We start from the raw sequence: 121,896 nt of genomic DNA, 5'->3' as shown, positions 1-121,896 counted from the left end.
TTCCGAATACTTGGATGCCCAGATTAACCCCAGGGTGGTCTCCTCAAGTCATTTTGGACTTGTATGGGCACTGGCCATTCATTGATGTGCAACCAGCAATTATCACAAACTTGAACAGAAACTTACTGCTTCGAGCAATGGCCACTGTTTGTAGAGCTCAGCGTTGTTTGTGACTCTGCCAATCATATTTAGAGTTGCCCCGAAACCTTTGCTCTGAAGTCGGCCCCACCCCACTGCCGATCACCACTCTGCCACCTGATCCGTTGGACGGCATTACTTCCTGCTCCAGCCACAGTGAGCCTGCAGCCGAGTAGCGGTTGGAGAAAGGTAAGTGTGGATATTTATTTCCCAGGCATTTACCAAGGGAAATGAGTTTGCACGTGCCATTTACAAGCTACTTGCAAAACATGCAGTAAATTTAGTTGATTATTCCCAGAGTCTAAAACAGTGGTTTTCAATCTTGTCTTTTTCCTCCTTGAGCCCACTCTAAGCCGGGAAAGTAGTCCATAGCCAATCAATCTCTTCCTTTCCCATGTACTAATGGAAAAATAATTCAAGAATACTATTGAGGGGCCATTACAAAGTATGTTTTGGGAGGTTAAGTGTACACATGCTTTAGCAATTAGGGCATAAATGATTCATATTCAAACAGCAATGCATGATGGTCTTTGAGTCTAATTACTGGAAAATTAAAAGCCAAAAAATACAGTTGAAACAACTATGCAACGCTAGTCGCTTTAACCAAACACATCACAACTAACTTGATAATGATGAAGCAAAGTTAACAGTAATTATAATTAGAAGCAAGAATGGCAGCACTTGAAGACCTCAACTCACACAGGGCAGTATAGAGTAATGACAAAGCTCCATCCAGAGAAAGTGGGCAAGGGTCCACCAGAACTTTCTCTGAGAGCCAGACTTCTTGGTGGAATATTAAATTAGAATCCTCAATAGAATTTAGTAGCTCGTTGATTCTGGTTTATGAATTCCAAATTAGATTAACCTTTCATAATTCACTTTGCATGCTATTACTAAGTAGGTCTTAGATGTACATAAAAGCAATCATATGCATTTGTCAATAGTTTGTCCCAAAGGACTAACGAGAAGGTGAACTTTCTCAGGTCAGTTTGAGGTCCATCAGGTGTGCCTTGGGTTGCTTTTGAGAATCACTGGGAGGAAGGCTCTGCAGCACAGCTAATCGCTATTTGCAGGGGTCGTAGACAAGGCAGGAGTGAGATATGAGAGCCAGGGACATTAATTCCAACTCTCTTGACTTCTACAGTAAGAGTTAAGCCAGGACCTCAAGAGAAAGCAGAGTGTTCCAACCTGACACTCCCAGTTAAGTTAGCATGGAGGTCAGCGTGACTTGGAAATTTTCACACTTGTTAATTAAAAAGAGCAACCTCCTCAAAGCAATGACGATGGATGCTGGCAACTCCCAGATTTATGATATTCTATTTGTGATGACGAAATTAAATGAAGGCAAGACTAGGAAGCAGTCTGCCAGAAAAATCTGGCTGTACCAGTCTCCAGAGGGGACAATGCCCTGTTTCTCTACCTCAGAAGAGAAGGCCTTACAATTGTAACACTTTCAACCTTTCAAAATACATTTGCATATGTTACTTAATCTCCAGCGAAGAGGTATAATTTCTGACATGACCAGAGGGTTTGCAGCTCCCTGCCCTCTTTACTTCCCCTTTGTTCAATATTCTCCTTCCTTCTTGGGTTTATATCCCTTTTAATCAGTCCTTTCTCTCTTGTTCTTTCTGCTGGCTTTCTTAGCTTTAGCAGCTCACTCAAGGCCCTGCTTAGTCTGGATTTTTCAGGGTTACTCAGAGTTAAAAGAGGTGGCTGATCCCGGAATCAAAATCTAAGTCAACCTAGATCTGTTGGGTCCTTTAAAAAAATTTTTTTTTGGCTTTCCAAATGAGTCAAGTAGAACCCTTCATGTAAAGTGACTTCACTCCTGGATAAATGGTCTTAGGTAAGTAGGCTTATGAATTGAGAGTGATCATGCATAGTGTAGGCTGTCTTGTACCTCTAGCCTCGAGCTAACCAGCTCGATAAGAGCTTCCATGTATCTTGTGAAATGCAAAGGTCAGTAATTTGAGGAGTGATATGGGTTGACCTGTGTCCCTCACCTCCTACCTCCATCACAATTCACGTGTTGGATCTTAACCCCACAGTACTTCAGAATGTAGCCTGATTTGGAGATAGGGCCTTTAAAGAGGTAATCAAGTCGAAATCAGGGCATTAGGGTGGGACCTGATCCTATAGGACTGGAGTCATCATAGCAACAAGAAATCTGGACACAGAGACACAAATAGAGGGACAACTAGGTTAAGAGATACAAGAGGAAGGCAGCCATGTACAAGCCAAAGGGAGAGGCCCAGAGCAGTGCTTCCCTCATAGCTCCCGGAAGGAGCCAACCCAGCCCACAGCGTGACCTCGGACTTCCAGCCTCCAAAGCTATAAGAAAGTACATTTCTATTGTTTAAGCCACGAAGTAGTGCTTTTTACAGCAGCCCTAGCAAACAAATACAGGGAGCAACAGCGACAAGGAGACCAATTTTTCCTACCCCTTTGTGGGATTATTTTCAGAACTGAATAAGCTAATAGATGTAAGAGCACTTTGCAAATAGTTTAAACCACCATGAAGACAAAAGGGATTGGTAAAAATAGAGTAGCATTCCCTAGCTACCATTTTAAACTACCATTTTGTTTGAAGTTTATTTATGTATTTTGGGGGAGGGGGAGAGAGAGGGAGAGAGACTCCCAAGCAGGCTCCACGCTGTCAGTGTGGGGCCCAATGCAGGGCTTAGACCTGCGAACTTCAAATCATGACCTGAGTCAAAATCAAGAGTTAGGATGCTTAACTAACTGAGCCACCCAAGTGCCCCAAAACTACCATTTTTAAGAGTCACCCCCTTACACACATGCATACTTAAATCCCCTTCCCTGATTTATTTTCCTCTCTATAACTCTTATCACCTTATGACATAGTATATATTTTACTTATTTATGTTGCTTATTGTCTGTTTCTTCCCAGGAGTGTGAACTTTCTATTTTGTTCATTGCTATCTCTCCAGCACCTAGAACTTTGTCTGGTATGTGGCAGGTCCCAAAACACACTTAGTGATCGAATCATAAATGGATATTCATATCTTCTCCTCTCCATGAGGCCATCACCTACTAATCTTTTATGACAAATGGGTATCTCCTCCCTTAGGAAACCTCCCAAGGTCACTATCCTCTTCCATCCTCTTAAATGGGTTGTTCCCTCATTGCCCTGACCACATCACCCTTCCATGCCTCCTTCACTGTGGGTTCTTGAAGGTAGGGTCCACCAAGACATATGTATCCTGTATCCCAAGCAGATGGCTCTGAACCTGAACCTTGCTGGGTGCTCCATACTTGATTATTGAATGAGCCAGTAACTGGGGAAAAAGGGAAGGGCAGAGAAGGATCAGAATTGGCTCACTAGGATAGCAAGTGCTGGTGAGGATCTGGAGGAAAGGGAGCACTGTTGGTGAGAATGTTACTTGGTGCCACCACTATGGAAAGCAATATGAAGCCTCCTCAAGAAATTGAAAATAGAAGTACCATATCACATTGTCCAGCCATCCTACTTCTGGGTATATATCCAAAGGAGATGAAATCGCTATGTTGAAGAGATATCTTCTCTCTCATGTTCATTGTAGCTTTATTTATAATAGCCAGGATATGAGGGGCACCTGAATGGCTCAGTTGGTAAAGTGTCCGGCTTTGGCTCAGGTGGTGATCTCTCGGTTTGTGAGTTCAAGCCCTGCGTTGGGCTCTGTGATGACAGCGTGGAGCCTGGAGCCTGCTCTCTGCCCCTCCCTTACTCATGCACACATGCATGCTCTCTCTCACTTTCAAAAATACATAAACAGAAAAAAATGTTTTAAAGAGCTTAAAAAAACAACAGCTAGGATATGAAAACAGCTTTAAGTGTCTATGGATGAATGGATAAATAAAATACTGTATACACACACACACACACACACACACACACTAAAATATCACTCAGTTATAAAAAAGAAGGAAATCTTGCCATTTATGACCCGGATGAACCTAGAGGGTGTTATGCTAAGTGCAATAATCTAGACAGAGAAAGACAAATACCGCATATTTTCATTTATATGTAGAATCTAAAAAAGCCAAACTCATGGAAACAGAGTACGATGGTGGGGGTGCTGGGGAATGGGGAAAATGTAGGTCAGGGCACAAACTTCTAGCCATGAGATGAAGAAGTTCTGGAAACCTACTGTATGGCATTGTGACTCTAGTTAACAAAACTGTATTCTATATTTGAAAGTTGCTAGGAGACCAAATCTTAAATGTTCTTACTACAAACATAACAACAAAATGACGATAGTGTCCGGTGATAGATGAGTTAACTAATCTCGTGGTAATCACGTCACAGTATTTACATGTATCAAATCATCTCACTGTGCACCCTAAACTTCCAATGTTATATTTCAACCATATCTCAATAAAGCTGAAACCAACAACAAAAAAAATAAGTGGCTCGCTAGCTACCTGGTAGGCTAGGCTGTGCCCCGTGAGCAGTCAACAGTACTGAGCATTTAAAAGGAAAGCCATCCTCACATACCGTTTTGGGGGCCCCAGAGGAAACGAGAAGTTAACAGTGAGATGAGCCATGAAGAGGGCATCATGGATCTGAAATAAAAGAAATGAAATTAAAATCAGTTAAGCAGAGAAGAGATAGGCAGTCACTTTAAATCAATCAAAAAAATGAATATCTCCTGGATTTACAGAAAAGGAGTCTCATCTGATGAGTAAAGGAACATAACTGAATACGGAATGAATTCCCCTGGGGCTGGGGTGGAGAGTGGGGGTTGTCACCCTAGACACTTTGGTTAGGAAAGGGAAAACTGAGGGGCCTTTGTCAGCCGAGCCTGGCTTAGAGAGTGCCCGTACTGGGGGTGAAGATGGGACTTTCCTGGGAGGTTTTGATGGGAACTAAACCCCAGGGGTGGGGGCAGGGCCCACCTGGGAGAATGGGAGAGCTCTGTGTGACCTGCTCCGTAGTGCCGATGTGGGGCTCAAACATAATAGAGTCATTCAGGGTAGGAATCCTCTGCTCCTGGAAGCATGGTGTTGGTGTTTGCATTTGAAAGGGAAAAAGTACAGAAGAGAAAAATCTGTAAAGGTCGCTGTGCTCTGGGTGAAGAATTTAGGATCTCAGGCTGATGCTTCTTGTCTGCAGAGAATGACCAAAGGCACCATGCTTGCCAGATTAACTTACCTGTGGGCTCTCACCATCCCAGGGAGTGAGAGTCATCATTTCGTCCGTTCATTCTTTCATGCAAACATTTTCGAGCCAGACTTGGTGTTAGATTCTGGGGATACAAAAATAAATGTTAACAAGGAGCCCAGCTAAGAACTTTGACCTCCTGGATTTGTGTAATCTAGAACCCAACGCCGCAGATGGCCTCTGGTATTCCCCAGGGGGTTAGGAAGGCGGCTATAACATGGCGGGGGGAGGGGAGGGGTGGCTACAAGGCTGATCAAGCAGAGCAGAAGGTTGTTGGAAGAGTAAAATGCCAACCCACTGGAGGACCTGCCTTACAACCTCTTGCTGGGAAAGTTGACTGGGACCCATTAGAGCAGAAATACAGCTCCAATAAGGCTATAGGCACTGCCACTAAAAATCACTTAGAAGAGGGAGCTGAAGTGGAATGTGATTCCATAGGAAGCTCTGAAGTGAGATGGCCCTTCAGAGAGGTCCAGAATTGAGGCGAGGGATATGTGCCTTTGTAGAATGTCATTGGGTGTGGGCCTCCCCCTCCTGGGAGGGAGAATACTTGGGCAAGACGGTTCCCTTCGGGGGAGGGAAATTCCTGGGGAGGGACTCAGCGATGAGCTTTCAGCAGGCGACCTCCCCAGAAGTTGGGGGGATTTGTTCCTCAGCCCCGGAGGTGGGGATCTGGCACACCACAGTATCCGCTATGAGGGAATATAACACAGTAACACAAAATACGATGGGCACCTGGCTGGCTCAGGTGGAGGAGCATGTGGCTCTTGACCTCAGGGTCATGAGTTGGAGCCCCACGTTGGGTGTAGAGATTATTTAAATAAATAAACGGACAACTTAAAAAAAATACAAAGTGTGATGTGACACCATGGTGCTGGAAGGCAGGTACAGGTGCAGCAGAGTGAGCTCTCAGAAGGTGGAGGGATCACATCTGAAACAGGGAAGAGGGAAAGCTGCCTGAGGAAGTTGAGGTCTCTGGGTCTGTGCCAGCCTCCTACCCTTGCCTTAGAAGAGCAGAGGTGATGGACTTGCATGCTCCCAGCTGCTGGGGAAGGAGAAGAGAGCAGGTGAGAGAAGAGATATCCACAATTGCCTCCTTCCCCAGCACTTTCGGAGCTGCTGTCCTAATTCTCAATCGCTTCTAGGTCCAACGTTCAACGGGCTCAGGTTAGGAAGCCGCTGACAGCACTGGTGAGGGCTGCCCTCAGGGACCTCTCAGATATGTCCACAGGCTGCCCTGATGGACTTGATTATCCTGCCCTAGCTATCCCTGTTTGGTCCAGGTCATCCGAGAATTCTGAGCTAGACGGCACTTGCCTCAGACTGTGCCTTCCATTTTCACTTGTTTTCATTCCTATCAAGCCAGATTGTTCTTCCCTTCTTCAGGCGGGGTGGGGGGTCAGGTCAGTGGACCTAGAGCCACCTTCCTGGGATCAGAATAGATGGAGAAAGGGTACACTGCTCCACCCTGGCGAGTCGGTGGGGATTGTTACCAGTTTTGAGATTTATCCTCTTGTTGAGACACCTCCAGGCTAACGGAAACAGCTTTTCCATGGATTTACTCCCCAGTCAGCATGTCTCATGGCACACTTTATAATTCTGGTGTTATGCCCCTTTAAATTCTCCATCATAGGCAAGCCCAAAAGCTGGTGTTTATAAGCCGAATAATGAATTCTGTCTCAGGGCTGTGCATAAATCTGTATACTCCAACATACAACTTTCCATGTCACAGTTCAAAAGTATTACTTCAAGTAGGCAAAATTAAACAAAGCGAAGCACTCTAGCCCCTATTCCAGATAGGGTCTCGTTTTCCTTAACTGTGTAAAATACAGAGATTGGTCTTACTCAATAATCTTTATTTGCTAGGCCTTTCCATGTTAAGGGCCACTGAATCATATTTGCTGAAGCAGCTGATTGAGGCTGTATACTGGGAGGTATAACAGTTATCTCTTGCTGAATAACAAGTTACTACAACATTTAGTGGCTTAAAACAACAAGTACATATTATCTCAGTTTCTTTAGGTCAGGAATTTGAGAGCAGCTTAGCAGGCGGGTTCTCCTCAGGGTTAGTCAGGTGTCAGCAGGGGCTGCAGTCATTTTAAGGCTTGCCTGGGGTTGGAGGATACACTCGTATGGTGGCTGAACTCACAGAGCTGTTGGCAGGAGGTCCCTGCTCCATGACATGTGGACCTCTCCTCTTGACATGGCAGCTGGCTTCCCCCAGAGCAACGGATTCAAGAGAGAGCAACCAAGAGGAAAGCCATATGACTTAGTCCTGGAAGTAACACAGTTATTTCTGCCATACTCTGTCCATTAGTAGTCACTAAGTTTGGCCCATAACCAAGGGGAAGAGAATCAAACTCCCTTCGCCGACTGAACGGTGGTTGATCAAAGAATTAGTGGACCTAATTCAAAGCCACCACAGAAGGGAACGTGGAGGAGAGTTGTACGAAGCTACAGGGTGAGGCTGGAGCGAAGCTGTGAACTGGGGGCTCCTTCTGTTGCCAATGCCACCCACCTCAGTGCTCTCACGACACCCAGCCTCACTTCCTCGGCCCAATGTCTCAGATGTAGTCTCTCCTCCCCTCATCAGTCCGTCCCATGCACTACGTTATCTCTTCCCAGACATATCTGTGCCCCTGTCAAGATGGTCAGGTACGCTGACATACTAATCCTCTCCCAGGGAATGCCAGCATCTCATTAGAGACACTTGCCTCTGCTGTGAAAGTAAAAGCTGTCATCTTGGAGGAAGAATGAATTTAGAGGGGCAACTCCCAGGAGGACATTGTGGGCGACTGCCCAGTGTACTCACGAATATAGGGCCTCTCACACACCTGGGGAGCCGGTGTGAGGCAAAGGACCAAGAATAAATGTCCAACATGCCATGTTTCCCCAAGCCTTCTCTGTTCCCTTCTAACCTCTGTGGTGGGATAAGCTCTGGTCCGGCAATGGCTCCTTCCAGGAAGGTCCTTCCTGTCAGCTTCTGCTTCTGATCCTGCATTGTGACCACAAACCCAAAAGAGATGCCTCAAGCCCCTACTGAGTGAGCACAGTTCTGCTCCCTGAACCCCCTTGGCCCTCTCCCATGTTTCCTCTGTTAAGCTGAACCACCTCCCATCCCAGAGTAGACATCAGACTCAAACCAGATGCTTCGAGTCCTTCTGGGTTGGGCCTCCTGTGCCCCGCTAATAGCTGTGTACTGTCTGGGGCCAACCAGCCAGGCCTGGATCCAGCGGGAACACAGGGAGCTGAACCTGCAGACGACCAGTAGTTTTCAGATTTGCCTTCAGCACTTGGTTCCAATCACCAGTTGATAGAATAAGTCCTGCTGGTGTTCTTCAGGTGTCCAAAGAGGAGGTGGAGATAATCTAACATCTGGGCTGGATCTCCTCCTCTGTCCCTTGCTTCCTCTCCTCCCCCTGACCACGTGCAGGCTTAGGCTCTAGTGACCTCTAACCAGACGATTGCAAGGGCCTCCCTACTGCTCTCTAGGTTCTGTTTGGTACACTTCAAATGACACACTGCTTCTGGCTCGCTCATCCCCTTATGTCCAACAATGACTTTCAGCGGCGTTTGACTTCATCTCCCAAATTAAGTGTGCATTCTCTTCCCTAGTTTACCAGCTGCATTCCCCATCACTTGATTTCCTGTATGTGGCTACCCAGCCAGATGAATTGCTGGATTGTTTTCAAAACCTATTCTGACATTTTCCCACCTCTGCTCATTGTTCTCCCATCTGTCATGTCTTCCTTTCTCAGCTTACTTCCATTTCTTCCTCTTTCAAATTTCTTCTCACTTTCACTTCAAGCCATGTCTCTCATAAACAGATATAAACAATTCTGACCAAAATTTTAGCAAATCAAATCTAACAGTATATAAAAGGACAACACATCATGACCAAATAGGGCTCATCCCAGGAATGTAAAGTTGGTTTGGCGTTGAAAAATCAACCATCATAATGCATTGTATTTGTTTCCTATTATTGTGTATAAAATTATCACAAACTTAGCAGTTCACAATGATGCAGATTTATTATCTCACAGTTTCTATAAATCACAAGTCCAAACATGGCACAATTAGATCCTCTGTTCAGGGTCTCACTGGGCTGAAATCAAGGAGTTGGCCATCGCTGTAGTTCCCATGTGGGGCTTTGGGTTCTCTTCCAAGCATGGGCTAGCCCTCTTTCCATAGCCCGTTTTATTTTAGAAATACTTGCATTTTTGCCTTATCCCCACCACAGCCCCTGCCCTGAAGGCAGCAGCTGTCTTCATCATCCTGGTGTTATGGAATTCAACAACAATGTCCAAGTGTGCTGGTACTTTCCTTTTCTGCTGGAGCATTTTGTAACAGTGAATAAAGAGAGAGTCATTTCACGTTATATATTTCTACCATTTTGCCACAGAACTTGTCTGCAGTCCTCTCATTTGGCAGCCCCTTTCCCAGTCTGGTAGCCAGCATTTCTGGTAGCTGCTGGGCACGGCTTTCAATTAAATATGGCCATCTGTGAAAGGTACACTGCCACACAGCTCATTACCGTACAAGAGATGGTGATGGGAGCAACAATTACTATTACTTATTTACCGTCTAATGGGCCAAGGCACCTTTTTTTTTCGTACCCGAGCAGGGGTCTACCATATCTAGATTAAACTTTCATTTTAAGAAATTTCATCAAATTGAACAAGGCACAGGCATATGTGAGAAACTGGAACAAATACCCATACCCCCAACTGCTCTCTGTTGACATAAACTTCAGAGTGGATCTAGACCGCCCCCACCCCCTGCCTCCTCAGCTGTATCTACTTTGAGACCTTTTCTCCTTTTCATTTCTGAGTGTTGGGGGTAGGCAGGATTATGGCTATGGGAGCCACCAGGCACTCTCCCTCCCTTTCCCCTAGAGATCTCTAGCTGGATGAAATAAGTCAGTCAAGGAGGCTCAGGTGTGCAATACTAGTCAACTGCTCAGACTTTGGAACCCAACTGTCTGGGATTGAATCTTAGGACGTGTTTTTAATATTTGTACCTCAGTTTCCACAGCTGTAAAATGGGAATAATAATAGTACTTATTTCATAGGCTTACTACAGAGACTAAATAAGTTAATTCATTTAGAACAGTGGCTGGCACACAGTACTCAGTAATAAAGGTTAGCTATTGTTATCTCTAGAACTGTTGTTCTCAACCCCATTTGCATATTCAAATTAATTGGGAAGATTTTGAAGAACGCTGATGCTCAGAGCAACACCATTGACATTTTTGGATCTTTAGCAGCATCTCTGGCATTTATCTGTTAATGCCAATAGCAAACCTCCCCCATTCTCAGTTGTGATAACCAAAAATGTCTCTAGACATTGCTAGATATCCACATGGCGGGATAATTTTACCTCAGCTGAGATCTACTGCCCCAGATCAATGAAATCACAGTCTCTGGAGATGAGCCTTGGGTATGAGTCTTCCCAAAGGCAGATCCAGGTTTTGTGGGCTTGAAGCTTATAAAATTTGGGGGCCCTTCTTTTAGAAAAATAATAAAAATTTAAAAATTAGATCTGGAAGTGAATATTCATTTAGAATGAGTAAATAATTTACAACAAAATACTTGTGTCTTGGAGATTCATATCCCTTTCTTTTTTTTTTTTTTATTTGAGTCTATTCATTTATTTATTTTGAGAGAGAAAGAGTACACGCACATGCGCGTGCACGAGCAGGGAAGGGGAAGAAAGAGAGGGAGAGAGAGAATCTCAAGAAGGCCCTGCACTTAGTTCAGGGCTCAAATCCACGAACCATGAGATCATGAGCCAAAATCAAGAGTTGGACGCTTAACCGACTGAGCCACCCAGCCCCCCGCCCCATACACCTTTCGTTTGACATCACAGTAGACAAGTTACCAGCAAAAAATTCTCTATGACAACCTGCTTTCTCTCCCCACCTAGAATACTCTACACCTCCCACTGCCAACAGACACCCTCAAGTTTAAGCATCTTGAGCAAGTGCTATGGAAAATCTGTCTCCAGGTCTTTCCTTGCTGCAGCATACTGCTTTGGATAGGGGCCCGGCTGGGCAGAGAAGGCACAAAGCCCATGAGGCCTAGTTACCTTAATCACAATTTCAGAAAACTTGGCACTGGAAGGTAGGTTGGAGGCGGGCAGGGAGTACAGCTAAATGAAATTGAGATTGCAGCAAAAAACTACTCAAAGTCTGGAGAACAGTGACCCTGGCCATGAAATGCATAGTTCCAACCCGCTGACCTTTGATTTGCAGCCTCAGCACCGAGGTCCTGGTCGGGATACGTGTCAAAATTCAGGACTAGGTGTGCTGAGGGCCAAGCAGTGAGACATGTGCCTCACAGATCAATACGATCACCCTCTGTGCATTCCTCAGGAACACTGAATCCCAGGTCTTCCCAGAAACTAAAGAAACAGGGCAATGGTTACCCAGCAGCCATAATTAGGGAGTCCGACTCCAGGTGTTACAGACTAGACTTACTTCTGAACTCCATGAGATGAGGTTATGGGGACAGGCTAGGCCTGTAAATACGGAAACCTGCCATATACTGAATGTTTGTGTCCTTCCCCACCCCCCACCCCTCAAATTCATGTTGAAATCCTAAATTCCTAATGTGATGGTATTAGGAGGTGGAACCTTTGGGAGGTTCTAGGCTCCACTCTCACAAATGGGATTAGTGCTCTTATAAAAGAGATCCCAGAGAGCAACCTTGCCCATCACTGTGAGGACACCGGGAAAAGACGGCTTTTCAATGAACCAGGAAGCAGGCTCTCACCAGACACTGCGTCTGCTGGCACCTTGATCTTGGACTTCCCAGCCTATAGAATTGTGAGAAATAAATTTCTGCTGTTTAGAAGCTGTCTCATTTATGGTACTCTGTTATAGCAGCTGGAATAAACTAAGACAGACTCCCGGCCTCAGTTAGGATGGGCTCCAGCCTGGGTGTGAGGAGCAGCAGCTAGAACTGGGTACCGGAGTAAGCTAAGATGTGCTAGGAACTGGGGAGGAAGAGGAGGAGGAGGAGGACACAGATGCTAAAGGTGGTTTGCTTTTGAGGGAATTCAATATCAGCTTTTCATACTTTTGAATGTAAATCTCCATCAAAATATTATTAATAATTGATAAGATAATATCCTATAAATATCTGTACAGTTACCTCACAGGACTGGTTTAAGGCTACTATTAACATTTAATAAGGCATGATACCTTATTAAAACTTCATGATTATTGAAATCTACTTCAGAGCTGAAGTGAGGAATAAAGATAAGTATATAATGTGCCTGACACATAAGTGATATTTATGAAATAGTAATTATTACTGATGCTATGAATTAGAAACACATGCTCCAACTTTGAGCCAGGCAGCCTTGAGTTCATGAGACCTTGCAAATATTTAAAGTTACAAAACCTCAGTTTCCTCATCTATCAATCAGGCAATAGTTCTTACTTCATAGTGCTGCTGTGAAGATTAAATGTGATAATGCTATGATATTTAGCATTGTGCTTCTTATGTAGTAAATGCTGAATATACGTTGGTTATTATATTAATGCTTTATGAGGCCCTCTTCACTATGTTTTTGTTTGGTTTGTCCCTGATGTCATCACATATACTATTTCCTTATTAATTAGGCCACATGTCTTCCCCTCTCCCCCTCTTTTGGAATATCAATATTTTTGACATTCTGAAATCGACCTGGAAAGATTCCTTCCTTCTGATCCTCACTGAGTCTTTTTCTTTACTTTTTTTCCCTTTAAATTCTCTAGGTCGCCTCTCTTGGCCATTATTGTGTTAATTTAGAACACTCTTGATACCCAACTCATTATTCAAAGCCAGTACATCTTATAACTTGGAAACTCTTGGTTTCATAACAGTCATGCCCTTGACACTAGGTTCATGTCTGCAGCAGTTGTTTGCTCCAACCTCCCACCTCCCTGCCCTTAATCTCTCCATTACCATCTCCATTACAATGAGTGAGAACTCAGCATTGTTTTTACATTATCTTAGTGGTAACTTTCCGCAGGTACTGGTACCCAGATGGCATTCTCTCACCTGTGGCTGTCATCCTACCTTGTTGTCCAATCCTTCTCAAAGCCTGTTTTCTCTCTGTGTGTCCTCTTCTTTACAGTTTCCACTTCTTTGTGAGTCTATAAGAATGTGATTTAAATGTTGGCGCCATTTACTAAACTCCAGCTTCCAAATTAAAGAATACGCTTAGTGACATGGCTAGCAGAAAGATAGAAGTACACTATATTATATATAATGATTATATTCTCATTAGCTATAAATTGAGATTTTGCACATAAAATTTTACTCTAGATATCCTAGGGGAGCTAACTATGTCCCATAGTAAATCCTTTTGCAAAGCACATAATCATCCACTAATTTGTGTTTGTACATAAAAATGTGAAAATGTGGATATTGTGTCAGACCTGTTATTCATTTGGGATTCTGTCTCTAGGAAGAGTTTATGAAGATTGTAGCTATCAGACCTACCTAAAAGTTGAAAGAAGCCCTACAGCTTGCAGCTTTTTTGGTCCCTTAGCCGTAATTTTTAAAGTGATGATATATGAAAAATAAATACACTTCTGGGTAACCTAATGAATTAATCATATTTATTTATTTCTGTTTCTTCTGAAATATCACTAAAATGTTAAGGGGGGGATTTTAAAAAGATACAAATCCACAAAGAAAAAGAAAAGAACGGGGACCACAGCAAATGAGGGATGTCAACAACATTTTATTGTTGATGGAAAGTGGATAGGTGATGATAAGTGGCTTAGTAGAGAGGAAGTCCTAGCCAAAGCAATTAGACAAGAAAAAAAATCCCAATCAAAATCTCAGCAAGTTATCTTATGAATATCAACAATCTGAATCTAAAGTTTATGTCGAGAGGCAAAAGACCCAGAATAATCAACCCAATATTGAAGGAGAAGAAGAAAGTCAGAAGACTGGCACTACTCAACTTCAAGGCTTGTGATAAAGCTATAGTAATCAAGACAATGTGGTATTGGTAAAAGAATAGATGAGATAGATCAATGAAGCAAAATAGACACCCTATACAAGTAGACATACATTGGTCTTTGACAAAGGAATAAAGACAATGCAATGGAACAAAGATAGTCTCTTCCATAAATGTGGAACAACGGAACATCTAGGTACAGAAAAGTGAATCTAGACACAGACCTTACACCCTTCACAAAAATTAATTCAAAATAGATCAAAGACCTATATGTATAACACAAAGTTATAAAATTTCTAGAAGATAACATAGGAAAAAAAATCCAGATGACCTTGGGTTTGGTGATGACTTTTTAGGTACAACACAAAGGCACCATCCCTGAAAAAATAATTGATAAGCTGGACCTCATTAAAACTAAAAACTCAGGGTGCCTGGGTGGCTCAGTCAGTTAAGCATCCACCTTCAGCTCAGGTCATGATCTCACAGTCTGTGAGTTAGAGCCCCACCTCAGGCTCTGTGCTGACAGCTCAGAGCCCGGAGCCTGCTTTGGATTCTGTGTCTCCCTCTCTCTCTGCCCCTCCCCTGCTCATGCTCTGTCTCTCTGTCTCAAAAATAAAAATAAAAACATTAAAAAAATTTTTTTAAATGTCTAAAACTAAAAACTCATGCTCTGTGAATGACAATGTAAAGAGAAAGAGAAGACAAGCCAGACTGGGAGAAAATATTTATAAACAACACATCTGATAAAAGGTTGCTATCCAAAATATACAAAGAACTTTAAAACTCAGCAAAAAGAAAACAAACAACCAAATTAAAAATTGGGCAAAAGACTTGAGCAGATATCTCACCAAAGTAGATATGCAGATGTTAGTAAGCATATGAAAATATACTAAATATCATGTGCATTATGGATTTGCAAACTAAAACAATGACAGCCACTAATACCTATCAGAGGTACCACAATCCAAAACACTGACAGCACCAAATGCTGGTGAGGATGGGGATAAACAGAAACTCTCATCCACTGATGGTAAGAATGTAAAATGGCACAGCCACTTTGGAAGACAGTTTGCCAGTTTCTTAAAACTAAATACATTCTCACCATACAATCCAGAGATCATGCTTCTTGGTATTTACTGAAAGGAGTTGCAAACGTATGTACACAGGAAACCCTACACACAGGTATTTATAGAGACTTTATTCATAATTGCCCTAACTTAGAAGACACACGATGTCCTTCAGTAGGTGAATCAATAAACTGTAGTACATCTAGGGGCGCCTGGGTGGCACGGTCGGTTAAGCGTCCAACTTCAGCCAGGTCACGATCTCGCGGTCTGGGAGTTCGAGCCCCGCGTCAGGCTCTGGGCTGATGGCTCAGAGCCTGGAGCCTGTTTCCGATTCTGTGTCTCCCTCTCTCTCTGCCCCTCCCCCGTTCATGCTCTGTCTCTCTCTGTCCCAAAAATAAATAAAAACGTCGAGAAAAAAAAATTTTTTTTAATAAACTGTAGTACATCTAGACAATTATGGAATATTATTCAGCACTTAAAAAGAAATGAGCTATCAAGTCATGTAAACATGGAGAAAACTTAAATGGGTATTGCTAAACGAAAGAAGCCGATCTGAAAAGGCTACATACATATTGTATGATTCCAATTATGTGGCGTTCTGGAAAAGGCAAAACAATGGACATAGTAAAAAGATTAGTGGATGCCAGGATTTGGGAAGAGGGAGGAATGTACGGGCAGAGAACAGGGGATTTTTATGGCAGTGAAACTATTCTGTCTGATACCATAGTGGCAGATATGTATCATCATATATTTATCAAAACCTATGGAATATACAACACTAAAAGTGAACCCCAATATAAACTATGGACTTTGGATGATTAATGATGTATCAGCATACATTCATTGATTATAACAAATGTACCACTCTGGTGCATGATATTAATAGTGTAGGAGGCTGTGCATGTGTGAGGGGGTGGGGGGTTATAGGTTATAGGTTCAATTTTGCTGTGAACCTAAACCTGTTCTAAAAAATAAAGCTTATTAAACAAACAAACAAACAAGGACAATGTGCACATATGAGAATACATATAACATTAATTAGTCTTTAATATAGCATCTACTTTACATTTGTCTCTTATTTCCTAATACATAGTAGTTATTGAAATAAGGTGTGTCTTTTTGAAACCTTAAGGCTCAAGCCAAACGGTCTTCCTAATGCTAAATGCAACTCCAGACACCTTTTATCCTCTTTGGCTTTTAGGGCTTTATTCACAATGCTAATCTCAAACATTAAAGGCATTCTGCAATCAATCTTAGCTTCCCTGAGAACCCATTATAAGCCAAATATTTTTCATTAGGAGAACACATAAATAAATGTGAGAATTCATTCCACATGGTATACACATACTATATGGTCATTGAAATAAATTCATTGGGGCGCCTGGGTGGCTAAGTTGGTTAAGCATCTGACTCTTGATTTTAGGTCAGGTCATGATCTCATGGATTGTGAGATTGAGCCCCACGTCGGGCTCTGTGCTGACAGCATGGAGCCTACTTGGGATTCTCCCTCTCCCTCTCTCTCTGCCCCACCCCTGCACGCATGCGTGCTCTCTCTCTCACTCTCTCTCAAAATAAATAAACATAAAAAAATAAGTGCATTTAAAGTGTATATTTAGACATTGTGTGTTAGATGATTACTAGATTACACGATTACTAGATTACATGATTACTAGAAGTGCTAGGTCTTGAAAACATGGTTAGTGGCAACACCAAGTGTACATTATTGTATATAGTATGCTATTTTTGCATCCATTTGTATTTATTTATATTTTTAATGACATCATTTATGCAAAGTATAAAAACACAATTAATAGTAACCTATGGGAAAGGAAGAAGGAGGGTGGGTGGGATCGGGGCAAGAACACTGGGACTTCAACTTTATTTTCAAATTTTTCAAAAGAATCTTTTATGATACTTCTGGTTTTCTCCTGAAGGGTCCTGCGGGGTAATAGTTCCTTAAGTTTCCTGGACATTTTGGAAGGTAATGCTCTCATTTGACATGAAGTTGCCCTTTCAATGTTGACAGGCATACCTAATTCTGACATTCTGAAATTTGTGAACTTAATTTGCTCATTCTATCTTTACCATTGCAATTTTATCATTTAAAAAAATTTTTTTATTAAAAAGAAATTTTTAATGTTTATTTATTTTAGAGACAGAGAGACAGAGCACAAGCTGGGGAGGGGCAGAGAGAGCCGGAGACAGAATCTGAAGCAGGCTGCAGGCTCTGAGCTGTCAGCACAGAGTCCGATGCGGGGCTCGAACTCACGAGCTGTGAGATCATGACCTGAGCTGAAGTCGGAAACTTAACCAACTGAGCCACCCAGGCGCCCCTACCATTGCAATTCTATTGGTGGTACCCACATACAGTATGTTTAGAGCTTATTAGACCTAGGATTAAATCCTAGTTCTATCACTTTTTAGTGGCTTGGTGTCAAGTAAGTTATTTAATGCTGTTTCTTTGTCCATAAAGTGGTAGCAACAAAGACATTCCTCTCTGGCTGTGAGGCACTTCGTGGTGACTGACGTGGAGCTGGTCTCAAGAAATGCCAGCTTTTTAAAGACTTAAAGCATAGTCTTTCTTAGTCTTCAAACTACTTGTAGAATGAATGAATGAATTAATGAATGAATGCATGCATGCATGCATGCCAAGAGAATTATATTGTCTACAATGAAGTAGGTATACTGAGAGAGCAGCCCAGGGATTTTTACATGAAAACATAAGTAATAGAGTAAAACAGCTGTTAGAGTTCATGCCCAAGTGTGTTTTAGAGGTAATGGAAGGATAAGTGAGCACTTTCAAGCACACCATCGAAGGGGAAGCTGATATGTCATTGTAAAACATGTGATGCAAGAAACTAAGTTATCTCTACTAGCCTCAAACTACCATCACCAGCACGGGTGTGTCCCGTTATGTTAAATGATACATCACATAGATTACCTGCATTAACACAGAAGTCATGATCCAGAGTTAAATGGGTGCAGTGGTGCCTGGCTGGCTCAGTTGATAGAGCACGTGGCTCTTGATCTCAGGGTCGTGAGTTCAAGCCCCAAGTTGGGCATAGAGCTTACTTAAACAAACAACAACAACAACAAAAAAAAATCAAAGAAATGGAAAGGAGAGGTAGGGAACTGTGTAAGTTTAAACATAAAGATAGGATTTGGTTTTGAATGTAACAGCAGTGTGTTTAATATATGATCTTCCGAAGTTCCTAGGCAATGGACAGATAACCCCTTTAACAAACCCACAATCAGAAAATTCAGAACAGTAAAAGTCCTGATCCCTTCTCTGACCACTTTAGGTTCTGAAGCCTCTTTGGAACAGAAGGTGGCTACTATAAGTGTGGTCTATCTCACCAATAAGAAGCAAATGGGTATCATGTATCTCCTCTAGAGGAGATATTCTGAAAAGGACACATCAGCTATGTAGGATTCTAGCCAAAAATACATAACCCAAATCTAATCACTAGAAAACATCAGTCAAACCCACAATGAGGGATATTCTGTAAAATAATTGGCTTAAAAATGTCAATGTCATAAACAAACAAAGATAGGCTCAGGCACTGTTCCAGATGGAAGGAGACAAAAGAGATGTCACACTAAATACAATATGTATGTGGCCCCTGGAGTGGATCCTGTATGGGGAAAAAAAGTTGTGATAAAAGGCATATTGAGGCAATTGATAAAATTGGAATATGGATTGTATATTAGATAAAAGTATCTTATCAATGTTAAATTTCCTGAATTTGTTAACTGACCAGTGCTTACGTAGAGAGAACATCAAAAAAAATTTTTTTTATGTTTATTTATTTTTGAGAGAGCTGTTGGGGAGGGGCAGTGAGAGAGGGAGACAGAGGATACAAGCCAGCTCTGTACCAATAGCAGAGAGCCCGATGTGGGGCTCAAACTCATGAACCATGAGATCATGACCTGAGCTTTAGTCGGTTGCTTACCCACCTGAGCCACTCAGGTGCCCCAAGAATATTCTTATTTTTAGGAAATACACACTGAAGTTTTAAAGAGTCAAAGAGGTATGATATATAACCTACTATCAAATGATTTAGAGAAAAATTTTCTAGATAGAGACAAATAGAGGAAAAAAGAGAGTAATAGTGTAAAGGTAGCAAAATAAAAATTGATGAATCTTTGTAAAGCCTATATGAGTTCTTTGTGCTGTTTTTGCAACTTTTTGGTAAACTTAAAGTTACATCAAAATTAAAGGTAAAGTCGGTTGAGCGTCCGACTTCGGCTCAGGTCATGATCTCATGGTTTGTGAGTTCGGGCCCCGCATTGGGCTCTGTGCTGACAGTTCAGAGCCTGGAGCCTGCTTCGGATTCTGTGTCTCCCTCTCTCTCTGCCCCTGCTCTGCTCACACTCTGTCTCTGTCTCTCAAAAAAGTGAATAAACATTTAAAAATATATTTTAAAAGTTAAAGGTAATTTTATTTTATTTAAAAAAAAATTTTTTTTCAACGTTTATTTATTTTTGGGACAGAGAGAGACAGAGCATGAACGGGGGAGGGGCAGAGAGAGAGGGAGACACAGAATCGGAAACAGGCTCCAGGCTCTGAGCCATCAGCCCAGAGCCCGACGTGGGGCCGGAACCCACAGACCGAGAGATCGAGACCTGGCTGAAGTCGGACGCTTAACCGACTGCGCCACCCAGGCGCCCCGGTTAAAGGTAATTTTAAAAAGTGCCCACGGATCACCTGAATCAGAATACTGGATGGAGTACAGGTGTCACTACAGATGCAGACACATGGGCCCTGCCACTGACTTCTGAAGTGGAAAGTCTGGGGGTAGCGCCTGGGAATTTTCATTTAAAAAAGTGATTCCTGGTGACTGTTAGTTTGAACACCACTGGAATGGACTTGAAACAGTTTTCTTAGCTTCATCAACAAAATGCCTTGAAGAAGAATATTCCTCTTCCTGCACCTAATAGCTAAAATCTATTATGTGCTTATCATATGGTAAGGACTGTATATATTTTCTCCAATTCTCACAATCATTTCTATGAACTACTATTTGCTCTCTTTACAGATGAGGAAGTAGGGGCATAGAAAGGCTAAGTAAATTGCCAAGGTCACAGGCTGTTAAGAGAGGGAGCCAGGATTTAAAATCTAAGGACAAACTGTCTTTGGGGCCACGTTCTTGCCACTACGCTATTGAGCCCAGCTGGGAAAGCACATGTTCAGATTATAGGCTTTGGCTATCATAAAACTGACATGTTGTTTGTCTCCTATAAATTCAGTCCTTAACTGCATATTAAGGAAGGACGCAGTGATGCAGCCAAAGCAATGAGCCTTATGATAAGGCATGGAAGTTCCCCTGCCAGTTCTCCATCCTGGTGACAAGCCTTGGCTCTGTGATTAAGATAAGGCCACAGCCTGTTTGTTCTTCCAGATCACTATTGTGACTTTCCCATCCATTATGTAGATCTTCTTCAGTCCACAGGTACCAGGCCAGGGAAGTTCTGGAAATACCTTCACCAAAAACAGATCCACTCTCAGCTTGAGAGGGTTTCCTCAATGAGGTGAAATGCCATAATAGTTTAAAACTTTTTTTTAATTTTTTTTTTTGGGGGAGAGAGAGAGAGGGTGGGGGAGGGGCAGAGAAATAGAGGGAGACACAGAATCCAAAGCAGGCTCTGAGCTGCCAGCACAGGGCCCAACGCGGGGCCGAACTCATGGACCGTGAGATCATGACCTGAGCCGAAGTTGGACGCTCAGCTGACTGAGCCACCCAGGTGTCCCAATAATAGTTTTAGACTAAGAAAAATTATCATCAGGAATTATCCCTGATGAAACCAGGGAAATGCCGTGACTAAAAAGAGGTAGGTATTTCTCAAGGAAACTGCACAGCTGGCCCTGCCTCCTCTGGTCCAGGGCACTGCCACCTCGCTAAAGCTCAATCCTCTGTAGGGGAAACAGCCAGCCTACAGAAGAAAGCCCCAGGAAGCAGCTGGCCCCTCCCTGGACTCTCAACAATAACCCTGTAACAGCACTGCTTATATGGACAGAGCTGGACTAAAAACCAGCCTTCCAATTCTAAACCCAAGGAGGTCTTTCTATGAAATGAGGCTGCGTTCTGAATGAAAAAGATAAACACTGACAGTTGTTTGCAGTCATGATCTCATGTATTTTCATAGATGGATAAGTGCAACCCTTGTGGTCAAAAAACAAAACTGTGTTTCTCAGCTGCATTAATTGAAATGTAATGTGTAAAGAATTAGTGGTGAATTTTGTAATTGAGGACTCATCCTTTCTAACTGGAATAATGAAGAACTTCCAGCAAAAAACACATCTCTATTTTGAAGGGATTGAAGACCCACCTCCAGCTTAGTCCTAACATTGTGCAGTTGTTGTCATCTCTAAGAACCTTCAGGTGGCAGGTGACCGTGATCTTATCTACTGAAAACCCTAAGGAATCCACACAAAGAAACTATTACAGCTAATACATGATTTCATCAAGGTCCCAGGATACAAGATTAATACACACACAAAAACGTTTTCTATATACTCACAATAAAAAAAAATCTGAAAATGAAATTAGGAAACCATTTCTATTTACAATAGCATCAAAAATAACAAAATACTTAGGAATAAATTTAATAAAGACATATAAAACCTATACTCTGAAAACTACAAAATACCGTTGAAAGAAATTCAAGAAGATCTAAACAAATAGAGACTTAATATGGACACTCCCCCCCCCCCCAAGTCCCAGGGTACCTGGGTGGCTCAGTTGGTTAAGTGTCCGACTTTGGCTCAGGTCATAATTTTGCAGTTCGTGAGTGCGAGCCCCATGTTGGGCTCTGTGCTGACAGCTCAGAGCCTGGAGCCTGCTTCAGATTCTGTGTCTCCCTCTTTCTCTGCCCCTCCCCTGCCCATGCTCTGTCTCTCTCTCAAAAATAAATAAAACATTAAAAAATATATATTGTACACCTCCCAGGACACCTTGGATGCAACACAATCCTTATCAAAGTCCCAGTTGTTGTTTTTTCAGAAATCAACAAGCTGATCCTAAAATTCTTCTGGAAATTCAAGGGACCCAAAATAATCAAAACAATATTGAAACAGACAAGTGAAGATGAAAGATTCACACTTCCCAATTTCAAAACTTACTACAAAGCTATAGTCATCAAGACAATATGGTACTAGCATAAGTAGAGACATATAGATCAATAGATAGAATTGAAGGTCCAGAAATACACCCTCACATTTATAATCAATTGATTCTGACAAGGGTGCCAAGGCCATCCACTGGAGAAAGAATAGTCTGGGACAACTGGAGAGCCACATGCAAAAGAATGAGGTTGGAGCCCCCACCTCACATCTCATACAAAAGTTAGCTCAAACTGGAGAAGCTAGAGCTCAAACTCTTAGAAGAAAACATAGGTGTAAATCTTTGAGATCTTGGATTAAGCCATGGTTTCATAGATATGACACCAAAAGAACAAGCAACAACAGCAAAAAATAGATAAATGTCACATCATCAAAATTAGACATTTTTGTTCTTTGCCATCAAGGAAGCGAAAAGAAAATCCACAGGACGGTAGAGAATACTTGCAAATCATATATCAGGTAGGGGACTTGTATTTAGAATATGTAAAGTACTCTTACAACCTGAATATAACAAGACAACCCAATGTAAAAAGGGTAAAGTGTCTGAATAGATACTAGTGGCCAATAAGTGTATGAAAAGATACCCAATATCATTAAACATCAGGAAAATGCAAATCAAAACCACAATGAGATATTACCTGGCGCCCATTAGGATGCCTAGGAGCAGAAAGAGGGAAAATAGCAAGTTTTGATCAGAATGTGGAAAAACTGGAACCTTTACACATTCATTGCTGATGGGAATGTGAAACGGTGTAGCCATTTTGAAAAACAGACTGATAGTTCCTCAAAAGGGTAAACACAGAGTTACCATATGACCTAGCAATTCCACCCCCAGGAACATAACCAGGGGAACAGAAAACACACGTCCATGCAAAAACTTGTGCATGAATGGTGATAGCAGCAATGACTCATAATTGCCCCAAAGCAGAAACAACCCAAACGTCCACGGGCTAATGAACTGGTAAATACAATGTGGTATTACTTAGACAATAGAATATTACTTGGCGATAAAAAGAAACACAGTTCCAATCCATTCTACAACATGGATGAACCTTAAAACATTCTGCTAAGTGATAGAAGCCAAACACAAAAGGCCATGCACTATGTGATTCCATTTATATAAAATGCCTAGAAGAGGCAACTCCATAGAGACATACATAGAAGAGCCATTTCCTAGGGCTGGTAGTTTGGAGGGAAATGAGGGAATGACCGCTAATAGATATAGGGTTTATTGTTGGGGTGATGCAATGTTCTAAAATTTATTTTGATGATAGTTGCACAACTCTGTGAATACACTAAAAACTGTTCAACACTTTAAATGGGTGAATTATATGGTATGTGACTTGTAGTCAATGAAGCTGTTTAACATATATATGTGCCTATATATACCCATATATTTGTATATATGACCATATATTTATATCCATACATTCATAAAGGACCTCAGGTCTGTGTTTTTTCTTCCTTTCCTCTCAGTAAGAGCAGTTGCTCGGTAGGTCCTCTTCACTGCTTATAAGTTTAATGTTTTAAAAATAGTAACACAAAATGAGGAAATTCCTAGTAACTCACTTATTGAGCCTGAGAAACATGAATTAAAAGCTCTGTAGATCAAAAGCGCTTGAAGGTGGCTGCAGATAGGTTTCCAGTTGGGGTGTAAAGAGACGACAAGGCCTTCTGCTGAGACTCAGGGGAGAGAATGCCAATTAGAAGTTTAAGGTAAAGAGGATATTGTGTTTGAAATGAGACAGATGGAGGCGCCCAGGGGGCTCAGTCAGTTAAGCATTGGACTCCTGATTTTGGCTCAGCTCCTGATCTCACAGTGCTTGGGATCAAGTCCCGCATTGGGCTCTGAGCTGACAGCAAGTAGCCTGTTTGGGATTCTCTCCCTGTCTCTCTACCCCTCCTCCACAGCCTCTCTCTCCCTCAAAATAAATAAACATTAAAAAAAAAAAAAAAAGAAATGAAACAGATGGTACGGAAGCTGATCATGGATATACAAAAGGATTTCCAAGTGGCTCAGAGAGCCTGATTGAGTCCAGATGCCATATTGTACTGGGCTGTGTGCTTTTTTTCCCACTGAGCCCAATATCGTCAATATGGGTTGGACAAAAAATGGATTTAGGGCCCATCCCTGGTTTTGCAGGGCAGGTGTAATAAGAATATGACCAGGAGGGCAAGTTGAGGGTACTAGTTGGAGTGATAAATGAGGTGAGAGATGCTCAGTGAGAGAGGGAGTGGGGGACAAGGGAAGAGTGGGGGGTTCCAAGTTGGGAGGGATGGACAGAGCTGGAAGGACAGGAGGTCATGATCAGAGGCTGGAACAATGGAGCTTAAGATATCATAACTGAAGCAGTTTGGGGTGTTGACAAGGTCCAAGGAGAGCCTGAAAGTGCGTTGGTGGTGGGTAGGTGCTACAGAATCCCTAAGTATGCATCCTTGGAGCTGCTAAATGCTAAGGCTGCCTTTTAGCTTTTCTGACTGAATCAATCAACATTGGGGATAGAGGCAGAATTCACTGTTACCTTTAAAAGAGAGAGAGAATAACATGCCTGCCTCTTCCACACACACAATTGACCCCCAGACCATCTAAACTCATCTTGGCCACCTTTGTAAGATTTCAGAATTTTTTCATTAACCTTATTCTTAGTGCTTTTGTAATGAAATTAAGTTAAAACTGCTAAATATAGCCAAGTAAAATAATTGGGTTCCTAGAGGGTATACTTTAATAATATTAAGGTATGCTAATTATTACTTTGCAAAGAAAACACTTATGTACTTTACATGTATAAAAAGAAATTTCTGCAGGTTTATTAGAGACTTGAGGTTAAATATAAATGAGAGAAAGACATAGCAGAGCTGTGTTTAAGTGTAAATTTTGATTCTATGACATCAAGCTTGTTTCATCATCGTTTGCTCCGTTCACAGTCCTCACCTCTTATTTCTAAAGCCATCAATTCTTTTTCTGGTGCAAAAAGGAGAGCAGCAACAAATAAGTTTTATATACTGTTTCCTCTTGCTCCTAAAAAGATGGGACAACTTGCAAAGGATGTTAAAATTATCATAAAGCCACAATGACAATCCTGATAATAATTTGCTTAGATATCTTCAGTTTAGAAATATGAGTTAAGAAAGCAGGGAGGGGCATGGGGAATTAAAAAAAAAAAAAGAAATATGAATTAAGGAGACAGAAGGAAATGATTATTTGGAAATACCACGAGAGGCACGGTTCCATACCAACAAAACCTAGGTAAGTAGTTCATGGTAACTATTAGACCACTTTTTAGTAGGAGGAAAACATTTTAGAGCAACTCCAGGTACGAGAGCTCCTGGCTTCATTGACAGCAAGTCTATTTGGGATGAGGTGTGGTTCATAGGCTATAAAGAAGACTGTTTTTCTTGTGGAACACCTTGATTGAAGGCTCTCGCTTAAGGCAGCAAGTTAAGGAGCTATAATTTTTTCTTTATAGTCTTTGATTCTTGTAACAAAGGCCCAGGCCAGATAGTTTACACTTTGGCTGGGATGATATCCTCTGGGTCTACCTTAGTGTTTCAGTGCTTAGAACAGTGTCATTAGACTAGTCCTATGCGGAATTTAAAGTTCAGATTTGACTTTTACACTTGAGTTAATCCATGTAGTCTTGGAAATAGCATTTCCAACCTCTCATTATGCCCTGCCAACTTTAACTCCTAAACTTCTCTGAAATGTCTCTTCTTCTCAACTCCGTAGCCACCACCTGAACCCAAGCTACCATCCTCTCTCACCTGGATACCCCAATAAGCTTACTGGTTTCTATCTTCCTACACTTAGTTTTCCATACAGCAGCCAGTATGTGAGCCTTAGAGAAAAATGAAATCATGTAACTACTAGGGTGACAACCCCAGCCTACTTTCTTCTGGTCTCTTTAACACGCGAAAGAAGTAATTTTATGTCTTCCTTAAGTTACCATTACTGTACTTTGGGCTTTTCTGTCATGCACAGCCAAATCTGATTCTAATGAATAAAACATGTACTTGAAAGTCAAGAATGCAAGAGTTTAGACATCAGGTTGCCATCCTGGTTTCACTTCTTATAAGCCCTATGACCCCAGTAGATTAGTACCTAATCTTTCTAAGCCTTTCCCTTCTCACATGTGAAATCAAGATAACATTCCTCAAGGGTGGTTGTGAGGAGCAAATTAGATGGACTATATAAAGCATCTAGCACTGTGCACAGTACATTCTTCATAAATGTACTCTAATTATATCTGGGGATTTTGACAGGCCAATATGGGACACGGGGACAGCTGTGGACATTCAGAGGTTATCCACATCTAGAAGGTTAGCATGGCAGTAGTGGACCTCATGGCTTGGAAGATGAATAGATTAGAAACAGAGAAATGCTTCAAACATCTCAAATCTAGCCAATGGCATGAACAATGGAACTGAAGCGGCTACTTACTGAGCCCATTTTTCTGTCCCAGGCACATTCTGGGGGTTAAAGCCACAATGATAAACAAAACACACATGATTCTTGCACTCACAGAATTTACAGCCTGGTGTGAGAATCAGACATTAAGCTACTAGTGAGCAATTATATGACAAACTGTGGTTAACTACTATGAGGGAGAGGAACAGAATGTCTAGAGACTTGTGTCAGGGTGGGGGTCCTAATGTAATGACGTAGGATTAAGCTGAGATATGAAAGATGAACCTGATTTGACTAAGGGAAAAGAAGCAGAAAGTACTTTCCCCACAGGGAAATGAAAAGCAAAGACTCTGAGGTGGAAAGGTGCATAATGGGTTCCAGTAAATAAGATGAAGCCAGCGTACCTGGATTGGTGAGTCCCAGGGGGGGCCTTGCATGGGACAGGCTGGAGAGGCTGGTCTTACAGAGCCTCATATGCCATTATAAAGGGTTTTAGTCTAAGGATGAGATTCTTCCAAAATGGTACCTACTCTCTTTCGGTGTTTCTTAAACGTGCCCATCCATAAGAATCACCTGGGGCTCTTTTTAATTCCAGACTTTACTGTATACAAAATCCCCTGAGGAGAATAAGCTGGTGGTTGAATGTCATTTAATTCAGTGTAACAGAGAGTTACTGAAACTTTACCAAAGCCTCATGTAAGAATTTAAGCTATATAATTAATATGAATTGAACAGCACTAAATTTTTAAAATCTCATACTTGAAGAGGCAGCATTTTAGCATCACTTTTGCCCAGAGCTTTGTTTGATTCATGGTACTTAAAACAGGAACTTGTGTCTACAAGATTACACAATAGGAAACCAAATGATGAGATGTTCTTTATTGACAGTTCCTAATTTACAGTCAGGTAGTATTTCAGGGGAAGGTTATCAGTTTGCGTTTCCCCACAGAAGCAATATTCCGGGAGGGAAGGGGTACAAAGCAGGGCCTGCCAGGCTTTGGTGACAGAGGGTGCGACCCTAACTCCAGGGCCTGTTGGTGGCTGTGCTGGGAGGGAGAAGCTGGTCCAGGATCCCAACCCCCCACCCCAGCCCTACTCTGGGCTTTCTCAAAGCTGTGTGGTGGCCAACAACTGATTCCAGACAATGTTTTAAAATTATTTTTTAATTTTTTCTAGGGCAACTAGTCAAACAATTCATGAGCAGAGAAAAGTGTTTCTACTCATTTGTAAAATTTTGTTGGTTTGTTATCATGATAAGCGTACTCTTAAATCACCATCATTTATCTCCCCCATTCTGCATCCACTTCCCTTCTGGTAACCATCAGTGTGTTCTCTACAATTAAGAGTGTGTTTCTTGGTTTGCCTCTCTCTTTTTCTCTTTTGCTCATTTGTTTTGTTTCTTATATTTCACATATGAGTGAAATCATAGGGTATTTGTCTTTCTCTGACTGATTTATTTCATTTAGCATTATGTCCTGTACCCTCTAGATCCATCCAGGGTTTTGCAAATGGCGTGATTTCATTCTTTTTTATCCATTCATCTTCTTTATCTATTCATCTGTCATTGGACACTTGGGCTGCTTCCATCGTTTGGCTGTTGTAAGTAATGATTGCAAACAATTTAGATCTCCATTTTGGTTTATGCTTGGAAGATGAAGTTTGAAAGAAACAAAGGATCTGAAAGTGTGTTTTATAAAATGTTTCTTAAAGACATTTCAAGAGGAAACTACTTGTAAGGAAATTCTTTCCTTACCCTGCTTACTTCTTTCAACCAATAAGTACCCACCTATCCTCAAGGGGTTATTGTTAGCATTCAATAAGATGTGTGTGCATGTGTGTGCCTGTGTGTGTGTGTGTGTGTGTGTGTGTGTGTGAGAGAGAGAGAGAGAGAGAGAGAGAGAGAGAGAGAGAGAATGAGAGGTGGGGGGGGGCGGAGAGAGAGAAAGAACTTTGTTGACTATAAAGCACTGGAGAAATTCAAGGTGGCATAATTTTCATTACAACAGGGTCTCAGCCAACAGGCTTAGTCCTCAAGATAACAAATTAACTTTAAACACACAGCTGGATTATCAGCAGAGTGAAATTTTTTGTTCAAACCCCTTAGGATTTAAGCTGATGAGAACCACAGAAAGAGCCAAGCTACATCGCAGAAGACTTGGCTAAGAGAGGGAAATTTAACCCTGGTAAGGACAAGTAATATGCTTTCAAGGAAACATTAAACATGCTATCAGCCCTGAATGGCTTGTTAACTAACCTCTGGTGTATCAGCTCATCAGGGAGCAGGTATAATAGAGAAAAGGTAGGGTGGGTAGGGAAGCTGGGCCTCTGTAACCTGCTAAAGGGACTGCTTGGGGACCCAGGGGTCAGGAGACCACATATGGTCATCAGCCATTTGCCGGGACTGAGTAGTTTCCTGGGATGTGTACTTTGAATGCTAAAATCATGAAAGTCCTGGGTCAACTAGGAGAAACTAGTCCCCATAAGGACAACCTAGCTCTGTTTCTGATACACTCTATGATGAACAAGCCACATCATTTCTCCACACCTTATTTCCCCTGTTCATAAGTGAAATTATCCTGTGTTCCTTTTCTACAGGGAAATTCCTCTTCCTTATCAGACATCACTAAATTCTACCCCCCACACACACCAGAATGTAGATGCTCCAGTGGGTTTTTTTTTTTTTTTTAATTTATGGGAAATCCCAGAAACATTGGATATTTATGGGATCAAAGATTCCAGAACAAGTTAGGAGCTTCTTGTCCATGGTAGGTCTTGGAGTTGTGAAAGGAAGCTAGAGATGAGATTCAAGGGGGTCTCCTGAGGATGGAGGTGAGGGCAGAGGAAGGGAGAAGAAGGTAGTTCAGAGCAGCTAGTCAGGATTCTGTTTCCAGAAATAAGTCAGTGCTGGGAAATTCTGTGCACAGAGTCCCGGGAAATTGCCAAGCTGGGATTCAGGTAACCGTGGAGAAAGAAGTCTTCTGCGGAAACTAAGGGGAACCCAGGACATTGAGAAGACTCAGCTTTTGGAAGGGTCTAGAGAGGCTGAAGAAAGTGGATCTGGCTTTACAGGGGAAGGCGGAGCTTGGAAGGACAGAGGGATTGAAAGGATACAGCTACGAGGACAAGCAGAGATGAGTTGGAGCAGCTGGTACTCGTTGGCACTCTGAGGCGGAGCACCACAAGACTGTGCACCTGGAACTTCTCGACTCTGCGGTTTGAACGCTGAGACCTCTTTCAAGTGCAGGCTCCCAAGTGGGCGGTTGATTATGTCTATCCACTGCGACACGTGTGCAGAAGGAATGTGTGAAAGCAAAGAATTGAGTCAAAACCGTGAAGTGCTCTGGGTGAATGCAGTAGGAAATCAGAGACGGGACTCTGGATTCCTGGACAAGAAGACAAACTCCCCGTGATTGTTCGAATATGGTCTGAAAGAAAGAAGGACGGTATTCTAGGTATGAAGAGCAGCCACGAAGTGAAGCTACGGGATGTGCTCATTTAAAAGCAGAGCAGGCTGGGTGGAAGTAAACGAGAATTGAAGTGGAATCTGACAGTGTTTCCCAACCTTTAACTGTATGGCACTCATTAAAAATGGTCATAATAATGTAGGGTAAATGGAGGCCGCCCTCGCAGCACCAGGCTCTGCCACGTGAACCTAAGTGAAACCCACTGGTGTGCGTGACCCGTTGGCTGATAAAGTCTAGAAGGAGTGAGGGACTGGGTATTGAAGGCCCTGAAGTAAATCAGATAGAGACATTCAGACTAGATTTGTTATGACGCTGGGAGACATTGTCAAAACTTGAAAGGGAAAATGCAATGTTAAATATGGTACTTTAAGGAAAACACTACGACCACATAATGTAGGATGCATTGGGAATAGGTGATAGTTTGAGAATAGAGAAAGGATGCTATTTTAGAATAAAAGAAATAATATTCTTTTGCATAGTCCGTGATTCAGTTGAAGTACTTGTAGTTACTAAATATTACTGAAACAATCATGTTTAAAAGATTGAAATACATTTTGGAATGAAGTATTAGCAATCTTATTTCTTCTGGCTTGGTTTGGATGATAATGATGATGTCACCATCCTATTTGTCGATTAAAAAAAAGAAATTATTTAAGCTTTTTTTTTTAGAGAGAGAGCATGCATGAGTAGGGGAGATGAGGAGTGGGGCAGAAGGGGAGAGAGAGAGAGAGAGAGAGAGAGAGAGAGAGAGAGAGAATCTCAAGCAGGCTCCATGCTTAGCATGGAGCCTGATGAGAGGCTCAATCCAAAGACCCTGGGATTGTGACCTGAGCTGAAATCAAGAGTCAGATCCTCGACCAACTGAGCCACCCAGGCACCCCCCTAAAAGAAAGTATTTAATATGAATAAATCAAACAAACATTGAGTTAAAAAATTTGTTTCCAGGATGCCTGGGCGGCTCAGTTGGTTGAGCAAACAACCTTGATTTCAATTCAGCTCAGGTCACAATCCCAGGGTCATGTATTGTGCTCTGTATTGTGCACTGTATTGTGCTCTGTATTGAGCATGGAGCCTTCTTGAGATTCTCTCTCTCTCTCTCTCTCTCTCTCTCTCTCTCCCTCTTTCTCTCTCTCTCTCTCCCTCTGTCCCTCTCCTCCCCAATTAAAAAAAATTTTTTTAATTCATTTCCTACCATATATAAGGCACTAAGCTAGACACCAGGAAAATAATAAGAAAGATGATGTAGAACTCCTAACCTGAGCAGAGATCCTGAAATATAAAATATCCAGGCTTGTTAGAAGGTAGTAAGCACTGAGGCAGAAGCATACATATGGAGGAAGAGGCAATGAATTCTGAAGTGGTGGGAGACTGTTTGATATCTTAGCTGGACCACAAGGGATGAATATAATCAAATGGATGCAGAGAAGGGAAGAGCGTGAACAAAAAAATGCATGAACTTGTATGTGCGAAGTTGCACTGCGCATCCTTTCAAGAGGGTGAGAACCTTAGCATGGCTAGAATAATAGAGTACGGTGGGCGGTGGGGGGGGGGACACAAAACAGGGGAGGGCTCAGAAGGGAGTGATAAGAGGTGAGACTGGAAAAGAGTAGCATCTCTGAAACTTCCTCTCTCTCTCTCAGTGGAGAAGAGATTTTCCACCAATCTCTCCCAGAGAGGCAGTATAGTGTGTGGTCAGAAGCATGGGCTCTGGAGCCTGAGAACCCATCAAGAGAACTGGAAATCAAGTCTCAGCCCTGCCACCTGCCAGGCAGACCGTCTGATCTCTCCATCCATAAAATATGTCTAACAATACGGTCCTTATAAGGTCTTTGTGAAGACTGAATGAATTAATTCAGGTATGCCATTGAGAACAGGGCCTGGAATGTGGAAAGTGATCGATACATCAGCTATTATTACCATTCTAACATAATCAGCAATAACATCATTATTTTGGCTCTTATGTTAGGAAAATACAATTTTATAAATTATTTATTTAAGAGAGAGAGAGAGAGAGAGAGAGAGAGAAAGCATGTGAGCAGAGGAGGGGCAGAGGGAGAGAGAGAATCTTAAGCAGACTCCACACCCAGTGCTGAGCAGGAGGCGGGGCTGAGCTGAAATCAAGAGTCAGACACTTAACGGACTGAGCCACCCAGGCGCCCCAGGAAAATACGATTTTAAATCTGAATCTGTCTTATTCATAGATGTATTACATGACTTCCTAGGTTTTGTCAGGAGAAGAACTTGCTGAAATAGCCTTCTCCAAAATATCTTACAAGAATACTCATCTACTACAGTACCTGAGAATCTACCACTGCACATGAATTAAGGCTCAGGGGATTTTAGGAGGGCCTTTATAAAGTGTTCAGACTTTAGGAAGAGGGAACATGTAGCCACGAGCAGCTCAGCAGGGATTAGTTTACCACACTAGGTAGGAAAAACAGGGCTGAAACAAGGAAATGCAATGTTGGACAGGTAAGAAAGAAAGTTCCAGCTTGGAGGGTTGTCTGGTGTGGGTGTATGGGGGTTCTTAGGCAGGGTCTTCAGTGCCTTCTGGAAACTAGGGACCATTTTAGTATTAAGAGGGGAAAAGGGAAGGAAGTTGAAAAGGAGAGGGGTGCAGACAAGAAGAGAGAATTGTTTACTTCACAATATTGTTTAGGGCCAACCTTGTTAATAAAAAGTTGCTGAAATGACTTACATCAAGCTGCAGTCAAGTCTTGATGATTTGACCCAACTTGTCTAAAAAATATTAAGGCTATAATCCCTAATACATTTTATATAAAATGATTACTGACACTAATATAAAAGAAAAAAATATATTTTATATGTGTATAAATATATATATTAATATAATATATATATTTCCCTTTTGATTTGAAGTTAAAGCCGACAGCTGTCAGAATTTGATTCTGTTGGGGTGCTAATGCCTGGTTTACAACTCTGGTGATGGGGAGGAACCATGCGAAGTCATCCTACACTTATAACACTGCCTACAGGGCTTCCCCTTAGACAGGAAATAGTCACAGGGGCTCCAGTGCAGAGAGCAGCCCGGGGAAGGTGAAATGTTTTTGTAATTGCTACTAGGAAAAGAGAGAGCCCGGGGGGATTCTTCTGCCCAAGGGAGTCCCTTCCTGGTTATAACCTAGTTTGTTAGGTGTATGTGGACCAGACGGGTGGAATCAAACCTTCTGAGATGTTGTGGTTAGATTGTTTTAAAGTGTCTGGAGACTCCTGGAAATGTAAGAAGTCATATTTCTCCTCCAACGGACCATCTTCTTGTGGTCCAAATGTGGGCTTTTGAAACCGAAACTATAAGGCCTGTGGCTATAGCCACATATAGGGTGGCGTCTGCTCTCCCCTTTCCCCTATTGGAGGATATATGAAGGCTCTCAAATTCTTGACTTAATGTTTGTGTTTTGATAAACATAGCTCTAAGGTAGCAGGGAGCTATTGAGGGAGGTTCTTGCTTTCTACAGATCTCTCTAGAAAAACTGGCTTTCTCAAACTTCTTGTTACAGTCATTCAAAGCATTTATACATCTGGCTGCCTGTGCTGTTTTGGAAATAAGCTACCAAAAAAAAACAAAACAAAAAACATCTCAGGAGGGTACCTAAGTGGGTTGAAAGGCGACAGGGGAAAGAAAAGGTTTACGTAGGTAGGTATTTTATATCTAGAATGAAATCTGAAATACAATAAATAAAGCATCATCTGATATTGTTCCCTGAAGTCAGCTCAAATGCAGATTCCTAACCATTGTAGGTACTGAATTGGCTTGAAACTGAATGTGCTGCGATTAGAAAAATAAGCCCTTTTATTCACCCTGGACAACAAAAGACCAGGGTATATCTACACTTGGAATATGGTGTATTGCTTTGTTTGCTTAACTTCAAGAAAAGTCTAATGAGGCAGGAGCCAGTCAAGAGGAGAACAGTTAAAATAACCAGAATTAGGGCTTCTACATCCCTTCCATAAGGAGCTACTTAAACAGCAAAATTCGTCAGTGTAAACAACAGAAGGATGATGTTATGACTGAACTGACACAGTTATGACTGAACTGTGTCCCCTAAAGCTCATATATCGAAGCCCTAGCCCTCAGGACCTCAGAATGTGACTGCATTTGGAGAGAGTGCCTTTAAAGAGGTAATTAGGTTAAAATGGGAGTCATTAGGGTGGGCCCTAATCCAATGTGACTGGTGTCCTTATAAGAAGAGATTGAGATACACAGAAAGAGACCGACATCAGACACATGTGCACACACAGCAACAACCATGTTAATACATAGGAAGTAGGCAGCTATCTACAAACCAGAGACAAGGGCCTCAGGAGAAAGCAACCCTGTTGGGAAGGAACTTCCTTAGAGACTTCAGAGTGTGGCCCTGCCAATACCTTGATCTTAACCTCCTAGCCTCCGGAATTGTGAGAAAATAGATTTCTGTTGTCTAAGCTCCACAGTCTGTGGTACGTTGTTATAGCAGCCAAAGCTGACTAATACAGATCAGAACAGATACGATCAAATAATGTAGAATTATGAAGGATCCAGAAAAGAATGTAATTATCTCAGGATACCTCTAGGTCAGGTTTTCTTAAAGTAAGGTCTGCATATTACCCACATCAGAATTACCTATGATACTTTTCAAAATGCAGGCTCCAGACCCCTCTGGAAGTACTAACATGTTCTGGGGTAAGGTCCAAGAATCTATCCTTTCAATAGACATCCCCAGGTGTTTTGCATACTAAAGTTTGAGACCCACTACTCAAGGTCCTGCTCAACCTCTGGACCTTTTCTGGGCCTGGCTGGCTAGTACTAATTACATAGTAGCAAGTGCTGGTGTATCTGTGCTCTGGCAGATTCTCAGTGATCCAGGAACCACGTATAAATCCCATTGTACATATTAAGTATCAGCCAGTGTTTACCAGCATATGAGGAATCCTGAATGGGATAGATCAAATAGAATCCATGCCTTACCTATCTTATTCACTTAAGAATATAATGATATATAAAAAAGAACTTATACAACCCAACACCAAGAAAACCAACAGTCCAATTAAAAAATGGGCAGAGCACATGAGTAGACATTTTTCCAAAGAAGCCATACGGATGACCAACAGACACATGATAGGATGCTCAGCATCACTAATCAACAGAGAAATGCAAATCAAAACAGTAAGATATCACCTCATACCTGTCAGAATAGCTAAACTAAAAAACATAGGAAATAATGAGCGCGGGCAAGGCTGTGGAGAAAAAGGAGCCCTCATGCATTGTTGGTAGGAATGCAAGCTGGTGCAGCCACTGTGGAAAACAGCATGGAAGTTTCTAGAAAAACTAAAAATAGAACTACCATATATGATCCAGCAATTCCACTACTGGGTATTTATTTACCCAAAGAAAACAAAGACACTAATTCAAAAAGATCTATGCACCCCCATGTTTATTGCAGCATTGTTTACAATAGCCATGACATGGAAGCAAGCAACCATAGGTCCATCCATAGATGAATGGATGAAGAAGATATGTATTATAGTGGAATATTACTCAGCCATAAAAAAGTGAACTCTTGCCATTTGCGAAAACATGAATGATCTAGAGGATATAATGCTAAGTAAAATAAATCAGTCAGAGAAAGACAAATACCATATGATTTCACTCATATGTGGAATTTAAGGAACAAAACAGAGGAACAAAGAAACAAAGAAACAAAGAAACAAACAAAACCCAGATTCTTAACTACAGAGAAGAAACTGGTGGTTGCTGAGGGGAGGTGGGTGGGGAGTTGGGTGAAATAGGTGAAGGGGATTAAGAATACACTTACTGGGATGAGTAATGTATAGAATGGTTGAATCATTATATTGTGCACCTGTAACTAATATAACACTGTATGTTAACTATACTTGAATAAAAAAGAATATAATGGTATCTTTTGAACAACAATAATCTACAGTATGAATATTTCTTCTCTCACGAGATTTATTTTTAAAGATGTTACTATGTTGGTACCTATATTCTCAGAGAAAATACAAAGGAATAGAAAGGGCATATCTAACTTTTCTATTGCTACACATTAGTTGAAATTATACAGAAAGTTCTCTGATAGGGTCTACCCTTTTTATGCCCCACACAACTGTATATATTAGTGAAAGAGATAAATAACATCTATAAATAAAAACAAATTAATAATAGGTGGAAAGGAATTCTAATCAATTCTTTCAGCCAGGCTCTGTGCTTTCATGCATGGGAATAGAGGGAATAGAATGGAGGGAATGGGAATAGAAGGTATTCGTTCATATGGCACAAAAGTGAATTTTCTTTCTTTCATTTGTGGACCAAGGAGGGAATTAGAAATAGTTGAGAGTCCCAAGCAAACACAGTAACAAATATCATCAAAACAGAATAGGTGGCATTCTGATTTAAACGTGGCAGTTCGCTTAGGGACATGTAAAAACTGCTCCCCACCCATTAACAAATTTGATTAAGGGATATCATCCCTTTTTTTTTTTTAAGCTGAAATTTAGGTAGGCCATTTGAGAATGTTCAAGTGGGCAGGTCATTGGGTCATCTTGTCTATTCTCCTTATGGCCGTCCAGAATTTGAAACAGAAGGCAGCTCCAGTGTCCCAGGAGTGACCTGGTCTGCCCAGGGGTACCTATGGCCACTATTTTTTGAGCAGTTATTCAGTGGCAGGCTCTGCCTAAGTGCTTTTCCCTCCTTGACTAGCTAAATTTCAGTGTCTCTGGGTAGACCACTCACTCATTCCCACTGGATTCCTATTTTTTTTTTTCTTTAGGGGGATGGGGGTGGGGACGTGGATGGGCGATTGGAACTGTCATTACTGTTCTGGGTGTTCTCCAGAAACAGGAATTCTGACCCTTAAGATGAATTGATTTTAAACTCTAGACCCTTATACTCTGGGGAGGTTCAGAAGAGAAGCCGTGAGAGCAACTGGGTTTTATTAGGAAAGGAAAGAGGGCATCCAGCCTCCCAGGAGACAGCTTCCCAGTTTGGGCAGTAATGGGTTGGTCCGACGCGGGAGAGCGCTAACAATGAGAACCGGCCGTGTGGCCTGAAAGGCGGCTCTCGATCGGACCGCGGCACTCCTCGTGTGGTGTAAGGACAGCTGCTCCTTACCAGACCGTTCTCAGCCGCCCTCCTCCTGGGAACGGGGCTCGGCGAGGTCCCGCCGGCCTAGGGACCAGGCAGCCCCAAGGGCCGGGACCCGAGGACCAGCGGGATCGGGGACGCGGGCGGCGGCTGCCGAGCCTTCATTAGAGGGCGCTCTGGGGGCGGCTCCGCCGAAGTCTCGGGTCCCGCCGCTTCCTCCCCGCCGCCCCTCCCCGCCACCCCGGCGAACGCGGCCGGGCCCCGGGGAGCGAGTCTCAGCGCCGCGGGGACCGGGCGCGGGCCGCGCCGCAGCCGGAGCGGGGCCGGGCCCCGCCGCCGCCTCCTTCCGCCGGCCCCGCCGCCGGCCATGCATTCTTCCGGCTCCTCTGGCTCCCGCAGCCCGGGCCGGGGCCCGGCCCGCCCGAGGTAACCTCCGGCTCGGCGGGCGCAGGCCCGGGGCTGCGGCGGCGCCGGGCCCGGAACGGCGCGGGGGGGGGGGGGCGGGGAAGGGGTGTCGTCGTCGTGCGGTCCGGGGAGGAGGCGGCGGCGGCGGCATGAGGGACGAGGGCGCGGTAGGCCCCGAGGAGGAGGCGGGGGCGCGGGGCATCCGCCCGCCTCCCCGGACCCGCCCCGGTGACAGGTCCGGCCCCTGAGTCCCCGCCGTCCCTCTGTCCGCAGCCAGCCGCGAGGGTTATAGGGTGCCCGCGCGCCCGCTCGCGCCGCGCCTCAGCCGCCGCCGCGTCCATGACCGCGACCCCTCGGCCGGGGACACCCGCCGCCGCCGCCGCCGCGCAGCACCGCGCCCCGGGCCGCCGGCCCCCGGCCCCGCTCGCCCCCGCGCTCCACCGCCCGCCGTCCGCGCCAGCCGAGGTGAGCCCGGCGCGCGAGCCGCCCTCGCCGCCGCGACCCCAACCCCAGCCGCGGAAACCGCTGCGGGCGCCCCCCGCACCCCCCCCCCACCCCCTCCCGTGCGCTGCCGTCGCCTCTTCCTCCGCGCTTCTAACATCATCCCTGGCTTGCCTGCCCTCCGGTCCGGGAGTTCATTCTCATCTGTGCCCCCCGTGCCTTCACCTCCTTCTGGCTTTTGCTCCCCTCCCCCTACTCCCGTCCTTCCTCCTTTGGCTGTCTTAGCCCCCACTTTCTTCCTCTCACCTTCCTGCCCTCTTTTCTAGGCCCTTCTCCTTTTTTTCACCCTGAGTCAAAGGTTAAACAAAAACCCCTTTGCCGCAAATGAACATTGTTAGCGTAACTCGTTTTGCTAAGGCGAGAGACCGTTCTAAGGCACGATCGATGTGCAGGAATGGTAGTGGTTCGGGTACCCAGGTTCTCCTAGCTGGGAAAGGGGATCGGGTCCCTGCAACAGCCTCCTTTCACTCGTGTCGTCAGTTTGGAAATACTGAGGGGGTCTGAAGCAAGTGGGTCTGTTTTTCTTCCCCAAAGTCCAGACAGCAGACTGCAGTGAGGCGCGGTGCGGGGACGGCCACTGATTAGTTAGTGGGGATAGTATTATCGTTTGCTAAATATATTATGACATACCCTGTGCCTCCGTGAACAGCTCCCTTGACCTTGTGCGGCTCCTCCTCCCTCCCTCTCTGTCCCCCTCTGGAATTTCCCGGAGAGATCACCGAGGTACTACACCGCGAAAGCTTAGACCCTCGATTTTTCTCGTGTTTTTGTGCTGGAGGCGATTTCTATGTTAGTGACTATTTGGATGTGGATGATCCATTTTCCTTTTTAAATGAATTTTTCTTTCACCTCAGAAAGACAGGACGGACGCCCATGTGAGAATGGCTGTGACTTTGGAAGAAGCTCCGTGGCTGGGCTGGATCTTGGTGAAAGCCCTGTTGAGGTTTGCCTTCATGGTCGCCAACAACCTGGTTGCTCTTTTATCCTACCTCTGCTATGTAATTGTACTTCAGCCCCTTCGACTGCTGGACAGTAAGCGGTTCTGGTATATTGAAGGATTCATGTATAAATGGCTTTTAGGAATGGTGGCTTCTTGGGGATGGTATGCTGGATATACAGGTAAGAGTGTGAGCACTTTTGTTTAACACCTATGAAACAATTTATAATGTTATGCCTAAGTCAGGAGCCATGATTAAATATATATTACATTTGGGGTTGAAGACGCCTTGATGTTTTGGCTATTAAAAAAATAAATAGAAAACAATTCTATTGAGTTTTTTTTTTTTTCAGAATCCCAATTTAGGAACGATGATATTTTCAGATGTATAATTTCATAGTTACATCCTGATAAATTCCTTAAATAGTATGTTTTTAATGTGATTGACATTGATTCAAACCGGTCTGCCAAGGCTCACCTAGAGGAATAGGAGTGGGTTATATAGGACTTGAGGGCTTATAAAATGAGATAACATATTTAGCCCATAAACACATTAGGAATTTAGAAAAAGGACTGGGCCATATTTGTGCTAAGATAGTTTAATAAGTTTTTTCATTTAATGTAGTATTGTGTTAACATTTTGAGTCAAGCAAAACATGGCTTTCTTTCTGTGATGTATGTTTCTTTTGTTTACTAGAATCTATATTTTAATCTCATACATGTGTATTAGAATATTAAATATAAGAATTAAGTTTTATCTATGCCAAACTCATTTATGTTCTGAGTGTCTTTAAGTAGATTTATATTTCTGCCTTTAAATTGCATTTTGGGGAGCCAGATTAATGCTGTTCTGAAGTGGACTTTTAAAGAACTAAATGAGAAGTAGCGTTTATTTTTATTTTCTCTTTATAAGCCTTATGTGCTTTGAGAACTTGGGCCTCTGATGTGAAAATTCTTTGTTTATTATATTCATTTGACTTTTTTCCCCTAAGAATTACGAAGATGAAAAAAAAAAAGCATTGAGGTTTCTAGCACTTGTCTTAGACATTGAAGCTGTTATCATAGGATTTTATAATGGATAGTTTCCTTAGAGATCATGCTGCAGATGCTGTGGTCAGTGGAGTCTGTAGTTCACAGCTTGGAAAAGTGAGGAGGGTATGAGGGTGCTCTCGGGGTCACACAGCATGGCAGTTCCCCGTTTTAAATTCTCTGTCTCCTTCTTTCCTGCCCAGGCTGCATCTGTAGATTTTATCCATATACATAAAAAAAGGACTGACAACACATAGCTTTTATGGAGTCCAACAGACTCTTGCTAGGTCAGAGTGCTCTCAGTTGCCCCAGATGAAGTCTTTTCCTTTTGGCAATGCTATTTATTATTCTGCAAGACCCAAAGCTCCTGGGATAGTGTGTGCATTGCTTCCCTGTCACGGGTCTTGTTGAGATCCCATGCCCTTTGGGTACAGTAGGTGAGCTTCTAGTCCTCTTTTAGGACCTTGTGGTAGCAGTAGTAGTGGTAGAGGGGGAAAAAATGAAGTTCTCAACTATGGTGCTGAATTCTTACCTGAAGTACTGCTGTTTTAGAATTGCTTTGTTCTGTGTAGTTTTAAGCTTCCGCAAATAGGATATGTGGTACTCGTGACTTTGCTCTTTGTATTGTATACTTGTTGGCCAGTTTTAAGTCAACTCATAGATTAGAGTTCTAGAAGTTCATTCTACTTAAACACAATGAAATTAGTGAAATGTTTGTGCCCGTGTGTGTGGTTTGTTTGTGTATAAGGGTTAGAATGATGAGAAGCTGAAAAAAAATTGGCATTGACCTTGAGATTGTAGTGAGTGCAGTGATGCTGCTTGAAGTTAAAGTGAGTTAACCTTTGGCCACAGCATGGCTGCAAGGCATTTCTGAGGATATTTTCTTGTGGTGTCTTTCCCTTGCTGACTGTGGAACTGCGCAGTTTCTTTTGCCACCTGCTTGGAAAGTGGTCCTGGCATGATCTGCATATTTTAGTCTCTCTGACGCATCTGTTCTCTTCAGGCTACTGCATTCTAACCATTTAAATATAGAATATTTTAGTGTTTTTATTTTAAACGGTTTTCCAATAGGTAGAATGCTTTGAGAGGGTTTGATCATAAGGAAACACAATCAAGAGGTCAAACAAATGTAGAAATGACTTTTGTTTGTGGAAAGCCACAGCTGGGTCTAAAGCAACATAAGCAGGGGATGGGTGAGCAGATGTACCCATGAAAGAGCCTAGGAGGTTACATGAGCCTTTGTCTGGATTATGTATTCCGTTTCTTCCCTTTGTGTCAAGAGGAAGGTGGGATTCAGTTTTTTCCTTTCCCTGTGCTTAAGTTTCACAGACAGAAAATTGAACACTGCCAAAGGGATTCTGCTCGGCAGATCTAAAATGTTCATATTTCAGAATAGAACTCGCCAAACTTTGTTGAAAAACACTTCTAAGGACAACTTAAATATTAAGTAATGAAATGTTAATTGGGAAGTTGGAGATTGAATATTTGTGTATAATATCATTTTTTCAAATTGTGACATTGAGTCTAAGACAAGTGAGTTAGCCAGCTCTGCTGCTTTTGTTGATTATCTAACCTACGCTATCCCAAAGGTAGGTACTTGGGCGAATGCAACTATTTAAATTTAAATTAATTAAAATGAAAAAAAAAACCTTAAAATACACTTTCCCAGTCACATCAATCACCTTTCAAGTGCTCTATATTAGGTGGGTGGTGGCTACTGTATTGGAGAGCACAGACACAGAACACTTCCATCCCCAGAGAGAGTTCCATTGGATAGATCTGATAAATACTAAGTATGGCTTTTTCCTTTTTCTTAGGAAAAATGCATTTTGTCTTTATAAAAAGAATATTTTTCTGAACATAGTTCTAAACAGATTTCTTTGGGGATGATAGGAGGATTTGTTAAAGTCTTATAAAATTGTGTTTTAATTTTTTTTTAATTTATTTTATTTTTTTGAGAGAGAACCTCAAGCAGGCTCAACACCCAGAGTGGGGGCTGATGTGGGGCTTGGGGCTTGATCTCACGATGCTGAGACTATGACCTGAGCCAAAACCAAGATTCAGAGGCTCAATCGACTGAGCCACCCAAGTGCCCTAAAATTGTCTTCTAATTTGAGGCAAATGTCACAAAAACTACTGCTTTAAACTCAGACTTGCTTCTTGGATGGTGAATGGCAAGGCCAGTCAAAGAACTTGAATGAACATTCTTATACTTAGTTTGTGTTTTTAGAGCTGGAGTAGTGCCTGTGGACCCAGAACATGGAGAAAGAGATTTTCTGGTCTTTCTGCCTGTTTGTGACTTTCCAGGGGAACACATTTCTTTTTTTTTTTTTTTTAAGTTTGTTTATTTATTTTTGAGAGAGATAGAGAACGGAGGAGGGACAGAGAGAGATGGAGAGAGAGAATCCCAAGCAGGCTCTGCACTGTCAGTGGGAAGCCTGATGTAGGGCTCGAACTCATGAACTGTGAGATCATGACCTGAGCAGAAATCAAGAGTCAGGTGCTCAACCGACAGCCATCTAGGCACCCCCAGGAGAACACATTTGTTGAAAGAACTCTGAGGACATTGGAGTTTGTTCATCCCTAGCTTGCTACTAGGTAGTGATGTAGTTGTTACCACATTTCCTTTCATGGGAAATGCTGTACAAACATCTCATGTTGAGGAAAAGTTGTATACTGTCTTTGACCTAATATTTTGAGAGCAAACAAGATGAGGTACTAGCTTAACTAATGATCTTCTGTATATTTTATTCAGATCTGGGATAAATCACTTTCCTCCTCCCAATTTAAGTGAAGCATGGCAAATTTCAGAGAGTTTTTTTTTTTACATAAAATGTGTTTAAAATAGTTCAATTTTTGTTCACTTTATTTATTTTAAATGTTTATTTATTTATTTTTAAGAGAGAGAGAGTGGGAGAGGGACAGAGAGAGAGAGAAAGAATCCCAAGCAGGCTCCACACTGTCAGTGCAGAGCCCAAAGGGCTCGATCTCATGAACTATGAGATCATGAACTGAGCCAAGGTCAAGAGCCCACCTGAGCCACACAGGCACTCCCCATTCACTTATTTTAATAAATTTATTGTTCCCCATCCAAACACCTTTAGTTAAAGTCTCTTATACAAAATCATTTAAAAAATATTCATTGTAAGTGGAAGCTCCAGAATTTCTAAATTTTTTTTTTTTAACGTTTATTTATTTTTGAGACAGGGAGAGACAGAGCATGAATGGGGGAGGGTCAGAGAGAGGGAGACACAGAATCTGAAACAGGCTCCAGGCTCTGAGCTGTCAGCACAGAGCCTGACGCGGGGCTCGAACTCACAGATCATGAGATCATGACCTGAGCCAAAGTCGGCCGCTTAACCGACTGAGCCACCCAGGTGCCCCCAGAATTTCTATATAGAATAATTGTCTTTGGGCCATAGTCTGGCGGAAGGGAGCTGGGGTGTCAGGAGGCTTGCCACCAGTTTGTTTCTGCCCAGAAAACACTCTTTCCCTCAGATTGGGTATTTGTGGCTTTAGGGAAAGCGGATGGAGATTAGGTTCAGCTTCCCCCCATTCCCCAAGTGACAGCTGGCATGACTCCATTAGTCCTTGTGGGTTATTTGATTATTTGATAGTGTTTTACCTTTTTTGCTGGGATACACATTTATTGTGTGAGAAAAACTATTAGGAATTCTATCTGACATCAAAACTCTAGAGATTAAAAATATATCTCCTAGAGCAGTATTTTTCCGCCTTTGAGTCATAAGCCAATTTAGTGTGTCAGGCTGAACATTGAAAAACAGTGAAATAGAATAGAATGAAGATAAAAAGATCAGAAACGTGTATCTGTACTGGGGAGTGCTACAGGATGTATTTTTTACTATAAGCCCACTCAACATTTGAAAGGCATTGTTCTAGTGGAAAGAGCCCTGCAGTTTAGAGTTGGGAGTCACATGGCTTAATCTGGCTTTAACTTTAACATCTCTGCTCACTGGTGGGGGTGAGATCCTTACCTGCTCAGTGCCCACAGCGCTGTGAACTCTTTACAGGTAGAGCTGTGGTCTTTATAACCCTAGAGTAAAGTTTCTTGCCAGAAGCTCACAGAGTTCCCCTTAAGTATTTCTTGAATGATTCCTTTTTTCTTGCACCTCCTTCCCCTAACTTCCTGAAACCTCTGATAGCAAACACATTGCAGTCCACAAAATGTAAACCCTGAGCTGGATCATGTTTTTCACACATTACATAAATGCATATATATATCCATCTCTTACACTGTCACATTTGTTAATTTAACACACCTTTACTGAGCTTCTATTATGTGTGGGAACAGGTGCCCTGGAGATGCTGAGATGCAAAAGACATAGTTGCTGACTTTAAGGAGTTCACAGAAGCCTTGGTGGGGAAGACAGTGCACCAACAAAGAAAACATCCTGGTATAATGCTCTAGTGGAGATTTACCATGGGATTAAAGAGGAAGGGCTCCTGATCTCATGCAGGTGGTAGGTTGTAGCAGAGAGGGAATAGGGAACTTAGGGACGGAGCTGCTTTAAATGCCTTTTTTTTTTCCACTAGGGAAGTACTTGTCTGTGGGGTTAACTGGATAATCAGTAATTATATCAGATTTAAAAGACTTGCATAATGTGTCAGTTTGAAATTTGTATCTTTGTGATGATAATATTAGCTAGCTAGCATTTATTGACACATTAAACCAAGCGGTGTCCTGAGCGTCTCGGCCATTTAATGCCTACAACAGTCTTACCAGGTCGGTACTTAGCAGGGTGGTATAATGATAATACCTTCCTTTTGTTATTGTTGTGGAAATTCAAACACAGAGGGTCACAGTTATTTCCCTTTAAGCACTAACTGAGTTGATGTCACTACGGGTAGAGTCATTATTGATCTTTATATAATATTCCTAGAGTCTTTTAATCTTTACTACCTGTATGTCCTTTTGTTTCTGAGGCTTGAAATCTCTTTACTAAACTACAGCTTTTAACACCCGAAAGCAATGTCATTGCTATGGATTTCTGCAGGAGGTTAAAAAAAACCTGTTGCTTCAATAGAAATATTTGTAGTATACTATAAATTTAATGAAATGGCACTTTCTTAAATCTCTACCCTTACAGAGAATGACAGTTCAATTAGGATTTTTGTTTTTGAGTGCTTGACAATAGATTGTCAACAGAGTGAAGGGTTACTGCATGATATTAGGTCCATAACATGATGGGCAGAAATCCAGACAAGGAATTTTCAGTACAATGTTTTGATTTTTATATGAAAAAGTAGTATTAAATGCCTTGAATTCAGCAGTCTGGCAGTACTTTAAGTTTGGAATCTAGTCTTATTTCAAAGATCATATACAATTGAGTAATTTATTTAGATAGTTCTCTTTAAAAGTATACTCATTCATGCACACATACCCAGGAACACACGAAGCAGTATTTGCAGTTTGTAGTGGTTAAGACCACAGATTCTTGAGTCAAAAAGAGCTGGATAAAACAATTCCTGCTTTCTTTTTGTTTGTTTGGCTGGTATTTCTTTGCCCATTCTTTGTTTTCAAACTTTTAAAATTACTTTGATTTAGAAGTAGTCTAGTAATCAACATGGAGTTAGGTTTTCACTTTATGAGTAAATTTGTAAATCTCTTTGTTTTAATAGGAGTTGAATCTATTTATATTTGTATGTCAGATACGCTTTGTTTGGACTCTGGCATTTTATTTTATGTTTTCTGTTGGTTTTTTTTTTATTTGAGAGAGAGAGAGAGAGAGAGAGTGTGTGTGTGTGTGTGGGAGAGAGAGAGAGAGAGAGAGAGGAGCAGAGGAAGAGAGAGTCTTAAGCAGGCTCAATCCCATGGCCCTGGGGTCATGACCTGAGCTGAAATCAAGAGTTGGATCCTCAACTGACTGAGCCACCCACGCGCCCCATTTCCTGTTTTATATAAATTTTAGGTCTTTCACTGTTTGTTGCTCTTTTGTTATTGTGGTATTTAGGAAGGTTTGTATTTTTCTCTTGTTAGTTGCTTTATATGATGTTCTTAGTTCTCTGTTGATAGTAACTCTTAGTTCTCTTCTAGGAACAAAGGTAAAATTCTGTTTAAATCTTCTCTCTTCCCCTTTCTCTTCTCCATCACCCAATCTTAGTCAATACTCAGTAGCATTTATTCACAATAGTATTTGCATTTATAATATTATGTATACCTCTAGCACTTGATTTTTGAGCTTTAAGACTATCTGTTGACTCCCAGCTATTATGTTAAGGTAATCAGTAAGCTTATTATACTTCCTGCTCCCAATTTTTGTTATTTGCATTTATACATTGTCAAGGCCTATAATATTTATGTTAAATTTATCACCCTTACCTCCCTCTGTTTTAGTCTTAATTCTTCAGTTAAATACATATATAATGCTAACCCAAGGACTTTTGCAGAAATTTTCCCCAGTCATTCTTTGGTTGGCTGAAGTTCATTCACTACTGGTTTCTCAATAAGGATCATGGGAACAATATGGGAATTATTCTTGCAACATGTTTAGAACTTCATTTTTTTGTTGCTTTATACTTGAAGGACAGCTTGGCAGGTAATAAAATCCTTGGCTCACCCATTCCTAGAGTAATAAAGTGTTATACAAATGTCTTCTGGCATTCACTGTTGCTGTGGAGGTGTGTGAAGCCAGCTTGTTTTTTTCCATTATTAGTGATTTTATCTTTGTTGCCTATCTGCTGAAAGGATTCTTTCTGTCTAATATTTAGTGATTGTACTAAGATATGCTGGTATAGTGTATGCTGGCTCATCTGTGCCCTTTTAATATGTGCCTTTAAGTCTCTTTTATTTAGGGAAGTTTTCTTTAATTATATCTTTAAATATTTATTTAGTTTGCTTGTTTTGATTTTCTTTTTTGGCGACCTAATTTTATATTTGTTGGCTCTCCCTTTTTAATTTGTCACTTTCTCATTAATTGTTTTAAACACTTTCTAATATGTGTGAGTTTTTTAAAATTTTTTTTAATGTCTATATTTTGAGAGAGAGAGAGACAGAGTGTGAGCAGGGGAGGTGCAGAGAGAGAGGGAGACACAGAGTCCGAAGCAGGCTCCAGGCTCTGAGCTGTCAGCACAGAGCCCAATGCAGGGCTCGAACTCACAGACCTTGAGATCATGACCTGAGCCAAAGTTGGATGCTTAAGCGACTGAGCCACCCAGGCGCCCCTCATATGTGTGTTTCTATCTTTAATGTCTCTTACCATGTCTTCTGCACTGTCTTTGTTCTCATTTTAGTTTCTTCTTCATTTCTGTGACGGTTTTATGTATTCTTCTGTTTCTTTCTTGAGTTCTATCAGTTCATGCTTTCACTATTCCTGTTGCCTAGACATTTCTTCCTTGAGTTCTTATATTTATGCTTTGTGATTTTCTTCATACTGGTAGTGACTTCACTGATTTTCTTAAATTCATACGAGAATATTTAGTTATAATTTTTATCTTATATAGTGTAATATTTTTCTAGTGAGCATTCTTTGACATTTGGTACATTGTGCTGCTCATTTCTACCATTTTTCTTACGGTATCTCTAAGTGAATGCTGTGACAGTTACCTTTTTATTCCTTGTACCTTAGTGCGTTGGATTCTTCACAGTCAGCTATTTGCAGGAGGTACGGGTAGGAGGGCCAAGGTAGATTCCAGATTTCTGCCTCAGAGAAAGTCTTTTTTACATATGGCACCTGGGTGTGCTTCTCTATGTTGCCACAGGTCCTCTGCTTTTCTCCAAACCAGACTGAATTTAGGTGGCTTTTTGCCACCAATTCTGGACTTCCTACTCCTTCCTTTGCGGCTGTAAATGGAGGGACACAGCCTGAGTGTGCCAATGTAAACCCTTCTCTTTAGGGAAGTGCGTTTTTGCTGTTGTTTTTGGAGATCTGCCACAATCCTCATCACATGCCATATTCTGTCTCTGTCTCTGTCTCTGCTTTTCACTCCCATCACAGATTCTGTCTGATATCAGTCTTGTTTGATCTCAGTCCTGATCTCATGATTTTTGGAGTTTTATATATTTGTTTTTCTCCTTGGTTTGCTAAAAGAGAAGTTTTGTAAAGTTTTTTTTTCTCTTTTTCCTTGTTGCTATGTGTATTTTTCAGACTCTTGTCTATAATTCCCCATGTTCGTATCAGAAAATACAACACAAGATTTTTATTCAACTATGTGTAATTCAGATAGCTCTGTCACCATTCTGTTGTACTACTAGTTGATTATTAGAAACTGGAGACAAGTTTTACCACTTAATTTTCTTTTTTTTTTTAAATTTTTATTTCTTTTAGTTATCTCTACACCCATGACCCTGAGATCAAGAGTTGCATGCCCCTCTGACCGAGCTAGCTAGGTGCTCCCCTAATTAATTTTCTTTAAGGTCTGTCTAAAATCAAGAAATAGCTTCCCTAATTTTTCCCCTCCTAGTGGTTCCCAAACTGTTTTGATTCTTGGACTACTTGTCAGTGTAGGTAAGACATCCACTCTATTTCTACTTGGCTGCAGTAAAAAATAGTCACCAAAATGAATGAAAGGAGTGAGTTACCTTTGGTAAGAATTCAGTAAGGAATATGAATGAAATGTAATATTAATACTAGTCTTTAGGGTCTGGTCTGTGGATCACCTGGAAAACTTTAAGGATGGACAAACTTTTGTATTCATGCTCCTCAAACCTCAGTAAGTATATTTAGAATATATTACATGCATTATATATTGAGCATATGTGTAATATATATTAGTTATATAAAGTATATTATATATTAAATCTGTTATAGTATATTTGTAGTTTGTTATAAACTAGTTTCAAGAGTTTCTTTTCAGAGTTTACAAACTCGTGGCCATATTCTATAGCTGATGTTCTTTATTGGCCCTTTGCACTATTTCAACTTTTTTTAAATTAGTTCTCAACATTTTGAAATTAGGGAGATTTCACAGAACATAAAAAATAAAACCAAGACTTCCTTGGGAAATCGGAATTCCAGCTGTGCTGGGTCCTTATTCCTGTCTGGCAGCAGTTTGCTGGAGCTAAGTGATGGCCACCTCCTTTAGATGGGGCCTGGGATCTCTAGTTCACCTGAGATATCCCACTCCTTCCTTGTCTTCCTCTAGGCCTGCTTTGCTCATTTACATTACCTGCCTACATCCCAGAGGCATAGATGATGTTCATTTAAAACAAAACAAAATGGAACCTCAAATAACAATCACTAGTCTCTTTCTGGTAGGCATTTGATAGTTTTGCATGTATATGCCTTACAAGTGCCTATAAACTCATGAGTTCTATCATTGAAAACTGAAAGTTTGTTAGAGACCTCGGCTTTGGATTTCATGTAGCAGAGGCATGTGATGGGAACTAAAAAATGAAGTGCCATTAGTAAGAACTGTGGCCACAAGGTTTTTCAATTCATGTACTATATTTCTAAGCTAGTGAAGTGTTTCCTACTATTTGTACACTCATTAATTAATAGAACCTTCATTTCATCTTCTGAATATAATCGTATAAAATCTAGATTATTAAAATTCCTTCCCTTTGCTTTTCATATTTTGAAATATGAAGAACAAGGCAAGCCCAGTTGATTTCTGTATCTCTAAATTATAGTAAGATAGTTAAAAACTAGTATTGTAAAAAGCATGCATAAATTTTAGTTACGAAGTTATACTTTTTCTTAGGGTTTAATAGATCTGATAAAGTTTGCTAGCATAGCACCTTCTGTAAACTTTTTTTCTACTCATTAAACTTTAAGAAACCATTGTGAATCATGTACATAAGACATGTTTTGCATATGCTGTTAATTTGAAGCTTGCATTATTTGGCACTTTAAGGGAAAAAACATCTGTAAAGTTAAATACATCAAGATGTTTCTGAATCATCAGAGGACTAAACTATGATCAGTATGTATTTAGTGTTAAGAATATATAATATATATATTTAAATTGAAGTATAATTCACATAGCATAAAATTCACTGTATTAAAATGTAAATTCAGTGCTTTTTAGTATAGTCACAAGATTGTACAACCATCAGCACTGACTAATTCCAGAACATTTCATCACCCCCAAAAGAAACCCAAGCCAATTAGCAGTCACTCCCCATTTCCTGTTCCCTTCAAGCCCTGGCAACCATTAATCTGTGTTCTGTCTTTATGGATTTGCCTATTCTGGATGTTTCATATAAATGGAATTGTATAATATGTGGTCTTTTGTGCCTGGCTTCTTTCACTTAGCATAATGTTTTCAAGGTTCATCCATATTGTAACATGTCAGTACTTCATTCCTTTGTATGGCTGAATAATACTCCATTGTATGGATAGACTACATTTTGTTTATACATTCATCAGTTGGTGCATATTTGGGTTTCCATATTTTAGCTATTGTGGATAATGCGATGAACGTTCATGTACAAGTTTTTGTGTGAACATATGTTTTCAATTCTTTTGGACCTAGAAGTCAAATTGCTGTGTCATATGATAATTCTATGTTTAACTTTTTGAGGAACTGCCAAATTGTTTTCCATAGCAGCTGTCCCCTTGTACATTTCCACCAGCAATGTAGAAGAGTTCCAATTTCTTCACATTTTCACTAATATTTATTATTTTCTGGGCTTTTGTTGTCCTTTTAATTTGGCCATCCTAGTGTATGTAATTATAATTTAGATTTCCATTTCTCCGATGACTAATGATGTTGAGCATTTTTTCATTTGTTCATTAGCCATTTGTGTATATTTGGAGAAATGTCTATTCAAATCCCTTGCCCATTTTTATGTTGGGTTATTTATCTCTTACTGTCTTTTTATTGAAACTTATTGTTAAGTTTCTTTCTATATTCTGTATACTACACCATCTGTTTTTTCATTGGTTGATTATACTTTTGGTGTCGTATCTAAGAAACCATTGCCCAATTCAAGATCATGAAGATTTACACTTAGGCTACCTTTGAGTTTAGCTTTTATATTTAGGTCTTTGATCTATTTTGAGGTAATTTTCCTATATGATGTAAGATAAGGGTCCAAACTTCATTTTTTGTTTGTGGATATCCAGTTGTCCTAGTGTTCGTTGAGAACACTGTTCCTTTCACATTGAACGATCTTGGCACCCTTGTTGAAAATCAACTGGAATTGATTGGAATCAGTATGAATTAGTATTCAGATTTGGGTTATTAAGTGACCCCTTCCTACCTCTTTATTGAGGAGATGCTTCCTAGTTATGTGTTTTACTAGTAGTTGTCTTAGAAATATGGTTATAGGGAATAACTATTTCCAGTTTGCTCTCTCAAGGAAACAGAACTTCAGTTGTATCTTGTATGATCGATCAATCAAATATTTATTGACTGCCTGCTGCCAGTTAGTAAAGTTATTAATTTGTAAGATACTGTGCTAGAGAGTATGATCTAGATTAATTCCAACCAAAAGGATTTTGGACATAGTTTTTATTTTTTATAGATGCCTTTGGGAATACTTGAGTTTGCTATGAACTGTGTGTCCAAAATGTACCAGGTGCAAAGTTTTCTGAAAAAGAGATCAGTATGCGCATTTTCCCTTAAGGTGATGGTTCCATTTTTTAAAGTTAAGTTAGTTCCTTGTAGAGAAGAAAATTAACTGGAAGCTAAATTTATTTTGTAGAATAAAGTATGGATTACATAGATAAAGAACAACGGTGTCATTTTCAATAAGAATTGCAGGCTGTTTTTTATGGGTGGAATAAAATTGCTTTTTGTATATGAGAGTGAGTTGGGCAGTCATTTTATTTTTATTTTACTTTTTTTAATTGAAGTATACTTAATAGACAGTGTTGTATTAGTTTCAGGTGTACAATACAATGATTCAACAAATTCTATACATTACTCAATACTCATCATGATAAGTATTCTCTTGGTCCACTTTATCTATTTTACCCATCCCCCCAGGGCAGTAATTTCAAAACTGAATCATTTAAAGAAATTTTAGGCCTCAGATACTTATATACAGATGTATTTTTAACAAATAATAGATATTGCTAAGTAAGTGTGATGTTAGAGATAGCATGATATATTAGAAAAAGTCCTTGACTTTTGAGTTAGTAGGAATTTAGTTCCTGCCACCACCACTTGCTAGTTGTGTAATTTCAAGCTACTTACTTATCTGAGCCTTAGTTACCACCTGTAAAAATGGAGGTTATATTTATCTCATATGAAGCTTAAGTGTAACGTGAATAGCATGGTATTTGTTATTCTATAAATAATAACAGTAATAATAATATTATTATTATATTAATGCCTAGGAAAACAGCTGTGTTAATCTCTGGGGAAAAGCATGTCTAAATGAATAAAAGCTAACATGGGATAGTTTGAGAAATACATTTGACAACACTCAAGTGTAGTTAATAGTATAGCTCAATAAAGTTCTCTAATCAAGAAATAAAAATAATTTATCATTAGTAATTTAAGCCATAGTCCAGCTGAAATATTAACTAGTGTTGATGTTTATAAGTTATGAAATCTTCAAAGCAATTTATGTTTAACAGTGTTCTGACTGCCTCCTCTGCAGGCACTGTGCTGGTGGTGGGGGAACGGTGGCAAATAAAACAGCACTGCCCCTGTTCTTCTGCAGTTGACTTTTTCTGTGGGAGACAACAGGAGTCACATGGTAACCATGTGATCACAACTGTGGAAAGGGCTGCAGAGAACAAGTGTAGGGGCTGTGGGAGTAAGGAGGGCCAGGTTGCTGCAGCATGGAGTGAATGTGGCAGAGAAGAGCAGGGTTGGGGGATGAAGGGAAGCTGAGGAAGCCAAGTCCATTGAGGTCGTGTAGCGCGTGTTGTGGATTTTGAAATTTATCCTAAGAGGAAACTATTCAAGGATTTTAAGTAAGGGAATGACGGAATCAGATTCACATTTGTAATTCTGTACTCTGCCTGCTTTGTGGAAATGGATTAGAGAAAGTGAGGGTGTGCCGGGGATGCCCTTGGGAAGATTCTCACTTTATCCGGGTGAGGTGACAGTAGCCTGGTCTAGGTGATGGCAGTAGAGATGGAAAGAAGTGAACCAATTGGAGAGTTTTATAGGAGGAAGATGGTCAGGAGTTTCTGAGCGATGGGACATAGAGGATGTAGTAGAAGGGCAGGTGACAGGGATGACAGGGTTTCCAGTGTGAGCTGCTGGGTAGATGCGGAATCTCAGAAGAGGCAACGTTGAGAGGAAAGATAAAAATTTGGCATGGGGTAGGATGAGAAGCACCTTAGTGGAGCTCTGCACTGTAAATGGATATACAGTCCAAAACACACAGGAGAAACCTGAGCTAGAAGGAAGAATTGGGAAATTAGCAATAGTATTTAAAGCCAGAGGCTGAAGGAGGTCACCTAGAGAGATTGTAAGTACTGAGTGATGAGAGGCCCAGGACCAGACTGAGGAAATGCTGACATTTTGGAGGTTGGGGAGAGCGGGATGCTTGAGCCTCAGAAGGAAACGCTAGAGAAGCCAAAGGTGTGCCTGCCCTAGGAATGTGGTGGCAGAAGTCAGCAGCGTTTCAAGGGAAGGGCTGGGTGAATGCTGCTGACAGTCTGTTTTGTAAGATCAGAGCTGATTTATTCTTTTACTGCATTTGGCAGGAGCAGCTTCTTCGAGGTGGTAGGAGTGGAAACTAGATTGTAGTGCATTGGAGGTGATGACAAATGGGAGGAGGTCTAATGGAAACATGAACGTGTGACTTACCAAAAGTCTGGCTGTCAAAGAATAGAGGGCAATAGTTGCATAGTTGCAGGAGAGAAATTGGGTCAAGAGAAGGCTTTTCAATTTTTTTTTAAATTTTTTAAGATGGAAAAGTCTAGATTTTGAACCACTTAGAGTAGTTCATGATGAAACCATGGTCATTTACTTACACAACTCAGATGTTTAGGAAACTATTCTTAGAGGAGATTGAATGAAGGCATACTTACCAGGGTTCAATACAATTCATGGAAAGCACTTAACCGTTGGCTCTGGTGGCAGAGACAGATGGTGATGCGGCGTCTCCATAATTTGGTCCGTTCTGAGCTCTTATTACTCAGGCTGCTCTCCCTCAACCCTTCTTCATTCTCTCATTGATGTTCTTCCTCTCCCCTGTTAAATAACAAAGTTCAAGTAAATTTGAAGATCTAATTGGCCTTATTAAATAATTTGTGAGTCAGCAGCAGCCCATCTGGCAGGTAGGGAGGTGTTCCCAGGATTTGTGCAAAAATGGGACGATTTTGTAGTTGGGGGGGAGGGGCGGGGCAAGAAAGTTCCTAGCAAGCTGTCTTTTTTTTTTTTTTTTAAGGCAAGGTGTCTTATGCACATTACCTCATCTTTCCTTAGGGGATAGAGAGAACCCAGAGTGTGTGACAGGCTCATTGGTGCAGACTGAAAAATTCCTGGCTGACCAGGTTAAGACTACATTTCTGGGGGAGGTTGGAACTGCAGTTAGATTACATATTAGGCACCAGTTTGAGAACTAGGTCTAAGTGACAATCATTTTGGGTCTGTGGTTGTATGTGTGTGTGTTTGAACACCCTCAAATCTGTTCTTCAGATTTCTTGAAAATTTCTACCTACTTACGTAAACCCCTGACATCCCGAAAGAGGACTTTGGCTTCCTCCCTTTTGACCTCAAACTTTTTAGTTGGGTTTTTCTTTCTAGCTTATCTCTTGGCTCCGGCAGAAGACCCTGAGGGCAAAGCATCCCCCGAGGGGAACCAAAATTACGCCCTCAAGCAACAAGGACTGCCCTGAGCCAGCAAGACCCCCATCCACGATTGACCCCAAGAGGATGATCAATTTAACCTTCACTGCCTACCTGCACGTACCTACCCTTCTTTGCCCCACATTTGCCTTACGTAATCCTGGAAGTATTTTCGACATTTTGGAGACAGTCTTTGAGACTGTCCGCTGTTTTCCTGGTGTTGGCCTCCCTGATGATATAAATTCCTTTCTTGCTTCACCACTCATCTCTCTGCCTTTGTGTTTTGTCACTGCCCGTTAACGGACCTGGTCTGTTTGGGATCCCCACACCAGGCGCTTTCACCCCTTGTGCCCTTGGCGCGCCGGCTACAGTCCCCCTCCTCCACCCACTATAGCCTCTACTGTTAACTTTCTTTCTGAACCACTTTGCCATCTACTCTGTAATTGTGTTCCTACCTGTTGGGCTGCACTGCTTCAGAGTTCTCTCAGGGTCAAGAATCCATATGCGTGTTAAGCGCTGTCTGTGGACGAATAAATGATGTGTCTTGTACATATGTGTTAATATTTTCCAAACATATGTAGCTGCTGTTTTAATTAATAAATCCCTTAAAAGCATCATAGACATTTTGTTGTTGCTTTTTGTTATGGAGATTTTCACTCAGTGGTAGAAGAACCACTGTATAGATACCTGCCATATTTTCTGACATTAATAAAGACCGTTTGTGTTTGAAACAGTTAGGATATACTGCCCCACAAATAAAACATGCAGAATTCCGCTTCAGGTTTTTCACTGTGCTTTACTTTTGCTGTTCCTGTCTCTTTAATTTGTCAGTTTCTTAAGGGCAGGGGTTGTAGTTCTTCTTCCTTTTACCTCTCTTGGGCCAAATCCAGCCCATGACTTGTTCCTTTTGTAAATCTCCAGATCCTGGTTTTTACACACCACCATTTGCAGTCAGTCTGATAGGAAACACTTTGAACCCCAATTAAGTGAAATGTTACCTCCTCCCAAGAGAGAATTCCATGGTTCTTATTTGTTGTAGACTTGTATTACAAAAGTTGTATTCAATTTTAATTTTGTCCACCAAAAATTTGTAGAAATATGTTGGCAAACAAATTTGTTATGGAAATACCTATGTAATATACTCAATATTGCCTCTTGGCCTTAATAGCCTAAAATCTTTACTATCTGACCCTTTACAGAAAAGGTTTACTGACCCCTGCCCTATAGCAGTAGTTCCCAAATTTGTCTGCACATCTGAATTATCAGAGGAGCTTTAGGTATGTGTGTTTCCTCCATCCTGGAGATTCTGATTCAGTACATTGAGATGGAACCTGGGAACCTGTATTTTTAATAAGCTGTTTAGTTGTTTGGGAGTCACTGTTCTTTCATGAATTTTGTAGGGTTAAACTCCAAGAGCTAATGAAATGGATATTGGATTAGATGCCAGAGGACAGCTTCTTATTTTCTTACTTCAACATGTACCAACTATGGGACCATATCCAAGTAGTGACTTGTTTTGTAGGTTTTTAAAATATTTCCAGTTCATCTGTTTATAGACAGTTTTGCTCTGTCCTCTACAGTAGTAGTTGTTTTACCTACTGGGATTCATAAGAATTGCTTTTAGAGTCTGATAAAAGTTATGGGCCCACCCCCTAGAACAGTGCACCTGTATTAATTTCCTATGACTGCCATGGCAGGTTACTCCAGAAGCGTGTAAAACAACAGAAATTTATTCATGCATATTTCTGGAGACCAGAAGTTCACGTCAAGGTGCCAAAAGGGCAGAGACTCCAGGTGACATTCCTTGCCTCTTCCAGCTTCCGGTAGCTGTAGGCATTTCTGGACTTATGGCTGCATCACTCCAGCCTCTGCCTCTGGGGTCACATTGCTGCCTCTTCTGTGTTCTGTGTGTGTCTGTAATAAGGACACTTATCATTGATTTAGGGCCATCTGGATAACCCAGAATAAGTTCCTCTCAAGATCCTTTATTCACAGGTTCCAGGGATTTGATGTGGATGTCTTGTGGGGTAGAGGGTGGGCATTTTTGGATTTACCATAGCACCTTTGCACATGCTCACAGTTTTACAGTTTCAAAGGGTTCACAACTCTGAGGTCCATGTATGGACTCCATGGACTCCAGGTTTAAACTCTTTGCTCAGTGAGAAGCACCTTACACCTACAGTGTATTCTAGTTATTAGTCCCTATTCTCTCCTCTTATGTCATATTCTTTTTTTTTTTAATTTAAGTTTGTTTATTTATTTTGAGATACAGAGCACGAGTAGAGGAGGGGCAGAGACAGAGGAGAAGAGAGAGAGAAGCCCAAGCAGGCTCCACGCTGCCAGTGTGGAGCCCAACGTGGGGCTTGAACTCACAAACCGTGAGATCATGACCTGAGCCAAAATCAAGAGTCAGACACTTAACCAACTGAGCCACCCAGGCACCCCTCTCCTCTTATGTCATGTTCTTATATTCATCATGCTATTACCACTGAATCTTGAAATGGTGTTGTTTTCTTCTCATGGCCTTAGATTCTTTAGGGTTTGCTTTTTGAGCTGGTTTCTCTGCTTCCTTTAGGAACTCTTTATCTTCTGATAAGACTTACTATTTTAAAAGAAAAGCCAAGTTTTTCCCAAGCCTTTCTACTGAATTCTGTATCAAGGAGGCTAACTTCTGTGCAAACCATATATAACTGATTATGCCTCCAGTGAGAAGAGAAACTTACCTGGAGTACGATGTGCTAGACCTTCTAGCAAGTGCTCTCACGTGGCTTAATTAAATACTGAAACCCATCCTCAGAGGGAGGTCATATCAGTCCTACTAAATAAGTGAAGAAATAAAGACTGGTGGGAGGTTAAGTAACTCATTCAGTGTGGGTGACGGAGCTAGCAAGGGACAGAGCTGGTCTGTGAATGAAGGTCTTCTGCCCATGCTGCTTTCATTATACCATGAAAACATAGCATACCTCCCTTTTAGTTGAATGCTTAGTAATCTGTGTAGACAGGGGCTATCTATGCTTTGGTGTCAGGAACCAGCAGACCTGGATTTCAGTCAGGTTTACAGTGCTTATCGTATTACCTCGTACAATATCTTCTCTGATCCCTAGCTTTAAGTAAGACCAATACCTGGCTTGTGTGCCTTATGGGGCTGCTCTAACAACTGACAGACTATGAATGAAAGTGCCTCAAAATCAAAAAATCTTACTAATATGCAGTATAATTAATTAGTTTCTCATTTGATTATACTTTTAGTAGTTTCTTCTTTTACTATCCTAGATTTCAAAGTTTGGGAATATGGTCAAGCCTCCAGCCAGAGGCTACATTAGTTCCAAGGCTGAATTTGTTTGCTTAAGACCTCTTGGGCGCTTGGCTGGTATGAGTGCTTACATTTGCTTTCTTCTCTTTCATTTTTAGGGGAATCCCCACTTTTGTCTAGTTCAGCTGCACTTAGGATATCTACATGTGTGATAAGTTTCTGAGCAGTTCTCTCTCCTAGGTTAGTTTTTAACTCCTCTCATTGCCTCTTTGCCATGGGTTTGGGTGGTGGCCTGGGACTATGCTCTGGAGACTCTTCCCTTTTCTCTACCCCCCCGCCCCCCAATTTCTTGACACCTTCATTCATCCGGAGATAGTTTCTTACCCAAAGCAAAAATCCCGTCTCTCTTACTTCTCATTAATTATAGGCTCCTTCTATCTTTGCCCTTGTCTTCCAAGATATAAAGATACTACAGACATTCCATCCTAAAAAAATACCCCCATTTAACAAACAACTTCATTCCTTTCCTCCATCCCACATATGGCCAGTTTCTTTTCCCTGCTGGCTTTCTGTGGTTTATAAGATAATATTCAAAAACTTGGTGCTTTAATAACCTGGCTCAAGCCTGCTGCTCAGCCTTATCTTTTGGTGAGCCTTTCTTTTATTCTTCCAGTTACAGTGTAGAATGTCCTTTTTCTATCAAGAGCCTGTCCCTTTGTTTGGATTCCATTCCTTCTCGCTTGCTCAGGAAACTTCCTTTAGTGTTAAGGTCCTCTTTCTTCACCTTTCACAAAAACTCTCAAATTTCCAATTATACTTAAAAAGTTGTAGAATATGGTAATCTGGGTTCACATTCCCAGAGATGGGAGTGGGGCATGTGCTGTCTATTTTAACACAGTCCCATTGCTTAGGGGCACCAGGGTGGCTCAGTCAGTTAAACGTCTGACTTCCTCTGTCTTCGGCTCAAGTCACGATTGTGAGGTTCTTAGGCTCGAGCCCCATGTCGGGCTTTGTGCTGACAGCTCAGAGCCTGGAGCCTGCTTTGAATTCTGTGTCTCCCTCTCTCTCTGTTCCTCCCTACTTCGTGCTCTGTCTCTGTCTCTATCTCTCTCTCAAAAATAATAAAAATTAACATTAAAAAATTTTTTAAAAAAGTGTATCTGTTATCTGACCTCAGGTTTACAGATATAACCTTATTTTTCATTCTTTAAAGTACCAGCTATCTGTCCCAGAAGGCGTCTACCTAGGTTGTGTTCCCATGTGTCTTTGGTATCTCTTCCCTTTGTGTGTTAGCTCACAGTGATTTCTCCTCCTCCTGCCACCTGTGGTACATATTTTCATAGATAATGCATTATTCCCCAGTGTGTCTTTTATTCTCAATAAGTGAGCAAACTTCTTGAGGGCGGGGATCATGTTACATCAAAAAAGTTTGCTTATGTTTTATATTGAAGAAAATGTATCTTTTAAAAAACTAAAATACAGCTTATTGAGAGCTGGTGAGTGGGATGATGGTATGACATGAGGGCACATGAGAGGTGGAATGACCAGGAATAGCAGATTCATGGCTCTGGTCGCAAGCTTACACAAGGGCTTACTTCTGTGGACTGGAAAGGCAGGCAGAATTGCCTAGACCATTTAGTATGTTCTCTGTTTCAGTCTTTCTCACTTCTCTTTTCCCTCACCTTGTACTTCTTCTCTCTCTCTGTCTCTCTTTTATTTTTGCTAAGCTCAGATAGTTGGGTAGTATGATTCCTCCCACTGTATTCATGAGTTAATTTCTTCATGATGGAACCCCAGTTTACCTTTATGTCTCCCACAGTGGTAGAACCCTGTTTCTCTATGAAAAGAATAAAACTAGTTGAATGAATGAATACAGGAAACAGTGCTTTGGGGGATAGTGAGCAGGAGGTGATGTAAATTAATTATACTTACCATCTGTATGTTTTTCTTTGCAACTAATTTGGTCAGGCAAGAAGCAGCCTAAGAGTTCTGTTTCTTGTACTTGATTTAAAATACCTGTGAGGGGAGAGATTTGGGTCCAGCTATCTCTAAATTCCTTCCTAGTTCTAAGCTTTCTAAAATCAACCCCCTACCATTTTTGAAAAAAAAAAATTAATGTTTATTTTTGAGAGAGAGAGAGGGAAAGAACATGAGCGGGGGAGGGGCAGAGAGAGAGGGAGACACAGATCTGAAGCTGAAGTTGAACACTTAACCAACTGAGCCACCCAGTGCCCCTAAGCCCCCCACCATTTTTAATGGTCTGATTCTAAAACTATTTAAAGCTCTAGTAGCAAAGCAAAAAAGTACCTACACTGCACACTTATTTCCTGGCAATTTGGTATAATCTTTAGAAGTTAGATTTTCCCTTCTTCTAATTACTCATTTCAGGAATCTGAGGCAGATATTACTGAATTCTGTTGCTTAAACTGTCCCAGTGGAATCAAATTAAAGTAACTTTGATTTAAGTTCTGATCTCTGATTTAGTATAGTGTTAATTGTATTTAGTATAGGTAAATGAAAGAAGCTATTTAAAAGGTTGAGAAAATAGGGGCGCCTGGGTGGCTCATTCAGTTAAGCATCCAACTCTTGATTTCACCTCAGGTTGTGGTTTCACAGTTCATGAGTTAGAGACCCACATGGGGCTCTGTGCTGACAACATGGAGCCATCTCGGGATTCTCTCTCTCCCTCTCTCTTCCCCTCCCTTTCTCTTCCCCTCCCTCCCTCCCTCTCTCTCTCTCTCTCAAAAATAAATAAAATCTTAAAAATGTCAAAAATTATAAAAGGTTGAGAAAACAAAACTGAGAAAACTGAGGATTCTGCATAGAGTGAAGTACTTTTATTAGAACATACTAGAAAAAAAAAAAAAAACTTAAGATGTAAGTCTTGCTACTTTGACTCTCAGTGATTTAACAAAATAAATTTGGACCAGGCTGCTTTGGGGGAGAGGTTGTTAGTGTATGTGACATAATGAACATTAAAGAAACAAATAAGAGTGCAGTGTATTAGTAAAAGCTTTCATTATTACTTTGTTCTTGGGGAGCAGGGGAACTCTCTTAATTACAAAAGTAATAAGTCAAATGCTGAAAATTTGGAGAAACAGAACAGTATAAAAAATAAAGGAAAAAGAACAGAACAAAACTCATTCGTAAGCCTGCCATGCTGCAGTAATCACTATCCTTGGTAATCACAGTCTCCCCCTACCTCTAGACCCCTGACAAACTCAGATATGTTCTCCTTCACTCTAATTTTGTCTTTCTGAGAGTGTCATATAAATGGAACATTTTGAGATGGGCCTCTTCTCTCAGCATGCTTGTGAAAGCCATCCAAATTGTTGCATGTATCATTAGAATGTTCTTGTTTGTTGCTGAGTAATATTCCATTGAATGGATGTACCACAGCTTATATCCATTCAGCTATCAAGGACATTTGGGCTGTTTCCAGTTTTTAACAATTATGAAAAATGGCAGTATTAATGTTCATGTTCAAGTTTCTGTATTACATAAGTTGCCTTTCTCTAGGGTAGGAGTAAACAAACTATGCCCCATGTGCCAAAATTTCCTGTTGCTTGTTTTTACATGGCCCTATGAGCTAAGAATGGCTTTTACATTTGTGAAGGTTTGTAAAAACCAACAACAAAAGAAGAATATAAAACAGAGACCCTATGTGGCCTACAAAGCTTAAAACACTTAATGGTTGGCCCTTTACAGAAGAAGTTTGCTGGCCCCCGCTCTGGGGTGAATACCCATATTCCTGGGCCATGTGGTAAGTGTCTTTTTAACTTTATGAGAAACTGCCAAACTGTTTCCAGAATGGCTATACCATTCTGTATTCCCAACAGCAGTATCTATAAGTTCCAGGGTTTGTTTGTTTTTTTTATCCTTGCCAAAACTCCGTATTAACAGTATTTTTAATTATGGTCATTCTAATCAATGTTTAAGGTTGCTCATCATGGTTTTAATTTGTATTTCCCTAATGATTAATGGTGTTAAACATCTTTTCATATGGTTGTTTGCCAATCTTATATCCTCTTTGGTGAAGCGTCTGACTTTTTGGCTGGTTTTTAATTGGGTGGTTTGTTATCTTACTGTTGAGTTTTCAAAGTTCTTTATATATTCTGGATACAAAGATGCCAGTCCTTTGTTGGCTATGTGACTGTCTATATTTTCTCCCCGTCTTTTCATCCCCTTACCAGTATCTTTTGCCTAGCAAAAGGTTTAAGTTTTGATGAAGTCCAATTTACTGGTTTCTTTCTTTTATGAATTGTGCTTTTCATGTTATGTCCAAGAACACTTTGCCTAGACCTGGATGATGGATATTCTCCTAAGTGTTCTTCTAGAGGTTTTGTAGTTCTGAGTTTTACATTTAGCTCTCTGATCTGTTTTGAATTATTTGTTGTATAAGGTATGGGTTGAGGTTTCATACTTTTGTAATTTTGTTTGTTGATAAGACTATTTGTTTCTCCATTGGATCAACATTACACCATTGTCAAAAATCACTTAGTCATATTTGTGTGTTCTATTTCTAGATTCTCTTTTCTGTTCTGTTGATCTATGTGTCTGTCCCTTCACCAGTACCACACCATCTTGATTACTGCAGCTTAATAGTGAGTTTTAAAATTGGGTAGTATGATTCCTCCAAGTTTATTCTTCTTTTTCAAATTTATTTTGGCTATTCTAGTTTGTTGGCCTTTATTTATAATAAACTTTATAAATCAGTAAATCTAATTGTATCTGAAAAAATTCTTACTGGGACTTTGATTAGAATTACATTATATTTGTAGATTAATTTGTGGGAGAATTGGCTTTTTACTGTGTTGAATCTTTCAGTCCACAAACGTGATATTCATTTCATTTTGGTCTTCTTTGATTTCTTTCATCAATGTTTTATAGTTTTTAGCATATATATCCATTTATATGTTTAATTTATATCTAAGTATATTTTTGAACTATTATAAATGGGATTTAAATATTTTTTTATTTCCTCTTGTTCATTTCAAGTATAAAAAAGATTGATATTTTGTGTGTTGACTTTGTATCCTGGAACTTTATTTTTTTTAAGTTTATTTATTTTGAGAGAGATTGAGAGAGAGCACAAATGGGGTGGGGGCAGAGAAGGAGAGAATTCCATACCTGTTCCATGTTGTCAGTGTGGAGCCCAATACGGGGCTTGATCTCACAAACTATGACCTGAGCCAAGATCACTTAATCAACTGAGCCACTCAGGAGCCCCATCGTGCAACTTTATTAAACTCTAATTAATAATGAAAGCTTTTTTTAGATTAGTTGGGATATTCTACATAGAGTCATGCCATTGTGAATATGAACAGTTTTATCTCCCTTTGCAACCTGTAGGACTTTTTTCTTTCTTGCATTATTGAATTGGCTAGGCCTTCTGGAATACTGTGAAGTAAGAAAAAGGAGTTTGATATCCTTGCCCCGCTCTGAATCTTATGGATAAAACATTAGTATATAATTACTACTAAATATTATGTTAGCCTTGGGTTTTGGGTAGAAACACTTTATTACATTGAGGAAATTCCTTTCTATTCTTAATTTACTAAGCATTTTTATTATGAATGGATAGTGAAATTTGTTAAATGCTTTTTGTGCATCAATTCATATGTGTCTTAGACCATTCAGGCTGCTATACAAAATATCATAGTCTGGGTGGTTTATAAACAACAGACATTTATTGCTCACAGTTCTAGAGAGTGGCAAGTCCAGGATCAAGGTGCCATCATTTTCTGGTGAGCGCTCTCTCTGTGTCCTTCTCACTGTGCCCTCACATGGTGGAATGGGCTGGAGAACTCTGTGGGATCTCTTTTATAAGGACACTAATCCCATTCATGAAGGCCACACCCTTGTGACCTAATTACCTCCCAAAGACCCCACTATTAGCATCACCTTTGGGGGTTAGGATTTCAACAAAAGAATTTTAGGGAGACACAACCATTCAGACTATTCAGACCAGAGCAATATGATCAGAAGGTTTTTCTTATTTAGACTGTTAACATGGTGGATTGCATTCATTGATTTCTGATACTGAACCAACCTTGCATTCCTATGATAAATCTTACTTGGTTGTGGTGTATACTGTTGGATTCCACTTACTAATATTTGTTGAGGATTTTAATGTATATTAGTCTATAGTCTTGTGTTTTTCTGGTTTTGGTATCAGGGTAATGGTGGTCTCATAAAATAAACTTGAATGTGTTCTGTTTTCTGGAAGAGATTTTTTAGAATTGGTGTTCTTAAATGTTTAGTAGAATATGCCAGTGATAACCATTTGAGCCAGAAGAATTATTTTTTGGAAGGTTCTTGCCTGTGTAAATCAATTTCTTTCATAGAGATAGACTTTCAGATTATTTACTTAATCTTCAATGAATTTGTCAGTTTGTGGTTTTCAAGGAATTGGTTAATTTCACTCAAAAATGTCAAATTTGTGTTTGCAAAGTTGCTCATAATATACCCTTAATTTTTTAAAGTCTTTGTGGTATGTGTAATGATGCCCTATCATTCCTGACGTTGATAATTTGGGGAGTTTTTGGTTAGTTTTGCTAGAGGTTTATAAAACTGCATTGACTTTCTTAAAGAGCTCCATTTGATTTTATTGATTTTCTCTATTTTTTTTGTTTTCTATTTTATTGATTTCATTGGTTTCTGTTCTTTTGATTCTTTGGTACTCTGTTATCCACTTAGGACTTATTTATATCCAAAAAAGATTTTCGATTTCTGTATGAGTTTATTCACTGACTGACTCAAAGAACATATTAAAAAGTCATGTCTTCTAAATTTGTGCATGTGTTTTTTAGTCTGGCTTATCGCAGTATAATTTGCAGTAAATAAATTACAGTAAAATTTACCTTTTGTAGTTTATAGTCTGTGAGGTTTTTTTTAAATGTTAAGTAACCTTCCTTCCTCAGATTAATTCTGTTTTATGAGTCAGTATAATGGCTTTAGCATCACTGTTTTTAAGGAATTTGTGGTGGATTCTTACTGTTTTTATTTTCTTTTTGAGATGTGAACTATCCTGATCAATACTAGTCTATAACTTTTAGGGGAGGTTTATTGTTAAGTTAGAAAGAGAAAGAGAGAGAGAGAGCAAGTGTGTGTATGTGGTGGGCGGTAGGTGATGATCTTTGACTTTCATTTTTAACAAGAATTTTAAAAATTCAGTTACAACCAGAGAAGTTTCTTCCAGATTTTATTCAGTTGTCCTTCATTCCCTTTGGAAATAGTAGACCTGACCCAGTTCTTTTTTGAGAATACATTTCATAGAACAGTGTGTTAAAATATTTTTGTTCTTTCAATCAAGTACAGTGTAAGAACTGGCAGGCATCCAATAGCTTCTATTCTTTAACATGCACATAATTCTATTCCTTGATTAAGATATTGACTCCATTATTATACTTACTTTTTCTGGTATAGCAAGGTTTGAACTGAGGAACATAGCTACTTCATACATAATAAATTATTTGTCTCTACAAACATTTTTACCTTGATTTTGTTAGTCACATGACTTTCTAACAGTGATCTTTGAAGTATATAGTGGTATGGTAAAAGTATGGTAAAAGAATACCATAAATATTGGAAATTAAATATGTTTGGGTTTTTTGGAGTTTTTTATTTTAGAGAAAGAGAGAGCATGAGTGGGTGGGGGGGAGAGAGAATCTTAAGCAGGCCCCACACTTATCACAGAACCCAATGCAAGACTCAGTCCCACAACCCTGGGATCATGACCCAAACTAAAATCAAGAGTAGGACGGTAGGGGCACCTGGGTGTCTCAGTCAGTTGGGCATCCGACTTCAGCTCAGGTCATGATCTCACAGTTAGTGCCCATATCGGGCTCTGTGCTGACAGCTCAGAGCCTGGAGCTTGTTGTGGATTCTGTGTCTCCCTCTCTCTCTGTCCCTCCCCCGCTCACGCTCTCTCTCTCTCTCTCTCAAAATAAGTAAACATTAAAAGAAAAAGAGTGGGACCCTCAACCAACTGAGTCACCCAGGTGCCCCAGAAATTAAATTTATTGAATGAAATTTAGATTTTATAAAATTCAGGATGACTTTGTTACTATATCAGGATCATTTTTTTTTTAATTTTTTTTTAACGTTTATTTTATTTTTGAGACACAGAGAGACAGAGCATGAACGGGGGAGGGGCAGAGAGAGAGGGAGACACAGAATTGGAAGCAGGCTCCAGGCTCTGAGCCATCAGCCCAGAGCCCGACACGGGGCTCGAACTCACGGACCGTGAGATCGTGACCTGAGCTGAAGTCAGACGCTTAACCGACTGAGCCACCCAGGCGCCCCTATCAGGATCATTTTTTAATAAAAAAGTTGTTTGAGCTACCTTTACTTATTTGATTTAATATCCCATGTGGGTCTTAATAAGTTGACATTTAGTTTGAAAAGAAATTTTGGCCAAGTTGTGGCTGTAAGATAAAACATATATTAGATTAACTCTTAATGATTATACCCTGAAAGGATTGTAGAAACTAACATTGAGAGCCATTTATAATGCATAACATAAGATGCATAACATTAGATGTCTGTTGAAATGTTCTAGATGTTTAAAGTACAGCGCCATTTTTTCCCTATATATGATAAGAAAAAAAAAGCTATAACTTGGGGGGAATAGAATGGAAAAGAGAGAAAAGGGATGGGGAGAGCTGAGGCGGCTGAGGTATATTAGTTTCAAGGGGCTGCTATCATATAACAAAGTAGTACAAGCTGGATGGCTTCAAACAAAAGAAATTGATTCTCTCATGGTTCTTGTTGGTTTGAAGTTCTAAAATCACGATGTCGGCATCGTTGTGCTCTCTCTGAAGGCTCTGGGTGAGGATCCTTCCTTGCTTCTTGCTGCTTCTAGTAGTTGTCCTCAGTCCTTATGTTGTAGATCTGTCACTCCAGTCTCAACCTCTGTTGTCACGTGGCATTCTCCCTGTGTATATCTCTGTCCACATTTCCTTCTTCTTAAAGGACACCCATCATATTGGATTTAGGTTGAGGGCCCATTTACAGATATAGGATGGATATAAACTGGGGGGGAGGGGACGCTATTCAACCCAGTTCAAAGTGTTCTAAATTCAGTTTAAATTTTGAGATAAGCCAACACTCTAGATTTATCTGCCTTATACAAAGCAAACAGGTAAGATACATTTTATGTAAAAATTTTTTATTTGCAATTATATTCACTTACATGCTTTCCCATTGTGTAGGCCCAGGCCTAGGTATCTAGCATTTCCCTTCATGTGATAGAAATTACATTAAAGGAATATTTTGTTATGAAACCTCTGTTTATATAGATGTGGAGCCAGAAGACTTTCCACATTACCTCTTAATAGCTCAATATTTATAGAACCAAGCTAGACTTTTTTTTGAACGCTTTAACTGCTATTAGAATAATAATTTTGGGGCGCCTGGGCAGCTCAGTCAGTGAGGCATCTGACTTCAGCTCAGGAGGTCATGATCTCACAGTACATGAGTTTGTCAGCTCAGAGGGTCATGATCTCACAGTCCAGGAGTTCGAGCCCTGCATCAGGCTCTGTGCTGACAGCTCAGAGCCTAAAGCCTGCTTCAGATTCTGTGTCTCCCTCTCTCTCTGCCCCTCCCCTGCTCGTGGTCTCTCTGTCTCTGTCTCCGTCTCTGTCTCTATCTCAAAAATAAATTAAAAAACATTTTAAAAAATTTAAAAAAAGAATAATACTTTTATTCTTTTTATTTTATATCCACAACATCTAACAGCTCCTGGTGCTAATTTATTGAATGAATAATGCATTAATGAAAGAATGGGGTGTGTGTGTGTGTGTGCGCCTGTCTGTCTCTCTGTCTGTCTCTGTCTATGTTGAAGGGTTGTCAGCAAAGGCATGATAGAATGAATTTTTATTTAGCAAACATATTTCCCTCTATCCTTTTTAAAACCCAACTGGTGGCATCCTTGACACACTGGTCTGAATTTCGTTGTTATTACTTTTAGTATATCATTTCATATTGGTATACAGATGCTATGATTCATAATATTCCTTTGCATAGATATATGATAATTTACGCTCCCTTTTTAATTTTAATTGTGAAAGATACAGAACATGAAATTTACCATCTTAACCATTTTTAAGTATATACTTCGGCATTGTTAAGTATATTCACATTATCGTGTAGTCAATCTCCAGAACTTTTTTATCTTGCAAAACTGAAACTCTACTATTGAACAACACCATTCCGTTTCCCCCTCCTGGAAACCATCATTTTTTTTCAATTTCTATGAATTTGAGTTAGTCTCTCTTTTGAATCGTTATCCTCTTTGCTCTTACAAACAAGGCTGCAGTAACTAGCTTTGCATATGTGTCATTCTGCACATAAATAAGTATATCTGCAAGATGAATTCCTAGAAGTAGAATTTCTGGGTAAAAAGATTTTTGCATTTCTCAGTTTTGATATATATTGTCAAATTGACTTCCCAAACTGTTGTACCAATTCAGACTCCCCACAGCAATGTACGATAGAGCAGCTGTTTAAATGTGTTTCAGTAGTTAGCATGTCAGCTGAGCTGAATTGGGAACTTGGGAAAGGAAAGGCCGCTCGGTAAGAAAGTTGGTGCTACTGCATTTTTCAAGGGGCTGGGCTCTCTCCCAGTATTCTGTCTCTATTCTTTAAGGATTATTTGATGTACTTTAGTGTAGTTTTATCCTGCATTCACTTAAAAAATTTTAAATAAAAAATTTTCCCACATAGTATATAGGCTATTTGAGTGTTGGTAATAAAATAGATTTGAATCTGATAGAATGATTAGAATACCTCACTTTGCAAGGAGGTCCTACAACTTAATACTATATGTTTAGCTCGGCTGAAAATTTCCTTAATACAAAATTCGAAGGTCTTTAAAATCAATGAATAGATGGGTTTTAACAGAAAGGAAAATCAACAGACCGCTTTTCTGAAATGCATTCTTTTTAAAAAATTTTTTTATTTTGTGTGAGAGAGAGAATGAGCGGCGGAGGGGCAGAGAGACAAGAGTCAGAGAGAGACAGAGAGAGACAGAGAATCCCAAGCAGGCTGTGTGCTGTGCTGTCGATGCAGGCCTCGATCCCACGATCCTAGGATCTGAGCCAAAATCAAGAGTTGGCCACTTTGCCAACCAAGCCACCCATGTGCCCCTCAGACGAACTCTTACGAGGAGCTCTACTATGTTGGGGTGACAATGAAGGGTGACTGGCGAAGGAAGAAGGCTGGGGGAGGCAGAGCCGGTGGGCTCCACATCTCCTCAAGCCTAGTTCATCCAGAATTATTACACACGGGTGGCTTGAGTTCTTTACTTTTAGCAGTGTGTGAGGTTAGTGAGTACTAATGTGTAACCAGCCTCTCATAATTCATGTCAGACGTTTGAGGAGCCCTAGAAGCTTTGTCTCGTAGAATCCTGATGTGTGAAACTGATGCTCAATTATATTATTTCTCTGAAGTAAATTTACTGTAAAATGAGGCATATTAAAGCAGTTTCCTGCATGGAGATACCACTGTTTTCCTCAGAGTGTATGTATAGGTTTTAGTACAATGACTTTTCATCTGGAGATTTTAAACATTAGTTTTCTTATATTCAAATGAAACTATTTGCATATATTTGTGATGTTTTCACATTTTATTATAAAGTAGAAATACACTTTATTATGCAGTATATTTGAAGGATTCTGGAGACCTTCTCCCAATCATGATCAACATCAGTGGTTTGGAATTCATTCCCTCAGACTTTTCAACGTATAAAATAATATTTAAATTTTATTCCTTCTTTAAAAAGGTGGAATCATGCCATATATACTGTTTTGTGATTTGCTTTACTTGATAACAGGTCCTTTCTGGGTTAGTGCATAGAGATACATTCTGGTCTTTAAGTGGACTTATACTCTTCTATTATATCATAATTTTGTTATCTGTTCCCCTGTTGGTAAACATTGGAGTTCCAATAAGTATCCCCTATGCATGTATCTTTACCTATTTGGACAAATGTTTCTGCAGGATAAATTCTAAGAAGTAGAACTTACATATCAAAGGATGACCATTTTACATCTTAATGGGTATTTTGGTGCTCTATAAGATGTTACATCAATATATCAACATCCTGATATTTATAGGAAATAAACTTAGTTCAGACTTTAAGAAGTTTTAGCGAGGTGATGTGTCATCATTGATGTATACTAGTTGTTCTAATATAAGGTTTTTAGTAATGTAAAACCTTTAAAGTGACAGCTTTTTTATTCTTACAGTGATGGAATGGGGGGATGATATTAAAGCGGTTTCCAAAGATGAAGCAGTAATGTTGGTGAATCATCAGGCAACAGGAGATGTATGCACTCTGATGATGTGCCTCCAAGACAAAGGACTGGTAAGCGATCCTGAACGCAGAGGTGGACGGGAGAAGGGGGAGGTTAACAAAGAATCAATTCAAGTATCTTACTGTGGTTTGGAACATAAACTTTAATATGTATACTTTTTCTGAAAATTGAGAAAATTTTAAAAAGAAAAATATATACAATTCTAAGTAATTCTGACTATAATTAGAATTCTAATCTATAATTCAAAATATTATTCGAACTCCAGGACAGGAATTTGGAGACTTTCAAAAAAGTAGCTGGAAAATAATGTGAATGAGCTGTTTTTTAAAAAAATAATTGAGGTAAAAGCAGAGTTAATATGGTTCAAATCGGGAACTGTCTTGAGGTGAAGTGGTGGATCACTGGTTTGAGAAATACACAAAAAGCAGTAGTGTTTAAGAGAGAGGTCCGTGAATTAGATGATCTCGGGGATCTTTAGCCAGAAGGAAAAAAGGTAAATATTTTGGATTTCCTTTACAAAGGAAATTGAACAAAAAGATACTACACCCATTTTATTAAGTGTTACTAGGCTGTGTGAACTGTTTTACAGTTTACATGACTTATATTAATAAGTCAAGATAAAATATATCCATCAACTGGGTGGGTTTAAAATAAATTCAGTCTTTAGCATTAAAAGAATTATCACCTTAGAAGTTGAAGAGGTTGTGTTACTAGAAAACCAAATAAATGGAAAGTGTATAAATTAATGGAGTTAATATTTATCCTAATAGTAAAGAAGCAAATCAAAGAAGTTTATTAAGTGCTTCATATTCATAATCAGTGACTGCAAGGATAGAACACCATCCTGTAAGACACTATCCTCGTAAAGGAGTGAACAGTCCAACAGAGGAAAGTGTAGCGAAGTGAAGAGTATTCAGTGGAGAAGGTGCTCCCCATGATAGGCATAGAAGACTTTGTAGAGGGGCAAGGACATAAGCGTGGCCTAGTTAGAGTGGTGAAGCAGGGGCCTTCTTCCTTAGTGAAATACTCTTGGCCAGAACACCAAGGCAAGACTAAGCCTGGGGTGTTTAGGTCCTAGAGATTTTGACTCAGTAGGTCAGGGAGGGGTCATAAAATGAGGTGAGAGTAAAGGAAAATATGTTTGATTACTGCAGAATCTTTTCTTGTTTATCTGAAAAGCAGAAGCATAATCTCACTGGAATGTGGAATAAATTCAATCCTTTCTTGAACTGTTAATTTTGCTGTATAAATATATTTGCATTTATAATAATATTTATTACTTATGATATTAAAATTTTGTAAAAACTAGATTATTTGGTCTTGTATGAAAGAGAATCCCCAACTAACAGACATTTTTAATCTTACTGATAGGATCATTACACTCACAGTGATTATTCTGAAGGCTTACAGTGTCCTTGATTGGTTTTTGAATTTCAAAGAATGATTACAGTGGTCAGTATAAATACGCCTAACTTTAGTGCTCTAACCCCAGTTTGGCATGGATGATAACTGTATTAACTAGAATATTAGATAACCTGAAATTCACCAATTGTGTGAACAAAAGAAAATTTAGTTTGTTTGTTTCCTTTTATAAAAAGATTTCTGTTAGTTTGTCTTAGATTCATTTTTCTGTCCAGATTATGATCTGATATTAGTGAGTAGATATTAGTACAATCTTGAGGAATTTTTTTTATCTTCTTTCATAAAGGGTAATAGAGAAATATAAAGCTGGAAGCATTATAATCTCTCCCTCCTGCGCCTATCAAGTATAAGGCAATATTAATTTTCATTTACCAGTAAGAATGTTTGCTTGACTTATTGAATATTCCGTGGGTATATTCAAAGAAAGAAGGCTAATGCTAAATTGTGGCCCAATTTTAAAAAGTATTAGTTTAATTGTGATGTGAGTGTAAACAGCTTTTAGAATTCAGGAATCTTCTTGTAACACCCATTAGTGTTACTCAGTGGGAGTCCCGTTGGCATTTTGGTAGGACTGTTGTGTTGTGTTCTGAACTGTCCTGGCTATTGCTGGATGTTTTCCATACCTGGCTACCACCCACTAAGTGCCGGTAGCATGTGCTAGTCAATGTGACAGCCAAAATTGGCCTTAGAAATTTCTAAAAGGGAGAACCATTGACTTTACTATAATTTCAGAAGGATATAAAGAACAGAGTCCTTCATGTAAGCCTCTCTAGATCTTTTGATATGTAGAAAATCTGTGCTTCCAGATAAAGAATAATTGATATGGGCCAATTTTGTTTCTTGAAGATACCTAAGAAATTTCTCAGTGACAGGCCTATGAAACGTTGACAAGAGTTGCTTCAGGCAGCTGGTATTTACTGAGCTTCTTTTGAGGAATATGAAACAAAGGATTAATTGTATTTTCTAAATGTGCTGGTACCTTTTAAATAAGTATCTGTGACTTGAGGCATGTTCTTTTATGGCAATTGATGATAAAACTAAAAACTTTTTTTATTTGTCAAAAGAACTTTATTAGACATGTAATAAACATTTACTGACTTGTAACATTTCCCCTAAAATAAGTTAGGACTTGGGGCACCCGGGTGGCTCAGTTGGTTGGGAGTCTGACTCTTGATTTCGGCTCAGGTCATGATCTCACAGTTAGTGAGTTCAAGCCCTGCGTCAGGCTCTGCGCTGATGCTCCGGAACCTGCTTGGGATTCTCTCTCTGCCCCTCCCCCACTTGTGTGTGCATGCACTCTCTCTCTCTCAAATAAATAAACTTTAAAAAATAAATAAAATAAGTTAGGACAGAATTATCCATACAAATCTTAGAAGATAGCTTGGCTATCTTATTGAACTGATTTGTTTTAGGTGACCTTCTAACTGAAGAGGCAAATCCACTGTAAGTACAAGGTTAAGTTATATACATTAAATACATTAAAGCTAGAACAAGTAAAGCTCGTTCCTTTAGTGTTGGTATTTTAAACCCAGAAATTAATAAATTGCCACTAAACTTCATACTGTGTATAAAGCTCAAGTATTTTATATGTTGAAGTCACTTGCTTTCTGTTTTGTTCCTTGGGGCACTTTTCAACAGATTCCATTTAGTTCAGATTTCAGTTTATTTAAACAAGTAGTCATCATTACAAAACAAGACTGAAAAGTGAGATGTTGGTGATCATTTTATTCTGTATTAGTTGACTTGGGGAATCAGTACTTCACTGGGCATGTATCTTTATTTTGTAAAGTGATTTAACATAGTAATGTGAATGAAGTATGAGTTGTGTAATTGACCTATTTAGTGATGCTGAAAAATTATGCTGGAAGCTTTAATGTTACATTCTTTGTCAGCTTTTTTAGTGTTTTTGTAAAAGCAGCAATGGTATTGATGCTTATTTTTTTCCTAATATTTAAGTTCATATAATTTGGTGTTTAGAGGTGAAGTTTACATATGTTATTCCCATAGAAACCAAAGTAGAGCTCTGTTGCACTCTTGATTGAGGTTGTAGCTTTTAATTAATTCCTTTAAGGATTATAACCAGGAATGCTATTTCCTCAGCAGGGAAGAACAATTAACCAGTTTATTAATTAGACCCCTGTTTATAGTTACTTATAATTTTGAAATTTGTTTGAAATAAAGTCTTACGCTCTTAATATGAATATTAATTCTTATCGGCAAGGGATACTATTTCTGTGTTTAAGAACTGAGGTGCTGTAAATTTTTTTAATTTATTCATTTATTTTAAGAGAGAGAGAGAGAGAAAGAGAGAGAAAGCGAGTGAGCATGGGGAAGGGGCAGAGAGAGAGAGAATCCCAAGCAGGCTCCACTGTGTGGAACCCCACACAGGGCTTGAGCCCACGAACTACAAGGTCTTGACCTGTGCCGAAAACAAGTTAGGATGTTCAAATGACTGAGCCACCCAGGGGCCCCAGTTCTGTAAATATGTTTTTGCTGGGGAAGAGGATAGCCTTGCATAAAGTAACAAATATTCTTCTTAATGTAATAGAATGTTAAATCATTCTATTAAATGAAATTTTAAATGTTCGTGTATTTTGGACATTTTTGTACTTTTATAAAATTTTATAATTTTACATTTATATGTAAAATACATTTATATATTTATAATTTATAACTTTTAATATTTTAGCTATTAAGCCCCATTTTATTTTATTTTATTATTTTTTTAATATGAAATTTATTGTAAAATTGGTTTCCATACTAAAGTCCCATTTTATAAAGCTTTAGTGCTTATTAAACTTACTGCCCTCATTTGGTAACATTAGCCATTTTATTGTTTCCAAATAATTTTACAAGTTCTGTAAGAATTACCAGAGACTTTGCTTAGGGAGAGCAAATTTGGAATGGTTAAGTCCAAATTTAAGAAGTTAATTCAGGAATTCCTGGGTGGCTCAGTTGAGTGTCCGACTCTTGATTTCAGCTCAGGTCATGATCCCAGGGTCATGGGAGCCCTGTGTGTCCTGCTCCACACTGAGTGTGGAGCCTGCTTAAGATTCTCTGTCTCCCTCTGCCCCCTTCCCCGCTCACTCTCTCTCTCTCTCTAAAAGAAAAGAAAAGGGGCACCTGGGTGGCTCAGTCAGTTGGACGACTGTCTTCAGCTTTGGTCATGATCTTATGGTCTGTGGGCTTGAGCTCCGCGTTGGGCTCTGTGCTGACAGCTCAGAGCCTAAAGCCTGCTTCAGATTCTGTGTCTCCCTCTCTCTCTTCTCCTCCCCTGCTTGTGTTCTATCAAAAATAAATAAACGTTAATAATAATAATAATAATAGAAAAGAAAAAAAATTTTTATTTGTTGCACAATAACATACTTGGGATTTCAGGACTTGGAATCAATACCAGTAATTGTTCATAGAGACTTTGTGCTTTAATTGTAGAAATAAACACTAGATTTAAGATATTTAGGTTAATTAAGAGTGTGGTTGGATAATTATATTTAAAAATTAGAGACCTGGCTAGACTATAGCAGGTTGCTTCTGTTTAACGTATAATTATTTCTTGCTTTTATATATTTTAGGTTGTTGCTCAAATGATGTGGTTGATGGACCATATTTTTAAGTATACAAACTTTGGAATTGTTTCTCTGATTCATGGAGACTTCTTTATAAGACAGGTAAGTAATGAGTATTCTTTTTTAACAGTGATAGCCTGATTAAACTGACAATTGATTATAAACATGGGCATAACAAGACCAATTATAATAGATAGAGCCAGTTACACTATCTTAGGGAGCTCTTCCTCCGAATCTTTGTTCTCTGAAACATTTATTTCAATCTGAATTTGAGTATGCTCAAGCAGTGAAATGGTGACATTGCAAATACTTTAATCTCTATCCTCCTCCTCCTATCTAAACAGTGCAATGCTTAGTAACGATTTATCAAGCACCCACCACATTCCCAGCTCTTCTGCTTCTTAGCCATGTGAATCAGGCAAGTTATTTAAATTTCCAGTTTCCTCATTTTTCAGATGAGAATAATAGGTACTCCCCTCATTGGGTGGGTGTGGGGGTTAAATTAAGTATACACTCAGAACAGTGCCTGCCCCCTTCGTTGTCATTTTCATCACAATTACCCCTATCATCATCTGTATTTTCACTATTACTTTTATTTACAAGTCATTGTTCTATGATATAGAAGGTATCTAAATTACCAGTAGGTAGGTAGGGTAGGTAGGTAGGTAGGTAAGTAGGTAGACAGGTAGGTAGATAGATAGATAGATAGATAGATAGATAGATATGTATATTTTGGTGACTCGTAGTAGGAAAAGTGAATCCATCAGCTTTTTATGAATACGGAAAATATTTATTTATTTATGTTTTTGAATCCAGAAAAACTGTAGAGTAGAAGATGATATTTGGCACAAATGTAAAGAATGAATATGGGTTTGTTAGAGAAAGGTAGATTGAGAGTGGGTCTGAAGCATTAGGGATGGTTCACTGTATGAGAAAGAATCCTACCTTCTTATCCAGTCAGCACTACATGATAGTATCTCCCTGTATGCTAAGGATCACACGCTTTATTTTCTCAAAAACTGAAATGCGATATGCAGGAGTTTTTATGTATGGTAATGCTTCACTGTTCTGGTATTTATATATTTAGCAGCTTCAGCCTTGCACATAATAATTACTTAATGAATAACTGATGAATCTGATTAAGCCTCATATGAGAACCACAAATTCTGGAAACCTTCTGGAAACCACAAAGCTGGAAGTATGTAGAAAAACTTCTAAGCTCTGTGAATGTAGGTGTGAGAAAACACATATACTTTACTCCAGACAATTTTATGTACAGAACATTTTTGTTTTTCATATGCTGTGCAATTATCTGCTTTCTTTTGGAAACACTCTTGGTGCTTCTGAGCAGAGAGATGAATAAAAGCACACGCTGGAGCCTTTCTGCAATTTCCCCTCCTACCTCTGTCTTCCTCACTCTTCACCCATCAGCCACACTGGCCTTGGAACTGTTCTTTGAACATGCAGAGCTCCTTCCCATCTCAGGGCCTTTGTCCTGTTTGCTCTTGTCACCTAGAAGACTCTGCCTCTCCTCTCCACTTGACTGGGACCCTCACATCTCTAGCTCCTTGCTCCAGTTTCGCCTCCTTGGGGCTGCTGACCCTGACCTTGTCGACCTTCTCTATCCTCTTACTCTTTTTATTCCTAACACAACACCAACTGAGTTTACACTTCGTAGTTCTCTGTCGTTTCCATTTGAGTCAGTTCCGTGAGGGTCTCTCATTACCTCTCTATCTCCAGGGTGTGGGACAGTACAGTGCCTGCTGAGCAGTAGGGGCTCTGTAAATAGTCACTGATCTGATGAATGAGTGAACTCTCAGGAGCAAGTAGAGCAGTGTTTTTCTTTTGGAGTGCTAACGTAATATAAGCGCTAATCACTTGATTTTACCACTGTGGTCAGAAGGGGAGGGAAGGAGGGGGGACATCACTATACTTTAGAAACTGTTGTTTCTATTTAATTTTATGGCATCTTAATTTCCAATGTGTATCTACTTATTCTATATGTATCTGCCTTCATAGGGAAAATCACATCGTGACCAGCAGCTTCTTCTTCTCAAAAAGCACCTAGAAAATAACTATAGGAGCAGAGATCGAAAATGGATTGTTTTGTTTCCAGAAGGGGGCTTCCTCAGGAAGAGGCGAGAAACAAGTCAAGCATTTGCCAAGAAAAATAACTTGCCATTTCTTACACATGTCACTCTGCCAAGGATCGGGGCAACAAACATTATTTTGAGTGCACTTGTAGCACGACAGGAAAATGGAAGTCCATCAGAAGGAGATGCTAAAGAATTAGGTATGATGGCTTTTAGCATTTTTTTTCTTTTGTTGGAACTCAGGGATTATCTGGAGTTCCAGAAGATAACATTATTGTTCTTTTTTATAATTTTTATCAAATAGAAATAATACTCAAGGAGAAGATGAAAATTTAATGTTTTAATGTTTCTATTTACAGAGTTCATGCTTATAATCATTTATTCACATAACCCAGAAATGCATAAAGTCAAAGGTGTCTTTCCTTACACTGCTTACCCATGCTTCTAGTCATTCCCACTTCTGCAGTAAACATTCATATAAATATCTTTACATATTTGTGGAAGTCTGTAGTATAGATTCCTAGAATGGAATTGCTAGGGCAAAGGTACAGGAACAGAAATGACTGATTTGAAAACCTAATGATAGATACGCAAATGGAAATAGTAATAATGTATATTTCGTTCATTTATCAAATGTAGAAAGTTTTGAGGGTTTGTTTTTAAGAGTATGAACTTAATGCAGTTTCACAATGTTTATGAAGAGGCTTCAAATGACTCCCATCATTCCACTACAAATAATACTTATCAAAAGGAAATAATCTGAAATACCGGCAAAAGGGTTTATCCCAGCATTATTTTTATATATTTATTTTTAATTTTTAATTTTTTCTCAGCATTATTTTTAATAGCAAAAAATTGGAAATAGAGGGGAGAACAGAGAAGTAATATCAAATATCCAACCAACACAATATAACCACACGGCCATTACAAATGATGTATACAGAGGGGTTTTATGGCTTTGGAAAAGGCTCATGCTGTATCATGTTAATGGAGTGCAAGGGACATACAACTCTAGTGAAACTGTTATGAGCTCAAATGTGTCAAATGTAGGAGATGAGCTCAAGGAGAGATTCCAGATGTTATCAGTGATTGCTTCTCAGAGCTGTAACTTTATGGATGATTTTCCCCCATTTCTTAATACTTTTCTGAAATTAAAATTTTAAGGTTTATTTATTTTTGAGAGAGAGACAGAGAGAGCAGGGGAGGGGCAGAGAGAGAGTGGGACAGAGGATCTGGAGCTGGTTCCGTGCTGATGGTGGAGGGTCCAACTCAGGAACCCTGAGATCATGATCTGAGCCGAAGTCTGATGCTCACCCGACTGAGCCACCCAGGCACCCCCTGAATTTTTTTTATAATGAGTATGTATTACTTTTATGGCCAGGAAAATGCAAACCACACTCAAAGATGCAACTGTCTTGGAGATAGCCTGGTGCATTGTGAAGGTTTGCAGAAGGTATTTGTGCCAGTAACACGAAGACTGTTTTGAACAAGTTTATCTGAGATACTGTGAAATTTGGTGACAAATGATAAATTAAAAAACTGAAAGAAACTCACCAGGCCTGTTTCCTCAGTAGTGTTTTACTGTTTAAAAAATATATTCTTCAGATAAAATAAAAATAGAAATGATTGACCCTCAGAAATATGTGTTTTTAAATGAGGGTTAGGACCAGACATAGAGATAATGCCTGTAAGATTGCACTGAGTTTTCCATTCATGTGTTTTTTTAAGCAGCTGCTTGGCAGTCAGCTCTCTTAATCTTTCATCATCTATTAAAAAGACAAATTGAAATAATCTTTTAATAGAAAAGGAAAGTTCAGAATAGCTTCAGACAGCCACTGTGGCAATGTCAGCCAAGCCAAGGCTTGAAGGCAAAGGTCTTCCAAATAGAATTAGTTGCACTAATAAAGACTGCTGTTTTGCAATAGTTTTCTCCAGTCAATAATACCCTGTGGTGTCTAGATCTCAAAGGTAGGGGCAATTGTCATATTGATCACACAATAGTGAAGAATTTTTTTTTTCTTTTGGTGAGAAACAATTTCTTTTTATAACCAAAGCAAAGTAGTTTATAATTTATCTTACCTTAGTTAAAATTTTTATTCTAGATGTTTAGGAAAAGTAAGAAATTCTAGAAAGTTATATACCCTAAAACTAGTTTTACTTGTATTTTACCATTTTCTTCTCTATGTTTTGGTATTTTGTGTCTTCTTTTCTTTAGTATTCATATTCACTGTTTAGTGTTTTGTTCCATATAAACACAAAACAGGTCTTTGTATCTGTTTTAATATGTGATCCATACACATATCAAAATTAAGTTGTGTCTGATTAAGGGTTAGTATTTTTTTGTGTCTTGTGTGATTTAATATATATTAAACTGAACTCTGATGATTTTCCCAACCATTTTGTTATAAAACTTTTTAAGCATCCATAAAAGCTGAATGTTGTAGTTAATATCACTAGCTGAGTGCTTGCTTCGGCAGCACATATGCCACTAGCTGGCCAAATAGATTCTATAATTAACATTTTGCTATATTGACTTTATCCTGTCTTTTTCTACCTTTCTATCCATCCATTAGTCCATCTTCTTTTTTTAATGCACTCAAAGTAAGTTACAGACATCAGTATATACTTTACTCCTAATCATTTCAGCATGTACATCATTGGCAACTTGTTAAAATGTGTTTCCTTACATAAATACTCTGTTCCTTTACCAATAGGTTACTTAAACATTATTATTATTTTACCTAATTTTTGTTTAAACCCTTTTTTTGATAGTTTGTTTTTTGAAAAAGAAGGAGGGAGAGCATGAACACAGAAGGGGCAGAAAAGAGAGGGAGAGAGAGAATCCCAATCAGGCCCTATGCTCAGAGTGGAGCCCAACGTGGGCCTTGATCTCATGACCATGAGATTATAACCTGACCTGAAATCAAGAATTGGATTCTCAACCAACGGAGCCACCCAGGCGCCCTTTCTTTTCTTTCTTTTCTTTTTTTTAAACCTATTTTTATGGGAATTTTTCCCCTTCAGAATATTATCAAAAAAATTTTTTTAACTCAAAGGTCAGCTTTTAGCTATTTGATATACACAAGTAAAATATCATTAATTCTTACTGCACATTTAGTCTTATGTTTAAGTTTTATTTTTTTAGAGATCTCTTAAATACTTCAAACAAAGGACAGACTATCACACAAGTCTGGCTATCTGTACTCTCTGGGAAGATTCATCTCTCAATTCTTGCTCTAACTCCATGCTGGGAATAAAAGCAGCATGCAGAGGACCAAAGTGAACAGAACTTTCTTACTGCCTCTCACAATAGCAGTTACCTGTTGTACCTACCAAAGGGTGGACAGTTTTATTGCTTTATTTGTATAGAACTCCTGCTAAAATGGGAGGAGTTTGTGTTAAACAAAAACAGCAACTGACAATCGTGTGACACTAAAATGCTTAATTTGGGACCTTATTCCAGTATTTATTAATTTTTTTTTTTTACTTTTTTTTTTTTTTACTTTTGTGGTGTGATACCTTAGCTTCTGACTTTTTGATAGGCCAGTTCTTATGACTGATAAAATATAAATTAGACTTTGATAGTAATTGTATTGAATGCTTGAATGGTGCATGTCCAATAAATAATAGTGCTCTGTTATTTGTTACTTTGTTTGAGATTCAGCCATTTTATAATATATTAGGAAATGCTTGGTTTCATCCTAAATGAAGATGATACATTAAATGATACATCCTTATATCATATAAAACAGTAACAACCAAAGTTCATCTGTTTTCTTAAAGCAAAAGATACATCAATATGCTTTATTTATACTATATTATTTGCTGTAAATGATGTAAAAATTGATCCAATTTTAAGTGGTTTTTTTTTTTTTTTTTTTTTGCTTTGTCCTCAGAGAGCAAGTCAAAAGGCCTCCAGTGGATAATAGATACAACTATAGCTTATCCCAAAGCTGAACCCATAGATATTCAAACCTGGATCCTTGGATACAGGAAACCAACAGTCACACATGTACATTACAGGTAAGAGTTTTGTGTTAGTACTCAGCATATATCCAACTTAAAGTATTATCTCAGTATTTTAAAATTAAATTTTTAATCAATAGTGAAAATAGTTGGCTCAAAATCATTCTTATGCTGAATTTTTAATATGAAAATATCATTTGAAGTAGTTATTTTCACTGAGTGATAGAAGTCTCTCAAAATGGTATTCTAGAGGCAACTATGATTACTTGATGGCCTGACACTCTGAGCAAGGGTGATTAAGGGCAAACATCAAACATAAATATATACTCATTTGGGCAAAGTAGATTTGTATGAATAGAAATGAAATTTGTTTTTAAGTCATTAAATCACATAAGATTTTCCAAATGATTAAATTGAGAATTTAGCTGAAACTTATACTTTAAAATTTTTAGTATTTTAATATTTAACATTTTAACATGTTCATTTGCATAAACAACAGCAAAAACATTTATTGAATATTGCAGCTTCTTGAGATTTTTAAAAGTAGATTGCTTTTTAAAAAAGAGTATCATGTAAATGTGTGTAGGTATTTATATCAAAGCATGATGCTGATGAGGCTTGGATAGATTTGACCGCTTTATAAGCCATTTATCTTTACTGTATTTCCTGGCCAAAGATCTCACTCAACCCATGGCAGCTAAGTTACAAACTGAGCAGTTGGTCCACTGAAAGATCACAGTTGCCACAAAAGCCCTCAATTCAAGCGGAAAACTACTCAAATTACATACTCACTGCAAGTAGATAGGTACATGTTTTCATATATATAAACCACCATAGTTTTACACATAGAAGTACAAATTTGGAATAATTTGAAACTAAAATTTTAAAACTTAAAGTTAAATGTTACAATTTGCGTTTTTGGTGTGTAAGAGAGGACTATAAAATTACAGTTGAGTCCACTGTGTGACTTACGTTGCCAAATTATGAAGTTCATGTGTAAGATAAGAAGTAATTCTTGAGAACTGTACTGACTACATTTCACATGTGTTGTCCACTTTACTTACGGAGCACTTACTATATATAAGGCAGTGTGCCAGGCCCTGAAAGAATTTCTCCAGGAACGGTTTTATTTTCATATAGAAGAGGCTTATCTAGCCTTCAATAAACGTTTAAATTGTAATCTATAAATGAAGCTCAATTCTGATGCCCAAGCAAAAACACATGACTGTTGGGTGTATGTTCTGGACATGTGTAGATTGTATTTGAGTCAGATATATGTAGATCTTCCTAGCACATCATACCCAAAAGGAACTGAGACAAGGAAGAAAATATTAATTACAGAGGCATTCTATTATAGTTCACCCTGCTTTCTTTTTTAACCAGTAAGTAGAAAACAATTTTATTTTATGGATTAAAAAATGAATGGAATAATAAGGGATCTTAGAAATTGAAGAAATGTCAATTTTTAGCAAAATTATTTTACCAGAAGTAAGTGCAAGGTCCTTAAATTCACTTGAAGCAGGAGTTCTTAACTGTGGGTCTCATGGATGAACCTGAGAATTTTTCTTTTTTGCCTTCAAAATCAGATGTTGTTTTAATTTTTTGTATTTATTTATTTTGAGAAAGAGAGACAGTTAGATCAAGTGAGGGGGGAGGGGCAGAGAGAGGGGGAGAGAGAGAATTCCAAGCAGGCTCCACACTGTCAGCACAGAGCCTGACGCAGGGCTCAAACTCGAACTGTGAGTTCATGACCTAAGCTGAAACCAAAATTCGGACACCCAACCAATTGAGTCACCCAGGCGCCCTAGATGTTGTTTTAATTAAAAAAAATTTTTTAAGTATACTTGACAGACATACAGTGTTACATTAGCTTCCGGTATATACCATGGTGATCCAGCTTCTCTCTACATTATCCTCACCACAAGTGCAGCTACCATCTGACCTCAGAGAATTTTGAATTTTTCAACTCTTTCTCTATACAAAATGTTCTAGATGTATGCAGTTTTCTGCAGAGAAGCTTCACAGATTTCAATCTAGTCTCAATATAGATTAAGGGTTTAAAAAAAGATTAATGACCCCTGATTTAGAGATCAAAACCGAATAGTAAATAGAAGAGGTGGGATGGTTAGTTTGATACAGAAAAATACTTCTGTTGATAAAAGTGAAGCTTCTCAGAAGTATATTTGACTATAGAAATTTTATTACCGACATAGAAATAATAAAGAAAATTCTAAAATATTAGATTAGCAGAGATGAAATCATGATACAGAACCATATCCTGAAATAGTCATTACAATACACATCATGCCCAGTTATTTATTTATACACACACACACACACACACACACACACACACACACACAAACACACCCCCTAGGAGTCTCGTGACAGGTAAAGAGATATACTGTTGGGTTTTTTTTTTTTTTATGTTTATTTATATTTGAGAGAGAGAGAGAGACAGTATGCGAGCTGGGGAGGGGCAGAGAGAAATGGAGACAAAATCTGGAGCAGGCTTTGAGCTATCCGCACATGACCACACTGTCAGCACAGAGCCAGACATGGGGCTAAAACTCACGAACTGTGAGATCATGACCTGAGCCAAAGTCAGATGCTTAACCAACCAAGCCACCCAGACACCCTGAGAGATACACTGTTCTTTACAGAAATTTAATAAAAAAAATTTATTGTCTAACCAGTGTTAGGAAAAGGGAAGGACTTAAGTTCAGATGGGAAAGAGGGGAAGTGAAAGGGGCAAGAAAGGGTGAGGTGTCTTGGCATCAGGATAGTTTTGAGATTTGCAAGAAGCTTGTGAGAAGGGATGTGGGCCATGTCTGTGGCAGCTGCCAGGGACAAATCTCTATCATCCACGGGTTGACTAGGTCTCCGCCTGTATTGTTCGAGGCCATCTGGACACCCTGGGAGATAGGGAAAGAAAGATTGGTTTTTTGTTTTGGTTGGGGTTTTGGGGGGGAGTTGTCCCCCCCGCCTCCAGTTTTCTCAATTCTAAAATAAACTGTTTATTGTTTATCATGGAGTTTTCCTGGCGGGAATAACACCATAGAAATTAAAATAAATTTAAACAAACATGGTACTCCTTACTCATTTTTTTTTTCCTGTTCTCAGAAAGATTGGTTTTTGTTCCAGCACTCCAGTTGTTTGGTTATATTTTAAAAGTTTTAAACAAGGATGAGATGTTTCCAGTTAGAATAAGAGACTTAAAATGCGACATTGGAAATCACGTATATACAAATGTGAATAATGTAAATAACTGAGGTTAAATCTTTCTCTTTTACTGTGGGGTGGTTGGCAAGAAAAACTAAACAGCGCTGACTACTTAAAGCAGGGAACAGGTGCCTAGAGAGATGGAAAAGGTGCTCAGGAAACTGTATAGGCAGATTTTAAAATTATTAGTGAATGTACTTTTTCCCTGAAATTTAGCATAATTTTTCCACAACTTTTCTATTAAGCCATATGTACAAGCCAATTTTGTTTCGTATCATTTAGAAAGTATTTATTTTCTTCCTAGCTCCAGCTGACTTTTTCTTTTAATAAAGCACCACATCAGTCTTAGAGAATTTAATTGAAATGATTACTTGAGATTATGGTGTAGCTGGGCAAGTTGGTACCGTTGCTAGTTTTTTTCAGTGTGATCTAGGGTATACATGTGAGAGTCAAAAATAATTATTCCATTCTGCTCAGCATTTATCAGATGCCACTTAGAGTATTGAGTGTATTTTAATTGCTCTATTTTAAAAGAAATAATACGGCTGGTAGAAAGTTATGAAAATACCTAATACTGTATATATAAATCCTACAACACGACTACCACTTAAAAGACCATTTTAGATCAAACCAAAGCAAATTTGGAGTTGGTAATAATTAAATGAAACATAATTCCAAGAGAAACTACCAGTTGAAAATATAAATAGGTTAAGGAAAACTTTAACCATCAGACCACTAAGTCTGTAATAAGTTTCTGTATTTATGAAGTACTTTTACCACATTTTAGGTATATTTCATGGAGGACAGCAACTGTCCTTTCCCGTGTGATACATCTGTGCCTCTGGGTGACTGGGGTAGTCTTAGAACACTGTAACATTCCTGACCATCAGAATTTACTTGTCATCATTGATTATCATCACTTATTTAACATTAATCAGTAGTTGGGCCACTTTTTATTTCTTTGATACATTTCTTTTCTTGGAAATTATTATCAAGGCTGCCAGGTAAATTCTGCTGCCTCTAATATACCTCATTGGAATATACAGGTGTAGGGAGATTTCTGAGCAAAAAAGGGCATTTTGGGGGTCGCATGGCTGGTTCAGTCAGAGGGGCACTTGACTCCATCTCAGGGTCATGAGTTTGAGCCCCACGTTGATTTAGAGATTACTTAAGTAAATAAAACTTTTTTTTTAACATTTATTTATTTTTGAGACAGAGAGAGACAGAGCATGAGCAGGGGAGGGGCAGAGAGAGAGGGAGACACAGAATCTGAAACAGGCTCCAGGCTCTGGGCAGTCAGCACAGAGCCCGACGCGGGGCTTGAACTCACTGACCGTGAGATCATGACCTGAGCCGAAGTCGGCCGCTTAACCGACTGAGCTACCCAGGCACCCCAAAACTTTTTTTAAAAAAGGCATTTTCTCCTTCAGAGTGATTCCAGTCATAATGTATTAGTAAAACCAAATACTTAGAAAACATTTAGTCTTTATTTAAATAAGAAAAGACTATCTAGATTACCAGAATGTACGGCAGAACATTCTTCTAGGTTTTAAGTTTCTGTATTGATGCTTAGGAAAAAGCATAAGAGTGCAATAGCTTATTTTAAATGTTCTGAAATAAACTATTTTTTTCCCAAGAGCAGTTTTCTACATTGTCCATTCACTTCTTCTTGGGTTTATATGTAAACTTTTAGGATTTCTGGAAGAGACAAACCCTAAACATGTATGGTACTATATGTTATAAAATACTTTCCTAAAATACCACATAAATGAGAAAGTAAAAATTTGTGACATGGTTACATGTTAGATCCCATCTTACAAATAGTGTTGTTATCTGTCAAAAGTCAAACTTTTAAGGCAAATGTTTGGAGCTAATTCCTTAGAAAATTTGCAGTAAGTGGTAACTAATTACCCAGACCATTTTGCTAATTAAACCCAATGCACACGTAGCTCCTCAGGCAAACCATCGTAGAACCTTACTGGCTAGAGGTTGCCCAGCTTCAGTGAGTGCATTGTTTAAGCACCAAATGATATACTGATTAAAAAGTTTTTTAAAAACCATAAAGCACCTTACAAATGCAAAGTGCCATTATTAAGGTATATAACGTGTATGGATTATTGTCAAATCCAGTGTTAGTAAATTAGTGTTCCTTCCCCATCTAAGCCACTTATTCTTTTAAGAGAAAAGAGGTCCTTTCTTATTCCTTACTTTCCAATATTATGTATTATTTAACCAGGGGAATATTTTTTATTAGTATGCATACAACCACATTATTGATCATTTTCAAAAGTAATGCTTGTTTTAAAAAAGGAACTAAGGCTTAATTATGAGAAACATTTGAGGGAACATTTTTTCCTCCCACTTTCCCTTTTGTGTTATTACTGTCACACTGGAAGACAGCTTATTCCTATTAAAGAAGTAATTGGCACAGTGTGCTGCCGTTAAGAACTTAATAGGAAAATTAAACATGATTAGATTTTAACTACAGGGATAGAATGTTTATAAGGATAAAAGCAAAAGTAATCTATATCCTTAATATAAATGTCTTCACTCCAAAAATAAGACATTGAGTTAGAGAAAATGATCCTCTTGTGCAGAAGTAGTTTATATTTTTATTTTAAAAATTTTAAAAGGTGTTGCTTTCACGTCTTATTTGATTGGAATTCTGGTTACTTTGGAGAAGACATCCATTTAAGGACTTTGAGCAGGAACTTACTTTCGGTTTTGGAGGGAGGGAATTCATTCAGAAAATGATTATTTGACTAATTAATGTTTTTTAAGAAAATATGTTCACTTAGGGGTGCCCGGCTGGTTCAGTCAGTAGAGCCTGCAACTCTTGATCTCAGGGTTGTGAGTTCAAGCTCCACACTGTGTGTAAAGATTACTTAAAAACAAAATCTTGCCATTATTTCCCTTTCCAGTTCCATACCCCTTCTTTCCCACTATCAAAGCCACTACCGTAATTTGTGTGTAACCTTCCTGTCCTAATGTTATTACACAGAGACATTTATAACATATAATGTTCTGTATGTTATTAAAAATGTATACAATCATATGTAGTTTATCATTTTACAACATGTATTTTTTCCACTCTATTATTTCCTAGATCTTTTTGTTTTTACACTTATGGTTCCCTTTCATTTATTTGAACTGTTAACATGCTCTTCTGTTCCCATGATATGATTGTCACACATCATCTATTCATTCTCCTACTGTTGGATACTTGTTTCTTCAGTATTTTTGCTACTATAATAAACAATGTTGAATGAACATTTTTATACCTCTTTCACTAAGCATGTACTTGTGAGAGTTAAAGTAGGGTGTGTCTCCACCCAGCGGTAGAAGTGCCAGATCATAGGGTATGCACATTTTTACCTTTATTGGGTAGAGCCAAATAGCTCTCAAAGTGGTGACATCAGATTACAATCTCATTAGCAGTATAGAGATCACCTCTTCCAGTATATATGTCAAAGTCATCACCTTTAACTTTTTCAAATGTGATACACTTGAAATGTTATATATTATTTAGCCCTCAGGTTTCATACGTATGAGGTAAGTGTTATAATCCTGCAATCTGATAGTACAATCCACTGCCATGAAACAAAGATTAGGGTGAAGCTAGCATCTTTAAGCATTCAATCGCTGTTAGAAATCTTACTGGTTTGCTCATGGCTGTCTGTCTTCCACATCTAGAACTGAACCCCCGTGAGAGCAGATACTTCATCTGTCTTGTTTCACAATTCCCAGAGCAATGCTGGCATACAGTAGAAATGCAATACTTATGAATGTACGAAGGCTAAAGTTTATGCTGTCTAGACAAGCACTGTCCAGTTATAGCAGCCACTAGCCACATGTGACTGTTGAGCCCCTAAAATGTGGCTAGTCTGATTTGAGATGTTTTTTAAGTGTAAAATACACACTGAATTTCAACAACTAGGAGGAAAAAGGAATCTGAAATATCTCATTAATGATTTTTGTTGATGACATGTTGAAATGATAATATTTTAGATTGGGAGTGTTAAAGGAGTACATTTCTCTAATGCTGTTAGATGCCTTCTGTTATGTACTTTGTAAAACATTAAAATTATTTTCAGAAATAAAAGTTTGCAACTATGGGAAATATTTCACAGAGGGAAGATGCTGTTCCAGCATGCTCCCATAAAATTCCCTTTTTATATTTCCCTTTAATATTTGTTTTTATGTATGTTTTTAATGTAGCTGTGGCTGTAATAGGCATAAAAGTTATTTGTATGCTACTTTTTCCCATAGAGCATTTTAATGAACATTGTACCCATACTTCCTATGTACTAGGTGTTAAGATTATAAATTTTGTAAGTATTTTAAAATATTGTTATAAAGTCTTTACATTTTTAGTGCCTTTCCAAAATCCTACATAGTATATACATTTAATGACCCATTTCCCTATTAGTCATAGACTTGTCAGATTTTATTCTTGACTTTTAATAATGCCATGCTGAATATATTAGTACTTACATATAGCTCCCTCCACCCCATGTTTTGGATTCCTTTTATAGTAGATATTTTTAACCTGTTATTTCTGATGTTAGCTTGGAGAGTATTATTAAAGTTACATCTGAATGGGGAAAGTGATTGTCAGAGAGATGAGGGAAAAGTGTATGAGAAAAATTACCGACATATAAAACCAGTATATTATTTTGGTAATTTTATGCATAAACCTAATATATTTGTGATTCTGGTTTTCCTTTCTGTTTTTTTCCTTACTTCCTAAAACAACAAAATTTAAAAATCACAAGTTTTTATAAGTTTTAGAGGCTATAATTTCAGAAATAGTTTTTCTCTCTAAAACTTTTCTTATGGAAAATATCAAACCTATAAATTCAGCCCAGGTACCTATCCTACTCTTATGGGGAATGTTGTTTTCCCTATGCTATTTTCCAGAACCCGCTGGAATATTTTGAAGCAAGTCTCAAATATCCTATCATTTCATTTGTAAATATTTCATTACATATTCTCTAAAATATAAGAGTTCTTTTGTAAAAAAACATTACATAGTATCATACCTAAAAGTGTTAATAACAGTTCCTTAATACCATCAGATATCTGGACAATTGTCAATTTTTCTGAATTATCTCATAAGTGATTTTTTATATTTATTTATTTATTTATTTATTTATTTATTTATTTATTTATTTTAACGTTTATTTATTTTTGAGACAGAGACAGAGCATGAACAGGGGAGGGTCAGAGAGAGAGGGAGACCAGAATCTGAAACAGGCTCCGGGCTCTGAGCTGTCAGCACAGAGCCCGACACGGGGCTCGAACTCACAGACTGTGAGATCATGACCCGAGCTGAAGTTGGATGCTCAACCGACTGAGCCACCCAGGCGCCCCTCATAAGTGATTTTTTAAAAACAGTTTGGATTCAATTAGATTATAATTGGTCAATATATCTCTTATGTTTCTTTTTATTTACTGATTCCCCCTCTCTTTCTTTTTTCTTGTCCTTGTAGTTTATTTTTGAGGGTACCAGATTATTTGCCCTGCAGGCTGGCTACAATTTTTATTTTGCTGATTGTATCCTGTGTATTTCTCTGTCCCTTCTGTTTCCTGTTAATTGTGGGGTAGGGACTAAAACTTCATCAGATTGAAGTTTGAATTTGCTTGATAAGAAATACTTCATAAATAGTGATACTTACTTCCATCAGGATGCATAAAATGTCTGGTTGTCAGAAATGATTTTTGAATGCTTTTATTAGCTAAAAAACTTCAAAACAAATACATCCAATGCTTTCAGGAAAAAATGATACTTCCTCATTCCATCCCTTTAACCCCGTGATGTTAGGAACTTCATTTTAGAATTGGGGCCTCTTCTGGCATGTAACACATAACAAGTATCAATTTTGCCTAAAATACCCTCTTAGTGATCTTATATGAAGGTTCATAGCCTTATATTATTTCGTGAACCATTAAAAAGGGTTTTTCCCTGTGTCCCAAACTATAAAGGTGTTGGAAATGTTCTAAACTTAATTGAGCAATGAACTATATATCATCCACTGGGATGACTGGTAGTTGTTTTAGTCAGTGTTTCTTCAGGGAAATAGAACCAAGAGGATATACAGAGTGATCTGTAAGATGAGGTTCAATTTAGGAATTGGCTTTCATGATTGTGGAGGCAGAGCAGTCCCATAATCTGTTGTCTGCAAGCTGAAGAACCACCAAAGCAAGTGGAAAATTCTGTCTGAGTCCCGAGGTCTGCGAAAGGGAGGGCAGGAGAGGCTGATGGTGTAAGTACCTATCTGAGTCTGAAAGCCCAAGAAGCAGGACCACTAATGTCTCTAGGTCGGGAAAAGACAGCTAAGCTCAAGCAGAGAGAGCAGACTCACCCTTCTTCCACTTTGTTCTATTCAGACCTTCAACGGATTGTGTGATGCCCATCTGCATTGATGGGGGCATCAATCAAATCTTCTTTACTAAATCTACTGATTCAAATGTTAATCTCTTCTAGATACACCCAGAAATAATGTTTACCAGCTATCTGGGCATTCCTTATCCTGGTCAAGTTGACATGTAAAGTTAACCATCACAAAAGTCTACATAGAAAACCTAAGAGACTGAGTTGACCATCTATTTATAGAGTTCAGTAATCTTCATATAAAATCACTACAGAGAAATCATTGGTATCCCTTATCTTGGCAATAAATAGGAAATGCAATTTTTTAAAAACATACTCTTCCCAGAGGCAAAACTATAAAGTACCTAGCAATAAAACTTAATGAAAAAATATATAATGTTTATTTTTCATGAAGAAAAAACATAAAACTTCATTGAAGAACATAAAATACCTGAATAAATGGAAAGAGAGACTGTGCTCATAGAGGGGAAGACTCAAAATTACAAAGATGTCAGTTTTCCCAAATTAATCAATAAATTTAACATAATCACAGTTACAAGAGGGTTTTTCTGGAAACTTGACAAGATTGTTCTAAAGTTCATTTGAGAGAGCAGAGATAACGGAACATAGCTAAGGTAGTTCGAAGACGAAAGAAACAGAGGAATACTTCCTACCAGATGTCAGGGTTTAATGTAATTATGAGGGCAGGGCCAGATCAATGGAAAGATTTAAAAATCCAGACTTATTTTGGAACTTCTATATGATTTAGTAAGTATCACTTATCAGAGGAACATGAACAGACTATTCAACAAATGAAGTGGTTTGAGACCATTGGTTTTATATCACATATAGTGACCTACCATAGAGTTGCTATTCAACTGTGGACAGACAACGCCTCTGATGGGGAGGGATCTTTCTTCTCATTATAGTATTTGAAGTTTTTTTTTACAATGTGAATGTATTAATTCTTCAATTTAAAACCTAATCAAAAAAAGAAATTGCCTGTAGAATTTAGGATTTTGGTCTAATAGTTCTTTGCATAATTTCAACAAATGCATTTTCATCAGGTAGTTATAAGTATTTAATAAGTTCACATGTAAAATAAATATCATTTGGGGCACTTGGGTGGCTCAGTCAGTTAAGCATCCGACTTCAGCTCAGGTCATGATCTCACAGTTTGTGAGTTTGAGCCCTGCTTTGGCTTTTGTGTCTCTTTTTCTGTGTTTCCCCTGCTCACACTCTGTCTCTCCCTCTCTCTCTCAAAAATAAATAAACATTTAAATAAGTTAAAAAATATATATATATAATTTAATAGATGCTAAATAGATTTTACCCCTTTAAATCCGGCATATTGAAATACTCAAATTGTATAGTCTAGATTTTCATATTCTAGTGCTTTATCCATAATTTAAAAGTGAACTTTAAGAGGCTTAAATTTCTATAATATATTTTTGGTGTAAAAGTTGGAAGAAAGTAGGATAAAATTAATATGGTGAAAATCAGTCATTTAACATAATGGGGACCAAATTCCAGGTCACCTTTTCCCAGTAACTGTAAGTCTAAAGTAGTTCACGCCTAAGTGGTACACACTTAGGTACTAATGATGCACCCTTAAAGGTTTACCACCCTCTGCCCCAGCCCCCAAATTACCCATCTGGGAGTGAGGTGATAAGAGTGCCTCTTGAGCTAAAATTAGGCTTTCTTTTTTCCTAGCAGAAGGAAATAGTGTCTTGTCTTTAGTTTTTCTTTTTCTTTTTCTTTTTTTTTTTTTTTTACATTTTTTCTTAATGTTTATTTATATTTGACAGAGAGAGAGTGAGATCTGGGGAGGGGCAGAAAGAGGGGGAGACACAGAATCTGAAGCAGGCTCTAGGCTTCAGGCTCCACAGAGCCTGACGCGGGGCTCCAACTCACAAACTGTGAGATCATAACCTGAGATGAAGTCAGACGCTTAACCAACTGAGCCACCCAGGCACCCCTGTCTCTACTTTTTTTTTAATGCTAGGGTTTTCTCTATCCTTGCTTAGAATTATTGTTCATTTCACCCCTACTTCTGCTGTGTCTAATAATTCTCTTCTTCTTCCTGTCTACTTTTCTTCTCACCTCTTGTTTTCTGTTGCTTTGTCTCTGTATCCTAGCCTCTCCCTGGAAAAGCACGGACATTTTTGTCTTCATTCACTGTTCAGAACTTCTAGTTGGAAAATGGAAAGTTACACATTAAATTCAATCTTCAAGTTTTTAGTTCTGCTTGGCTGTTTTTATTAATGTTCACCACCCACAAGTTCATTCTTTTCTGTACCCACAGGTTTCCCCTCCCCTCTTTCCTTTAAGAAAAGAAAACAGTTTGGCAGCATTTAGGATGCCGGAGGCATTGGTCTTAATTGAATTTTGACTGAATTGTGGGTTGAATTCTGTATTTCTGTAATGAAGTTGAAATTTGAAAGAGGTGAACCATCATTTCAAGTGAGATAAAATCTTCATCCTCTACTTAGAAGATAGACTTAATTTCTTCGCAAATATTTATAAAAAGTTATACACGGAAGAAATTTTGTACTGTTGACATAGTCGAGATAAAAAACCAAAACCTATAAATCTAATTTACTAAGTTATTTTCAGTACGTGAATCTGGACATAATGTGATTTGGAGAACTAGGATGAGCTTTGGAAATGAAGAGCCCTCTCCCCACCTCCCTGGCCCGGTAGAGTTCGCCCTCTCCTTGTCACTTTTTGGTCTCTTCAGGATCAAGCACAGTGACTGCCACTGGTATTCAGAACTATTTTTGTTTTCTAACAGTTAATTTAGTGTTGTTAGAAATATTATATCCCCAAAATAAAAAAAATTCTTAGCATTTAATTTTTGATTGAATAATGGTTAAGCATAACTCTCACTGAAGATCACTATCTTTTAGTTACTTGAAGTCAGTTGAATCTGAGAAGTGGCAGGGCTAGCTAGTCTTTTTGTCTAACCACTCATTTAATGCAGGATCTCACACACACACACACACACACACACACAGTGACAAATTGCTTAAATATAGACTTCTCCAGGATCCTGTTTTTAGCCCTCTTTTGTCTGTGGAGGTTGAGTTCATAGTAGAGTAAATAGAAACAGCCCCTCTAGAGTCTTACTGCTAGTTCTCAGCCCTTCTACCAAGTTCCAGACCCTCATTTCACTCTCCCTACTGGGATAACAAGTTGTTGTTTCTGCAAGCCTGGTATTTCTAACACTGAACTCACTTTCCTTCACACAAACTTGTTTCTCCTGGATGTCTAAATGGGATTTATGCTGATATCATTCTGCCCTCACCCAGAATGAAAATTTCGAATTTCTTTGACCCTTCTAGTTTTTAATTCTGCGTCTCAAATTCAGCTACCAATTCCTTGAAGGAAACCTCTGCGATGTTTCTATTTTTTTTTTTAATCTAAATACCACAGACTAGTTCAAGCCTCATTACCTTTTACTTGGAGTGTATTTTCTTATTAAATATTCCCTTTATTGATATTGGTTCCATCTTAAGTCTGTTTTACTTATTTTACTGCTATATTCCTCTTCCTACAGCATGATACCTTCTTTTTCCTTTTTCCTTTTTATTTGTGTTTTGTTATAAACATTAGTGGGACAATTGGCATGATTTGAATGAAGTTTGTAGATTTTAGATTAGATAATAATATTGTATCAGTGTTAATCTCCTGATTTTGATCATTCCATTATGGTTATGTAAGAGACTGCCCTTATATTTAGAAAATACACATGGAAGTATTTAGGGGACACTAATTTACTCTCTGAAGTTGAAAACTCATATGTATATGTGTCAGAAAGATATATATAGAGAGAAAGAATGTTAACATAAAGCAAATGTGGGAAATACTGATATTTGGGGAATCTGAATGAAGCATATATGTGAATTCTTTGTACTATTTTTACAAATTTTTCTGTGAAATTATTTCAAGATTAAAAGTTTTAAAAAGTCAGGGCACCTGGGTGGCTCAGTTGGTTAAGCATCCAACTCTTGGTTTCGGCTCAGGTCATGATCTCACGGTTTATGAGATTAAGCCCTGCATTGGGCTCTGTGCTGACAGCGTGGAGCCTGCGTGGGATTCCCTCTCTCTCTCTCTCTCTCTCTCTCTCTCTCTCTCTCTGCCCCTCCCTCCCCTCTTTATTTCAAAATAAATAAGCTTAAAAAAAAGTTTTAAAAAGTCATTAGAGAGACAGGGAGAATTCTCTGTGTCTTCCCCTCAATTTTTCTGTGAACTTTAAACTGCTCTTAAAAAAAAATAGCCTTAACAGTAAATTTTTAAGTTATTAGACTCATGGAAAGTGTAATAGTGTGATTCTCTTAAGCAAATATACCAGTGTCATGTTTTGCTTACTAGATAGTTCAGTTCACTCAGCAAGCATTTATTAAGCATCTTACTGTGTCTCAAAAGATACAACGTGAATAAAGATATAAATAAATTTGAGTTCTAAACAATGCCACTTCATGGTTTATACCCTCACGTGGCATGTTGGTTTGCTATAGTTGTGATTATTACAAGGAGCAGGGCTCAAGGAGAAGGGGTCCCAGGCTGAATTTTTCCTGACTATGAAAGGAAGCAGTGGCCCATGTGCTATTTGCCTTCTCTCCTTCTATGTAAAGTTAAAGTCACTTGAAATTCTCTCCTATATGACCCTACATTTGCTGCCTTAGAGCCTTGGTTTATCCATGTATTAAAGTGGGTACAAGTTTATATCTGAGTTACTGAATTCTATTTTCAGATAACTGAGAGTTTTTTTTTTTTAACGTTGCTAGTGGATTCAGGGGGAAGCTATAAATATTATATTTTAGCATGTTGAGGGTGAAGGCTTGAGCAGCTTACCTCAGGACAGTGGCTCAAAGCAAAACTTCTGGAACTTGAATGCTGGGAGATACTCTGATATGTTCAATTTGGCAGTTGTCTGTTCTTGTCCATAAATCTGCTTTTGGTGACAAGCAGTTTCTGCATTTCTGAGTTATTCTTATCACACCCGTCCTGGTGGGTGTCACTTAACTACACCCGTGGTACTGATGGCTGTCTACACATGGCACCTCATAAGTTTTATAGTGGCAGATTACTTTCATTTTAAGTCAGTTCAGCAAGCTCGAGTTCCCACAAAGGATTGGGCACTGATTTACGCACCAGGTATGCAACGATGAGGACAGCACAGTCCAATAGAGGCCATAGACACATGAGAAAATACGTAGAACGTAAACTAATAAGCATAGTTACAAGGGACAGAGTTGGCACTGAGAAGTAATTATTAACTGTAGGAGAAGAGGAGGAAGAAGCTGAAGGGGAAGAGGACAAAGGGGAAGAGAGCCAAATTCTTCTTCCATAGTAGGAAGTCAGTGAATAAATTTGAAGTTGGATAATCTAGAAATAGTGGTAGCAGCATGTTTATAAGCAAGATGGAGGTAAATGGCAAAAGAAAATTGAAAAGGGCTGTATCTGAGAAACAGGTATCTCAGTAGGGAAAAAATAGGCCTATTATTTTTCATGTGAACCTTGTAGTACTCTGACTCTTGAAAACTACATGCATAGGGGCGCCTGGGTGGCACAGTCGGTTAAGTGTCCGACTTCAGCCAGGTCACGATCTCACGGTCTGGGAGTTCGAGCCCCGTGTCAGGCTCTGGGCTGATGGCTCAGAGCCTGGAGCCTGTTTCTGATTCTGTGTCTCCCTCTCTCTCTGCCCCTCCCCCGTTCATGCTCTGTCTCTCTCTGTCCCAAAAATAAATAAACGTTGAAAAAAAAAATTAAAAAAAAAAAAAAGAAAACTACATGCATATTGTTACTTTGTTAACAACTAAAAAATTTTTTTTAAATCCTAATTACTTTTTTAGGCCAACTGAAGTGAGGCCATTTCCACGTATCCTATGCTATAAGTAGACAACACACCCCCTTCCTTTAAAGTCACACAGAAGTTCTTTAAATTCCTTATACAACATTGACCATATTCTGGCAGTAGAGTATTTGTTTACTTTTCCCTCTGCTAGATTATTAGGTTTTTGAAAGCAGGAACTGTGCATCTCAAAATCTTCCTCAGTGTTTATTAGCTCCCTTACTTGGAGTTGGCATAACTGAATCGAAGATTTAGCCATGTTGTTTGTTAGCTAGCTCCCACTTTGGATTCTTGGTACCATGAAAATTCAAATGTTCTAACAAATATATAGAGGTGCCAGCTGCTAAGCATTATTTATATCTTTTTTTGCAAGTGTAATTTATCTAGTGCTCTTAAATCTGATTCAATGGATTTTGGTAGAATACTCTATTTAAGAGCATGTTCCGGGGGCGCTTGGGTGGCTTGGTTGGTCAAGCATCGCACTCTTGGTTTCAGCTCAGGTCATGATCTCACAGGTTTGTGAGTTCGAGCCCCACATTGGGCTCAGCACTGGGCATGGAGCCTGCTTGGGATTCTATTTCTCCCCCTCTGCCCTCTGCCCCAATTGTGTGCTCATTCTTTCCCTCCAAATAAATAAATAAACTTTTTTTTTTAAGAGCACATTCTGGATTACTGATGATTAGAATTTTTGTTTCTTGAAAATTAGAAGCTAGTGTCTAGTTTGGATAGCTACTGGTATTGGAAAGATTTATTTCTGTTATTTATTTCTTTATTTATTTCCCACAAGAACTCCTTTTATTTGATTCCAAGAGGACTGGTATTGAGTGCATTTGATACTTTGCCATATTAGGGGATTAGTTGTTTTAATATTTTAATCCCACGGTGATCAAACAGAGTAATAAAAGTAGATTGCTCTTGAGGGAGCATTTGGTCTGCCCTTCTGGCTGTCTCCTCAGGCCTAGAGAATGTCCAAGCTGTTCTAGGCAGATGGTAGGGAAGGTTTTCTGTTAAAACACAGCCCCATTTCCACACTCACCCCCACTTAAAGCAATATATACTTCACCAGCGTCACCAAGTTCTTTCAAGAGTCCAGTTGGTAAATCCAAACTCCTCTGTTTAATTCAGCCATATTTTTAGTCACTTTTCTCCTTATAAGGTGGGGTTTTTTAAATTTTTTTAAATGTTTATTTTTTGAGAGAGAGACAGAAAGGGCACATGAGCGGGGGAAGAGCAGAGACAGGGAGACAGAGGATCCGAAGCAGGCTCCACACTGATAGCAGAGAGCCCGATGTGGAGCTTGAACTCACAAACTGTGAGATCATGACCTGAGCTGAAGTGGGATGCTTAACCAACTGAGCCACCCAGGTGCCCCTAAAGATGTTTTAAATACTATTTTAAGATGTTCTTTAGCCCTATGGCTCTTGGTAAGTTTTCCTTAGGTTGATTAGGCCTGATTTTATATTTACAAAAATAGTATATTTTTATAAGTCAAAAAGTAATGCAAATAATTCCCCAAACCATTTGGCTGCTATTCAGTGTGGTAGAAGTGAGTAGTTTAAAGAGTGTTCCTTATATTGCAAAACTGTGTTAAGATAGTATTAAATTATCTAAAAGTAAAAAGTCAGTAATTTGTAATGCCATTTAGTTAAAAAATAAAACCCAGTTTTTAAATTTAAGTTTTTAATTTTAAAACATTCCTGGAGTTTCTGGATGAAGTTAACCAACTTTTCTAAAATTCCAAATATTCAAGGGCATTTAATTTGGAGGAAACAAATGATTACATTTTCCTGAACAGTTAAATTCGCCACGTGGCCCTGGGCACACCTTCCTTGTACCTGGAACTGTGCTGGCTGGAGTTGTGAGGCTTTCTTCTGCCTGGACTCTGCCCCATACATACATAGCTCAGGGCTCATCCAGAGACTTGAAGTTGTGACTCCCCGCTCTAAATTTTAAGCCTCCCCATGTGGCACTAACTGGGAATTTCCCTCAGGTAAAAAGCTGGAAGAAATGGAAAACTCGCCCAGTACCGTTCCTGCCTTGCCCGTGTTGACTCTCCTCCAATATCTGCCTGTCTTTAGTCACTCTCCAGTGCGCTCTACTAATTACTTTTGGTGTTCTGTCCAGAATGTATAAGTGGTACCTGTGAACTCCTCGGCCATTATAAGAGGCAGAACTCATCTCTTGTCTCATTTTAGTGGATATTACAAGTCACAGAGAGAGTTAGAGCTAACTCTCAGATTTTGAGAGGTGAAAGTATAGATTTTGCTCTTGAGTATGCCTGCGTTCACTTTTTTGGCCTTTTAAGTAGTACCGTGTTGTGCCAAAGTTACTATAAACATTGGCACTGAAGTCAAATGGCAGTACTTAGTAAAAAGATGTTTATCTGTATAATTCAGAATATTTTCATTAAGATTAATATTGAAATGAAAACACAAGAGCTCTGTATACTTAAAGAGAACTCCTAGATGGATCCCCAAGAATATGTCCCCAAATTTGCATATCCCGGTTGTGAAACATTGCTGGCTATCCTCCAAAGCAGAGCCTCTGACGTTTGCTATTCTCCAGTTTAAAAATCTTTCCATGAGAGGCATTCTCATAAATTGCTGGTGGGAATATAAATTGATATAATCTTTATGAAGACAATTTGACCACATTTTTCAAAATTACTAATACATTTAGCCATGACTTAGCAATTTCATTTTGGAATTTTACCCTGTAGATGCACTTGTACACATAAGAATGGACATTTGCATAATGTTCTTCATTGCCACATTGTTTAGAATTACAAAAGATGATGGGGTGCCTGGGTGGCTCAGTCGGTTAAAGGTGTGAATTTAGCTCAGGTCATGATCTCATGGTTCTGAGTTGAGCCCTGTATGGGGCTCTCTGCTGTTAGATTGGAGCCCTCTGTTTCCCGCTCTACCTGTCTCTCCCCAACTTGTGCTCAGGCACCCGTGTGTGTCTTTCTCTCAAAAATAAATAAATGTTAAAAAATAAGAATAACAAAAGATGAGACTCTATTATTAGGAAATAATTAATGTTTACTGTGTATTAAGAGACTACAGTTAAATTAGAAAATAATTTTAACAACAACAAAATATTTTTAACAGAAATGATAAGGAAAATATAAAAATTTATGGGATATAGCATAATCTGTGTCAAGAGGAAAATTTGTAGCCTTAAAAACCTTCTGTTAGAAAAGAAAAAAACATGAAAATCAGCGATTTAAATGTCTATCTCGGAAAGTTAGAAAGAGAAAAGCAAATTAAATACAAAGATAGTGGAAAGCAGGGAATAATAATATAGGAGAATTTCTTGAAATCGAAAACATACAGTAGAAAGAATAACACTAAAAAAAATTTTTTTAAGCACTATAAAATTGACTCCTGGCAAGGCTGATCAAGAAAAAAAGAAGGCCCATATTGCCAATATCAGGAATGAAAAAGTGGACATTACTACAGATTCTATAGTCACTAAAAGGACAAAAAAGGACATTAAGTATAATTCTTCCAGAGCATAGAAAAGGGGATACTTCTGGGCTTGTTTTATGAAACCAATATAACTCTGATATCAAAACCTGAACCAAGGATATTATAAGAAAGGAAAATTTACAGGCAAATTTCTTCCATGATTATAAATCCAAGACTAACCCAGCAATATATAAAAAACATATCAGATTGCATACCAAGAACATATATTCCACAAATGAAAGTTTTGTTTAACATTCAAAATTGGTCAAAAAAAAAACCATTCAAAAAACAATTTAATTCATCACATTAACAGAATAAAGGAAGAAATTATAAAAACATATCAATAGATGGAAACAATTGACGAAGTGTTAACTGTCATTCATGATAACAAAGAAAACACTTTTAGCAAACTGGAAATAGAAGGGGATTTCTTTAATCTTACTAATGGTATCTACAAAAAAATCTTCAGTAAATGTCACACTTAATGGTAAACTATTGAATGTTTCCCCCATGAAAGATGAGAAATGAGAGGTGCCTGGGTGGCTCATTCGAGTAAGCGTCTGACTTCAGCTCAGGTCATGATCTTACCGTTTGTGAGTTTGAGACCCACATCAGGCTCTGTGCTGACAGCTCGGAATCTGTGACTCTTTCTCTGTTCCCTCCCCACTCATGCTCTGTCTCAGTCTCTCAAAAAATAAACGTTAAAAAAGTTTTTTTTTTAAAAGAAAGAGGAGAAATGAATGACAAGGGAACTCGTTATTACCAGCTCTAGTCAGTGTTGTCAGTATTGACTAGAGTATTACCAGCTCTAGTGACAAGAAAAAGGAATCAACAGTGTAAATATAGAAAAGGTAAAAAAAAAAAAAAAAAAAAAAAAAAAGTCATTATTTGTGTTAATTCCTCTTCCTACCTGCAAATTAAGGTTGTAAGTTTGCTTGGTGGATGTAGACCTTCAGTCCTCATAATATAAATGGCTGTTTCATACAATAGGTACCTAAAGAGACTTCTCAGACAAGGCAAGAGGCTAGGAAAAGCTACTTCACAAACTGACTTTAAAAAAAAAAAAATCTCCCTTTCAAACCCACTTTAAGTAGAGATAGTGGCTTGAGACAGGGGAGTTTGGCCTTTTGCAGCCAAGGACAAAGATGTAGCAGATGAGACAATGTGAGTTTAGCATTGTATGGTGAACACTGCCAACATTTTTCCATAGAAATATGTTTGCCTAGTGGCTAAATTCTGTAGGATTCCATGTCCACTGCAGGTGGGTCAGTCTATCAGAACAGCCTGAGGAGCTTGTACAGCCTATGTAACTTTCCCCCATAGGGATCTGCATTCTTAGTTAAAATGGGAAGAAGAAGGGACGCCTGGGTGGCTCAGTCGGTTAGGCTTCTGACTTCGGCTCAGGTCACGATCTCGCAGTTTGTGTGTTCAAGCCCTGCGTCGAGCTCTGTGCTGACAGCTCGGAGCCGGGAGCCTGCTTCAGATTCTGTGTGTATGTCTCTCTCTGCCTCTCCCCTGCTCGTTCTCTGTCTGTCTGTCTCTCTCAAAAATAAATAAATCTTAGAGAAAGTTTTTTTTTTTAATGGGGAGAGGAAAAGAGGAGACATTAAAATTCTTGGAATATTATTTTTACTTTGAGAATTTCTTATAATTCAAAGAGTAGAGAGTTACCCTTTGAAGAAATGGAAAGACAAACTTGGTTTAAGTAGCCAAGGCACTGACCCCTCATTTGAAATTTTATCTCCATGTCTCTGCTCCTCTGAGTATTTATTTCATTATTGATATTAAAAGAATTTTTAGAATCTCTGTCAGGAATTCACCTCTGTAATACTTGGTAACAACATTTATGTTTTTACATGACTGGCTTGAGGCTGACTTCATATTGCCTCACTGGTATAGAAACACACACGCACACACTGTATGTATAGAGTATTACGCTGTGTGAAAAATGTGTAGAGTATTACGCGTATGAAAATAGTCATGGAGGGGTGCCTGGGTAGCTTGGTTGGTTAAGTGTCCAACTCTTGGTTTCAGCTCAGGTCATGATTTTCCTGTTCGTGGGATTGGGCCCTGCATTGGGCTCTGCACTGGCAGCATGGAGCCTGCTTAGGATTCTCTCTCTCTCCCCTTCTCTCTGCCCCTGCCCTACTCGCGCTATTTCTATCTCCTTCAAAACAAACTTTAAAAAAGAAAAGAAAAGAAAATAGTCACGAACTGTCAAACTCTTATAGCAACTTTGGGTCCAGTTCAATCACTACAACTGTTGCTGAAGCCAGAGAGCTGGAAAACACAGCTACTTGCCATGAGTGGTCCGGTCTTTAATGACCCCACCACCATCAGTACCAATACCAAGTTATGCCACTCCCCTGTGCCCAGTAGTGCGCATGTGTAACAACTTTGTAAGGTAAATAATACTGTTAACCCCATTTTACAGATGGAGGGACCAGATTGTACAAAGGTTAGACAATTTTCCCCAGGTCACATAGCTGGCAAGTGCTGTTGAGCCAGAATTCAGCCCCCGGCCATCTATCCCAGAGTCTATACCCTTAGTCACTATGCCACACTACCTTCTGGGATTATTTTAATTGGGCCCAAAGAACAAAGATTCTCCATATATTAAAAACAAACAAAACAAAACAAAAAAGCTGTACCGTTTGTGGAAGGGGATCTCGGCCCCGAAGTCTCAGTCTCTTACTTTAGTGAGGCATATGAGAACATGAGAGTGCAGAAGTAAAAATTTTAATTTGAAAGAGATCTTTCAATTACTCAGCAGTATAAGCACTGAAAGGGCTAAGAAATACAAGCCTATGGGATGATTTTATGTGGCATAAGTATTTCAAGTATTTTTTCCTCTTTAAAAGTTATGACGTTCTTTAATGCATCTTTTTGTTCAAAGCAAAATAAATGCTTTGAAATGTTCTTTCAAAGCAAAAGAAAATCTAATTCTGGTAGGGGATTTTATAGTAGCAAGCTGAAACTTGAAGTTTCTGGACCTCAGAATCTCCTACCCCATTAAAATATTTAATAGACCAAAACCCTCTATATGACTGCTTTAGAGCAACGTAGTACTATCCTTGGAGGAACAGAAAGGTGACTAAGGTTGGGAAAGTTATTTTCTGTGTAAATAAAACTATATTTTGGCTTTGAAAGTAAAATTTTTAATCAAGACTGTGATTTCCTGAAACTAATTTTTTTTTTTAAGTTTATTTATTTTGAGAGAGACAGAGACAGCATGAGTCAGGGAGGGGCAGAGAGAAGGAGAGAGAGAGAATCCCAAGCACAGAGACAGCACAGAGCCTGACTTGGGGCTTGAACCCATGAGCTGAGAGATCATGAGCCAAAATCAAGAGTCAGACGCTTAACTGACTGAGCCACCCAGGCACCCTGCACTGCCTGTTTTTTAAATAAAATTTTATTTGATCATAACTATACCCCTATACCCATTTATTTCTATATTGCCTAAGGCAACGTTCACACTACAAAGTGGAGTTGAATAGTTGCAACAGGTACCATATAGCCTGCAAAGTCCAAATATTTTCTATCTGGCTGTTTAAGGAAAAGTTTGCAGGGGCACCTGGATGGTTCAGTCAGTTTAAGAGCCTGACTCTTGGTTTCAGCTCAGGTCATGATCTCATGGTTTGAGTTCAAGCCCTGCATTGGGCTCTGTGCTGACAGTGCAGAGCCTGCTTGGGATTCTCTCTTTCTCCTTCTCTCTCTGCCCCTCCTTCACTTGTGCACACATGCGCATGCTCTCTATCTCTGTCAAAATAAATAAACTTAAAAAAAAAAAAGAAAAAGTTTGCAGACCTGACCTAGAGAATTGACAGACAAGAGCTGATGGCTGAATTAGTTACATATTCAGAGAAAACAATATGATTGCTCAATTCAGGGAGAACAAAAATTGAGCAGGAAAGGAATAGTAGCCTTGATTTACTACATGGTTTAGCTTTGAATATATGTACCTGATTATAACAATGTAAATGTCTAATACTGTGCTAATTAAAATTACGCACACTGCACTGGGAAGATGGGAAGGACATGAATGTGTGGTGGGAAAAGAAAGGAGCTTGATCTTCATCTTCCATAGGGGAGGTCAGTAGATAGGCCCTCAAACTGAAGAAACATGGTGATAAATATCAAGATAATTGGTTAAAAGAGGTAAAAATCGATTCCTCTGGGGAGAGAGAAACAAAGGGCAGAGGGACAGGGACTGCTATTTTTCATACAAACAAAATTTTTGCAGACTTTTAAGACTGGGTACCTTTATGCTTTTGATTTAAAAAATAAAATAAAATAAAGAGGGGCCCCTGTGTGGCTCGTTGGTTCACTGTCTGACTCTTGGTCTCAGCTCAGGTCATCATCCAGGGTCATGGGATCCAGCCCTGTGTGGGCTCTGTGCTGAGCCTGGAGCCTGCTTGAGATTCTCTCTCTCTCTCTCTCTCTCTCTCTCTCTCTCCCCCCACCCCACTTGCATGTGTACACATGCACGCTCTCTCTCAATAAATAAAATTTGAAGAAATTTAAAAGAAGAACCCCCTACCAAGAAACAGCAAAACAAAACAAACAAAAAAAAAACTTTTCAGAGTCAGCAAATGTATAGTATTTATCCAGCTACCCTTTTCGATCCCCCATCCAGCAGCTATAGGTCACTAGTCATCCCAGTCTGTTTCCTGTTGAGGTGGGACACGTTCACAGAATCTTCACATTTGTGCTCCAGTAAGAGGTGGCCCTTCTCAGGACACCAGTATCTGTGCTCTAATTAGTGAAAAGGCACCAATTTAGGCAGATTCTGTCTGGTTCACAGACATCTCCTCCCAAAGAACATGGCCAAGATGCATTATTTGGCATTCGGCCTAGCATCCGACTGCTCTAAATGTGTCCTAAAGTAGCTACACTTGAAAACTTCATCTGTTCTGAATACCGTTTCTTCTTAAACCCACAGAGGAAGACAGGCATTTCTCAATAATTATTTATAGATACTGGATAACTTATTAATATTTTTTCATCTTCTGGTGCTGGACCTAACATATGATAGGCTAGTGAATGAATGAATGAATGAATGAATGAATGAATGAATGAACATCTGTTGTGTAATCAACAAAATTTTAAAAACCAAGATGATCTGAGAAGCGGCAAAAACAAAGGCCATTCCATAACTTTCTTCAGCTTTTCAGTGACCAAAGCTAAGTTGTGTTTCTGAATGATTTCGATTCCTGAATTAAAGTAGTTTTTGCTTTTTTTCTAACTCTTTGTAGGATCTTTCCAATTAAAGATGTACCCCTGGAGACTGATGGCCTCTCTGATTGGCTCTATCAACGTTTTATTGAAAAAGAGGAACTCTTATCACATTTTTATGAAACAGGTACAGAGTATCCTATTACATAGGTTTCTGAAGTTAGTGGTAGTTCCAAAGATGTACTTTGGGGGAGATAACCATTTTTTCCATTCTTCAGATACCCTAAAAGAATCAAAGGATTTCTACAGTTAAGAATTTCAGCTTAGAATATTCATAAGAACAATGTTAGTGTTAAATGTATTCAGGCTTTTACTTCATCAGGCAATATGCAAGATCAAATGATGAGTAAACTATATAAATGGAACTAATGCAGGAGGGTACCAGTATGCAAAAGACTATATACATATACAGTTACACGGCTGTTTTATGAAATAGCAAATAACATTTATGATTTGGCATTGTACTTACTTGATTGTTTAAATAATGCCATCATCTTGCAGTCGTTTGAGATCGTTTTGAACTGCATTTTTATGCGTGGTTATTATTTTCTTTACGTATTAGAGATAAATCTTACTTTTTAAGTTTTATACTTATAATTTTCTTATACTCAACCTTACACTTTTCTCCTTGGGAGAAAAACGTCAATTTATCGTAAGGTCCCTTATCTGTACTTAATATTCTCTACCTTCTGTGAAAACTACAATGTGGTAAAAGGAAGGGAGGGGAAGGGAGGAGGAGAGAGGGAGGAAGAAAGGAAGTTAGGAAAGAAGAAAATTGGTAGAATGCTAGGTATTACCAAAGTGCTTTCACAAATAACTAAGTATATTGTACACTTAATTTCTAGAACTTACAATAAGAAAGGGAATAAAAAGGAAGAGAAGGTTGTTTTAAGTTTGATGATGGCTATGAGATTTTAGATGAACAGAAAGTGCTATATTCTTCCCACTTAGATTTTTTTGGTTCAGAATTAATGTTCCTCTTAAATCAGACTGTCAAAGGCCTGATGGTGGGCAAAAGCTGATACTGTTAATTACCGTTAATGCCTTTGTTTTTGTGTTTAGGGTTTTTTTTCACTTTACCCACAACAGGATTCCTTCCTGATCCTAACATTCCGACTCTGGGGCTGGGGACTAGTACATATTCTATGACAGGGGTTGGACGCTGTGCATGTCTTTAGAATTCTTAGTAAGACCCATTGAACAAGACATCCTTCTGCATCATGTACAATCTTTGGTCTTACTCTCAAAATTTCTTTAAAGATAAAACAGGATAGATGTGTAAGAAGGCACAAGGTGATTAAGAGAAGAGAGTACCTCTTCTTTTTCAATCTTTATGTCTTGCTTTATGATATTTAGGCAAAATTACAACAACAATAATGGAAGTCTTTTTTTTAAGAAAGCTATTTGTATAATAGACCTTGCAACTTGGAAGTGTTCTCTGTAAATTGCTTGTGAGAAGCAAATCCCCACATGAATCAGCTTACCCAAAGGGATTATCAGCAAGGACAAAGACTATTTGAAATGCTGAAGTGTTATCAAGATGACCTTAGGTACTATTGCTCCGAAGTAGTCTAGCCTTCCCTTCCAGAAAAGAATTTAAAGACATCTGTTTACTTTGTGTTTCTTTTTATATTATTAGGATATATTTCATAAATAATATTGCCTTTTGAAAATAATATGTGATTTACCACCGCTTTTTGCAAAAACATTTAACTTGTAAATAGAGGAATTAGTGTAAGTTATGTTATTTCAGAAAATATTTGATATCAATTTGATACATTCTGTGTCCTGGCTGCCATGGAGATCTGTAGGGTTCCAGTAGAAACAAGGCAGCCAGAGTGCCTGCTTTCATGCAGTTTATATTCCAGAAGGAGACAGACAGTAAACAAGTCTGTAGCAAAAAGAAGATAGATCTGGATCATTACAGATCATGGAGAGTGCCGAGAAGGAAATAAACATAGTGATGAGCGTGATGTCCTTGGGGCGGGGGAGGGAGATGGATGGTGTTTTTTCTGATATTGGAAGAATGCAGTTAAACCTGCTATTCACAGAGATGAGGAGAAGCATCTCAGGTGGGAAAAATAAATGCAAATGTTCAGAGGCAGGAAAGGGGTCAGCAGTTTGAAAATTGTTATTTCAAATGAGATCTCTCTTCAGGAACAAAGGGAAGTCGCAGAATGCTTTAAAAAACCAACAACAGAAATTCTAGTTAAACTGATATTCAGCTTTTGTTCGGGAGACCTACCACCACAGTAAAACAAATTAATATTTCTATCTTGTCTTTTAGGGGCTTTTCCACCTCCCAAGGGCCATAAGGAAGCTGTTTCCAGGGAGATGACCCTCAGCAATATGTGGATATTTCTCATACAGTCCTTTGCATTTTTGTCAGGCTATATGTGGTATAAGATCATTCAGTATTTTTACCATTGCCTGTTTTAGGAATTGACTGGGACTTGTCAAGGTCACCAGAGGAGTTCAGACTTTCATAAGTGTGCATTATTTTACATGTGCAAATCAGAATATAAAAAAAAAAAAAAAGCAAAGGAAATTCAATGGATGGATTAATATGTATCCCCCTTCGGGATATTTTAAAACTCTACTAAAATGAGGATCAGTAATATAATGACCTGCTAATATGTTTTAAGGACTTTTCATGTTTTCAAAAGATACATTCTACCACACACTTAAGCGAACATCCCACTCGGAGAAGAGGAAATCATAAAACCATCCTAGAAGACTATCTGAGAGAAATGCTGTTGCCACTAGATGTACTTGGTAATCTAGTTCAAGCTCAGAAAGTTGTGTCCGTTCCTCTTAGCTCGTAGTGTCTGTTAGGGCAGTGCTGCAGAGCACCGTCATTTCCACCGACCCTAGCCGTGTCCCCAGGAGCCTCGAGGCAGGGGAGCCATTGGCACCCTCTGAAGAGCTGTTCCCCAGGGGTTTGCAGTGGCACTCCAGTGTCAGGTATTCGCATGGGGGGAAAGCAGGGTCCACTGGACACATTCTGGTACTAGAATGTGTTTCTAAAAAAGGCTAGCTCAGTCCAATATCGTGTTTACAGGCGCTAGTGCTTTCCCTTGTATGAGGGGGTCACTTGATTTCTCTTTTTGTACAGAAGGCATATCATAGATTGATAATTGTCTTTTACAAAATGCACTTTTATCAGATGCATATATAGCAGAGGATTAGTAATATAGCCTGAAAACAAACGTAAGCCTAATCCGTGAGTGGAATTCTCGAGAGGCTGTGTTGTCTCTGCACGTGTACCTGGACCCTGACACTCTGCAGAGGCTTCCGTCCAGCTCCGAGGCTTTTGTCTCCCGTTTTGGGGTATTAGCACCAAGTTTGCTCGGGGGCAGCTGAAACCAACGTTGTAAAGCATTTAAATGATCCGTTTGAGGTGAAAAAGGGGTTCGATCAGAAAAATAGGAGCTAGAGCCAGACACGGGCTCAAAATGGTGACAAGCTGTCACACGGCACCCCTGAACCTATACTCCGTCGTCACGTCACGTTGCTGCCCGTGTCAGGGTGGTGTGACCAGGATTCAGACCAGCACAAAAGGCTTCCCCTGTCTCTTCCAGTTGCTCTTAAGGAGAATAAAGTCAAGTGTCTATTTCTAGAGAAGATTTTTTTCCTACTATGTTCATGTGATTTATACCTCATAGTAGAACCAGACTCTTCCCACAAAGTGCTGGGACTGCATCGACTCTTCCCGTGCATTCCCAGTGTTGAGACAGAGCGTGTGTTTTAGTTTGGGACTGTAGGACTATTAAGATCTGAGTAAGTCAGTGGTAGTTTTCTGTGATACGAGCATTGTAGATTCCCGTGTTGTCGCTAATCATTCAAATGGCAATTTTGAGAAGTAGGCCAGAAAATAAAAATAAAGGCTAATGTTTTCTATTTTTAAATAAACCAAAAAAGGAAACTGAAAAGATGTGAATTTTCTCCCAGTTATGTGGGAAGGTAAAGCAACACCAAATAAAAGTCCACAGCAGCTTCGTCTTTAGGTTAATTCCGTGCATATATGAAAGAGAATAATGTGTTAATGAAATACCTCGTTGCATATTATGCCACTACTGGTAAAATGCAGAAGACGGTGTTAATGTGTTTGCTTTGGTAGTGCTTGTGATCAGATGCGATTTTTTTTTTTTTTTTTTGAAATCCAGGCATTTTATTGTGTGCTTTACAGTGACAGTGAGTAGGTGAAATCAATCTCAATTAAGAGGCATGGATGACAATAGGAAGCCAAAGAGAAGCTTAATGATGCTTCTGTTTGAGGCCCAGCAAACACTGCTAGATTACAGGATGAATTGAAATTGTTCATTTGAGAGATTAGTCAGCCATCTGGGGGATAAGTTGCTCACTGTCAGGGACGGCATGCACAGTCCTAGCTAAACAGACCTTTTCCTCATTGCTAAAGCAAGCCACAGGGAGGAGTGGCCAGTTCTTCTACCAAAAAAAAAAAAAAAAGAGAGAGAGAGAGAGAGAAATGCATACGTGCATACATAGATGTGATTTAGAGCCACTATCGCCATCACTGTGCTCCAAAGGAACGTGATACTGTTAATATACTGTACACATTAAACCAACTATTCTATAAGATGCTTTACTTTTCAAGCGCAGAGTCATTTCAACAGACTCTAGAGTGACAAATACCAATAGATACGTGAGTTCATTTTGAAAATAGACCTGTGGGTTGTAAATAGATCCATAGTTGATCTGTGTATCCCTCTTTGATTGCTTATCAATGTGTTCTCTTTCTTCTGTTTGCAAAATACGTTCATTTGAGAGCATCGATAGTGCTCTCCTTACCAGTAACTGGAGTTCTCCTACTCGCACTAGGGAATGCGAAGAGAGAATCAGTGTTCTTATATGGCAAATCAGGGAAGTGGCAATACGCCACTGTACAGAACTGAATAAAAATTCCCAGTTTGTACTTTCTGCGCAAAGTGAGGTGAAAGGTTTAGAGACTGTATGTTTTGTTAAGGGGGAAAAAATTAAACTGTACCAGTTTTATACCAGTACTTGTAGAATCTCAGCACTTCTTGATCTCAGTTGATCTGCCTAGATTCCCGTGGCAGAGAGGGTTGAGAACTCCCTACTGGATCCTGGTCTCAACAAGTCACAGCAGTGGAGCACCTGCTTGGCCATGGGCCAAGAGCAGGTGCAGTGAATACAGAAGTGACCACACTGGCAGTTCACTCTTAACTTCAGAAACCATTATTGGTGTTGAAATGTACAGATACGATGGAGAAAGCTATGCACCAGTGGAAGGTAAAGAAAAACTATAGAATGGAAAATGATGTTTTGGGGTGGGCAAATAAGTTGAGAATCTAAATAGATTTTTAAAAGATAGCTCTGAGTTCAGATCTGTCATAATATTAAGTAGTTTTTAATATTACAATCAACTGTTAATTTCCCACTATAAAGGAACTAGGGGTTACTGGATAATTAATCCAATAATATGTCATAGTTAGCCAAACATCTAGTGTGTATTTACGAGTTTGAGTTTTTTTCTCATCAAACTTTTTTTTTTTTCTTCTGGGGATGCTTGTTAATGAAAAAAAAAAGATTTCAGTTGTTTATTAGTTTCTCTCATTTATGTATTTTTGACTGTGTTAATGAGTAGCGAAAAGATTTGGGAAGACCGCTGCAAAAAGAGGGAACACAAAAGCCTAAGTAATCCATGGGCTAGAAAAGGAATCCCTGAATAATCAGGAGTTGGCAGTATTGCGATTATACTCAAGCCTTTTATGAAAATGAAATGTTAAATCACCCAATGTAAACCTCACATCATCCTAGTGTTAATATCGTTCACATTGATGTTAAGAATGCCTCTTCATTCTTTGCTTATGTTATTCACTTCTTGTGGATTTGTCTTTAGTAATGTTTTTGACAATCACTTCCCTAAAGACTCTTCTGAACTAGCAGGACCTGGTTATAATCATAGAAAGTAGTCTTTAATCATGGACAGTCTTATTGGATTCTTTTTATATTTAAGAAAATTTTATTTGCGCTGCTGAATAGGAAGAGTTTGTCATTTTCTTCATTACACAGGACTTCACTCCAGAGTTACCATTACGAGCAGGTCCCCTTGGGTCCATAAAGATGAATAAAAATGGTTAGTCTCATTTTTTGCCATGGACTGCTGTGAACCTTACGTCTGTTAATGTGAAAGGCAAAGTCAAAAGCGGCACTGGGCAGCAGGTATACTGGTTTATTTTATGAGGGGGTGGAGTCTAATACGTTTGGGACCAAAACCACCTAAATTGGACATTTCTAGATCACAAAGGGGCCAGGTGTCCTCTGGAGCGGTCACTGGTTGGTGCTTTATTGCAATCATTTTGCATTGATCCTCAACAATTAGGAACTGGACCCTGGGAATAAGCTGAGGGTGCTGAACTGTTGGGGAGGGTGACTGTAGCCATATGGAAGAAAAATATTGGTTTTTCTGCAGAATTTCCATTTGAGGATTTTTACATTTAATACTTTTTAGAACAGTTGAAAGAGTGAAAAGTTTTTAAGTGTATTCTGGTTGCAAAGTGTGCACACATATTTCAAATGGCTTTATTTTTATTGTGTAGAACTGTTGAACACATGACTGAGGCACAAGTTCTTTCCACGGGAGGAGTCTGCATTTTACAGTAACTTCTGTGGTGACTGGGTAATGACACAGTTGTACATTGACCTGCCATTGTTACATTAAGTGCTTTCATTTTCGTCACAGTTATTGCAAAGTCGTATTTATTTTATACAGGTGGATTTTAGTTTTCCTGATGCTATATGTTTACTTCTGCTTGTTGACATGTTTTTCTTTCTTCATGTATCTGCATGTTGTAATGTATTATAAGAATGAATGTAAAGGCTGTGGCAACTGTAATTAATTTTTGTAAAGGGCTGGTCACACGTGGATCTGGGTTATGAATGCATACGGGATTATTTTAGTAACCAGATCACCTTTTGAGAAATTTAGATGTGAACACCAAAAGAAACATTTTCTCGACAACAACAACAACAAAAATGAATAGCTGGTTCTATTTTTTTTTAACCTAGAAAAATAAAGTTGATTTTTTTCAAGTAAAGTGCTTTTACTTCTTAGTGGTGGGGATGGGGTGTTTGTGTGTTTCTGGAGATTCTTTGGCATTAACATCTGTGGACATGTACTTAGAGCACGTCATGGCAGTTGGATGCTGAGGGCAAACCGAAAAACCAAATGAAAAACGGTGTACTTCCTTCTTTGGTTTTAACCTGTTTCCTCCACTCCTTCCCCATTTTTCCCCATGGTATGGTGGAGATACTGGTATATTGTTGGTATCTTGGTAACTGTTCACCAGTCCGCTCTCCTGGAAAAAAAAAATGATGCATGCAAAGTGTACATACATTTGCTATAAATTTTCCTGATAGCAAGGACATATAACACAATTAACAGAAAATAATAAAATATACTTTATTGTCAGCTCCATATGGCCAAGTGATTCTCCCAGGATGCTTTAACTGATTTTGCCGAACTCTTGTAGCCTACCTATGATTTGAAAAATGGAATAACATCTTAATTCACCTACTTCTCAAATTGATTGTCACTTAATCTGATATGTGATCTGTGAAACTATTTCTTACCCTTGTACAAATTTCACTCCTTAGGTGAACCACTTTGAGCTCCAGCACCAATTATAGGCTTATATAATTTTAATAACAGCTGTTTAACAACTGCTGGCAAAACACTAAAATGTAACAATCGGCTGTAGCGTCAGGAGCCTGTAGGAGCTGTCTCCAGCATACCACTGGCCTGTCTTTCGGTTTAACTGTTAGTATTGAATAAACTCCTCACAGTTAAGCTACTCACTGCTCTAAGGAAATTCCTATCACTGACCCTTGCAGGGGCTTTAAAAGGTGGAGAAGCATTAACATCAGTCCTACAGAGCATGCTTTTGATTGGAAGAATTTGACAAATGCAAACTTTTTCCTGAAGTGCATGGGAAGCTTGCATTTTTCTAAAGCTGGTTCTATGCTTTCCGGTCTCAAAGCTAAGTAGACCGATAGAAGTCTCTCTTAGATTTTGTTTTGAGCCTTCAAAACCTTTATTGTTCAGGTATTTGTTTGTAGAATATGTTTGATCCCACTGAAAACAATTTAAATGTATTAAAAATATACAATCCACCAAATAAGTTAAAACGTTGCAGTTCAGTCTACCTCTTCTTCTGTTTGTATTCAGGTTGCTGTTTTGAGTTGAGGTTGCATTTTTTCCCCCTAGAAGTTGCTTCTGTCCAAGATGAAGAACAAATTGGGGACAGAAGACTGAAAGCAGATTTGAAGCACTCAGAGATTGCTGACCAGCCCTATTTCTCATGAGTTTTTGGGGGGGGGGGGGCGGCAGAGGGGAAGAAGCCATTGTTTTAAATTTCCACTTAATATGAAAATGTTTGTTTTTAAAATGTTTCTTCCTGCTGGAAAAAAATGTATTTTTAAAAGGAAAAACATCCTCTTTTGGCTATAAGAAAAAGTCAGCTGTATGAGCAGGTGTGACCGTATCATAACATGCTGATATATAAATCAATAAATTTTTACCTCTCAGGACTTGTATAACCTTCTTATTAACTCCTAGAGGCATGAGAAACATGAAGTGTCAATAATCCAGATCACATGTAAACAACACACACGAAGGGAGGAGGGTTGGCTAGCCACTAGAAGTGAGACAGGTTCTTTTAATAATCAGAAAAATACTCTTAATTAGGTATGACCAAACCCATTTTGCAAAGGAAGAGATTGGAACAATGTTTTTTGCTAGGCAACATGAGCGTATCACAAAGCTCATTTCTGAGCTTTCCCCTGGAAGGTTTCTGGTGCCTCCCCTCGGAGTACTTTCTGACTTTTAGGGATGAGATTCACTCTAGAGATGGTGGTAAAGCTCTCACCATTTATTTACCGGGGCCAGGAGAGAACCCTGGGCCGTCCTCACAATTATAGCTGTTGTCTTCGTGGTGTCATTGAGAAATCATGGGGCTGAGAGGCCTCCCCAGATTATCAATTGTGGCATCTTCAGGCCTGTGTTTCATTTTTCATGCAAAACTGCCTGACAAAGGTCTTGTCTTCCGTTTTTTACCAGTTAACACTGTATGCGGATCAGGGCACCTAGAAGTGGAGAAATCAGAAGAGTTAGAGTACTAGGAAGAGGAACTCAGGAGTGATAGAAGACAGGGAGTGCAAAGGCTGCTCTCTAAACAAGGTACACACACCACTGACCCACGAGGACCCCAGGGGGTACTCCAACATGGCAGTGTTCGGGAAATCCACTCCTGTAAGATCTCTGTCCTAAGACTGCGTCCTCAGGGTTCACCTGTGAAGGGTCCCACTTGCCATTTCAGATACTCTGCCCTGTTGGCAGAAGAAAAGCCTGCCTCTGAGCCATTAGGCATCTCCAGGATGCTAAACAAAGAGACAATTCAAAATATTGGTGACAAGGAGCCTCTTTTAATCAAGGCATCTAGAGCCCACAATAGGGCTTTTATCTTTCTTTTGAATGTACACATTTCAGTTAGGACAAAGGATGGCATTGGAAATGAGGCATCTGGGCCTGTCTGTGTTGGATGTATTGAACTCTGACATGTTTTGCGTGGGACAGTGGGAGCAATGGTACCTTGGGGCTCCAAAAAGCACAAAAAGTAGAAGCCAACCAAGACTTCCTTTGGCTTAGATCCAGTACTGGCAAAATGTCACTTTGGTTAAAGTGAGTCACAGGGCCAATGTTAATAAACATTAATTATTTTTTTAATGTTTATTTATATTTGAAAGAGAGAGAGAGACAAAGTGCAAGTGGGGGAGGGGCAGAGAGAGAGAGAGAGACACAGAATCCGAAGCAGGCTCCAGGCTCTGAGCTGTCAGCACAGAGCCCGACACGGGGCTCAAACCCACAGACTACGAGATCATGACCTGAGCCAAAGTCGGGTGCCTAACCAACTGAGCCACCCAGGCACCCCAAAGTGAGTCGCAGGGCCAATCCAGATTCAATGTGGGAGAGTCTACAAAAGGGTCTAAATACCAGGAGTCATGGCTCATTGGGAGCCATCTTTGAAGTCCAGCTATCACAGTAAACAATTCCTCAGCTATTGGAATAAAGACCACTAGCTGGGTCTAGAATTCTCACACTTTAACAAGTTTGCCCATAATTTTAATAGTTGGAAGTTTTTTGGATATCTGAGTACTTTAAGAGGATTAGATACGTTGGTCCATCACTCATTCATGTAAATCACATTAATCAAAAGGACACATATCCAAAGAATGCAGGTTTTGTTGGGGAGTAACCTTTATATTATTTTCAGCGTTGATTGATGCATAACTCATTGTCCCTTAGCATTTCAGAGCTAGCAGGAACTTTAGACATCACCTTGTTTTTTTGAGCCAGTGGATTTCATTCTGGTGCAATTGGACCCCTTGCATCAAATGGCTACTTAACAGAATCATGGGGACTAAAACCAGGTTTCCATTCAAATATTTCCCCCAAACAGCAGATTGCCTCTGTTTGGGTTTTTGAGTAAATAAGAGTTAAATCTAAAGGATTAAGTACACTTCTTAAAGGGGTAATAGATTCAAAAGCTTCTGTAATTTCCTTTTCCTCGATTTTAAACATAATAGTTCCCAAGTCCTAGATTATTTTTTATAACTGTTCCCTCAGCTGTTGCAGAGATACAATTAGCCACTAAAAAAGTCTGAAATCCATGCTTCTTATCTTTTTGGAGGTGGAAATGAAATGTATTTTGTTTTTATCTCTGCCCTGTACAGTAGAAGATAAAGAGAATGGCTGACTTTAGACTGAAGTAGGGACAGATTTCAATCTCATAACAGTTTCTTTCATTTCTGAAATCCGGGTATGACATCGGCAGCAGGTAATACACTCAGGGCCACCACTGCCTCTAGTGCCCAAATGTCCCCCCATCATGGCAGCCGCTGGGTTCCAGGGCCTGTCCAAGAAGAGCCCACAGAAGGGCAGCAACACCCAGGACTCAGCCCATGAGCTTAAATCATAACCCCTTTGATATGTGTCTTATCCTCTAAACCTCACTCTCCTCGTGTGTTAAATGGGAAACTTTCAAAGAGTTCTTTTCAGTATTACATGAGATCTTTTCCGTGAAGCACATTGTATCAAATGCTCAGTAATGGAAGCTGTTTTATCTCACCCCAATTGGGTTTAACAAAGTATGGAAATTATGCCTGTGGGCCACATGACCTGTTTTGGCTCCTAAGAATTTTATCACTATCACATAGGCTGTAATGCCCGCCATCCCGTTTTCTGAGCCCTGGGTCATTTGGGTTTCCACGATAAACTGAAACACAGTCAACATGGCCAAGCTCCTAACCTCACCTAGTCAGACTATATACCTCATTATTTAAGGCTCCTGACAGCAACAAAGAGCTTTGAGGTCAGAGAGCCAATTAGGAAGGTAAGGAGAGTAGGGCATAAAGAGGAAATATGATCTGCTCAACAGAAGACATTACATAGTCTTCGTAGAGCCCTATTTTTTGCTTCTGAGACATGATGTCACTTGTGGTGAAGACCTTGAACTAATTATCAAAAGGGAAGAAAATATAATTTCTAGTAGTTGGAAGCTATCCACCAGCCCATAGTTGTCTATGTATATTTCATATGATCCTAAAATAGAAAGGCCTGTGCTGAAGGCATTCTGACGATTCAGGAAACCATAGTAATTTTGAAAATGTTTTCCTTTCTAGTTGCAGAAGACTCTGAAGTTTATATCTTGATACTTGACATTTTATCCTCCAGTCCTAAGTGCCATGTACTCAATCCTTAGGGATTTGGGTGCCAGTGGACAGTGGGCAGATTAGAATCAGTGCTGTTTTTGGTTATTGAGGTATTATGGTAGACGACAGAGGTTCCTCTACGTGGAACTGGGACAGGTACACAACAGAGGATCCTCTATGTGGAACTGGGATGGCAGGCATGGGTCTGAGGGCTAGCTCCGCTGGGGGTGGGGGTGGGAGGTGATAAGAAGGTGATGTTTCAAAGCCTGATCTTTCTCTAAGAGCCCCAGCCTGATGCCCATCAGGCTGTCCAGCCCACCATCCAAGAACTTCTTCAGGGTATCAACCCCAGGAAGCAGTAATTCCATGAGAGAGAGAGAGGATGATGGGCAAAGGTGCGATTACAGAACAGATCTCCTGGAGGAGATTTGGAAATACTTAGAAGCCATTGTCTGGTGAGAAGCTTGGCATGAAAAATGACTCATAGAGATGCACCTGTGCCCGCCCAGGCATGACAGGGCTCCGAGCAGTCCTAGGCTGACCTATACTGAAGGTAAGCTGGCTTTGGTTTCCTAAAGGGTTACTTAAAAAGGCAACGGATTGAATGAGTTAACAAATGTGGAATTTATGAATCAGTTTCTCCTTGAGGGCAGAGAAATGGAATAGTTGATTGCTCAGCCTTCAGACACTGTTCCATGTAAGATCAGGCATAGTAATTGGAATAAACTGGAGTTATATCTGAATGATGGGAAAACCTGGTGTGTCAGGATGAGCACTGACTCAGACTGACTTACTCATTATTGAAAGAGGAAGGAAAGGAATGACAAGAGGACTACTTTACCAGCCCCACTGGTAGTGACCTAACCATGGGAGTAGATTCTAACACAGAGAAACCAGTCCAGGCAGAATGCCCTATGGGTTTCCCATTTGGAAGGCATTCATGGTTGGGTTGGGGTGGTGAGGAGTGGGAGTGTTGGGTGTAGAACATAGGTACAAAGAGTCTGAAAACTACAGACAAGAAGGAAATGAACAGACAAGACTTTCTTTTTTTTTTTTTTTCCAGAAGCTTGGGAAATAGGAAAGTAGTAAATCTACTGAGCAAGTGAGAAGCAACAAGTGTATCCTTCCAGGAGCCCCTGTAACACCCTGTCACAGACATCTGGTAGGACAGGTGTGTGCTAACTGCCAGGTCCTCATGGTGAGGCTTTCTCTACCTGGGCTGCTCCTCCTGTGGGGTCTGGTCAACACTTGTACCTTGTACACTTGTACACTTGGACCTCCACTCTCAGACAATTCCTTGCCCTACCCATCCCCTCTAGTGGCTGCCCTCCAAATGGGAAGGCACTGGTGAAGTGCTCTGGATCTTTTCATTCAACATATTTCCACAATCAGCGGTGGGACAAAACCACATGGGTCTAGAAGCTTCCATCTCATTCCTTGCCTGGCACTTTTTAAAGTGTGTGTTCTACCTTGTGTGATTGACTCTTTGGCTATTTGAGGTCGTTGTGTTTTTGTTTTGTGTTTAAATTTCTGCGTTATTTTTTTGGGCAATAAGGGAGGGAGATTCTGTGATCCTGTTTTATCCATCTGTAAACAGAAGTTGAATACATTTAAAACAAGATTTAGTTCCTCAAAAGGCTGCTTAACTCATGCCATTCTCATGACTGTTATTCAAAGCACAGCACATGTGAAAAAAAGATATTACAATATATTACCTATGGCTCAGGTGAAAAATAATTTTAGTACAAAAATAATTAAGGTGTTCTTCTTTCTCTTTCGATAGGCTGAAAGACTTCCTAGATAAAGTGAGATTTCAATCACTGATAGAAGGAAGGGGGGAGGCTGAGTGGGGGCAGCCAGGGCTGCTAATCTGGAAATTATCATTTCCCCAATTTCTCTTCCTTAGAAGATGCCTGTCACACAGAGGGTTGGTGACAACCCAGTGAGATAGTCCTTGTGAAAGGGTTCAGAGAACTTTAAACACTCCACAGAATGAGAAGCAGTTACAATTAGATTCAACAATGAAACGGATCCTTTCTTGTTGCTGAAAGAATTCACAAAGAAGCTGGGTGAGACTGTGCCAGGGGTGGGTGGAGGAACCCAACTCTGGGTGAGGGTTGGACCAGCTGGTCCCTGTGGCCTTCCCCACCATGAGCCATTGTCAGTCACAAGGACTCTGATAAAAGTTCCACTGTGCCTGCATCTTCCGCTGCCTTCAGAGGCGACAAGAAGCCATGAACTCAGTTTGGCCAGAGGACAGGGTTTATTTTGCTCTCATCACTCACAGAGACCTCTCTCCAAGATCTGAGCCATCAGGCAGGACCAGCTACATAGTTTGTAGGACTCCAGGACAAAATGAAAATGTAGAGCCCCTGGTTCAAAAAGTTTAAGAGTTTCAAGATGGCAACTGCAGAGCATTAAAACAGGTGCAGGTCACACGTTTATGAAGTCAGCCCCACCAAGAGGACCACCAAGGAGGAAATGAGGAATGGGGAGGAGCCAGGCCCCTGGGGGTCCTCAGTGTCCCAGCTCTGTTCCTCCTCCCAAGCCACTGCACAAGGGACTTTTATGGAAGAGGAGATAAGAGCAGCAAACACAAATACCATTTCTAGTGTGCCAGGCAATACTCTAAGTGCTTTATACACACCTCGTGTAACTAACTTTCACAACAACCTTATGAGGTTTCTTTTACAGATATGTAAATGAAATGACACATAGAGTTTAGGTGACTTACCCAAGATCACATCGCTGAAGGTGGCAGAGCCAGGATTCAGATGCAGGGTGTCTGGCCTCAGAGTCTTGTCCTCTTAGCCACTGTGATTTACTCTTTTTCTTTTCCTTTTCTTTTTTTTCAAAGTTTATTTATTTTGTGAGACAGAGAGAGAGAGAAAGAGAGCCAGCAGGGGAGAGGCAGAGAGGGGGAGAGAGAGAATCCCAAGCAGGCTCCACTCTGTCAACACAGAGCCTGATGTGGGGCTTGAACTCATGAACTGTGAGATCATGACCTGAGCCCAAGTCAAGAGTTGGATGCATAACCAACTGAGCCATCCAGGAGCCCCTGATTTACTCTTTTTCCAGGAGCTTCTGTATAATTGCTCAGAGAAGGGAACAGTGGCAGAGGGAACAGGTACCAGAATGTAAATGGATCACCAGGTGGTAGCCTCTTCTTTATTGCCCTTAGTAAGACCACACCAACCCCCCTACGAGGGGGCAAGGCTGCTGGGAGATACAACAGGCCGGGTAGGCAGAAATGATCATGTACCTTGTCCAAGTGACAGGTGTCTTAGTTTGGTTCACTCTAAAGCAAAGCCTGAGGTAAGGACTTGGGTGCAGATGATTTATTTGGGAGATGATTCCCAGAATAAGTCGGGGATCAGACAGCATTTAGAGGAAAGAAAAAGGAACAAGGAAATGTGAATATGGGAGCATTGTTGCTGCTGCCATTGTAGGCAACAAGAGCTCAGTTCTGCAGGAAGCCGGGCATTCACCCACCACCTCCTGTCCCCCTTTGATTAGGGGCTGCCCCTGTGGCCATTAACTTCCCCAAATTTCTGGGCTGTCCCTGAAGTGGGTGGGAGAGGCTTTCTTGGCCCTGGAGAAGCCCCAAGGCCAAAAGCAAAAAGATTCAGGGAGTGTGCTTGAGCTGGGATGTGCCCAAGGTGAGTGTGAGTCCCATCACAAGGGCAGCTGAAGACAGTGGGCCAAGGGAATGTAGGGAGGAACACCCAACACGTCTGTCCAGGAACCACCGGATTTCGCTAGCCGCTGGCTCTCAATGGAGAATGGGAACAGGGGGTGGCAAGAATATATGTGGGCAAAATGTCATTTCCATTGTTCTCCTGTGGATCTCTATGTCTTCTCACTGGCTGCTGTTGTTCATTCTTTGAGCAACCTGCTTCCTCAGCTCCAGAGCACAGGAGATGGGATAGCAGGCTAGGGCCAGTCAGCTGTTGTTTACTGAGTGTGCTTACTAAATGGGCTGCCAAAGGGCTGAGGGACAGGGAAGGACCCAGGCTCTGTCACCCTACAGCAGCATGTTGACACTCCCTGGAGGGCATCATAGAGATTGACTGTGGCTATGATGCAGGGCTCCAGGGGAGTGGCTAATCCCTACAGGTGTTGGGACAGGAGCCACAAAGCCCAGGGAAGCACTCCAATAAAGCTTCCCCGCTGGCCTGAGAACTCTGGAGATTTCGCCACCCTGCTCTCAATCCGCTCCTGCAGATAGGCTCTCTGGGGCTCCACCTGGCTGCTGGCCTGAGGCTGGCCTGGGCTCAGCCGGCCTGCTCTGAGCCTCTTGCCACCCCCTCCCTTCCTACCCTAAGACCCTCTTCACTTGGGCACATTTGCTTTGACACCACTTTCTAAGCCCTAGCTGCTTTCTGCATTGTTCTGAGAAACTAGTTGACATTTTGAC

General features: G+C 39.5%; 1 protein-coding gene across 2 annotated transcripts; it reads left to right on the top strand.

Moving 5' to 3' along the window:
- The first annotated feature begins 200 nt into the window (after nucleotides 1-200).
- Nucleotides 201-112,807, top strand: LPGAT1 (lysophosphatidylglycerol acyltransferase 1). Of its 2 annotated transcripts, none has more exons than XM_053209813.1 (9): nucleotides 201-327; nucleotides 38,097-38,288; nucleotides 39,179-39,443; nucleotides 70,453-70,571; nucleotides 75,516-75,611; nucleotides 77,529-77,802; nucleotides 81,499-81,625; nucleotides 105,746-105,852; nucleotides 108,013-112,807. In XM_053209813.1, the coding sequence occupies exons 2-9, from the start codon at nucleotides 38,163-38,165 to the stop codon at nucleotides 108,162-108,164; spliced, it is 1,266 nt and encodes a 421-aa protein (XP_053065788.1). In that variant the 5' UTR covers nucleotides 201-327; nucleotides 38,097-38,162; the 3' UTR covers nucleotides 108,165-112,807. The 2 variants fall into 2 exon arrangements, with proteins under 2 accessions (XP_053065788.1, XP_053065789.1); XM_053209814.1 differs by lacking the exon at nucleotides 201-327 and adding an exon at nucleotides 37,711-37,844.
- The last annotated feature ends 9,089 nt before the right edge of the window (nucleotides 112,808-121,896 follow it).

The sequence above is a fragment of the Acinonyx jubatus genome, chromosome E4 (genome assembly GCF_027475565.1).
Source record: "Acinonyx jubatus isolate Ajub_Pintada_27869175 chromosome E4, VMU_Ajub_asm_v1.0, whole genome shotgun sequence".
In the NCBI taxonomy this organism is placed as follows: Eukaryota; Metazoa; Chordata; class Mammalia; order Carnivora; family Felidae; genus Acinonyx; species Acinonyx jubatus.
Note: the sequence above shows the minus strand (reverse complement) of the source record. Positions and strands in the feature narration are given on the sequence as shown.

Coding starts and splice junctions, on each gene's coding strand:
- LPGAT1 (XM_053209813.1), top strand. CDS start 38,163: ATGACCGCGACCCCTCGGCCGGGGACACCCGCCGCCGCCGCCGCCGCG. Junction 70,572..75,515: donor GCCTCCAAGACAAAGGACTG/GTAAGCGATCCT, acceptor TATATATTTTAG/GTTGTTGCTCAAATGATGTG. Junction 77,803..81,498: donor AGGAGATGCTAAAGAATTAG/GTATGATGGCTT, acceptor CTTTGTCCTCAG/AGAGCAAGTCAAAAGGCCTC.